This window comes from Peromyscus leucopus, chromosome 11, assembly GCF_004664715.2.
Source record: "Peromyscus leucopus breed LL Stock chromosome 11, UCI_PerLeu_2.1, whole genome shotgun sequence".
NCBI lineage: Eukaryota > Metazoa > Chordata > Mammalia > Rodentia > Cricetidae > Peromyscus > Peromyscus leucopus.
Genome location: NC_051072.1, coordinates 55,093,743 through 55,231,900, shown reverse-complemented (window position 1 = coordinate 55,231,900; position 138,158 = coordinate 55,093,743). Strand labels below are relative to the sequence as shown.

Sequence of the window (138,158 nt, the reverse complement as noted above, 5' to 3'; positions counted from 1 at the left end):
CCTGACACCATTTCTTCCTGGAATGATCACTTCATTCATTCATGTTAACAATTCAGGAAGGGTATTCCAGATCCTTCCACCTGAAGTAGCTCCACTCTAGAACCCTATAGGTTTGTAGAAGTGGAAACATATAATTCAAGAAAAAGAATACAAAATTAGAAATCTAAAATGTGGTATAAAAGCAAATACCAGTTAGAAAAAGAAATCACAACAAGTTAAAAAAAAAAAAGATGATAAATAATCTGGGTGGTGTTGGTGCACATCTTTTATCCCAGCACTCAGGAGTCAGAGGCAGGTGATCTCTGTGAGTTGAGGCCAGCCTGGTCTACAGAGCAAGTTCCAGGACATCTAGGGCTGTTGCACAGAGAAACCCTGTTTCAAAAAGACATAAAACAAACAAACAAACAAGCAAAATAACCCAACCTAATAAGTAGCCCGGCCAAAACAAGACACGTATTATTGATTACTGACACATACAGTCTTGTTTACCGTACAATTCTGACTATATTCTCATTGCTATCCTCCTCATACACAAGGACAGTGTGACATTGTCTATCTAACAAATGAGAAACATCTTTTGTACTTCATTATTCATTGAAAATTTTAGGATTGTTAATATTTATTATCTATTAAATCTATATTATTTTTTATATGAGCTTTCAATTTTTAGGGTGTTTCAAGTGTTTGGGCTTTGTGATGTGTGATGGGGTAGCTCTGTGGGAGTATGTGTATGTGTCAGGGCAGGGCATATCTAGGGGATGTGTGCACATGTGTATGTTATATGTGGTAGGGTATATCTGTCATGTTTCTATGTGTGTGTGGTGTGTGGTGGGCTATTTCTATGCTACGTATATGTATATGATGTGCCGTATCTCTGTGTTGTATCTTCATGATGATTGTGTGTGTTGGTGGTGGTGTGTATCCATGGTGTGTGTGTGTGTTAGGGTGTATTTGTACTCACTGTGTATGTATGTGATGTGGTATAATTTTATAGTGATAGTACTGAGTGCCTTGTGTGGTGTACTGTATGATATATGTGTGTGTTATGTGGTAGTGTGTTATCTATGGTTGGTGTGTGTGTGTGTGTTGGAGCATATCTGTATATGGGGGTAAGGTACACCTGCATAGTGTGTGTATGTCTATGTGTGTGTGTGTGTGTGTGTGTGTGTGTGTGTGCGCACACACACACGCGCGCGCACGCATGTACAGTGGGGCACATCTGTGGGATGTATGTGGAGGTGAAGGATACTTGCATGGTGTGTGGGGGTGTGTACATGTGTCTTCAGCCCAGGGTTCTAGTACTCTCCCCAGGGCTCAGGAGGGTTCTGTAGCTCGAGGAGGCGCTGTGAAGCTTAGATTCACACTCCCCCAGTTACTTGTTGCCCCTTCACACTGTTTTTGCTTCTCTGGGTCTTGTTTTGGTTGTGTGCAAACCTGTTTCTATACCACCTTCTCCCGGCTGCAGGGAGAGCTCATGAGAACAGGGAACTGGTCTTCATGGTTCAGGCTGAGGGCTCAGCCCAGGACAGGGGAGCAACACATTGCTGAATGAGTCAATGGATGTTAAATAGTATTTAAAGTCAATCTCTGAGTTTGTTAGGATTAGAATTTATGAATGTTGTTTTTCTAATAAAAATCAACATAATTTAACACGGTTGCATATCCTATAATGTTACAATCATTAATTGTGCTTAATAGGATACTTTTCTGAAACAGGAGCTCATACCTGACAGTACAGGATGTTAACTAAGAGGTTTGAAACAACAAAACCACATCTTCTTCAGTTTCCCTGAGCCTTGGGTCTTTGATACAGCACCCATCAAATGTCCTTTCTCACTGAGCCTCCCAAATAATAGAAAAGCCATTGGTGCATTTACATATTTCCCAATTATCTTTTTTTTTTCCACTTTTGGCTTCAGATATTTTTACTTCATCTCCACAAACACATAATCTAAAAGGAGCACCATCATCCACGCTGCCCCAGTGGTTCATAGCTCATCATGAGCTAGCTACAGAGCATGGCCTCACAGGTCTTCTTGCTTACTGCCATGTTTGTGTTTAGCATTGTCAGTCTCTCAGGAAAAGAGTCCAGGAAGTTCACCCTTGTATCTGTCCACGGTGTTGCCACACGTGAACCTGAGGACGCAGGCGACTTCTTAATTCAGACACTCCGTGGGGCCAGTTCATGATTTCAGCCCACAGAACAGGAGTACTTCCTGTGGTGGGTGGGAAGACATCTCTAATCCCCACGCTCTTTCCGGGGGTCACGAGTGTCCAATAGCAGCCGTGTGAGGTGGGCCTCTGGGTGGGTATAAGGTACTTCCGCAACTGCTGTTGCCCGGATACCAAGACATCACCTGAGTGAGATGGAGCTGATCATCAGTTCTCAGTCTATTTATCACGTGAGAGCGGTGAGTTTTGAGGACCCTTCCTCACTAACAAGCAGATGGGAATGGAAGCTTCCATTAGAGCAACACCACTCAATTCTCCTTCCAAGTTTTACTTCAAAAAGCATGCAGTGATCCATCACTGAGACTTAGCAACGTTCTGCCTGCTGAACGCCCCGATCTAGAGATACTGACAACAAACCATGGGGGCCTCCTGACCTGGAAGATCACTCAATCGGCATTAAAGTGGCTCAGTTTAATTAAAGTTGCTCAATTAAAGTTACTTCACAGCGCCCAGTGTCAGTAGTCTTCTGTGTTCGGGGTCCAGAGGGTTTTGCATCTCAGGACAAGCTGGGTTTCACATCCAAGCGCCATAGCAAGGCTTGGAAGGGGGGCAGAGTGCCTGCCTGGTTCTGTTGTGTTTTAATGGCAAAGGGCCATCGTTATAGGGAAGGTGGGCAGGAGGACCCACTGGGTGAATTTCCCAGAAGAGTAACGGTGGAGGGGATCCTTTGAAATGGAAACTGAGCAACCACTTCTGTGTCCCCAAGGTATGCCCCATCCTGGTTGGAAAAGCATGCATTTTGATTCAGGCACAGTGCTCTTCAGTGCTCTCCAGTGGTCACACCAGGAGTCATGGCAGACGTGGATGGGACCCAAGTGCCCAGGCTGCACTTCTCTAACTGTCACACTTATATATGTTAATATTAAATATATATATATACATATATATGTATATATATATGAAATACTCAAGTGCAATTAGCTTATAAAGCCCCAGCAAGTCCAGTCAAGACCGAACTATGAATAATCCATGGAGGAAAAGGAGTACTGAGCTCTGGAATGATCCAGCACATACTTTTTGCTTACACAGCTTGCTGTGGGGACCTATTTATCCTGGAAGTTCAGGTGTAGTGGTTGGACAGCCAAGACAATGTTTATAGGCTCCTCGCAATCACATTCAGCAAACAAGTACCACGCTTTCATGAAAGGAAACTGAAATGAAAATATTTGGTGGTGTGATGATTCATTTTCCATTTGGCAAATATTTTCAATGTCTTCAATGATTTAACTTAATATTTTCAATTTATACCATTCATTTTAATTATTAAAGCTAGCAAATATTTTCAGTTGTCAATTTAGCTAAATGTTTTATTTAGCAAATATTTATTGAGTCTAATATGTGCCAAGAAATATTGGCAGCTGGAGAACTTGAAATTAATTCTAACCTAATTAGCTTATTGCAGGAAGGTGTGTATAAAATCAGTCAAGATCAGCAAACACTTGACCACTCTTGGGTAGATGAGGATTGTATCCTTTCAGCACGTAAGACCTCAGGCAAGCCTCAGTTTCTCCTTCTGGAAAATAAAAATACTCCTGTTGCTCATCTTCTTGCTTCAGGACTCTAGGAGACAGTCATGCAGCAAGCAGCCAGGAAGTTATGTGATTGTTATCACAATTGTTTTTCTCTTTCCACCCAGGCACCTGCAACAAATGCCAGTCTATAGAAACAGACGCTCGGTGGATGCTCTTGAATCAACAAATGAATCGGCAAACAACAGAAAGCAGCGCCCGTCTTAATGATGCGCCCCATTTGTGGATAAAAGGCAGGACACGGTTGGCAGGTTATTCTCATACAGTTCCCTTTACACTGTGGAAGGCACTCTGCCTCCACGTATCTTTAACACGGTTCTTTCCCTCTTGCTGTCCAAAGGAGTCATAAATCTCCCTGTCAGAGAGCTTTCTGTCTATTCAAACATTTTCCCATCTCTTTTATTAGCAGAGCCTTTGGTGTGTGAATTTGTAGGCTCTTTATAAATTATACAAAAGAGTTCCAGGAAATCAGCAGGTTTCCTAGAAACTGAATGATCTAGTAGGAAAAAAAAAAAATCATTTTTACATCTTTGAAGATTCCCGAGGGGAAGGGGGAGACCAGGGCTTCAGAATCTCATTGAGATCAGAGTCAAGAGGTCCGTAGAAGACACATCATTGCCAGATCATTTTTCTTACATTCTTTGGGGCTTGGTGGGATGGGCCGAAAGGTCACTTCCTCACCTTTCCAAGGTGAGTGGCTCAAGTCCCAGGCCTCCGTGTCTTCCCTGGCATCTCTTTCTGTTCACTCTCCTCTCCCTGGCTGTCTCTGGACATCCCCTGCAGAAAGGTACTGGGGACGTGGAAGGGAGGTAATGACATCTGAGACCGTGGGCCTTGGGACATAGTCTTTTCTCTTTACTTTTGTTTTCTGAGACAGGATCTGGAGTCGCTCCGGCTGGGCTCACATTCGCAATCCTCCTGCCTCGGCCTCCCCTGTGCTGGGATCACAGGTGTGGACCACCACACTTGGTTTAATGAGCTCTTCATACTGACTCATCCTGTTCTTTGATCTTAAACACTGGATCAGGAATGTGGGTTATTACAACGTGAGGACTCAATGAGGCTTACACAGGCTCATCAATGAACCGCTCTGCCTGCTTTCAGGAAAGCAGCCTTGAGTTGCTTGAGGAAATACGTACTTGAGTTTACCTTCAAAGTAAGTACCACCGTTCATTCTTAGACTCGCTTTCTGGTGTGAAAAATGCATCAGCCATTCTCTGGGTTCCACGGGCCCTTTCACTGATGTTGCTATTGGCCATCTCTTATCCTGTTTGAAAACTCGAGCCCGGCTACTAAATTGCACACACAGCGGAGGAGAAGAATTGGGAATCTGTTTTGCTCTTTCCTGGTTGTTTTTCATTCTCTGCTCGCCCACTCTTGCCCACATAGTCAAGGCTCCTGTCTCTCGCTAACACATATTTCTGCCTACAATGTACTCGCTGGTTAATTTACACAGCTCTGATTCATCCCGACAGTCACCTGCTTCCGACAGGTGGCTACCCTTGGGCAGTCACCTGGAGATGCTTTTCTGTAATAGCACCTACGTGTCACAGTGGTGCTATGTATCACCCTTGTTTCCCAGGCAGAAGATGTGACAGGTAGAATTCCAGGTTCTTGTCATACCTTAAAGGTATTTGTAACCAGCCTTTCTCCCACTTTAGTGGGGTTTTTTGGGGGGGTGGGTGGGGAAGGAGGGTGGTAGCCATATTTCATTTTTCTAACCTTCTCCTCATTCTTTTAGGTATTGCATTGGCCCTAAGTTGTTGTTCTTTTCTCCTCTACCTTGTAAATAGCAATTCGTTGCTCTGGTAACGGACTAGTCCAAGATGATTCCTGTGGAATCCTGCAAGTTGCAGACTTAAGCGTGGTAGCTGCTGCACCTGGTAGAGGAAGTGGACAGTCTTGGCCTGGCACACAGTAGGGTGTTTCGTTCTGCCATGCTCTGTCTCACTCTTCTGCTTCTTCCTCCCCACTTCAGCGTGCCTTGGCCCCTCACAGACTTTTAAACGCCCCCATCTCCCATGAGGAAGAGCAGTAAACAACCCTTAACCTCGCTGCATCAGAGTTTTCAGCCTGATTTCTTTCTCTCATTAGCTACCAGTCAGCCATTCTTCCAAGACGTGCCCACCTGGCTCCAGCCACAGCTGATCGGACTAGGAGTGGATAGCTGATCCTCTGATGCCAGTCAGATTCCTTCTTCTGACTCATTTGAAAACTCCAAGTGCCTATTGGATTCACAGCCCTTGCCCTTCCTTCAGCACTTAGTAGGGCTGGTTGCTATGACTTCCTGGTAATTTTTTTTTTTTTTTCCGAGATAGAGTTTCCCTGTGTAGTTTTGGTGCCTGTCCTGGAACTCACTCTGTAGCTCAGGCTGGCCTCGAACTCACAGAGATCCGCCTGGCTCTGCCTCCCAAGTGCTGGGATTAAAGGCGTGCGCTACCACCGCCTGGCTGACTTCCTGGTAATCTTTAAATTCCATCAGACAGCCCCTTAGGTAAGACCCGCCTTCTGCCGAAAGCTGGCATGTTTTAGCCGAGCCCTGGGCCTCTCGTGTGGGCGTCCAAGTGTAACGGGCTGGGATGGCTCCAAGATCGAGGCTTTGGGTGGATACACAGGAGGGAAGAGAGAGGAAGCGAAGGGGAAGCCCGGGACGTCGGGAAAGCGTTCAGTGGTGAGCCCTGGGGGCCCCTGGGCGTGGGTGCAGGGCACTGAGGGGCTGTCCACTTGGCTCTTGGAAATCACCTGAGGAGCCTCCAGGCCGGCCAGGGCGTTGAGGCGCTCCAGATCATATGCTGTAACTGAGGCAGGGCCAGCCATCCTGGGGCGGGAAGCTCCCCCACGCAACCGACACGTAGCTCAGGTGCCAAACCAAAGCCGTAGCCGAGGAAAAGAAGTGCAATGAGACCGGACTGAAGGACTGAGAAAGACCGAGAGGTGGGGCACGGGACCCTAGATACCACCGAGGACGCGGACTAAAGACGACCTCCTAGCTGGGCTGTCAGAGTGGAGGAAAGCCATCCTGTTTCCAGAGTGGCTTGGCAGCCAGGGACCGTTGAAGTACACCCGCAGGGAGGGAGGGAGGGAGGCTGTGGGCTGGGTCACCTTCATGGGTGGTTCTAATTTTCCAGGATGATGACCAGTCTTAGCAGGACTGGGGGCAGCGGCCTGGGAAAGAACTGAAGAGAACAAGGACCAAGGGGGCTGTGGGTAGTTGTTGCAGGCACAAAGCCTCAAGGGAGAGGGCTGGGGAGAGGGAGGGCTGGACATTGCAGCTGGAACCCCCCCACCCCCGCCCCCGAGGAGCTGTAACCAACCTTCTCTGCGGGGAGCTGGGGAGAAGATGGAAGAAGGAGCCATCTGTCACGAAATGGAACTGAGAGAAGAATGGGCCTGGGCAGGAGGACCGGGCTTCAGCGTCGTTGGGGGTTTGGTCTCTGAGCCGTTGGAAATTCCTTCATAAATCTTCTACCGAGTGGAGTGGGTAGGTGGTGTGGGACATAGGACTTGGCCTGTGCTGTGCGGGGATCACATGCTGGCTGACGTCCCCCTCATTTGGTGGAGTTCCCACCCGAGGTGAGGGAAATGATTGGGCATGATTACCTGTGTCTAGAGTGGACCATCTCCAGCGACATTAAACTTTCAACCGATGTGTTTCATTTATTTAGATTTCTTACTGGGCCCTAAGACTTGTTTGTTTTTGTTTGTTTGCTTGCTTATTTTTAATTATGAAACATTTCCAATTACAAAAGTTGAGATTATGATCCCCTGTATCACCTACAACTGAGGACTTCGGAAGTTGGGACCTTCGGGGAGACAATGAGAGTGGCCTAACTCCCCTACACACACACACACACACACACACACACACACACACACACACACACACACCTTTTCTTTTAAATGAAAGTTATCCCCTGGTGTAGAATGCTGGCTCCCACCCCCACACTGACAGGCCTCCACTTTCTGTGTCTCTATAGAAGCATCATTATTTTCCAAATAACCACCCAACTGGTGTTGCTGAGTCCTCCTATGTGCCCAGCCTTCTGGAAGGTGCTGGAGCTGCAGCGGGTGGTGGTTTGGACGTGGAGCGTCTCCAGCAGGCGTGGGCATTTGAACACGAGCTTCCCAGCCATGTTTGGGAAGGGTGTGGAAGCTTGGAGACACTCGGCCTACACAGCAGCAGCGGCTCTCTGGGAGTGGGCCTATGAGTGTGGGATCTACTTCCGGTGCTTGTCTCCCATCCTGCCTCCTGATGCACCGAGATATGAGAGCCTCCGCCACCTTCTCTGCCTTGTACGCGGCGTCTGTGTCTTCCCTCCCAACACTGGAGCTGTGAACCCGAATACATGTTCCCTCCCTCAAGACATCTGTCTCAGGCCTTTGGTCCCAGGGCTTAAGGTGCAGGCCGGAGGAGACACCGTGGGTGACAGCAAACCAGCAGATCTCGGGACACCCTGAGGGATGACAGCGAGGCTGTTTGGCTGTGACCGAGGTGGGGACTGGGATGTAGGTGGACCACTGTACGCATTGAGAGGCACCTCCGGCAAGGATTTGATCCGAGGCATCAGTGACTCGTGGAAATCTGCAGAGCCACGCAGGCCTCACTGAGGAGCACCCAGGACAAAAGCCTTGAGATAGAAACAAGCTGGGGGTGGGGGGCTTTGAAGAACAAAGAGGGATCCCCTGTGAGGTCCAACGACCTGACTGAAGAGTTAGAACAATAGGTTGAGCCGGGGGTCCGTTTTACGAGTTTGCTGGCCAAGCAGTGTCCATGAGGGTCATCATGGCAGGCAGACCCACCTGCTCCTAGTGAGGAAGAAGAGCAGAGAGGTCTTTGTCTTTGTCGGCAAACATTCTATGTTTATCTCCCACAGCACGAAAAAGGTAGTACTACCCACGCATGACACATGCGTGTGTGTGTGTGTGTGTGTGTGTGTGTGTGTGTGTGTGTGTGTGACCTACAGAAGCTAGAAGGTGGTGTTGGATCCCCTGGAGCTAGAGTTACAGATAATTGTGAGCTGTCATGTGGGTGTTGGGAACTGACCTCAGATCCTCTGGAAGAACAAGTGCTCTTAACCACTAAAGTCATCCCTCCAGCCCCTGTCATTTGGAATTTTATACCCTACGTGTGAGAGGACACATCTTTGAACTTGTCTAATTCTTTAGGTATCGGCAGCACAATGAGACCTCCTTGGCTTTTGCCTACACTCCTGGCTGCCACATACCTCCATTAGGAGAGAGTGAGTCTGGATGAGACTAGAAGAGAGGTCTCATTCACTCAAGGAATGTCCCTTCTTTATCTCACATGACTTCACATCAGCCGAGAGACCACAATGGCATTACCTCCATGACGACAGGGACATTGATTGTAATAGCCTGTTGACATTGTGACCTCAGAGGAGGTTACAAACATTCCTAGGAAATGGGCTGACATGAGGAAGGGATCCTGTGGAGAGGTGAGTTGACCTCCCTAAGCAACATTTTGGGTGGAGCAGAGATAAGTCTCCATCAAGGCAAGGACTAGCAGAAGAACTTCTGTGGCCCAGAACCTTGACCTTGTCTTGTGTCTGACATGAAAACATCCCAAATTAGAGTCCCGTACTAGACATCGAATTCCCATCAGACCTGGTGACAGGAACATCTGCAGCTAATGAAAACCATCCAGTCCTTCGGGGTCCCTTCCTAGAACCCAAGTCTGTGATTTTCAGGGCTTCTCAGCGCACCCAGAGTAGGATGTGAAGACAAAATGTAGAAGGGCACTGAGCACCAGAAGAGGACAAACCAGGACTGAGTCCTGTGCCATCTGGTTCAGGTTTGGGGGTGCTTCTCTCAGGGGGCACAGCTGGCACTGGCCACTCCTAGCCTGGAGGAGGACAGAGTTTTGAGGAAGTCACCCCTGGTAAGCAGAAGTCATATAGGACCTGGTCCAGGTTTGGGCACACTGTCTGGGTAACCCTGAGAAGGGGTGTGGGGCACAGGCAGGGATGCTGGCTTAGGTCTACAGGCTGAACTGATGTGTGCCCACGTTCTTGGGAACAGTCCAGGCTGGAGACATCACTCTGGGACTCATCACACTGCTGAGAATAGCTCCAGGAGAGGATAATTCTGCCATTTCTCATTCCCAAACTTTTATCTTCCCAAAATGTGAGAAGCCAGTTCGGTCCCTTCCTCGGAAGACACAGAACTCTAAAACGGGGATTATCCACATGACAGTTTCTGGAACTTCTATGGCTTATGTAAACTTACAAAGAACTCCCAGCCCTGGAAATAGACAGCTATACTCTGAAAAGCCACAGACCCAAACCCCATAAGGAAACAGGGCTGCGTTTGTGTGTGTGATGGTTTCAGTTTTCAGTACCAGGCAGAGGTTACTCAGAAGGCAGCCCCACCCCCTCCCCCAACAGTGTTATTTTAGTCTGATGTCTGTTTAGCCAGGGAATAATATTAACAATTAAATCTGCTGGAAACCCACCAACCGAGTGGCACTCAGCAAATATCGGCAGCGACTGAGGCTGCTATGTACCGGTGTCAGCAAATTAGGAAGAAATCTGTGTCTGAGGTTTGTCTTCTCACAGAAGAAGTGAAGTTGAGAAAGCCAGAAAGGAGTAATGACTTGTTGGACCTCTCACAATAAGGAAGAGCAGAGCCTGAACGGGTGCCCCAAACTCCTGACTCTAAAGGCATCCGCTACTTTTTTTTTTTTTTCTGTTGCATTGCCCTGGTGTTTTTGAGAAATGGCTGAGTCCCACCAAGCTGGTTCAGATGTTCGTGACATGAACCTCTGCAAAGAACAGTAAAATCTCATTAAGTCCAAATAATTGGAAGAATGGCCCGGCTGAGCTGGAGAAAGGTTTGAGCTATTTTAAAAAGATTTTCAGCTTCTTCCTTTCAAGGCCATGTGGTAAATTAAAACAAATAAGCAGAGAACGGGGGCACGTAGGTCTAACTGAACCCCCTGAAAAAAAAACAACACACATTTATGCACCCTATAAATAGCACTTAATAATTTGCATGTAACTGGTGATTGCCAAAGATATTTTAGGAATTTGGAGAAATATATTTTTTGTTAAAAGTAAGCTATTTCCTTTGAAACTTATTTTCTCTGGGCATGGTCGTGCACAACTTTAATCCCAGCACTCAGGAGGCAGAGGCAGGTGGCTCTCTGTGAGTTCCAGGCCAGCCTGGTCTACAAATCCAGTCCCAGGACAGGCACCAAAACTACACAGAGAAACCAGGCATGAAACACAAAAGAAAACAAAACAAAACAAAACAAAAACCCCACAAAAACAACCAACCAACTAACTAACTAACTAACTAACTAAATAAATAAATAAATATTATTCTCATGTGAAAATGTACATGGGAAACTCACAGATTTAAAAATAAACATAAGTCAAATACCTCATTAAAATTATCACGAGTTTAATGGCACATAAATTAATCAAATTTAAGGACAAACTAAAAAGCTAAAATGAGAATCAAATACAACTTAGCACTTCCCATTCCACCATCCCTCCCCCTCCTCCCCCCTCCCCCGCTTTTTCCTTTGTATTTTGAGATCTGGTCTCCCTATGGAGCCAAGGCTGGCCTCCAACTCAGGATGCTTCCAGCTCAGGCTCCCTCAGGACTGCGATTACAGGGCTTCAACAGCACACTCAATGTGTTCAATTTTAATAGTTAAAAAAAAAATCAGAACCACCCAACTAGTCCATTTATTTACAAAACAACACGAACTCTTACATTAAGGATGGCCACCTTTGTCCTAAGACTCCTGTGTGATCAGCTTTGAATTCTCATGAAAGTAAAACGCAGTTCTCAGTCTGGCTAGTCTGTCTCTCCCTGTCTGTGGGTCTCTGTCTCTTGTCTCTCATGTTATGGCTCTGCTGTGCTTGACCAGGTTGGCGCTATTCCAGCAGCTCACAGCAGTGCAGCGAAGACACCTGTCCCCTCACTCTCCACCTTTACGTTGTCCCTTCTCCAAGGTCGGAGCTGCTTTCCAAGGGGAAGCATTTGTGGCTGTTGCTTTCCCTAGCTGTGAGTCGGTCACTTTCCACAAGGTGCCCTGCACTGCCTATGGCCGTTTGTCACAAAGTCTTGCATTCGGATGTCTGCCGTGTTTTGTTGTGGTTGGGATGCTGAGCATTCGTTATGAAGATGCTGGGTCCTTAGTTCTTTCACACAGGACCATGCATGCTTACTCCCCATGCCGCTCCCGGGTGCTTTTCCTCCTTCAAGCTGACTTTCTCCTTGTTTCAGACTCAGAGTCGTTGACCTAGTAAGCAGCTTGTGAGAAGTTCCAGACCGGCTGAGGGCATGTTGTTGGGTAACGGGTAGCTGTTTGGGAAAAACAGTCTGTAAAGTTGACAAGCACATGACTATGCTCACAGCAGGGGAGAATTCTAGGGTATCTGGTTGAAGACATATAAGGCTTTTCTTGCTGGGTTAGTTGTCCTGGATGTTAGTCAAAGATTCACATGTCTTAGGGCTGGAAAGAAAGTGACCAAAACAAAAAGGGATACGGACATTTCTGCCAAGTAACATGAATCTGTGTTGGTGAAACAGCTCTTCAAAGCAAAGCCAGGGCTTCTCAGGTAGTCCCTGCTGGCGAGCTGCTGCCCCCATCTGGAGACATTGGGAACTGAAGTTCTGATCTGTTCCAGTCCAGTTCCCAGATCCCCTATGCCTCTGCATTTGCTTGGCTGCCCAATGCAGACGTGTTTTGCAGACATGTGAAGAAATGCCAGACCATAATTTGAAAAGTTGATTCAGTTTATGCCAAATCCGAGTAACTCCAGGGATTTTTATTTCCCGGGGCCAGAGATGTCTCCTTAGCCTCGTGAACCATCTGTTCTGATTCCACTCTCCTGTGGGGCTGAGTTAACTACACCATCCTTCTTGGCCGCCTTGGACTAGCAAGGAGAGCTTCCTGACTTGGCATCCCGCCTTGGAAATCCTGCCCTTAAAAGGGAGCGTTTGGACTTTGATGTCTAAGCTACCTTGGGCTCTGGTTCCACTAAAATAAAAATATATATATAAAAAAAAACCCTTTACTGAAAAGAAACATCTATTTAACTCAAATAAACTCTGAGGCATTAAATGAGCCTTCTCTTGTAATGAACAAGAGTTTGGAAGCAATATGTGCTTGGAGGAGGAGGGGCTGAATTTAAAAAAAAAAAGTCCAATGGTGAAGCCTGCCACTAGGAGACAGTGTTGATATACAGTTCAAGAATAGCTTCATCATTGTTCCTTCTGATGAGATTTTTTTTTTTTAAATCAAAGGATATAAGAATGATGAAAGACTGTAATATTTTGTGCAGTAATAAAGTTCTGGAAAGAATATTAAAGGGGGATACATTTTTCAGAGTAAGACAACTGTAAGTCTGGTAGCGTTTCTATCCTCTAAGATGGAAAAACACTGAACTTGGCTTGAGAATACGAGAAACAAAGGAGACACCAGCTGGCAAAGGAAAACGGGGGTGGGGGTGGGGGAGCCCACTCTTGATTGGCTCTCTCTGAAAGGTGTGCTACTTTAGATCCATGTTCCGGGAACAGGGGATTAACTCCTAGAAAATTCCAGAAATTTCTTTTCCCTTCATACACAGTATCTTTTTTTAATGTTCTACCATCCCTGAGAAATAAACATTGCTACTTTTTTTTTTATAGATGGGGAAATTGAGGTGTAGAGATTTTATACAAGACTAAAATTACAGAACTGCCATGAATCAAGTTTAATCAAGACAGTCTCACTTGCCTTTTTATTGTTTAACAATTTCATGCACACATGCAGTGTGTGTTGATGAAATCCACCCCTCCTCCCTCCTCCCTGGCTTCCTCCATGTCCCTGTTTTCCCCTCTCGACTCCATGTGTTCTTTTTTAAACCCGCAGAGTGCCTAAGTGCAGCCAGGATGGACTTGGGTGCACACAAATGATGACCGCAGGGGAAGGGGCCGGTGTCGCCGCTCTTCTTTAATAGCTGAGAAAGGTTACAGTTAAACGTACAATAACAAGTGGCCTGGCAAGATCGCCCCCAGGTGCGAAAGTGTTGCAAATGCTGTGAAAGTAACCAATCGCTTTCTGATCGGACTGTGGAGTGTTCAGCCCCAATGGAGCACATTTTTCTCACTCCCTTCCCCCTCAGGCTCAGGTATGACCAGAAAAGAGGGTGTGGAAAGATTTTAACAACCAGAAGGAGTAAATGCTTGCCAGGATACAGCATGTCTAGGATTTGCATTGCTGTGGTAAAAGACCGTGATTTAAAAAAAGAAAAAATCTGGAAAGGAAAAGGTTTATTTCATCCGGAAGTCTGGGCAGGAACTCCAAGCAGGAACCTAGAGGCAGGAACTGATGTGGAAGCCATGGAAGAGCACTGCTTACTGGCTTGCTCACTTTTCCTTCTTAGATACGCCAGAACCACCTGTCCAGGGTGAGCACCAAACACAATGGGCGGGGCGGGCCCCCCCACATCATTAATCGATTAAGAAAATCCCTCAGGTTTGTCCATAGGCCAATCTGGGCGGGGGGCATTTTCTCAATTGAGGTTCCCTCTTCCTAAATGACTATCAGGCTGACACAAAACTCATTAGCACGGCAGAATTTTCTGGTTGTAACAAGTGACGGCACACAGGGGCTGTGATTGCATGCACAGGACCTACACATGATCAATCCAACCAAAGACCACAGCAGTTCCGGAGGGACTCATGAAGCCCCACCCCTGGCTGGGGAGCCACTCACTGGCAATTGACGGCTTGAGGAAGAATCGGTTCTCCTTAGGGATATGGCCCCTGATTGGCTACTTATGCTCCAGTAGATGGTCTTACAGCCCCCCCCCACACACACACTCAGCATGTGCTCTTAACCACTGGGCCATCTCTCCAGCCCTTTTTTTTTTTAAATATTTACTTATTTTTTGAGACAGGTTCTCACTATGCAGCTCTAGCTGGCTTGGAACTTGGTAAGGAGACCAGGCTAGTCTTGAACTCCCAGAGAATCCTCTTGCTTCTTCCTCAGCATCTTGAGTGCTGGGACTAAAAGGCATGAGCCACCTCCATGACTAATCTTGCGGACTTGACCACATCTGGCATCCACTAAAACCAACGCAGCTGGGCACACCCGTGAAGGGAATCATTTGGAGTGGGAAAAGCCACCCTGAATCTGGATCATTTGAGGTCGGAAGGGCCACTCTAAATGTGGACCGTACCTTCTTGTAGAAGCCCACATAAAAGGACGTGAGAGAAGGAAGCCTTTGCTTCTTGCCTGCCCTCACTCTCACTGGCAGGCTCATCTGAGGCATGCCTTTGCTGGTGGAACCCACTTCTTTGGGATTCCAGTGTATACTGAAGACCAGCGGAGATATCCAGCCTTGTGAACTGGGGAGACAGCCATTGTTGGACTGGCCAGACCACAGCCTGTAAACTGCTGTAATAAATCATAAACCACTTTAATAAATCCCCTCTTAATATGGATTCACCCTATGACTTCTATTCCTCTAGAGACCCCTGATGATGCAGCCAGCACACTTGGCCACATCTCATTTTTTTTTCAATTATTTGTTAAGCTACCAAAGGATAGACTCACTGCTCTGCATCTAACTGGTTCATGGAAGTGCCTCAGTGTGTCCAGTTTTGAGCCACGTAAAGAGAACAACTCATTCTTGTCTTCTCCCTCCCCCGCATGCATCTGTTTTTTTAGTGGTTGAAGTGAGTCTGGGAACAGAGAGAATGCTGGCATTCTCAGAACAGGACTCTGTGATCTGCATGTTTAATAACTAGTCCCATACGATTGGTTTTCTCTGATATATTTACCTTGGGTGGGCCCCGTATCTGAAGTGTTCCATAGCATTAATCAAAACCATCAAGGGTGCTGGGCGGCGGCGCACGCCTTTAATCCCAGCACTCGGGAGGCAGAGCCAGGCGGATCTCTGTGAGTTCGAGGCCAGCCTGGGCTACCAAGTGAGCTCCAGGAAAGGCACAAAGCTACGCAGAGAAACCCTGTCTCGAAAAACCAAAAAAATAAAAATAAAAAATAAATAAAAAATAAAAAAAAAGAAAGAAAGAAACAAAACAAACAAACAAAAAAAACCAAACAAAAACAAAACCATCAATGGGCCACAAAAATTGCCTTGAAGCTTTTCAACCATTGTGTCTTTATTAATGAAATGGGATGGAAGGGGGAAGAACAGAAAATCCCAGAATGGATTATTCATTTCTTCCTTGTGGTTCTATGTTCTGTTTTACAGAGCTATTACATAAAATGTTTCTCAGCAAGGGTCATGCTCCAAAGACCCCACGATTCACTGCCAGCAGCATCTTAGATAAAGTTGGTTGCTGTGCAGTTTATGATGTGGTCCCTGAGTGGTTACTATGTCCCATCCTCCTACCTGAAGTGGGGCTAACATCTGAGTGACTTTTCTTTTTGCTGCAGTGATCTCTGGGATGTCTGTTAACATGGCAGACACTCCGGAAATCTGTTTAGGATTTACTGTGGACGTTTCCTCTCTTGGTTTCTAGTACACTTCTAGAGCATCCTTTTATAACTGTAAAATGCTATGCGTGATTCTATTTTGTCTAGCTAATGCCAAGCATAGGTACAGGCTGGTATGAGCACAAACATTGCCTTTCAGCCACCTCTTCCTTCTCTGTGCACGCTGCGGCCCAGACAGAGAAGAATTCACCCCAAATGGTGGCCCTGCGGCTACTGTGCAGATTTGAACTTCTGTGTCTCAAAGAGCTCCTTCAGCTGCTGCTCACTGGTGGCTTCCTTCTGCTGCATCAACTCCGAGGTCCCTTTGGTCACTCCCCAGGCATCTGGCTTGGACATTGAAGGGTTGTATGGTCTGCCAGAAGCTATCCGAAGATTCTGCCAGTACTCCTTTCTGGCCCTGTGGAATCAAAACACACATCAGGATCCACAATACATCCAAAGCACACACCAGGATCCCCAGGACACCCCCAGAGCCCTTATTAGTCTCTGAAAGTATGGCTGTGAACACATGTTTATTAATCCAGATTAAGGCATTTTTGCCCCTTAAATCTTTAGATCTTCTTTGAACCCAAGCATAGAGATCAAAAGTCTACAGTTTAGAATCAGGATAGTTTCTATCCAATAGATACGACCTTTCTATCTTTGTGTCCTGGCCACATCTGAGAATCTTTTATTAGCTGGGTAGTGGTGATGGCACATGCCTTTAATCTCAGCACTCAAGAGGCAGAAGCAAGTGGATCTCTGTGAGTTTGAGGCCAGCCTGATCTACAGAGCCAGTTCCAGGACAACCAGGACCACACAGAGAACTTTTGTTAGAATATAGTAATTGTGTAAAATAATATGCTTCATGACAGAACTCTCATGTGCGGATAACATACTTTGGTCACCTCCACCCTAGTTCCTTCTGTCACTCTTGCCCTGCCCCCACATTTACACTCATCTGGAGACGAGCTGGTCCTTGTGACTGGATTCTGCCTCTACCCTTCTTCGTTTTATTTCATCCCCTTCAGCTTCTGACCTCATCGTGTCTGGTAGACCTATCCAGAAGTCTAAAAGGCCATTGCATTTGCTAAACTCTTGAAAATCTAACTTTGCCCTGGGTTCCCCACCCCCTTGGGGATGAAGTCATACACTAGCAAGCACACTGATGGTAACGGACCTACCGCTCCTCGCCCTGGAGCCTGCTTTCTGTGAAACTCCATCTCCACCCTCAGACTTGCTCAACATCCCATCCTCTTTCCAGTGCTTAGTGCCTCCCCTCAGGCTGCTCTTTTGTCTGGCCATGTAATCCATCCTTCAAAATTCAGCCCTGGCTGCAGCTTCCATAGGCTCCTTCATTAGCGCCCCTCTGCCCTTTGCTGCTGTGGACCATTAGCTCAGAGCTCACCCTGCTGTGCACCTCTGTGTACTTGAACTCACCATGCCATTTGAACTTTCTTGTTTATGTCTGTCTTTTAGGTTAGTTCTTTGGGGATCGGGCTGTGCCTTGCTACTTCTGCATCCACAGCCGTGCCTGACAGATATCTGTGTTGAATCAACATCTGTTGAAAGCGGTAGAGCAGACCCCAGATCTTTTGGCCTGGAGCTCCATCCTCTGTTTCTACCGGGTGGGATCCTATACAGCCTTCAAAATCCAGCTCTCAAGAGCCCTGCTGTAGAATATTGTTTAATTCTGTGAAGCTGTGTTACTGTACCTGTTTAAAACACCTGATGGTCTAATAGAGAGCTGAACAGCCAACAGCGAGACAGGAGAAAGGAGAGGCAGGGCTGGCAGGCAGAGAGAATAAACAGAAGGAGAAATCTGGGAGAAGAAAGAAGAGAAACAAGAAAACAAGGAGAGGAGGATGGTAGGAGCTAGCCACCCAGCCACCCAGCCAGTCACAGATTGGAGTGAAAGTAAGATTTGCAGAATTAAGAAAAGGAAAAAGCCCAGAGGCAAAAGGTAGATGGGACAATTTAAGTTAAGAAAAGCTGGCAAGAAATAAGCCAAGCTAAGACCGGGCATTTATAAGTAAAACTAAGCCTCTGTGTGTGACTTATTTGGGAAGTGGGTGGTGGGCCCCCCAAGAGAGTAAAAACAACTAACTGCAGAGCCCTTTCCTGTGATCCCACCCTCGTTGGCAGAGACCCTCATTCCCTCCTGTAATCCAGGCCGTCTCAGGGTAGTACAACGACTTTATCTTTTCTCCCGCTGATTTTTCTTTTTCCTTCCAAGTCTGTGTGTGACGCATGTAGACCATGTTGGACCCAAACTTACGATGGAGCTGAGGCTGGCCTTGAACTCTTTATGTCCTCCTCTCCACCTCCTAAGTGCTGGGATTGCAAGCGTTGATTTTCTTAGCCGTTCCTCCCTGTGAGGCTCTCGGAGCGGAATTCAGACGTTCCTGTTTCTACCACGTTGTTGGTGCCCAGCCTGGTGCCAGTTTTGGGTTTCTTTTCTAGGTTGTCTTACCCAATGGGATGTGAGCTCTGAGGAAAGGCCTTGCCCGTTTTACCACCCCATTCCCAGCTCTGAAAGTCGTGACACAAAACACTTGGCATTAATATAAAGTAGGAATACAAGGCTACACTCAGTTCTGCTTGGAGCTTCAACTCAGATCCTAAGAAATCACCCTCTCATTGAACTGCCCAGACCTAAGATATACTCAACTCTTTCTTTTTGCTTGTTTGTTTTGTTTTGAGACAGGGTTTCTCTGTGTAGCCGGGGCTGTCTTGGAATTTGTTCTGTCGTCTAGACTGGCCTCGGATTCAGAGATCTGACTGCTTCTGCTTCCCTGGCGTTGGGATTAAAGGCACACACCACTACACCCAGCCAGCTTCACCTCTTTACAAATCAAGCGAATCAGCGTTAGTGGACAGCACATGGGTGGTGCCCTACCGGAGTACAGACCCACATTGGCATGCTGTGTGGGTGCCCTACCGGAGTACAGACCCACATTGGCATGCCGTGGGGGCGCCCTACCGGAGTACAGACCCACACTGGCATGCTGTGTGGGTGCCCTACCGGAGTACAGACCCACATTGGCATGCCGTGGGGGCTCCCTACCGGAGTACAGACCCACATTGGCATGCCGTGGGGGCGCCCTACCGGAGTACAGACCCACATTGGCATGCTGGCATGCTGTTTAAATTACAATCTGTCTTGAAGCCGGCTCTCTAAATCACCTGGGAAGCCGCTCAGGGAGCGGCTCTGTGAGGGACTCTGAGGAGGGGGAGTTAGCCCACCCTTGTGGTGCTGGGAATGGGAAGGGTCCTTTCCTGGCTCCGTTTGGACACAGGGGAAGCCGCTGGAGTTGAGAGGGACTGACCTCGCTCTGATCCAGGGTTTGGTGTGCATGTCCAAACCACTGCCCCAGCTGCCATGTTTCTCTGAAGCCGGAGGCAGGAACCCCCTTTCCGGGGCCAGCTCCTCAGCAATCGCCCTGATGTGGTAGGGCTCGAATCCGCAGCAGCCGCCAATGTACCTGACCCCCAGGTTGTAGGCCTCTCTGGCGTATTTTTGAATATCCCATCGGGTTGCAACTCTGGGCTCCAGGCCTGGAACAAATGATATCATGTCTGAATTGTTTTTATTAAAAAAAATAATAATAATGAAAAAGGCTGGAGAGACAGCTCAGTGAATAAGAACACTTCCTGCTCGAGCGTGAGGACCTGGGATGGGACCATATTGGCCGGTCACAAACAGTTGCCTCAAAATAGCCGCCTATGGCCCCAGCTCTGGATCTGGACTCTGCGGCACCTGTACTCATGAGTGTACACACCCACACACAGGCACACATCTGTATACACATAATTAGAAATACTTCTTTAAAAAGGGTGGAAAATGAGAGGGTAGGATACCCTGATGTCCTTCTCTGGCCTCCACATGTATGTACATGTCTACATGTAAATGTTCTCTCTCCCTCTGTCTCTCTGTCTCTGTCTCTCTCTCCCTCTGTCTCTCTGTCTCATACACACACACACATACGCAATTAACATATTCTTTAAAGAGGGAATAGGGCTTTGGAAGTAAGCCATTTAATCTTATTCTTGTGATTAAAAAAATAAAGCATAGGCATGAAAGGATATTTCCTGAGGTCACATACCGCAGCGACAGAGCTAGAATCAGGACCTGCTCCCTACAGACCCCCACCCCCACCCCAGAGCACGGCCTTTTCATCAACTCCGAGGCTGCGGCCGCAGGTTCACACTGAAATTCGTGGTGTTTGTTGCCATGGTAGGCCTACCTGCCCGGCCGATGCCCAGTGTGAAGTGTTGGCTGCAGGGACAGAGTCCAGGGGCAAGAAATGAACACGACAGCTATCTCTCTCCCACGACAAAAGCTCTCTCTCCGGCTGGGCAAAGCCATCTGGGATTTCTCAGGCAAAGATACTGAGACAATTTATAAGAACGTCTGTCTTACCGAAGGGGAACTCGGGGAGATCGATAAACCCCTGTTTGCCGCAGTCGGGGGTGTGGTAGGCCAGGGGCTGGCTCATCAGGAAGGCCTTCAGCCGAGCGCCCTCCAAGCCCTCCTTCATGAGCTTCACGGTCTGCAAGCTCGTGGTGGGGTCGAAGTGGCAGTTCACCCCCACGATGGAGGCGCCTGGAGGCGGGAGGGGCGGGTTAGCTGGAGGGAGCCGCTGGGTTCTGGCAGGTTCCCCGGGGCTCCTGTCTCCAGCAGGAGGCAGGTACCCGGCGATGAACTGAAGGACCGCATTTGGTCTTCACTCACCCTAACCTCTGTCACCCGTGAGCAAGAGTGATCGCGAGCAGCCAGGGAGTGTTTTCTGGGAAAAGTGCTCGGAAGAGTCTGGTATAATTGAAGTGTCACTTAAGAACACGGGGCCGTCCATCTTTTTTTTTTTTTTTTCTTTAATCATTATTAGAGGCTTTTTTTAAAATTTTTTACTTTCAATTGCAGCAGTCAGTTTTTCAGGGTTTGACATTATGTGGCGAGCACAGAAATTTTTCAACACGCCCAGCTGCTGCGTGGCACCTGTGTTTACCATCACGCTGCTCATCTGAAGCCAGAATAAATGTCCTCTCTCACCAGGCATGTTTAATAAGTTCACAAAGACTTCTTGGGCACAGCAGCAGCAGAAAGTCATTTAGGGAAAAAGTCTTTCTTTGGGGGGGGGGGCAACTCTGTTTCTGAGAAAGAATTTTGTGTGTCTAGGATTAAGTAGTTTGGAAAAAAAAATCTCAAAAACTTCTTTTGACTCGAGGTGACTAATCTGGTTAACACCTATCAGTCATGTGGACAAAGTTCTCATTTGCATTATCAGCCTCTCAGACAGGAAGCTACACGGAGCTGTCACCCTTAAACGTGTGTGTTCTTCTGAAATCTGTTGTTGTGATGCTTGATTGAATGAGACAAATATGTTTTAGATGTCTTAAAAAAAAAAAAACCCACCCCAAAACCTTTTATAGTCATTATGTCCTGCATCTGGACCCAGGATGACCCGTGGTGGCCATCGTTAGATATGATTTTGGGAATTTCCTCAGTCAAAAGGAGTAAGGGGCAGCATGCTGTTGTTCTATCCTCTCAACACGAGAGGAATTCCCATTAAAGCCTCTCTTTTTTTTTTTTTTCTTTGAATTTAAAAACATTTTGTAAAGGGTTGGGGGAGATGGCACCCGCTGTGAACGCAAGAGGAACCGAGTTCAAATCCAGTGCCCACCAAACCACTGGCACAGTCCTGGAAGACAGTAAGCACCATGCCGGGGTGTGGGATGGGGGGGGGGAGGTGGGGACAGGCCAATCCCAGGCAGGAGCTTGCTGGCCACCCAGCCTACCTAAGTGACAAGCTTCAGGCTTGGGAGAGCAATCCTACCTACCTCTGTTTATTTTACATCTTCACTTGGAGGTTTTGTGAGACTAGGTCTCACTCTGTAGCCCAGGCTGGTCTCAAACTCCAAGCCATCCTCCTGCTTCAGCTTCCCTGGCACTGGGTTACAGGTGTGCGCACACCACACCCATTCTCACCTGGATCTTGACCTTTTTACCTTGATTTTGAACGTGGAGTGCCCATAGCTTCTCTTTCTTTGTTTAGTTTTTTATAACGATTAATTAATTATATATTGGCTATTTATTAGATACTTGCTAGACGTAAGGTTCCTTGTAAGAGAAAATATAGATATAATGTGGTCTCTGACATCACAGACTTTATATTTTACCTTGCTCAGTACTTTCCAAGATTTGGCCCATGAACATAAGGTTTTATGATGAATTAAACTAGGTAATGGCTATACATCACTTTTCCTTCTTGGATACTGACGTGACATAAGGATGTGTCAAGGATTCTGCTATAAGTCTGCAGTGGAGAGCCATGCACAGCTAGGTTTATCATGGCATATTCTAAATACATCCGACCTATCAACATTTTCATAGGTGGAAAAGTGCCAACTGCAGATATTCCAAATGAGTGGTATAACTAGAAAGTGATGTGCTCTCAGGGCTGGGCTGACCATGTCAGGCACACGGAGATAAAATCTGAGCTAAACGTCGGAAGATGGACTGGGTTTATTATGGGTTATTAAAAGTCCGTTATGTGACAGGCATTGTCCTAGCCACAGAGGGCTCAGACCTAGTCTCCACCTTCATGGATGTTAATCTGGGGCAGGGGGGGAAAGAGACTTGAAACAGTACATGAAATAAGTGAGGTTACCTTTGAGGCTATCGCTGGCGCACAGGACGTGAAGGGCCAGCAGAATGATGGGGAAGGGCCTGCTGCAGGCCCTGCAATTATCAACGCAGATGATGGCGTTCCCTTTTGTCCTCTTGTAGACAGCTAACTTACCCCTCTCCTCATTTTATATTTCCCATAAAAACTAGTATTATACCATTTCCTTCCTAAATACAAATATTGGTTACTGTTAATGGTAAGTATGAAAAAGATTTTTACGAACAATCAGGAGGTGGGTAAGAACCATAAATTAAACAAGTCACTGAAGCGTCTCTAGTTCACAGAGTGGGTCGTTCTTCCCCTGACACTGAGTTATAACTTGGATTTAAAATGCGACAGTTTAGAAAACAGCCTGTGAGTTTCTCCTAATTGAAATGAAACCCAATGTTAGGAACAGAAATTGGATAAAAAGATATATTAGGTGGTCAGTATTTCATATCAACATTTCTTTTGATTTATTATACCAATTACACGAAGCAAAGCAAGCTAGCCACTATGAGAAAGGAAAAACTTTGGCAAAGAGACAACTAACTTTGAAGTTATTAATGTTTAAAGATTCTCAGTTTGAGACACGTTTAAATAAAACAATTTCTCCTAACGTTTCTTTGGACTTACCCGAACATTCTTCTTGTTTCTAAGCATTAAACCTCCAGCCATATGTCTGGCTGCCCCTTTCAAAAGGCTGCCGTGCATTTGTTGTGGCTTGGGAATTAGAGAATGAAATTGGACCGTTCCTTAAAAAGGTAAGTTCATGAGTTGAGGAGATGGCTCAGTGGACCCTAACTTTAGATCCCCGGCAGCCACATAAAAAGCTGGTCATAGTAGCACACACCTGTAGCCTTAGTGCTATTGTGGTCAAGACGGCTTCCAGGAGCTCAGTGGCCAAGCCAGTCTAGCTAATCAGTGAGCTCCGGCTTCCGTGAGAGACCCTGGCTTAAGAAATAAGGTGAAAAAGCAACAGAGGAGGACAACCAACGTTTACCTTGGGCCTCCACATGTGCACACACATGCCAGGCACACACACACACACACACACACACACACACACACACACACACACACACACGAACGTATATTCTTCCACGTGTATACGAAGTAAAATTGTGGCTTTTCCGTGTCTGTTCCTTGGTACATACCACGGTATGTATTGATTCCTGCAACAGTGCATTTTCTTTATGTGATTTTTAAAGGTCACTAGTGGCAAACTGATGAAAATATATGGTTACCTGCTTTGACCAGACGCACAGCACACTCTCCGGGCGGCACCCCATGCAGGTCTCCTTCAGGCCCAATGCACATGGTAGCCGCTATGGGTTTACCAGATGTCTTTAATGCTTCTACCGCCCACACAGCTTCTTCCACATGTTCAAAATACTGAAACCAGTGAAGGGAAGAACATTTTAATCATGTTTCCCACAAAACAGCAAGAATGCCACTCCGCTATTACCTGAGGAACTGTCTAATGGGAACCCATTTGCTAAGCAGTTTTGATGCAGAAGAGAATGGAGTTGACAGTTCCTTAGTGTGAATCAAAGAAAAAGGTTTGATGATAATCTACTGCATTCAATGAACTGAGTCAACATTAGCAGAAGTCTTAGGTGGAAAAATACCTCAAAAGCTAAATATTTTTGCTCTGTGTTGAGATCTGAACACCACCCCACGTTGACATGGAGAGAGCAGGTTAGAGAAAGGGTTTCATCTGGTCATGGATTACCCTCGCTTACCTCAGCAATGAGGAAGTCCACATTCTTCTTCATGAAGACCTCCAGCTGCTGCTGGAATATTTTTTTAACTTCTGTTTCACTCTTGCAGCTGAGGTATGAAGGCGTCTGGCTCACCCCTCCCGCAACCAAGGCATCTCCTTCGTCAGCCACCTGACGGGCAATGTCACAGGCAGCTTCGTTGACCTTATGCCCCTAGAGTGGGTGAGGAGAGGACACATCTAAATTTACACGTGAAACTGAAGAAAAAATTATTAGTTACATGCCTGCCTCTTAATTTTATTTTTAAAATCATTTATTTTTGTCCCAGAAAACAAGGGTTGTGTAGATCAATCGTTTGTAGATCAATCAATCACCTTCAAGTGACCCTCTCAGCTCAGTCTCTTGAGTGCCTAGGAGTGCATGTGGGGCCACCTGATCTGGGGTGTAGCTTGTGGGCAGGGCTCTTGACTAGCATGTTTGAGGTACTGGGTTCCACCCTTCACTACAGACAACAGCCACAAAATCCCACTTCATCCTTAAGAAATAAAACAAAACAGGGGGCTGGAGAGATGACTCAGAGGTTAGGAGCACTGACTGTTCTTCCAGAGGTCCTGAGTTCAATTCCCAGCAACCACATGGTGGCTAATAACCACCTGTAGTGAGGTCTGGCGCCCTCTGCTGGCCCGCAGGCATACATATGGGCAGAATACTGTATATGTAATAAATAAATTAATCTTTAAAAAAATAAAGCAAAACAAACCAACCACCTTCCCAAACAACAACAAAAATAAACAAAACCCCAGGACACCCAGCACCACAGGTCATTCAGACTGTCGGAATTTCAGAGCCCCCAATTCGTTTTAGATATGACAAAATCTCAGCCCCGATGAGCAAGGGCTTCGGCAATGACCGAAGGGACTGCCGCTGAACTGGGCAGTGCTCAGACTTGCTGTCCCCTGTATTCTGCCGGCCTTTGATCCCAGCACTTGGGAGACAGAGGCAGGCGAGTCTCTGTGAGTTCGAGGCCAGCCTGGCCGCATAGTAAGATTCTGTCTCAAAAAGGAATGTGAGGGGATGTATGGACCTGCAAAGATGCCACTTTGTTTAGCAATGTAGGAGCAGGACACATTGTTGAGTAGACTTTAATCTGCTTCCGAAATGCCTTCCCATTAATCTTTAGAGAGTGTGACTCAGCCCTGAGAATGCGAGTCACGTGTCTCTCGGTTCGGTGATAGAACAAAACTCCAGCTTTTCTCTGTGGGAACCTGTGGAGTGGAGTGCCTGCGATGTCCTTCACAGGGAGTGGCCGTGGCGGGTGGTACTCACAGATATCTTCGCTGCCACGTAGTTCCCTCTGTTCTCCAGCTTGTCTTCACTGGCGTAGAAAGTGAAGGTCTGCATGACGTTTGATCCGGCTCTGAGGAACTCCCTGTGAAGCTGGCGAACTGGAAGAGAGCACAGCAGATCCGTGGTTCCACCCACGCGCCCACGCGCGATGCTGTCTAGGGGCTCCCGGGTGAACAAACATCAACATGGCTGTTTCGGCGGCCTGGCATTCACCCATCTGGGCATAGGGAGGGGGCAACCTGGGTCTCCTGGAGCCTCTCTCCAAGCTGCCGTGGCTAGAGGGCTGGGTGGATGGCGAGGGCAGGGCTCATGGCTCTGAATTTGCCCCTCCCCACCACCATGGTCTTGGTTTAATTTGCTCCTTGTCAACTTGTCCATGACTCGTTGCAGAAGGCACTAATGGACACGAGGGGACCAATCTGCTTTCTCGTCCTTGGGAGCATCTCACGATCCATTCGAGGGCACCTGACTGAAGCAGGGTGTGGCGGGGCTCTGCTCACTACCACGGGAGAAGGAGTCACCGGGGCTGCATGTTGGAGAGTTCCAGGCTCTTACAGGGTGGAAGTGGGAAGGCCAGTCCCTGTAGGAGGGGCAGCCTGAGCAAACACAAGGTGGGATCATCAGCTTTGGCATTTGGGGGATGAAGGAAGTCTAGACGAACACTGACGAGATGTGTGGGAAGTGGCAGGACACCAGATGAGTACAAATGGCCTACGAGCCTGACCGCCCCCCCCCACCAAAGATTATGCTCTGGACCTCAGGGATATATGTGATTAGCCCAGTGTTTTCTGAAAGATCATGTTGAGTTTCTGTTTGACTGTGTTTTGAGAAAGGGTCTTGGGATGGTTTGAATGAGAATGGCCCCCATAGGCTCATGTGTTTGAATTCTTGGTTCCCAGTTGGTAGGAACTACTTAGGAAGGATTGGGAGGTGTGGCCTTGTTGGAGGGGGTGTGTCACTGGGGCCTGGTTTTGAGATTTAAAAAGACTCTCCCCATTTTGGGGGTTCACTTTGCCTCCTTCTTATGAGAATGTGAAGCTCTCAGCAGGGTTGTGGTGATGCACGCCTTTAAGCCCAGCACTCTGGAGGCAGACTTTGAGGTCAACCTGATCTACAGAGCTAATTCCAGGACAGCCAGGGCTACACAGAGAAACCCTGTCTCAGAGAGAGGGGGGGGAGAGAGAGAGAGAGAGAGAGAGAGAGAGAGAGAGAGAGAGAGAGAGAGAGAGAGATCTCTCAGCTGCTGCTCTGACAACCCGCTACCATGCCTTTTCTCTGCCATCATGAACTGAAACTGTAAGCGTAATTAAATGCTTTCTTTTCTAAGTTGCTCTGATCATGGTGTTTTGTCACAGTAATAGAAGAGTAACTAAGACAGGTCTCATGTAGCCTAAGCTAGCCTCACACCTGCTCTGGAGCTAAGGATGGCCTCCAGCTGATCCTTCTGCCGCTGTTTCTCAAGTGCTGGGATTACGGTGGTGAATCGGTATACTCCAGCACTAAAAGATGATTCTGTGGGTCAGGGATTAAGAGCACTCGCTGCCCTTGCAGAGGCCCTGCGTTTGGTTCCCAGCACCCATGCCAGGAGACTTACAAACCACCTGTCACTCTGGGTCCAGGGAATCGGATGACCTCTTCTGGCCTCCCAGGGTACCTCCTCACCTCATGCGTATAATTAATAAATAATAAATCTTAAGGGGAGAGAGAGAATATGAATGTTCAATAAAATGGGCATTGGAGCACTGCCTTTAACTATAAGCCCATAGATGAATGGCAAGTAGAAACACTTTCATGGCTGAAGACGTATGTGGAAACTGTCTCCCACATAGCTACCTATATTCAATTTACAGAGCTGTACTTGGCTCTAAAATACTGCCTCTAAACCTATGGTGTTCATCAGGTCCCCTGCAGGCTTTTCAAACATGATAGGTTTGAGGGAGGGTCAAACCCACAGATATTCCAGCTCATTTTGGGTGGGATTCCGACATTATTTTTTTGTCCTTTATTTTCATTTTTTTTTGAAGGTTCCCTGGTTGATTCTCGGTTTAAGCCTTGCTGGGAACTGTCATGCTAAGACAGATGAGAAGCACTCCTCTTATAGAATGAGAATCTTAGTGTTTGCTTTTGTCAGGGGAATTAGCCAGGCAAAGGATGGAACCAGCAGCCTTGCAGATCCCTGGAATGTGTTCGGAACTGTCAGAGGCCTATAAAACCCAGATGAGGGCAGCTGTGTCAGAGACCGGGAAGTGAGCTGGGGCACTGGAGGGCAAGGCTAAGGCCGGAGTTGTGCCTCTGCTTCAGTAGAGTGCCTAGACTGCAGAAACCCACGGGTTTTTGTCTTTGAATGGATGAACAAGTGAGAAAAAAGCTTCCGTAGTTTAGAAAACAGCTTCCCAAGCTTGAAGCCAACCCTTTCATGATTTTCCTCTCTTTTAATCATGGAAACTTTAGCTCTCCGTGGGAAAGGAACTTAAACACACACCTAAGCTTTAAAGCTCGTTTTAATTAGCCCTGGAATCAGATAAAAAGAAAAAAAAAAAACAGCACATAGGGAGCCCCTGTCTATCAAACTAACACTGAGCTGCTGGAGTTGGAGAGGAATGTTATAGGGGACTTAGGAGTACAGACTGAGACCCCAGGTACTAGGATGGCATGATTTATAATCAGAAAGTCCACCAAGGTGGTCCAGGAGTGGATTTCTTGAAAGCCCATGAAAACATCCTGGAAGGAGATGTTTGTGTACCTATTTGTGTACACGTACATTCTATAACACAGAAGTCTTTTTATAAATTTTCCTAGGGAGCCCAAATAACTGAGACATCTCTTTACTTTCAACCAATTTGTTCCTTCTCTCTCTCTCTCTCTCTCTCTCTCTCTCTCTCTCTCTCTCTCTCTCTCCAGCATCTCACTATGTAGTCCTGGCGGCCTAGAACTCACAGAGATCCACCTGCCCCAGCCTCCTGAGTGCTGGGATTAAAGGCGTGTGCCTCCATGCCCAGCTGAGAAATCCAAGTTTTTGAAATTTCAAAGCCTATTCTACAACAGTGGTTCTCAACCTTCCTAATGCTGCCACCTTTTAATACAGTTCCTCATGCTGTGGTGAGCCCCAATCATAAAATTATTTTTATTCCTACTTCGTAACTGTAATTTTGCTGGTTATGAATCATAATGTAAATCTCTGTGTTTTCTGGTGGTCTTCGGCACCCCTGTGAAAGGGTCCTTGGACCCACAAGGGGGTCGCAACCCACAGGTTGAGAATCGCTGCTTTATCAAGTCACAACTGTAGTCCAGTGGAATATTAAGTTGGCAGAAACATCACTTGGGAGCAAAAGGTGACCTGAACTAACACGGAAGTGTTGGTGTCGGTAGTCATGTACATCGATGTTTAAAGGAATGAGGGTTGGGTGTGGTGGGTCCGGTAAACCCAGCACTGGAGGCTGAGCAGGGGGATCATGAGTTTCATTCAGGCCAGCCTAGGGAACTTAGGGACGCTCTGTCTCAAAAAATACAAATGAATAAGACATAATCCAGGGCTGAAGAGTTAACTCAGCACAATAGCATGTCGAGACCCTGAGTTCAATCCCCAGGATGGGGGTTTGGGGGTCAACACATTTAATTGAGGGGGGTGCTGTAGGACCCAATGGGAGTACCGTACAACACGCAGCACATGCACTACAGAAGCAGCTTTCTGAAATCCTCACATTTCTAGAACTCAGGGCCCACATCCGATCCCCACGTGGTTTGCATGGGTTGTCACGGGACCTTAACACCGCCTTTCCTTACTGGTTCTGCCTCCAGCACTGAACATTCAGGTTTTGCTGCATTTATATAAAGTGTTTCTGATCAAGTTCAGCTTACAGGAAACCTCCTCAGAGGTTCCTCCTCTGTCAATTCTAGCTACTGCTCAGTCAAACTTAACCAAAAAAAAAAAAAAAAAAAAAAAAAATCACTGGTAGACACGTAGTTTTATTTGCATAAAATATACACGAAACTGATCACCCCACCCATTCAGAGCGTGAGTATTTTTTCTAATACTTAGCTGCATCCCCAGCCCTCAGCATCAATATTTCAAATATATATATATAAAACCTAGCCGGGCGGTGGTGGCGCACGCCTTTAATCCCAGCACTCGGGAGGCAGAGCCAGGCGGATCTCTGTGAGTTCAAGGCCAGCCTGGGCTACCAAGTGAGTTCCAGGAAAGGCGCAAAGCTACACAGAGAAACCCTGTCTCGAAAAACCAAAAAAAAAAAAAAAAAAAAAAAAAAAACCTATATATATATATAAAACCTTCCCCCAAAAGGCAAACATAGCCACCATCCTGTAAGAATGGTCCCAGGAAGGATGTGTTACAGATCTGTCTTTTCTGACCCTGCTACAGACAGAAAATGAACAGTTTCTTTTGGCTTTCTTTCTGTTTTTTCTTTGCAATTTTGGGGGTGATGGCCTGAAGGAGCTCCAACTTCAACATGTTTTTCAGTAGTTTCCTCAAGCCAATAATAAGCATTCCCACCCACCAGGAGTACCCACTCTCCATCACTGATAGCTCCTGGCAGGTTCTCAGGGAGACACAATTAAAACGTTCACCTATGGTGAGCTGTGGTGGCTGCCCCAGAATAGGGACAGTTTCCCAGATGGATGAGTTAGTCTGGGGCCGTGTTCTGCTGTTGAGTGCCATCAACAGACTAGAGGAAGATAACGAAAGATTCATGGTAAATCATCCCAACTGAAGGCAGAGTGTGGAGGTCAGGACCTCCTGGAAGGCTTGGGTAGAGGCTCATCTCCTGCATCTAGAGAGCAGAAAGAGCTAACCATCTAGCCCCGGACAAAGTTCCACAGAAGCGGAGCCCCTGAAGGCCTGAGTATCAACCAGACAGGCCTGCTATGCTAAAGTCAGGGCACTGATTAGAGAGAAATGGGACCTCAAGACAGGGGTGATAATGTATGAGTAGATTCATGCAAGAACTCTGAGAACACAGGTCCCTTCCAGAATGCTCTGGGCCAGAGAAGTAATCCATCCATTCCTCGTGTGTGTGTGTGTGTGGGGGGGGGGGGGGGTGGTGTTCCAGAGGTTGATCATCAGTGTCTTTCTCAATTGCTTTCTACATAACTTTTTGACATGGGGTCTCTCACTGAACCCAAAGCTCACTGGTTTACTAGCAAACCTCGGAGATCCTCCATCAATGCCTCCCCAGGGTTTGGATTACAGGCATCCACCTTTTTATGTGGGTTGTGTTATGGGGGGGGGGGTCATGGAATTCAGGTCCTTGTGCTTGAGGAGTAAGCACTTTACCAACAGGGTTGTGGGGTATTTGTACACTGTGTGAAGAGGTATGGCTGTGGTTGGTGTAATGAAGAGCAGAGTGGCCAAAAGCTAGGCAGAAGAGAATAGGCAGGATTTCCAGGGAGAGAGAGAACTCTGGGAGGCAGGGAGGCGGACAGACGCCAGTAAGATGCAAAACCCATTGGACATACTGTACAGAGGAGGGGTAACCAAATGATGTTGCAGAATGTAGATTAATAGAGTTCATTGAGTTATAAGAGCTAGTTGGGGGAAGTCTAAGCAAAGGCCGAGCTTTCATAATGAAGAAGTCTCTGTGTTGTTATTTGTGAGCTGGCCGTCCCGATGAGAAAGTATAACTATGATTGAGACATTTGTCCAGTCTCAGTTCCTCCCATTAAAAGATGAATGCTTCCCTCTCGCTTAAGAATCTGCAGAGACCTCTGCCTTGAAAGACAGCAATTGTTCCTTCCTGGTCACTATTGAGTGGAGGTTTAAAAAGTCAAGTGGGAATAAGGCGCATGGAATGGGTATAGACAGGCAGGTAGTTGACTGCAAAGAGGCCTGGGCTGCAGTAGTGTGAACTGAGCTAGTTGTTAAATATACGATGGAGGGACATGATGTGGTACCACGGACCCTAACATGTATGAGAGAAGGACAGGCACATGAGGGAGAATGCTCAGAGTTTGGTTGGAGCAAAAGATGAAGGGTCTTCTTGAGATGGAGGACCAGGAGGACTACAGAGAGAGACAGGAAGACAAGAGGTGGTCGTCAAGAGGTGGCTTGTTGTCAGCGCATCCTGTGTGGACATCTCCTGGTAATGGTAAATTTTAGGGTGGGTGGCAGAGGTATGACAAGGGGAGAGTTCACTGAAGAGGAGATTCAGGCTTTACCAAACTGCTGGGTGGATTGTCTGTATGAACAGTGAACACACAGAGATTGGTGAGGGGGGAGAGGGGCAGAAAACAAGGTGATGATCCAAGTTCTAGACTCATCTGAAGTCAAGGGCCGGGACCAGGGAGTGGGTTCTCTGTAGAAGCAGGGACAGTCTTTGTGCTTTGCAGCATGTGAATCTGCACCGATGGTTGCCAGTGCTCAGGGTCAATAGCAAGCATGGGAAACATTGCAAGCATGCACCTGTCTCGTGGTTGGCTCTTGAGGTTCATTCAACATAGCACACATTATCATAAGTTAGAATGGACACATGCACCAACCTGCCTCCGGGTGCTCCACAGCAGCTTCCGGAGTCCAGGGTCCAGCCTTGACGTAGCCCCTCTTTTCCAGCGCAAAGACAAATCCTCCATCTCCGATCACAACTTCTCCGGCGTTTAAACGTTCTAAGATTCCCTGAATTTACAGATGAGGGAGAGGCGGGAGTTGAGTTTCAAAGATACTTTCTATCTTCAGTGATTTTGCAGATGTATTCCTGAGAAGTATAGTGTCTTTAGCACTCTTAGTGTGAATGAGTCTCCACCTTTGTGAGGATGACTGGCTAGCTAGAAGGTCAGTGATGGGGCTGGAAAGATGGCTCAATGGTTAGGAGCACTGGCTGTTCTTCCAGAGGTCCCGAGTTCAATTCCCAGCAACCACATGGTGGCTCACAATCTTCTATAGTAGGGGGTAGGGGTGGGGTCTGATGCCCTCATCTGGCATAAAGGTGTACATGCAGATAGAGCAATAAACATACATTAAAAAAAGAAAAGAGAAAACTTCAGTGACGAGGAGAGTTTGAAATGTTGCAAGTCCAGAGCCAAATCATCCTCTTAATGGCCATTAATTGTCTTCCTCTGTACATGACCTAACATCTTTGTGACATCTAGGTAAATCCTCTGGAATGTTCCAACAGACCCCCAGTTACCAACCAACCCAAGCACTATGAATGCTGTCAGATAGTATCTGAGGCTGATGACAGAGTGTCTCTGCTTTGCTGTAACTGGCCTCCCTAACATTTCCACCAACGTATTTAAAGAGTGCCTTCGTTTATGAATGTCTTTGTTGTATGACTATAAAACTTTGTCAAGCTGGTACAATATTAGAACGTGGAATTTAGCCAGGCTGTGGTGGCACACGCCTTTAATCCCAGCACTCAGGAGGCAGAGGCAGGTGGATCTCTGTGAGTTCGAGGCCAGCCTGGTCTACAGAGCGAGATCCAGGAAAGGCGCAAAGCTACACAGAGAAACCCTGTCTCAAAAAACCAAAAAAAAAAAAAAAAGAACGTGGAATTTAGAGTGACCTGCACCATAATCACTCAGAGTGACTCCAGAATAAACGATCTCACTCCTGTTAGGTAAGAGCTGTGTTTTTGCATCAATATCAGAAAAATATATTTGTATTATATACATTAATTTATTATGTGTTTTATGCATTACTTTAGTTAGAATGCTCAGCTATTGAAAAATTGGTATATTCATGTATATGTACTGGGTTTGTGGGTATGTGTATAGCCTGGGCGTCTTTCAGTACACATGATAAATTACTTGGATCTATAGCATAGTGGTAGAGCACTTGCCTAACATGCCCGAGGCTCAGGATTCTATCCCCAGCAGGATTAAAAAAAAAAAAAGAGCATAAATTTTTCCCATTTATATATATATTTTTAAATTTTACATACTTATGGGCATAATGTAATAATTCAGTTCATAAGCAGTGAATAATGAGCAAATTAGGGCAATTAGGATTTCAATTTCATTAATCATTTATTATTGGGGGGCTTGGGATCCTTAAATTCTTTTCCTCTAATTCCTTATAAAATATGTAATAGATTGTAGACTATGGCCACTCTGAGAAAGCCCATCTTTTTTCTTTTTTAGAAGTGCTGGAAACTTAGCTCAGGAGCTGTGCATGCTAGGCAAGACTCTGCTACTGAGATACATCACCAGGGGTGCATGTTCTTAAAGGATGACGGCCCGTCTTCTTCCTCTATCAGTAACGAGAGAGAGGATTAACACTGCCAAAGACATGGGGGTAGCATAGAGTGCTGCGGTAGAAGACTGAAAAGTCACACGACACCTGGGACAGCTAGAACAGAGGTGGCCAAATCTCTTGGCGTCCTCTGCAGCAGCAGATCTGTTATGCACCCATGGGTCTGTAACTACGTCGTCCTGTACTCCGTGCCAAGAACAGGGAAGCGACAGGCAAGCGTTCAGGAGTCGATTTCCAGTCCGCTCTCCATAGCCACTCCATTTCAGTGCTGTGGAAAGGCTGCCACTGTGCTCAGGTGCAAGAGATGGATTTTGAACTGTGAATTGGAAAGGGCTTTTATGGATGTGAAAGTAATTTACTGGTATAACTGTTTTTGCGGTGTCTAAGAATCATGAACTTTAAATTAAACATACCTTATCTAAGTTCTCTTTCTCTGATTTTAGAAATGGGGAATGAAAGTCTCTGAATAATTTATTCAAGATCCTTATCACTTGCATCCTTAAACGGTTTCTAGATTTGATTTCAGGAGGTGAGGGAGCGTGGGGCAGCTCTGAATAATTCTGAGGGATACATTGGTGTGTGCACACTTACTACATTCTGTTTACTAACCACATCTGCAGATTTTTAGAAAGGAGAAGAGAGCATGGGCTACATAGACAGCATGAGGAATCACAGGCTTCTGCACCAAAATTCCTCTCCATTTTCTTAGCGCCTCCTTCATTTCAACCCTCCACAGCCCCAGCCCATGCCATCTGACAGCAAGTGCTCAGAAACTGTTGACATTTTCACCGTGGAACTGGAAATTACATGGGGTGTATGCTACCTACTGCCTTAGTCTGGAAGTCTGGGAGTTAGCAAACAGCTATAAAGATACAGAATTGCTCATGTGTCATTTTGAAATCCAAATATTCATCATGACTACAGTGTGTCTAAACACTACATCTTAAATGAACAAGTATATATGTGTGTATATATATACAAACTAACAAGTATATGTATGCATATACACACATATATACATACACTATGTATACATATATAGTATACATATGTTTTATATATATGTGTGTATGTGTGTGTATGTGCATGCATGTATCACTCACATGAACAATGGTCCCATAAATAAGCTCTGACTCACTTTGGATGGAAATAACTAGCGACATTGTGGCAGTTAACAACTCTCCCTGAACATGTTTTCAAATTTAGTACCACAGCACTTTAATACACAGCATAGCCAGAAATCTGATCTTTGGAAATAGGGGGAGTGGTGATTTAATTATCATGCCGATCATATGGTTGAGTGGTTATCAGCATACACTTAGACTCTACTAAGTTTCTAGTTACGTAGACATCAGAATTTCTTTGTTCCTAAGCTAAACAGTGGCATGTGCTATGAAAAGCTTAGTTGGTGTGTGTGTGTGTGTGTGTGTGTGTGTGTGTGTGTGTGTGTGAAGAATTATTACAAAGGAGTATATGTAATATTTTATTTTTTAAAGTATGTATCTGCCTAGGTAACTAGCAGAATACATATATCAAAATATTGCAGGCTCTGTTTTTTGTGTTTTATCCAGTTTTTTGCAATGAATATGTGTCCTTGTAACATTTTTTAAATGCAAATATGTAGGCATATTATTGCCCTTGTTTCTTGTTTTAACATTTAAACAGAAACAAGGTTAGTGGGGAGGCACCCTTATGCCACTTGTTTCTTGATAATTCTCTAAAGACCACCACCCAACACACACACACACACACACACACACACACACACACACACACACAGTTACTATTTTTTTCAGACATGTGTCACTGTATAGGCTAGGCTGGATTTGAACAATGATCTTCTTGCCTTTCTCCTGGGATTTCATCCACATGCCATTAGAAGATTCTAAGCTTTAGTTTGGGAAGTGGATTAGAATCCATGGTTCTACAAATGGGGCCAAACTCCGTGTGTGTGTGTGTGTGTGTGTGTGTGTGTGTGTGTGTGTGTGTGTGTGTGTGTGTGTGATGAGTCACTCTTTGTAATCTTCAAGGGACATCAATGGACTGTCAGTAATTCAAAAACATGAGCCGTACATCCTTCTCAAATTTTAACAAGATTAGCTTTCTTCCATGGGGGGGGGGGTGTCTTTCTGAATGGCGGCTCTCCTTTTACAAACTGGGCCTCCCAGGTGTTTCTCAGCAGGACATTCCTTGCTTGGGGTACTGAGGGGTATAATCAGCCTGGCTCCATCTGTCTCCCAGACATCTCCTGGGGTCTTCTGTGGCTGGGTTTGATATCAGAGTCAAATTTATTCCCTCCTCCCCGTCCATCCCTCCTCTCCCTAACCCAAAAGAAGGTCTGATTTGCCCTGAACTCCTGTGTCCAGCGGTCCCCTGGGAAGCAGCAATGTGCTTCTTGTTAGGAGTGGGACCCGCAGGCATTTCGGTTTTTAGAATTCTGTGAACAGCCCTTCCTCAATGTCTTACAATCACTCTACTTACTCTTTTCCGAAACTATCTTTGGTGTAAGGCATTTTTCTGTGGTCGTTGAGACAAACTGCGGGCGAAACCTACCATCACGACCCCGCGGTCCTGTCCTCCTGGCCGCAGCTGGCGGGATGTCGGGTGGGAGGTGGCACGAGCCAGGAACCGTCCGGCAGTCAGGCGGGCTCCGACTGCCCCTCCTGCACCGACACCCCGCAAGCCACCAGCCAGGGCCACCTCCACTGGGTAGGAAATTGCACCCTGGGTCTGTGAGCAGCTTCTCTGGAAGGGTTCCCTGGTCTTTAGGGTGCTGCACTCAGGAAGTGTTGAGTCTGAGGGGGCTGAAGGGGGCGCCCTGACTTCCGAGGTGGCTGCGGGGGGTGCCTTGGGTCCAGAAGGCAATCATCCCACACATCGGGGTGCACCATGGTCCGAAGTGGAGCCGTGGGGTGCAGGGAGACAGAGGCTGCCTATAGTGCGCTCTGTAGGAGAAGCCCCGGGTCACACAAAAGTTCTGGGTGTCCCCTCTGACCTAAGGCCGCCAAGGAGGAGGATGCTGGGCCACAGCCGGGCTCCAAGTGCCCCTCGGCACCGTTGGGGGGTACCTAGCTGGTGGTGGTACTGAGAATGCTCTCAGGCTCCCTGCAGACTCACCCTCTTGGCCTTCTTGCCCGCAACCGGTGCCATCTTTCCGGGGTGGTGAGCGGCTCTGGACACAGCAGCGAGCGGACTGGAGGCGAGCGGTCCGTAGCAAAGCCTCTGCTGCCTGCTGCCCGGTGGCTGCTGTCTCTTTATACAGTGGTTTGGTTTCCCCAGCCTTGACCAGGTCCAACACACCGCCTCGGGCGTGGAACACGCCCACCAGCCTTTGACTCAGGCCAGGGGCTAGCTGGGAAGCTGCCTGGCCGAGGAGATGTCGAGATTGGTCTCCGAGATGGGTGGAAACACGGAGAAGTAAGATAAGAAAAAAAAGTACTGAGGTCGCTGCTTGCTCATCTGCACACTGCCCTTTTGGCCAGTCACAGGTCTCTGACCTTGATCTGGGGGTCAGGTACCCATGACCCACTTAAGCTGTCAGACCAAGCTCCTAAGAACTCCATTCAGTGCCCAAATATTTGACAAAGGCGAAGATTCGAGATCGTTGCATGAGGATGGGGTGTCCTGCAAGAACTTCGTGCAAAGTGTAATCTGCATGACCTACACCTGGCATAAGGAACACAGACTTGGCATTTGCAGAATCATTCCATGCCAGTCCTCAAATAGTGGGTACGCTCTCGGTGACCTCCCCGTCAAACAGGCTCTGCCGTTTCTAGTAACAGTGGCTTCTAATAGGAATACCTTCACTATCTCACAAGCACAGGGTCTTGCACGTCAACGGCAAAATGGAAATGACTTTGAAAACTTTAAAATTCCACATGAAAAAACAAAAGCAAGCAGACCTGAGAGGAACCGGAAGCAGCCTTAAGCGCAGCGCAGGGTAGCTGTCTGTGGATCATAGAATGGGGACCGTTTTTAACCTGTTTTCTGTTTTATGATATTTCCCTAAATACTTTAAAAATTATAACAATGATTTAAAGACACTGGAAATATCACTTTCAAAAATCGTACAACATACTAGCAAATACAAGACAACAAAGTGTGAGGGTTCGGAACCTTTTTTAATCTAAATATAAAAGCACAGCAGGAAACTCTCCATGTGGAACAATGGCCTCATTTCACATGTGGAAGAAATTATAGTAGCAGATAACAAATTGATAAAAGTTTAAGGTGGTATATGAATGATATACAACTGAGAAAGCTTTTTAAAGCCTGTTTTCTTTTTGATGAATATGCAAAACTTAAAATGGAAAGAAAAGAAAGAATATATTGAGAGCAATTCAAGTGACATTTTTTTTAACTGCCCCATCTACCCTACAACCCTATAGACTATCAGGAGCTAGCAAGAACGAGGCATACAATAATGTCATCTTTTGCAGTCCCCAGATCTTCCACCGATAATGTCCTGGAGAATCTAAGTAGTAATAACAGTTAGTTAATGCCCTCACTGGCTTTAGCAGTAACAGCCAGTGCTGGTGAAGAGTTCTGGGGCCTCAGGGACGCTGCTGGGCTTTTTTTTGCACCAGGCACTAGAGGACTCTATCAGGATTCTACCTGTCAATAAAGTGGGTTTTAAACTTGTAGCTTTGAGCTGGAGAGATGGCCCAATGCTGCTCTTTCATAGGACTCGGATTCAATTCCCAGAACCCACACGGCAGCTCACAATTGTAACTCCAGGTCCAGGGGATCTGATACCTTCATACAGACATACACGCAGGCAAAAACACGGATGCATAAAAAAATAAAAACTAGTAGCTTTAAACTGAAAACAAACCATGACGTTTTAACAAATAATATAGATACATGGCATTTTTTTTAAGACTGTCCTAGCTGCTGCCGCAAATTCAAGTCCTTGCTCTAGAGACAACCATCTTAAAAAAAAAAAGATTTATTTTTATTATCTTAAATTATGCATATGTGCTTATGTCTGTGTGTGCATACAAGTGCAGGTGGCCATGAAGACTCGAGGCATCAGATCTCCTGGAGCTAAAGCTCCAGGTAGGTAGTTGTGAGCATCTGGATGTGGGATGCTGAGAACCCAACTCAGGTCCCCTGGAAGAGTAGGAACTGCTCTGATCTGCTGAGCCACCTCTCCCAGCCTAGGAAGTCCACTCACATCAGTCCACTGTCCTCCTAGGGGAATGCTATGCCCATTTCAGTATAAGCATATATATTAAAAATCGTATCTGAATATGGAGACTTTTAGCTTTTTGAATGCTAACTCCTACTTCCCCCACGTGATTTATAGGCAGCTTCTGCAATATTTTTATCTTTCCCTGGCCTGTCAGTTTGCTGTCCTAACTTTTCTTCTCCTCCTAAACTGGGTGAATTAAAGTATCACCCACTTGTCATGTCCATGGTAGATACTAAAACCCACACTGAGTGCTACTGCACCCAAGCATCCGTCATGCTGTCTCCACGTGGTTATTTACGCCTCACAGCTCAGTGCAGTGGCGGAGCTACTACACGGTGCTCAGGCATCCTGAGACAGGCAGGCGGGAAGAAGAACCCTTAAAACTCAGCAGATCTCCAGTTCCTGTGCCCTGATACCACAGGGCTAACTAAGTCTGCTGGAAGACCTACAGCCGAAGTCCTCGCCTAGTGCAAAGTGTTCAAGGTTAAAAATAAATCCCAAAGGGCAAGAGGAGGGTTAGAGCAGGAAATCCACCCCCCCCCCGAGTTTCATAACCTCAAAAGAGAGGTTACCGTTCTGCCTTCAGCGTATGCTTTGTCCCACGCAGAACCTGAGAAGCGTTTGTTAAGCGCCACTTGACAAACATGAAGTACAAAGGCGCGGTATTCCAAACACCACGCACTCCTCCTCCTCCTCCGTGTTCCTCCAATGAGGAACCAGACAGTAGCTCTCATAAGGGATAATGTCCTTTTTATTGCTATGTAGATGGGGAACGTCAGGGCTTTTGTCTTTTATTCAGTTGGGATTTCCTTTGAAATGGAGTCGGGGCTGAGGTGTATCAGCGCTACAGTGCTTGCCTTCCTTTGACCCCTGGCACCTCTTGGACAAATAAACGAATGACTGAATAAATAAAACAATTAAACACAAAACTGACTTTCCTCTGATTTTTTATTATTATTATTATTATTATTATTATTATTATTATTATTAAAGAAAACGAACCACTGAGTTTTAAAGGACTGAAGAGTCATTGCATTTTAACCCCAGGTTTAGCAATGTTTTGACACCTGTGTAGATCTTCGCAAACTGGTGACATGGACATGTAGCCAATATCCATGTTTCCTTTGGCAAGTGTTTGTTAAAAAGGGAAATGTGAATTCCTTTGTGCAGGCATCCGCCCCTTCCTGTGTGTCCTCCACACCATGCCCAGTGTGCATACTTCTCAGCCTCTGCTGAAGGGGTGTGTGTGTGTGTGTGTGTGTGTGTGTGTGTGTGTGTGTAGATGAGAGAGACAGAGACAGAGAGAGACAGAGACAGAAACAGAGAGAGACTCGCTGTGTAGCCTACCCTGGCTTAGAACTCCTCATATAGCCCAGGCTAGCCTTTAACTCATGATTTTTCTCCCTCGGCCCCCACCCCCGGGCTGGTATCACCGCTGTGAGCCACCACACCTAATTAGAAGACGTATTTCGATCAGTAAATGCGTGTGTCCCCAAGCAGTCCCCACACTGGCCGTCGCACTTGTCTTCTGTGTTCGCCAGCGTTTGTCACCCCCCCAGGTTCGTCAAGAAAGGAGGGAGGAGGCTGTTTCTTTGGAACCTCTCTCTCTGCTAGCCTTGTACACTTTCCTCAGCCCGTCTCTCTGGTAGCACTTCGCTCCCTCTATCCACTGCCATAGCCACACTCCACACTACTGATGCCAACACACCACACACCGGGCATCTCAAACCCCGTCACCCAAGGACGCCTTGTGCAAAGACCTTCATTTCTTTGGCGAGGAAGATAGGAAGCTGGAAGAGCTCTCAGATTGGCTTGCGATCAGCTTGGCACAGACGTAGAGCCCAGAACAGCAGGCTGACCAAGCCAGTAATCAGTGCCCCTCCGTGGCCTCTGCATCAGCTCCTTGCCTCCAGGTTTTTGCCTGTCTGGCTTCCTTCAACGATGAATAGTGATGTGGAAATGTGAGCTAAATAAACCCTTTCCTCCCCCCACCCAAAATAGTTCCCACCTCAGATGTGGTATTACTGTTATGCCCAGATCTCAGGGACCCCCAAAAGACCACCAGGGAGACTGAATCCTGTATGTAAAAGCCAAGTGCCTTTATTTTCAAGCTCCGGGACTTGGTCTCTCTGTCTTTCCCATGCAGCAGTGAGAGCAGAGAGCCCTGAGCCCAGGTGGGGTAGAGTTTTTATCATAGCAGCTGTTGGGGTGAGGAGATTTCCAGGGTTCAGGACCCTGATTGGCTGACATTTGTCTAGGGGTGTCTGTAAAGCAAAAATAGGTGTGTGCTAGACTCAGGGACATCTGGCCACCTTATCTAATGGTTGAAATGTTTGGGATGTCAGGTACTTCCCCTTAGATATAGGCCCTCCCTGGGTGGGGTCAGCTTATGGCTTTTCTTGCGTTTGGGAGTTGCCTGCCAGTAAACCTGTCACAGAAGCTGTGTCTGGGCCTCTAAGCCTGTCATGGCAGCTGTGTGGTCAAGCTGTTTTCAGGCCCCTCCACAATTACACGCCTGTAATCCCAGCACTTGGGAAACAGAGGCAGGAGAATTGACACAAGTTGGTCTAGCATGCTCTACATATCGAGAGCTATTGAAACAAAAACAAATGAACAAAAACACCAAGGGGCTGGTGATATGGCTCCGGTCAGGAAAGAACATGTCCCATAAGTATGAGGATCTGAGTTTGGATCTTAGCACACATGTGAAAGCCTGGTACAATGGCATGTGTCTGTAACTCCAGTGCTGGAGGGGTGGGCATGTGACAGTGTGTGTGTGTGTGAGGTGTGAAGACAGATCTATCCCAGGGGCCTCCTTGGCCAGCCATTTTTATTGAATTAACAAGGCCCTGTCTTCTAGTAGAGGAAGGCATCAGATACTAATCTCTGCCTTGTACACATGCATTTCCACAACCCACAAGAACACATGCATAGACCACATGTGGGTGCATGCACACACATGCACAAAACCAGCCAACCAAACACACAAACAAACAAAATAGCCCCTACATTTTAGGCTGTATTTTAAATAGTAACGTTGCAGCTTTAAGGGGCCTGTTTTCCATTGCCCATCTTAAGTCCCAGCTCTTTCCTCTATCACTGTCCCATCTGCTCTGGTCTGGGCCGTCTTTCCCCCTGACCCACTCCGCTTGTCCAGCCTGCCGTTCCTGATACCCTCCACCCTGTCAGCTGTCGCTGGAGGAACCTGCCTGGCTCCGCTTGAAGACAGGAGCCATTATGCTGTACTGTTAAAAATAAGTTTGCGTTCACTGTAAGATCGGAGTTGCTGTTTTTAAATTTGTTTCCTGGAGCCTGACCTGTCCCAACGCATGGCCTTGATTTGTTTTTGAGAATGCCCTGACCCTCCCTAGCCACTGCCCACCCCACCCCCCTGCCAATCACCCTCCCTAGTCACATGGCAACCACACAGTATTTTGTGAGATTTTTCTAAACTTCCTTAATTGCTCCATTGTCTCGATTCTGCAAACCTGCTTTGCAACTTATGATTTTACTCCTTAAAGAGATCCAAGAAATGCATTCTGGGCGGCTCTCTTTAACCCCACTTAGGAGGCAGTTGCTGGCCAGGTCTTGGGTGTCCCCCAAGGAAAATAAAGCTTGCTTCAACTTTGCTCAGAATTGTGGTAGTGGTCTTATCCTTGAACTGTGGGATTAACACTGTGTTCTCAATGCCAGTGTCCTTCAAGCCACACAGCATGGTGCTGGCCCGTCGTATGTCACAAGCTTTTCTACCCATCTCTCGGCGGTACCCAAATGACAGAGCCAGGAGGCCTAAACCGTGATGGCCAGAATTCTGCAGTAAGCCATCCCTGACCTCTCTAAGCTGCTAGTAAAAAGCCCAAGGTCAGGCGGACGTGTGCCCTTCTAAAATAAAACTCTCCCCAGAATTTTCATTATTGATTAGACAAAGTATGTGCCTGTCTTCAAGGTCGCTGACTGTACAGCCAGAACTGGGTTGCCTAACCTTTCCTGTGATTTTGCATAAGGTGTCAGACCATGGCTGTGGCCATTGAAAAGCAGGAACTGTTTTTCCAGCTGACCTTCACCTCTAGCTCCCCGGCTTCCACCCCTCCCTGGCTTCCACCCCTAGCTTCCCCTCATCTCTTCGATCCTTTTCGAGTGGTTTCTACACCAGCTATTTGCTGGCTTGCATTTGTGATTCTCCCCACAGCAGGGTTTATCAGAGGGCCATCTGCTCTTCTTGATAACTCCAGGACAGCAAATATCTACCGTGGAACTGGAAAGAGCTGGTTCAAACCAGATTTTCTTAGTTCACTGATCATCAGTCTTGTGGGGGTTTTCAGTTAACAATTACCTCCCTGTTGATTTCATCCTACCAAACCAGAGTCTGTGGAAATCTTGCCTTAAAAAAAAAAAATCCCCTCACTTTTTATGCTAAAATATTTAAGGTAAATTATAAAGAATAATTTAACATTTAGTGTGCATTTTTAATTTTTTCCTCCAAAAAGTTAAGAACATGTTTCTGCATTACTAGAACGAATTCTGAGTCCTTATTATCTGGGTCATGTGCTAGTTCCTCCAGCTGTTCCCACAGGACCGTTTCATAGACATCATTTCCCAAGCAGAACCCAGTCTGCAACCACACCGCGCATCAGTTAGTTACGAGTTGTCTCTTGGGGATGCTCAACTCCCTCTTATGAGATATCGTAGGACCATCACATGACCTACAGATTTCCTCCCATGACGGTCAAATTCCTCTAATAACAAACACAACACACAGTGTGTGCCCGTAACTACTACACCGCACTGTTAACAATGGAATTGCTGCACGTGTTAAGTACAGGAATGATTCCTGCCTCAGCTTGTGAATCTGCGCTGCTTGCATCTACGGGTATGAAAACTCACAAGTACGTAGGACTGACTCTCTAGACGAACACTGCCATGACACTAGCATGTAAAAGAAACCAGCTTCCTAGCAAACACGATTTACCTGATTGCTTCCTCTGGTGGTATTTATCTTGTTCCTATGACTCCATACCACCCTTTGAATGTCTCCTTTAAAACTCACGTTGAGACAGTCTCCAAAGTCACATGTAACGCATTCAGAGAGAAGTCCTTCGTGATCAGAATGTAGGAGGTCGTGAAGGTGGGCCCCTCAAATAGCATTAGTGGATTTCATAGAAGACAACTCCCAACTAACACACTAGCCTACCTCACTCTAATGCCCGCCACTATGCTCAGATATAACAAGACAGCCCTCACCATGTGTGGCCACCATGCCCTGGGACTTCCCAACCCCTGGAACCTTTATTCTTTAGAAACACGCAGTCATAGTATTCACAGTACCCAGTTACAGCAATGGAAAGTGGACAGAAACTTCCTATGTCCTCTTAGCTGGCTTGATCAGACTTTACTCTGGCATTCTTGGTTGCTATACATCATTGGCGGGGTGGACTTCCTGTTCTGTGCTATTACAGGAACTCATGATACCTTGTCACCCCCCTCACATCCAGAAATTTTTACATAACTTGTCAAACTAATTTAGTTCCTGGAGAAGGTAATGCCTATCCATATAAACACATTCAGACTAAATAGGGTGTGGGTGAAAAGGAAGTCCTTGTCTGTCATGGGACTTTCAGTCGCCAATCTTTCTTCGAAGGAAGGGAAGTACTTCTTCCAGACCTGTTCTGTACTCACAGAGGGGTGCAGGCTTTCACATAACACATCTAGGAATGTCCTTCTATTTCACAGCATGCTGATCTAACATGCTCCCATCTGTGTTGGTGCGTGCGTGCGTGTGTGCGTGCATGTGTTTACATGCATGCATATGTGCACATGTGTGTGATTAGAGGACTACTTGCTATAGTAGGCTCTTTTTCTCCTTCCATCATGAGGGCTCTAGGGATATCGAACTCAGGTCATCAGGCGTGGTGGCAAGTACCTTTTCCTGCGGCTGAGCCGTCTCTCCAGCCTTAATGTGTCCTTTCCAATGACTCTGTGCTTTAATATGCGTAAATGTCTGAGAGGTCACTAACTTATTGTTGGATATTTAGGTGGTTTCCAGACATGCACCTTTGGACACATATGAAAATAGTTACACCCTAGTAAGGCAATCACTCATACAAGGATGTGTAACTTGAAATTTTGGTAGATACAGGCAAACTGTTTTCCAAATAGTTTACGATATTTTTACATTTCCACATAATGTGTATGTACAGGGGTGCCAGTCACCTGCAGCCTCATCAGTATAAGGCATCATTAACTTCTTGGTCTTGTCAACACAGGTGGAAAAAAAGTCACCTCACTGCTTTGCTGTACATTTCCCTCATCTCGAATGCGTTGCTTATCTTTTCCTGTGTTTAGCGGATGAAGGTAATCTATCTCTAATTTGTAAATCCAGGAAAGTCTCCAGTAGTCTAGGAAACACATGCAAATGTTTGCAGCAGGGGGTTAGCACTCGGATTCTTCTGTCTATACACACTATTTGTCTGTCGCCTGCTGTCTCTCTGGCACCAGAAAGACATCAAGTAAGCCCTTGTTCACACCTCCAATGAGGGCATGTCTGAGGGAAAGATGATTTCAACATTGCTTTTGATGGAATATCCATAGAAATACCGCATCAAGAGGTATTGGTTTTGTTTAGTTTGAAAACCTTTAACGGTTCTGACCGTTGAGTGTCAGGTCATGTGGGACACAAGTGGAGAGAGCTGATCCCCAGAAGCTGATGGAAGGGAGGGAGCCTGCTACCTGGGAAGGGAAGTCACGCTGGGCTTCCCAGGCTCCGTTAGGGACTGTGTGTGACTCCTCAGAAACGGCCCGTGTGCTGGGCCAACGATGGCGGATGGAGCTCCCAGCCTGGAGCACCAACTCTTTCTTCCCTGTGTGTTGTGCTCCCTAAGCATCGGGGGACAGTGTCCTCTGCTGTACCCGGGGCAGTGGCCATCAACAGGCACAGTGACACCGTGGGCGCTGACCTGAGGGCTTTGTCTGGGTCCCAGCTGCATAGAGCTCCCTATGATATCTCCTTATTCCGCCAAATAAAACAGAATGGGGTGGATGTCCTGAATATTGCTGCACCTCCCTCGTAATGTGTGCATGAGCCGGGGAAAGGTTGGGCTAAAGTACCTCAGGATACCCTTCCTGAGGAGTGATTACTGATGCCCACTGCACCCTCTCCCCACTTACCTTTACCACCCCCTAACCAGGGTATTTGTGTGTACACACCGTTAAAAGTCTTATGTAACAGTCTGTTTTCTTTCTTTTGTCGAATTTTGGTCAAAACTTTGATCAGCTTTAAATTGAGAGAGAGAAGCCGGGTGGTGGTGGCGGCGGCGGCGGCGGCGGCGGCGGCGGCGGCGGCGGCGGCGGCGGCGCACGCCTTTAATCCCAGCACTCGGGAGGCAGAGGACAGGCAGATCTTTGTGAGTTCGAGGCCATCCTGGTCTCCAAAGTGAGTTCCAGGAAAGGCGCAAAGCTACACAGAGAAACCCTGTCTCAAAAAACCAAAAAATAAAAATAAAAATAATAAATTGAGAGAGAGAGAGAGAGAATGTGTGAACTGGATGGTTGGTCAGTGATCCCCATTTTTAACTAATGCTGACTTGAAATGCCCCATTGTCCTCTACCGCTGCTTTTTGATGCAGAAAGCCTGTGTATTTTTAAATTGATTTTATTCTTTTTATTTTACATGTATGCAGGTTTTATGTGCACACAGGTCTATGCCTGGTGCTCAAAGAGGCCAGAAGAGGGCCAGATCCTCTGGAAATGGACTTACAGATGGTTGTGAACCTCCATGCGGGTGCCAGGAATTGAACCCAAGGTCTTCTGGAAGAGCGACGGGTGCTCTTAACTACTGGGCCATCGCTTCAGGCCCACTCCCCCACCCCACCCCCCACTTTAATTTTTCTGTTATTATTATTGGTGTTATTATTGGACAGTGGTTGTCTGGCAATGCCACCGTGCCTGACGACCTTTCTTTTCCTAATTTTACCTCGAGCTCTACAGCTTTGCCCCACACACCCACGACAGTTTGCACGCCTCCTCAGTTCTGCTGGTATTTTTCCGAGGTCCTGTGCCAGGGCCTCATCAGTTCAGAGCGACTGAACACCTTCCTTTGAGCAGGTGCATGCATTCACTGAAGCCTCACTCTTACGCATCCCACAGCAGCATGTCCCTTCCATAGTTCTTGCACAGTTCATGTCAAATGTGTTCCTAGATAGTTGATTGTTTCGCTAAAACATGAAATAAACTTTCCACTATACTTTCAAAAACGTTCTCAAGTATATATAGAAAAGCAATGACTTTTGTGATTAGAAATTTAATTGTCATTACTGGATTCTTTTATGGCCTATAATAGCCTTCTAGATAGTCACAAAGACTATCCAAAAGTATCAGAAAGTGCAGCCTGAACAACGTTTTCATCTTTGCTCTTCTGATATTTTGAATGATCTACTGTGTTGTCTAGCACTGACAGAACACAGCGAATAAGACAGGAAGTGTCTATGGTAAGTCCCTGGCTGTGTTTAGGGGGACAGTTTTTGGTTTTGTTTTTCATGGAGTTGAAATTCTTTTTCTTAATATGTTCTATCGTCATTTAACTGCGATCCAATCACTATATAGGTTTTTCAGCCTCTCCACATAGGAAATCAATCCTTTAGAAATGTTCGCAGTCAGGTGTGCTCCCACACATCTGGAATCTCAATATTTACGAAGTTGAAGCAGAAGAATCAGTAATTCAGGGTTGGCCTGGACCACACGATGTGGCTCTGTCTCAAAACATTTTTTTTATCACTTTGATTTGTGGCTTGGAGGTGTAGCTCAGTGGTAGGGTACCTGGTGAGCATGTGCAAAGGTGTGTGTTCAATTCAGAGCACACGGACCCTACCTTTAATGGTGTACCTGTTTGTCTGCTGGGAGCTTTATGAACTTTAGTGACACCAACATCTTAGGCAAAGCCAAAGTGAGACCTTTAATGACACGAGATGACTTTTGTCCTATCAATAATGTTCCAACTACACATCACCAAAGCAAAACAACACACACAGCCCGGTTATCCAACAGTCTTCTTGACCCAGTTTCCACTGTGCACCGTTTCATTAAGGGAGCACACGGCACGGGTTGCTCAGATCAGTCTCTGAGCCTCCCCTCTTCATGTCTTCTTACTTCCGAACATCTTCAACTCCTGGTCCTCAGGATTGTCCCTGTTCACATCCTTCAAGCCGTGGCATTCCTGTGCCCGCATTCTGAACAAAACCCTTTACTTCCATTTTTGCGACTGTCAATCTGAAAAGCTGATGAACAGCCCTAACGCTTTCCTCAGGTCTAAATGAGCTAGTCTTTGTTAATTTGAGTCTCTGCTGATTTTCCTGTTTTACAGGTTGATGGATCTAGATTTAAAAACACGTCTTTACCATCTACCCTAGGTCACCTCTGTTTTGAACTTGTTAGGTCGTTTCTGTACTGAATGCCACAGAACTAGATGAAAGGGCTGTGGAGACACCAGAAGGGACAGCCTGTCCCTGTCCGTCCCCCCCCCCAGCGTGGCCTCTCCATTCTCGCTCTCCTCACAGTGCTACACACTTCCCTCTTCACATGACTTCAACATGTCCAGTGAGTGGCTACAGGGTGGGAAGTCCTGCTGGAGTGCAGGTTCAATCCCAGTCGCTAAGATAGGAAGGACAAGCTTTGGTCCAGGGTGAGCCAGCAGGACGAGGAGCCTGCAAACCTGCTCACACAGGCACTGGGTAACGGGCAGAGCGTGCCTAGCACATGGCAGTCACTGTTTTAAGCACTGTATTATCTCATGTAGTCCCCATAGCACCTCAGTGAAGATGCTTCCATTGTCCCCTTCATGTCACAGAAGAGGATATTGACAGAGAAGTTAAGTGACTGTGTGACAGACGGGACAGGACAAACGATGTCTTGAAAGCTTTTGGTTTAAAGGCTATGAGGAAAAGGAGGCCCAGGGAAACCTAACAGCTATCTTAAAAAAGTATTGAGAAAGAGGATCTATCTATCTATCTATCTATCTATCTATCTATCTATCTATCTATCTATCATCTATCTATCTATCTATCATCTATCTATCAATCTATCTATCTATCTATCATCTATCTATCCATCATCTATTTAGTGCATATGTGTGAGCCTGAGTGAGTTTTTGTATACCATGTGTGTGCAAGAGCCTGCAGAGGCAAGAAGAAAGCATAAGATTCCCTGAAACTGGATCAACAGGCAATTGTGAGCCTCCACGTGGACAATGGGAATGGAACTAAGGTCTTCTGCCAAAGCAGTGCCTTCTTTCAACCCCTGAGCCATCTTCTCAGGCCTCCTGACAGCTATCTTTGAGTTGGAAGAATTAGCGAGTGGAAAAGACAATTGTTCTAGGGAAACTCAAAGCCTAATGTTTGGACCAAATGAAGGCTGTAGTGAGCAGACTTCTGGTTATGATGGAGGCACTTCCTAAGAATGAGACATATCCTGAGAAGTAGGTGACCTTGAGAAGTGGCGAGGCTCCAGTGAATGGGTACTGGCTGGAGAGGTTTGCAAAGAGAGTTGGTTGGGCACTTGATCATTTGATCACTTAGATTGGTCACCCTCAAGGACTCCAAAGGCCTGGATGTGATGAGAGACAAATCACTCTCTAACTTTATCAGATGGCATTCTGCTAAGTGGTAACGGTGAATGAATCCCAGGTTGTTAGCATCACAGAAACAGCCACATCTGGGCTGAAGGGCTGATTTAGTCGTAAGAAAGTGGATAAAAAAATGACCTTAAACTCCAGGCTTTACCTTTTGTGAGGCACTGAAAGAGAGGGATTTGAAGGCTTCAAACACAAAGACATATTACACATATAAGGAAGTGGAAATACTAATGCCTTGATTCAATCATTACAGAAAATAAAAGCAATGGCCGTGTGCATGCAGAGGCAGTGCAGAGCAGTGGTCTAGAGTTCCAGATCTACAGCACGTGGGCTCAAATGTCATGTCACTCCCATATGTGTGACCTTGGCAAGTACAGTGGCCTCATCAGGCCTGTTTCCTCACCTGTAAACTGCTGTGCTAACAATGAAACCATCCCAGTTTTAACCCTGTGACTATGTAGCCACGAGAGTAGAGGACAAAGCTAGAACATGACAGTAATGGATACTTGTTATCATTATTCCAAAGAACATCTATGAAGTTTAGGACACTCAAATTCTATACAAGGAAAATAATTTGTGATTTTATTAATTGTCATACATTGCTACATTGTTGCAAAAAAGAGAAAAGTGGGCACACTGTCAGTGTACAACACAACCGTGGGTGAATCAAGAAAGTATTACAGCAAGATGGACTTGAACTCTGACTTCTGAGAAGGTCTTGCATAGTTCGGCTGCTTGACTTAATCAACAAGCATTTCATTGAGCATTGGTGATTATGTTATGCATGATGCTAAATAAAGAGGAATGTAAGCAGCATGTGATATGGTCCTGAGCTTCAGTAGCTTATAATCTGGCTATGTGTGGTTATAAAGATGCACTTACAAACTCTAAGACCTTGAAGCAAAAATCCTCATTGAAAGCAAAACGCTGAGATTTTAATAATCCTGCCGTCACTCACAACACCTTTGACATGTCTTCTACTGAGACGTGTTTGTAGCTACAATAGAAATCACTTGAGAAAAGCATGCCGATTGCTAGTCCAGAGTCCTGCTCCCTCTTCCTCAAGCATCTAGATTAGACATCTGAATTATTCACTAAAATAGCTTCTTGCTGGCTTCTGATTATTTAAGAATGTCAGATCCACCCTGAGAGCCAACTCTGGTCATGCCTGATGACCTTCGCATGGGTGCACTGTGGCTTTACTAGTCAGAGAGTACTTGGGGAGGGAGGGCAGGTCCCGGTGCCTCCACATCCCCACCTCATCTGGTGAGCATGCTCAGAAGGGACGTGTTGCTTGAACTGAAGGGACAGTAGCTCACCGATGCTCAGCAGCTGGAAGAACAGGGCAGGCTGAGGACAGCAGCAGGAAGTCAGGGCTTGAGGCCATTTCTTTCTGTTCCGTCATTTCAGAGTTTTCTTTCCTTGCTTCTTACGCATCTGGCTTTGACAGCGAAGGACAGAAAGGTCTGCCTGAAGCTGGCAGCAGGTTCTCCCAGTATTCCCGTCTAGCCCTGGGTTTGGAAGATATGCACCGTTAAGGAAAAGAACCATACTCACTTTATAAATTCTGTATGTCTTGTGTGTGTGTGTGTGTGTGTGTGTGTGTGTGTGTGTGAGAGAGAGAGAGAGAGAGAGAGAGAGAGAGAGAGAGAGAGAGAGAGAGTGTGAGAGGAAGAGGGGGAAGAAGAGAGAGAAAAAGAGAGAGGGAGAGAGAGAGGAGGGGGGAGAGAGAGATCAGACTAAAGCAGAACTTTTGTTTCAACACACAGTCAGAAGAATTCTGTATATTCACACCAGGGGCTTTCTCACAATTTTTAAGTGTAGTATATATGTGTACATGTGTGTGGTGATGTTTTATTTGTGCTGAAATGTGGTGATATTTTATTTGTGGGTTAATAAGTAAAGCTTGCCTGGAGATCAGGGGGGAAAGGCCAACCATTTTAAGTAAACAAAGAAATCAGGCATCGGTAGCACAAGCCCTTAATCCCTTAGCAGGCAGGGTCTCTGTGTGTTCAAGGCCACACTAGGGAACAGAGCCAAGCTGGTAACACATGCCTTTAATCCCAGTACCAACCATAGAGACCTGAAGGTCTATACAGACAGACAGACAGACAGTGACAGAGCTGTGTAGGAAGAGGAAGTGAGGTAGCTGGGCTAAGAGCCAATGAGAGGGCAGAAAAGCCTGGGTAGACAGGAAGTTGCTCTCCTTGGAAGCTGTGAGTTGGTGAGGTGAGGTTAGCTGGTAGCTTTCCATATTACCCTGATCTCTAAGACTTTAGGCCAAATTTCTGGCTCTGTGTTTTTTATTTAATAAAACCATTTAGAAATTCATCTACACATGTGTGTATTCATGCTCATGTGCATGTGTGTGTGTGTATACACAGAGGTCAGCTGTCTCCCTCAGTTGCCCTGTGCCTTATCTTTGGAGACGAGTCTCTGGTTAAATGAGAAGCTCAGGAGTTGGACTAATTTAGCTGGCCATGAGCTTCAGGGATCCACCTTTCTCCCCAGGACCCAGACTGCAGATGTGAGCTGCTGTGCTGGACTTTACATTTGGGTTCTGGGGATGCGAACTCAGGCCCTCACTACTTTCGTGGCTCAGTTACCGACTGAACCATCTCCCCAGGCCGGTTTCCACACTAATCCTCTTACTCATCACTAGGCTTCAAGGCCCCCTTCCAGAACAACGTATTTCAGTTGTAGGACTTTTTGCTACTACTAATTCCATTTCATCCTGAAACATCCCGCAGAGCGGTCCTAACTCCACTCAGTATTTTAGTGAACTGAGAAGTTTATGGAAATAGTTTTAAATGTAACAAGGTAAAGAAGAATTCTTCAACAAAGTAACCAAGAACAGAGTACAAATGACCTTGTCAGGCTTCGTCCCATGTTTTTGTGACAAAAGAAAAAGAGTATAGGATTCCTGGTCACAGACTTCGGTGTTAAATACCTTCTTACAGCTTCCCTCACTTGACGTAGGAAACATGAAAGCAGTTAATAATTTTATATGATACAATGTCAGAACACTTGGTTTATAATGACCGTGTGAATCACAACTTTCTGTGTACATTAGCAGGTTTGGAAGTTCAGGGTGCAAAGGTACTTTAGTCTTTAGATTGATGTTTTAATCTTGTTGGCTCACTACTTTTAAGGATGCACAGGTGATGGCAGCTGAAATAGACTATTTTCACTTCTTTAAACTCGTAATCATCACCAAACTGTCCTTCCTTTGTCTTTGATTACATTTAGTCCATTTTTATGAATTACACCCGTGGAAACCATCTTCTCTCACAGACACCCATAGAAAGGTCTGGCAATGATTCCCTGCCTTCAGATCTCACCAAGATGGACAAAGAAGATGTATTCACTACATAACATCAGCGAGTAAACGGGACACCAAGAGAAGGTGACTCAAGTCATGACCAGCTTCTAGGAAATGTAAAGGAGATGGCATTGATATGGCAAGATAGAATATACAGACACGTAGGAAAACAGAGCAAGGTTCATGGGGCTCTGAGTGAAACGTCTTTAACAATAAAGCGATGGTAACATATAGTATAATTTAGAATCAGGAAGAACTCGGAGAAGATGGAGGCCTGTGATTTTTCTTCCCACAATGAAAGAGGAAGTTAATTAGAAATTAACTAGAAAGCCAGATGATACACAAAGAATGCCAGTCCAGTCATGAAGCCAATTTACATCTGGTGAGAATTTGGACAATTGATGAAATGTAAGAGGGGAGAATCCACCGGACCCTGATGCTTGGAGCATTCCCCTTCAAGTGGTTCAAGGTTTGCCAAGTGGTTCCAGCAGAGTGCTGTGTTCTGAGGAGACTGTTGCACAGTGGGACATTAAAATGGAAGTGTGAAGGCACCAAGAGATGAGCCACTTGACAGGTGTCAAAGGGGACCCATCCCATGGTCACTCCCCGGAAGTCTCAAAGGATGGCCCAGAGCCTGTCACACCCACAAGACACCACACTGGAAACTCAGAGTCACCAAAGATCAAAGGGTCAACATCTGCTCAGGAGAAGAGGGTCAGGCCACACTCCGAGTCTGTGCATGAGAGCGAGAGCATGGGCCTGGCCCCGAGAACCACCCGAAGGACAATGGGACCCCAAACATGGCATCTTGGGGTGACCTGCTGGGGAAGCAGGAAGTTGAGGGGAAGCAGCGGTCCAAGAGAATGCCAGAGGTGTGAGAGCAGACCAGAGTTTGCAGGGAAGACTGAAGAACCTGTCCCATGCTTGTGGAGATCTGCCAGGCTCGAGAGGGCTGCCTCCAATAGGGTGACAATCCAGTCATGAGAAGATTTCCTTTCCATCCTCGGTCTGTCTGTTCTCTTTTTACTCCATGTATGATATGAATATGAGTGCTCTGTTTTTATGTACACCAAAAGAGGGCATCGGATCCCATTGTAGATGGTTGTAAACTACCATGTGGGTGCTGGGAATTGAACTCAGGACCTCTGAAAGAGCAGCCAGTGCCCTTAACCTCTGAGCCATCTCTCTGCCTGCTCATTCCTTTAGGAGGCTTTGCCAGACAAAAGAAATTTTAAGTTTGAAACGTGTTCTGAGTCTTGATTCTGTGGAGAGCCGAACTCTTAATTGTTAAGTTGAGACCGTGTCTCAATTTAAAGTGATTATGAGACTTCCTATTCCCTAAGAACGCAATCTGGGGGCATGTCAGTGTGTTCACTTTGTACCTACAAAGACAGGAATTTACTCATCAAGCAGGTTTAAGGGATAGGACAGAAAACATCTCATGATATGTCATGAGTCCTGCTGCTTGAACGACAACTGTAACAATATTGTAAATGCCATTCTCCGGCTTTATATTCTAAAAGCAACCTGTAGATAAAGCCCGGAAGACTTAATTATGATCACAGAATAGGACATAGTGGTTAAAAATGTTAATAGTAGAACATGAGGCAGCCGAAGGACGGGGCCAGGAAAATCGCTCAGTCAGAAAAGTGTGTGCCAGGCAAGCATGAGGACCCGAGTTCAAGTCTTAGCACCCCCCAACAAAAAGCCAGGTCTAGTGGTGTGCATTTGCAATCTTGGTGCTGGGAGGCAGAGACCGGTGTGGCCCACGAGCCACAAGCCAGCCAGCCTAATCTAATTGGCAAACTCCAGGCGCTAGTGAGAAACACTATGTCAGAAAACCAAGGTGGATAGCACCTGAGGTTGTTCAGAATACTTCTTACACACACACACACACACACACACACACACACACACACACACACACACACGGTGCCAGGAGATAGACCAAAAAGTAGAGAGAAGAAGAGTAGAGAGAAACAGGAGAGAATCTATTCTTACTTTATAGAATGTACTTCATACTGATGGATTAAGACATAGGCAGCTACGTAGTAGGTGACTACAGAGAACACTACTGTACTATATATATCTCCAAGGAGCTAGAAGAAAGGGGTTTGAATATTTTTACCACAAAGAAATGGTAACTACTGGAGGAGATAGGCATGTTTTTTGTTTTTACCCTCCCTTGGACATTATCCATTGTGTACATGTGAGGAATCATCATGTGGCACCCATAAATATGTGTAATTTTTATATCCATTAAAAATGTATTTTGAAACCTAATCCATATAACCACAAGAGTTGGGTCTTTGGGAGGGGGTATAATTGAGTCACAAGGGTGGAGCCCTAGTTAATTCGATTAGTGGCCTTATCAAAGACGCTCCAGAGAGCTTGCCTTGACCCTTGTATTATGAGAGTCCTGTTGTGGGATATTTGTATGAAAATGTATTGCTGTGATTGGTTTAATAAAGAGTTGAGCCGGGCGGTGGTGGCGAACGCCTTTAATCCCAGCACTCGGGAGGCAGAGCCAGGCGGATCGCTGTGAGTTCGAGGCCAGCCTGGGCTACCAAGTGAGCTCCAGGAAAGGCGCAAAACTACACAGAGAAACCCTGTTTTGAAAAACCAAAAAAAAAAAAAAAAAAGAGTTGAATGGCCTATAGCTAGGTGAGACTTCCAGGCAGAGAGAGGAAGTAGAAGATGAATCTAGGCAGGCAGGGAGATGCCAACAAGAGAGACATGGGAGGAGTCAGACATACAGAATGAAAGGTAAAAAGCCACAAGGCAAAACCTAGATTAATATAAATGGGTTTATTTAAGTCATAAGAGCTAGTGGGACAAGCCTAAGCTAAGGCTGAGCTTTCACAGTTTATAGTAAGTCTCTGTGTCATTATTTGGGAGCTGGCTGGCGGGACAGAGCAAGACTCATTACAGAGCCCCCAGCAAAATGCCACTACCTTTGAGAAAGTGGACCTTCGCCACACACTGCATCACTGGCAGCTTGATTCTGGACTTCAGAACTCGATGAGAAACACATTTCTGGTTTGTTTGTTTGTTTGTTTGTTTTGAGATAGGGTCTCATCCCGTAGCTGTGGCTGGCCTGGAGCTTGTAAAGGCCAGGCTGGCCTGCACTCACAGGAAATCTGCATGCCTTTGTGTTGTGAGTGCTTTGGTTGAGGTACAGGATACCATTCCCACATTTCTGCTGTTTATAAGCTAGGCAGTTGACGGTGTTTTGTTAAGCAGCCTGAGTAGACCAGGAGTCCCTGGGAAGCGGGCAGGGGCGGCTTGCACTGTGTGGGTCCTTTGCCTTGTACCCTCATCGTGTGTACAGCAACACACAGAAGAGGATGGGGAGGAATTAGGAGTGCAATTAAAGGCAACCTCACCTTGCTCTGATCCAGGGTTTGGTGTGCATGTCCAAACCACTGCCCCAGCTGCCATGTTTTTCTGAAGCCGGAGGCAAGAACCCCCTTTCCTGGGCCAGCTCCTCAGCAATCGCCCTGATGTGGTAGGGCTCGAATCCGCAGCAGCCGCCAATGTACCTGACGCCCAGGTTGTAGGCCTCTCTGGCGTATTTTTGAATATCCCATCGGGTCGCAACTCTGGGTTCCAAGCCTGTAATACAATGGTTTCTGTTATCACTCTGCTGTGGTGTGAAAGCGAAATGTGCCCCACAGGCTCATATGTTTTCTGAATACTTGGTCCCCAGCTGTGGACTACTTGGAAATGTTGCGCAACTTTCACTGGAGGCAGACCTTGAGGTTTGATTGGCACCTTGGCGTCCTGTCTTCATTCGGTTTCCTGACTGTGGAGGTCATGTGACCATCTACCGCATGCTCCTGCGGCCATGCCTCCCCACTGCGATGGACTGCCTGCCCTTGACTCTGAGCTTCCCCAAAGTTCCTTCTCATCAGGTATTTGGTGAACACAACCGGAAAAGTGACCAATGCAGCTCATTTTCAAATGACAGATTCTCAGCTGATTGGCCAGCTCCTCCACTCCACCCACACCCCAGTTTAACAAAATCAATATAGTGCTGGAAAGATTATGCATCCTTTAGGTGGCTTCTGTTTGGTTAGCACTGAAGGATTTTTTTTTTTCTTATATGGCCTTGTATTATAAAACTGTATCAATTTAGTCACAGTAAGAAACCTAAGGGCCAGGTGGTGGTGATACATGACTTTAATCCCAGCGTTCATTCGAGAGGCAGAGGCAGGCAGTTCTCTACGAGTTCAAGGCCAGCCTGGGCTACAGAGCGAGTTCCAGGACAGCTAAGGCTACACAGAGAAACCCTGTCTTTTTGAAAACCAAATCAAACCATAAGGAATTTTACATGCACCCGAGCTTACCAAAGGGATATTCTGGGAGGTCCACAAACCCTCCCTTGCCACAGTCAGGTGTGTGGAAGCCCAGGCATTGCACCATCAGATGAGCTTGCAGCCCGGAATCCCCGAGGCCCTTCTTCATGAGCTTCATGGTCTGCAGGCTGGTCCAGGGCCCGAATCGGCAGTTGACCCCAATGATGTTTGCCCCTGTGCAAGGCAATGAAGAACCATTACAACTTACGGTGGATTCATTTGTCTGTTCGTTCTGTTCATGACAGTTAGAAGCTGAGCTGGCTGGGGTGCATGCCTGTCATTACAGTGTCTGAGAGAGCAGGAGGGTCACAAATTCAACACATTGATTAGAAACGGTTCAACCTCATTCCAAATCAACCAACCAACCAACCAACCAACCAACCGTCCAACCAATCAACCTTAGAAGCTAGTTTAGAGATTAGCTACCCTAGGGTCTGTAGACAAGACCATTTCCTTCTTGTTCTTCTATTTCTCTGACAACACTGAGCAAATGCATTTCACAAGCAGCCCATGCATCGCCCGCCCATCTCATTGCGGTCCATTTTACCTGCCTGCACCAGCTTGACTGCACAGTCTCCAGGGGTCACATCATGCATGTCCCCCTCCGGCCCGATGCACATGGTCGCAGCCACAGGTTTGCCCACTTCCCTCAAGACTTCCACAGCCCACACAGCTTCTTCCACGTGCTCAAAATACTAGGAGACAGCACTTTTTAAAATTGGCCTCAAGTGAAAGTAGACTTTTGAATGGTAAAGCCCAAGTGCTGGGAAACTGTTATAAAAATGAAGAAATCTATAATATGTGATACAGCTTGCTGAGGAATGTGTCTGACAGATTATGTAAAGAACAGCTTTCTGAGTAAACATTGGAGTTCCGTCCATGAGAATATCTGGAGTTTTATATGGGGATCAGTATATGGTGACATTGTGGCTGTTAGTAAAACAAAAATCAAACCATTTAAAGGTTGTTTATATATATATATATATATATATATATATATATATATGTTGAAACAGGCAATGGTGGCACATGCCTTTAATCCCAGCATTTGGGAAGCAGAGGCAGGAGGATCTCTGTGAGTTCAAGACCAGCCTGGTCTACAGAGCAAGTACCAGGACAGCCAGCGCTACACAGAGAAACCCTGTCTCTAAAAACAAAACAACAACAAAAACAAAACAAAAAGCCAAAAAAAAAATAGTTATATATTTAAAATAAAAATCTTGAAGGAACACACATTTTTGTCACCGGAAGTCCAATGTGCTATTCTTGTACCACAGAGCCACCTAGGAATAAACATTTTACTTATTGATTTAAGGATCATCTTTTTTGGAACTGGGGTTAGCTCTGAAAAATAATATTTCATCATGCATTATTCTTCACAGTGATTCTGTAGCATTTCTGGCTAAGTATCCCAGGCTCTCCATGAAGCTGGAAAGTAGGAAGGTGTTCCCAGAAGGTTAGACTGAGGCACAGAGCAAGAGATGGAGCTATGGGTGTCCTTGCTGATGGTGGCCAGGGTGTCCTTGCAGGGGTGCTTCCCGGAATTCCCCTTCTGTGCCATAATTAAAATGGTGACCTAAACTAACTGTACAGGAGCCAGCAGCAATCTCCCTGTTTCTTGTTTCCTCGCTCTTTTTTTTTTTTTTTTTAATATTTAAGACAAGGTTATTCTATGTAGCCTTGGCTGTCCTGGAACTCGCTGTGTAGACCAGGCTGGCCTCGAACTCGGAGACCTGCCTGCCTCTGCCTCCTGAGTGCTGGGAATAAAGGTGTGTGCCACCAGGCATGGTTTCTTTCTTCACTATTGAAAGAAATTCTACACAAGCCCATTGAGGAATGAAAAGATAATCAAGGGAAGCTCTGAAAACAGGGCGCATGTTCCTGCCCAGGTGGACAGTATTCCTGGAATCGGCGTTGAGGAGCAGACAGCCCTGGGCCTTGAGCTGGTCTGAACTAGCAGACCTAGTGATGAGGAGAAGACCTGGGTTGAGGGCTTGATCCCAGGCAGGAACAATGGGGGAGAAAAGGGAGAGAGTGTCCCTCATGTCCAGCCCACGACCAATTGTTTGGCTTAGATATGAAATGTCCCTCAATAGGTTCATGTGGCGAAGGCTTAGAACTTAGCTGCTAGGCACTGAGCAGGCTTGGACCACGAGGACTCTGACTTCATCAGTCCACTTAGATGTGGATGGATTCATAGCATCTTTGGGAACTAGAACGAGGCGGGGTCTGGTGAGAGGTGGGTCCTGGAGGTGTCCCTTTGAAGGCCACCTTGTTTCTGGCTCCTTCCTGCTGCCCCCTCCTTTTCCTAGCTGCCATGTCCCACTCTGCCATGCCCTCCCTCCATCCTGACTCCTGACCTAGAACAGAGCCAGCCGGCCGAGGACCTCCAAAACCGTGAGCCCAAGTGGTTTCTTCTTAAGTTGATCGTCTCAGGTATGTGTCCCAGCGACAACAATAACAAAAACCTGACTTAATAGATCAATCCTTTCTTTAAATGCCGCGTTCACGTGATGAGCTGAGGAACGGCAGAGAGGCGGTGGGAAAGGCCAGGATGGAGAAGACAGTTACCCAGTGCCGAGTCTTGCTAGTGAGACCCCGGTGAACCTGGGCAGCCGTCTGCTAGGCTTGGCCCTCCCACTGCCTCCAATCTCCCCCAGCCCCCAGCACTTTCCAGCCTGGCCTCTCCTTTGGGAGGGGATTCGTGTCCTAAGCCACTGTCCTCTTTTTCTCTTCTCACTGTCCCCCAAGTCAGCTACTACAATCACATAAACCCCAGGAAGCAAAACCCATACTGAGGCATGCGGTGGGTCCATCCCTCGCCTCACAGAGAACCCCACCTGAAGATGGCGGAGCCTTGCCTGGGATGCAGTGTATCAACCTCCACCTCTGACCGTCCACGGGGAAGAAATGAGGACACAGAGCATCCCTGTCCGGTTCCTCTCAGACCAGCCTTACCTCTGCGATCAAGAAGTCCACATTTTTCCTGACAAAAACTTCTAGCTGTAGTCGAAAAAGGTTTTTAATCCTGGTTTCATCCTTGTGGTATTTGTACAGTGATGTCTGGCAGAGGCAGCCTGCCACCAAAGCGTCCCCTCCGTCAGCTACTTCCCTGGCGAGGTCGCAGGCGGCTGCATTTACGTCTTCCCACTGAGAGCAAGAGCAGAAACATGGGCCTGGTGTTTTAAACGCCAAATAAAGTGAGTCACAGACGGATGGACGGACGGACGGACGGAGCAAGAAGCACGTCAGCCCTGCAAACGGCTGTTCAAGAAGAGCTGGGCATAATCTCCTCTGCTACCAGTGACTCCTGTGTGAGCCAGGGGAGGAGGGTGCATGTACATGTCATGTTATCTTTTGACACAGGGTCTTTCTTTCACTGAGTCTGATTCTCACGGATTTAGCTAGATTGTCTGGCTCCAGGGAATCTGCCTGCCTCTGCCCTGCCCCCCGTCCACCCCCCACCCCCCGTCCACCCCCAAACCTGGTGATGGGTTACAGATATGCATCAGTGTACCTGGCTTTTACACAGGTTCTGGGAATCCAAACTTAGGTTGTGTGCTTATACAGCAAGTACTTTATTAACGGAGCCGTCTCCCCAGCTCTACCAGTGACTTTATACTTCCATCATCGTTATTATCCACACTGAATTTTTAAAACATAAATTTAGATTAATTGTGAAGTATAGTGGTGCATTCCTTGATGATGATGATGATGATGATGATGATGATGATGTGTATATGTATTTTACCTGCATGTATGTCTGTATACCATGTATGTCCCTGATGCCCTTGGAGGCCAGAAGAGAGCATCAGATCCCCAGGGGTTAGAGCTCCAGACAGTTGTGAGTTGCCATGTGGGTACTGGGAATTGAACCCAGGTCCTCTGGAAGAGCAAGTGCTCTTACCTGCTGAGCCATTTTTCAGTTCTACCGCACTGGATTTTAATAGCTTTATTTGTTCCCCCCTCATAAAGATCATTAGCTTCTTCGGAAGAGGGTCTAAGCCTCTTGCAATAGTTTGAATGTAATTGGCTCCCATAAGCTCATAGGCAGTGGCACTATTGGGAGATGTGGCCTTGTTGGAGGAAGTGTGTCACTGTGGGGGCGGGCTTTGAGGTCTTTTTTTACTTAAGCTTTGCTCAGTGGGACAGTTGGCTTCCTGTTGCCTTCTGATCAAGATGTAGCCAGCATCATGTCTACCTGCACACTGCCATGATCTCCACCATGATGATAACGGACTAAACCTCTGAAACTGTAAGCCACCACCTCAGTTAAATATTTCCTTTATAAGAGTTGCCGGGGTCATGGTGTCTCTTCGCAGCAATGAAAACCCTAACTAAGATATTCCGTTTCATACACGTGTGTGTGGAGTGGCGAGTTCACGACTGGCAGCAAAGTGCAGACACACAGGAGCCCAGTTCCACCCCCTCCCACGGGAAGCCTCCGACCTTGGCAGCTGCTCCCTACCTGCACCCCAGTTACCTTGCTTTCCATGTTGTCCTCAGAGGCAGAAAAGGTGAACGTCTGCAAGACATCGGCTCCTGCTCTCAAGAATTCTGTGTGGAGCTGACGAACTGCCCAGCAATTGAAATTTCAATGACAAAATCAAGCTCCAGATGCTTACATTCTCAATAGCAGCCCCCCCCCCGCCCCCGCTTCCTTCCCTCCCCACCAGCCCCAGTTTCAAACCCAGAACTGATAAAGCTACAGATTAAAGTCAGTCGTGTGGCAGGGCACCGTGCACCATGGATCACCGCACAGGGTCCTGCTGACTGGCCTCAAGAGGGTTGCACGCAGAGAATAAAGTCTGGCTAGCTCTGTGCCCCCCTCATCCCTTGTCTGGAGTTTATTCACACAACAATGTGTGAAGGATGCCACTGGCCTTTATCACCAGCGTGGGAAGGGTAAAGCAGCTCACGCACAGGGCTGCAGGCCTGTGTATGATACCCACAGCAGCCCGATTCAGCAAAGTGTGAAGGAGCCATGTGATAAGCAGCCCCGGCTGCCCCAGCCTCTCAGAAAGTCACCTTCCCCGGGACTGGGAATGTAGCTCAGTCCGCAGAAAGCTTCCTTAGTAAGAATAAAGTCCTGGGTTTGATTTCCAGCATCCTGTAAGGCAGGTGTGATAGCACACGCCTGTAGACTTAGCACTCAGGTGGAGGCAGGGGGATCAGACCTTTGAGGTGATCCTCAGCTACATAGCTAGCTTGAGGCCAGCCTAGGATGTCTGAGACCCCGTCTAAGAAAACAAAAAGGAAAGAAAAGAAACTCCCCTCCCCCTCCACTACTTCTCTTCCCCACCATCACCCCCCCCCAATTTAATACATTCAGTTTAGCTGAAAGATCTTCCAAAAGTAAGAAAAAAAATTGAAAAATTCCCAAGAGGCACCAGAGAAGCAAAGCTATTCTGTCCTCCACAGAAAGCAGGTGTATGGGCAACCTGGGGAAATAACACTAAGGGCCTCAGGGCTCTAAGGATGGCTGGGCAGCTCATGGGGGTAAACTGTCCTCACAGCTGGCCCTCGTCCTGCCCCATGTGACAGACAAAGAAGCAGATTCTCAAAGAGGTCAAGGGACTTGTCTAAGGTCACACAGCTGGTCTGGGGAAGAACCACGCAAGGACCCCAACTTTGTCTCGTGCATTATATACGCCTGAATGAAATCAGGTAGATTCAAGATTCAAGCCACACTTTCAGCTTGTGGCCTGATCTCCCTTCTTATTCTTTGGCCTTAACCGCCTCCCTGCCTCTCTCTCTCTCTCTCTCTCTCTCTCTCTCTCTCTCTCTCTCTCTCTCTCTCTCTAGGAAAGCAAGGGAAATCAATAAAGCCAGATATAGTTAAAGCACCATTGTGACGTCACCAACCAATTGCAATGGTTTCTACTTCCAACTCTTTTATTTATATTCCCCGCCCCCCAAATCAGGAAGATGAAGGGGTGTTATTCCTTTCTCTGCACTCTGGTCCCCACAGTCTGGCTGTCTGCTCCATTAAGCTGGTGATGGCCATCAGCCATTATCACCATGGCCATGAGTGTTATCTACCGTGTACAGCCTTCAGCAGGATGAATCTAAAGCAATTAACGATTTTTGCTAACTTAAGAAAACTCTTGAATAGCTACAAGGAAAATTCCCAAGGAATGAACTGTGAAAAATATATATTAACAATGCTTGTTCAAGAAAATATGAGTGCAGAGAGGGAGAGAGGAAGGGAGGGATGGAGGGAGAAAGAGACAGAGACAGAGACAGAAAGGAGGAGGAAAGAGGGAAACAGAAAGATAATTATCTCTGTGCTTCAGTCCACACACTGCCATGGCCTCCACTTCTTGGTAATTTTGCAAGAGAAACAGTCCTTAGGAAATGCTTGCTGTTATTCCTTGATTTTCTCTCGCTAACTGTCACCTGCATACAGACTTCGGGGTGACGTGGGCACTCACCTGCACTTGGATGCTCCACCACTGCTTCTGGAGTCCACAGCCCTGCCTTCACGAACCCTCTCTTCTCCAGAGAGAAGAGAAAGCCGCCGTCCCCAACCACAAGCTCCCCGCTGTCCAGACGGTCCAAAATGCCCTGGGGAAGAGACCAGAGACACTAGACTCTCTGCACTCCCGCTTTGCCATTTAAAGCCATTTCCAATTTTAGGAATGTTGGTCTTGTGTTCTTCAGGCAGCAATTCTGATAAAATTATGTCTAAGAGTGTTTCAGAAGACATTGCAGCATGATTCCTGGACAATCTAAATAACTATTTTGTGCAGTTAAGGAGCTATGGATAGGTACTTTTTTTTTTTTTCTCAATTGACACTTTCTGGGTCTAACTATACCTGGTGCTGGAACTGAGTTCAGGTCCTCTGGAAGAGCACCTAGGGCCCTTGACTTCTGAACCACCTCCCGAGTCCCTGCCCGACATTTTAAATTCTCTATTTTTCTTCATCGTCATTATAAAATGGCTAGTTTATGGAAATTTGAACCCGGAGCAGCCAATAGCTCATCCCTCCTTGTTGTCTCCATCACCTCGCTTAATTCTAGTGCCAGCTTAGGTGAAAAGGACGGGGAGAGTCAACCGCAGAGGATGTGAATCCACCTAGAGCAGTCCTGTTTCTCATTCACATTCCATTATTGGCAGTGCACCTGCTGATCTGATGGTGAGGCCCTGGGGTTCCTTTACATCCCCTTTTTTGAAGACATCAACCCCGAAACCTCTGGATTTACCCTCGGGGCTCAGGATGAGACTGTTGGCCCTCAGAGGAGGCCATTTGCCCCATGGCTAGTGGGACACAGCTGTTAATGGCTGACTAACAACTTAGCAACTGACTGAACCTGGACTGTGACCCTCGCACAGGTCACCTCTGTTCCCAGTTTCGTAGCCTTTCCTATGTCTGCTGCCCCCAAGACTCTGAATTGCGTCTAGGTGGGCTGTTGGGGGTGGGTGGGTCCTGGGAGGCCCCTCCTCCAAGTTCATGCCTTTCTGGTTGGTTGGGATCCCTGGCTTCCACAAGTCCTCAGTGCTGTGGGAATGAAGCCGGTATGTGGTCGCCATGGGAGAAGGACAGGCTATGGGACTGCCTTCTGAAGGCAACAGAGGGGACTCCCACACCCACCCCTGTGACCTGCAAGCTGTCCTTGCTTCACACAGCACTGGTTGACGCGCTCACAAAACATAAGAGAAACTGATAGGAACACCCGTGTGTGAACCTCAGGAGCTATTGCGTGCGCTCCCTTGAGCAAGAACAATGAGAGTCCCCTGAGTCCAAAAACTTGACCTCAGGTCCCTCCTCTGCCCTGAGCGCGATCACGGACTCTGGGCACAGTCGCCTGACTTTGGGGCCTCAGTCCCTCCCCCCGCGCCGCCGCCCATACTGGGGATACCAGTACTGCAGATACTCTGGGCTGGGTAAGGGCTCCATGAATGCTAATCCACTCGCGATCCGGTAAACTGAGGCTCTGGGCCGCCCAGCCGGGTGCCGTAGGGGTTTAGCTGAAGGCGGGATTCGAACTCCCCAGGAAAGGAAGAAGGCCTGGGCGACACTCACCTTCTTGGCCCGCGGGCCTCGGGCTGGTGCCATGTCTCCGCGACTGTGCCGGCGCGGGTCCGGTGGCACCGGTCCCGGAGGCGCCGCGGTGCCCGAGCCCGCCCCTCGATGGGAGGACCTCTCCCGCCCTCTCCGTCCTCCCCCTCTCCTTCCGCCCTCCCGCCTTAGGCCGCCGTCGGTGCTCGGTGCTCGGTGCTCATCCGTCCGTGCTCGGTGCTCGCCTCCCCTCCACCATGCTCCGCCCGGGCGCGCTGCGGCTGCGGGGTCTCGTGCTGCGGGGCTCCCCCGGGCGCCCAAGCTCCACCGGCCGCCGGGAAGGGTGAGTGCCCGCCCCCTGCAGGTGGGGAAGAGGGGCATCCCAGGAACGGGCTGGGGTCCTCCTGGGATTCCTTACAACTACCTGGGAAAACTGTCAGTCTCTCTGGCCCCAACCCCTGTCCGGTCAGCAGTGGGCAGTTGTGAGGATGTCTGCAAGAGCCTGTCTCCTGTGCGCAAACAGCTGGATGCTGTTGTCTGCGATTCACTCGCACCCGATGGTGGTTGTTATCATCACTGTTTTGTTTTCAAGGATTAATACGTCGTCGAGCTTATTCTATTCCAGGGCGCATTGATTTGCCTTATTCTTTTTAATGGCTGCATAGTTTTTCATGTGATCAATATTCTATAATATAATTAAGCAGCCTACTCATGAACAATTAGACTGCTTCGGGTTGGTTGATAGTGCAGAAAACGTGAACCTGACATTTTTAATGCACGTGTGTTTTGGCAAATATGATAGTCTGTTTTGTTTTTAAATTTTTTTTTTTTTTTAAGGAAAAAAAGTTAGGGAAAGGGTTAGGTCATTTGAAAGATCGAAAAACAGCAGCAAACTTGCCCAAAGACAGAGAGATTCGGATAAGAACTGGATGCTCTTCGGGTGGGTGCTTGTTTGCCATGTCTTCCTTGGCTCCCAGAGTGGGGTTGTGAAACTGCAGAAGTGAGCTGGCATTTTCTTGTAGTATCTGTCTGTATGTACAAGAGCGGGACAGCATCTTTGACTCTCCTGTCCTGACGTCATTGCTGACGTCACCCACGGTGGCAAGGGGAGGTTTCTACTCACAGAGTCACTCAACAAACATTATTAGGAACTGACTCCGCTTGCATTTTACATCCTATGGTGTGCAAGGGCTGCTTTTGAGTCGCATCTAGCCATCCTTTATTGGCAGATTTTTTTACATGGTGCCTGTGGTGTGCAGGCTGGTTCCTGGCTCTGGGAATGCAAGGCCCACAGAACGGGAGTTCTGGAAGACACTGCAGCTGCTGGCTGAGCACAGTTTCCTCATCAGCAAAGACAGGATGCTAATCCTGCTCTGCCTGGCTTACAGGGGCGCTGCAAACCCCAAGTGAAGGACCGCACGAGAGATATTTGTGTGCCGCGAAAGCATCACAATTGGGAAACTTCACAAAACACCGAAGGAGATAGAAAGTTGTTGACCTTGGGTTAAGTTGTTCAAAACTGATTAGACAAATACAATCTAACATTAAAGGCTTTTTAAAAATGTGTGTGGAGTGTTTGTATTCATATGGCATATGCATCTATCCTGAAAGGTTGAGTCATCACAGATGACATTTCTCTTCTAAGAACTGTAAGGCAGGCTGGAAGTGTTGGTAAAAGCCTGAAGTCCCAGTACTCGGGAGGCTGAGGCGGGATGTCAACCTCAAAGCCATCGTAGGCTGTGGAAAGTGAGACCTTGTCTCAAAAACCAACCTGAAGCAACAGCCACAAAAGAGAGTTCTATGAGTTCCTTCTACAAGCTTTCCAGCTTTTCTGTCAGTCTGAAATTGTGTGTCTGAATACAAAGTCACACCCCATGTCGTTAAACCTGTGTGGAAAGTGTGAGTTTTGTTTGACAAACTCTGAAGGCAGATTAGAATTTAGACAACAAGATGCTCAACAATGTAATATTCATCAGATAAACATATCATCTTTTCCCAAATAAGGTGTGATTAGACAAGCACAGCAGTTACTATCATGTCGGTCCGAGGGAAGGGTCCAGACTGCTTTTTTCTCACTTTGAAACTTATCCTTAAGCCGGCAGTGGTGGTGAACGCCTTTATTTCCAGCACTCGGGAGGCAGAGGCAGGCAGATCTCTAAGTTCGAGGCCAGCCTCGTCTACGGAGCAAGTTCCAGGACAGCTGGGGGCTACACAGAGGAACCCTGCTTGAAACAAAACAAAACAACAACAAAACCTTATCCTTAAAATGACAACTTTGGTTTGGTGTCACCACATACACCATGGAGAATCTTCCCAGAATTCTTATTAACTCATATCGTGACTTTCTATGTGAGATGCTAACGGAATAAAAGAGACTGGTGACCAGGAAAGAATTAAGGAATTAATCCATCACATTCTGTGGTCACGCTTCACAGGACTGACTGAGTGTGTCTTGTGTTAGGGGAGCCCCTCCACGTGCAGCCTCGGTGGCCTTTCAGAGCCCAGCCCCTTCCCTGTGCTGACTGCCCACAGCTGCCCCTGCAGCCCGGGAGCCTTCATGCCCCGCCCCTTTATCCTTCCTCATGCAGCCCCATCACGCCTTCCTGTTGATGGATGCTGCTGCCACCGGCACCTCCCCTCAAAGAGTGCTTCGTTGCTGTGAGGTCCACATTTCTAGTTCACTTGCTTCATCTCCTGCCTCTGCTGTGAGCTTCAGAGCTCCGAGGCCCTGTGTGTCCAGCCCCAGGAAGGCAGGAAGCATGCGATAAATAAAAGAGGAAATTCACCGAAGGAAATGAGGCAATGACCAACAAGCCCCTCTGCCCTAAGAGCAATGCCAATGCCAGAACGCCACCCTTTAGGGACCTGTGTAGGGAAGGCATGCCTGGAGAGGGCTGGGAATAAGTCATAAAAATGATCAGATGTGTTCACTGGACATACCTATGGGATGTGGGCACTGGGAGGGGGCTGAGACCAGTGACAAATATGATATTGTCCCCGCCTGCCTTCAAAAAGCTCACAGGGCAGCTAGGAAGACCATTCTGCAAACTGATGACTTAGAGAAGCCAGAAGAGGAGGATACTTCTTCATCCATCTCCCTTCAGCTTGGGGAGCCCTCGGAGAGAAGAGGATGAAGACTGGGGCTTTTCTAAGACTAAAATCAATAGGCGTGGGGGGGGGGGGTGAGGGCATGTGCAGCCTACATGTTGAGTGCCCTCTTCAGCTGCTCTCCAAACTGTTTTTTGAGGCAAAGTCTCTCACTGATTAGGCCAGGAAGGCTGGCCAGCAAGACCCAGGAATCTTCTTGTCTTTGCTTCACCAGAGCTGAGATTTCAGGTGAGGGCCACATTCCTAACGGCATTTGCGTGGATCCTGAGGATTGAACTTGGGCCCTCATACTTGAAGAACATTGTATCAGCTGAGCCCAGCCCCAGAATGTGAGTGGGTTTTTTTTGGGGGGGGGGGACTTGTTTGTTTGTTTGTTGAGACAGAGTTTCTCTGTTCAGTCCTGGCTGCCCTGGAATTCGCTCTGTATAGACCAGACTGGCCTCAAACTCACAAAGATCCACCTGCCTCTGCCTCCCAAATGTCAGGATTAAAGGCACATGCCACCACCACTGACCAGTCAGAATGTGTGTGTGTGTGTGTGTGTGTGCGTGTGCGTGTGCGTGTGCGTGTGCGTGTGCGTGTGTGTGTGTGTGTGTGTGTGTTTTGGTTTTTCAAGACAGGGTTTCTCTGTGTAGCTTTTTGAGCCTTTTCCTGGAACTCGCTTTGGAGACCAGGCTGACCTGGAACTCACAGAGATCCCCCTGCCTCTGCCTCCCAAGTGCTGGGATTAAAGGCATGCACCACCACCGGCTGTCCAGAATGTGTTTTTTAAATGGGAAAAATGATGTCTAGATTGAGAAAGAAGCAGCCACTGCCCCCCCCCCCCCCGTGCTCATTTCCTGAACCACATTCAGTGCGGGTTGCCTAGCCAGGGTTCAGATGCCCCAGGTTTCTAAGTGCAAAATGCAGCCTGTAGGTGTGGAGTTCTAGAGACAGGCAAGCAAGGGAATTGGACGCAAACTGGACCTGCTATCTGCAAGTGAGTCACCACTGTTAAAAAACGCTGTCTTCCAGACAGGAAATCCCGCCCTCCCCGCAAGAATGGAAGGACGCGGCAGAGACGGTGATCATTGGAGGCGGCTGCGTGGGCGTGAGTCTGGCTTATCATCTGGCCAAGGCCGGCATGAAAGATGTGGTCCTGCTGGAGAAATCGGAGCTCACAGCTGGCTCGACCTGGCACGCAGTAAGGAAACACCCCAAAGTGTACACCAGTTCCTCCCAGTCACAGCTCCTACAGAGAGCTCTTCAGAGTGTGGGACCCCCTCACCTCCCCAGAAAGTGTGTTGTCACCTGACTGGTGCCCTTCCAGGAAGTGGGAAATGGTTATTTGGATACCCTTTATGTTGAACATGTGGATTCTGGATTCTGATCCTGGCTTTGACGTTTTCCGCCCTGGTAACTTCCAGAAAGTTCCTTCAGTTTCCATTTTCTGATGCATTCCATTTTCTGAGTTGGTTTTGTTTCGTGTTTTTGTGACAGAGTCTCATCCTGTAGTCAGCATACGTCATTGTTCTAGTGAAGCAGGCTGCCTAGGCTGCACTGGCGAATGGCCTAGGTAAAGGCCCTGGATTGGCATGGGATTGGCCCTCCCTCCTGAGTCAGCGAGGGATAGGAAAGGAAGATTCTATGATATGATTGTCTATGTGCTATCTATCTGTCTGTCTGTCTATCTATCTATCTATCTATCTATCTATCCATCCATCCATCTTTCTTTCTCCTTCCTTCCTTCCTTCCTTCCTTCCTCCCTCCCTCCCTCCCTCTCTCTCTCTCTGTCTCTCTTTCTTTCCATCTTTCTTTCCTTCCTTCTTTCCTTCTTTCTTTCCTTCTTTCTTTCCATCCATATTTGGAGGAAGATCTTGGTCTCATTGGCCATCTTTTTCCGTAATCAGCTCTCCTGTGATGAGGAGAGGAAAGAGGAACCCTCTCCTAAGGCCTCTTCATGCTCAGCACACACCTGAAGCTCGGGCCAGGTGTCTGGATAAGAATGGTTGCCAAAGCTGAATGCTGGTGAATAGTGCTACCCAGATTCAAGCTCAGTTGGCTACAGTCTCTAATCCCACTGGTCAGCCAGTGCTCCCAGAAAAACAGCATCAAGTCTAGCTCCTCTTCCTCCAACCCCTCATCCTCAGTGCGTGTGTAGGGGGATGGGCATCCCATCACTTTCCTATAGCAGTCTTCCCAGCACAGGCGTCTCCTTCCACTGGTTCCCACTGCTGTCCTCACGCCTGCAGATGCTCTGGCACTCCAGGCTTGTCTCACATCCCTAAACTGGATTTTCTGTGTAGAACTCATGTTGTCCTTCTAAATGCAAGTCTACTGCCTCTAGTTTTCCCTCAGGCTGAGCCTTAGGGTCACTACTGCTGTGATGAAACATCATGACCAAAAGCAATTTGGGAAGGGGAGAGTTTATTTCACTCACAGTTTCATTTAACAAATCAAATGCATCATCATCAAATGCAGTTGGGCAGGAACTCAAGCAGAGCAGGAACCTGGAGGCAGGAGCTGATGCAGATGTCATGGAGGGATGCTGCTTACTGACTTGCTCCTCATGGCTTGCTCAGCCTGCTTTCTTATAGAACCCAGGGCCAAGGATGGCACCATCCACAATGGGCTGGGCCCTTTCCTGTCAATCACCAATTAAGAAATTGCTCTACAGGCTTGCCTACAGCCCCGTCTTGTGGAGACATTTTCTCAATCAATGTTCCCTCCTCTATAGCCTGTATCAAGTTGACAGAAAATTAGCGAGCATGGTATACATTTTGTCATCACTCAAGACAGAAGGTGTAGATGTAATGGTCTTATTAAATAAGAAACACAGAGTCAAATGCAGAGTTAAAAGCCCAAGAGGTCAGAGCAGTAGCTAAGAGCTGAGACTAAAAACGCCTTCTTACCACCTGCTGCCGCTGCCATCCTTCCCCTGAGAAAGAGACCTATTTCCTGTGTGTCTGTCTTTTTATTGACTTTCTGTTCTGCCTTCTCATTGGTTGTAAACCCAACCACATGACCTCCTCATCACTGTCTGTCTACACAGACCTCCAGGTCTCTATGGTTTTTATTGAGATTAAAGACGTGTGTCTCCAAACTGGCTATATCCTTGAACACACAGACTCTGCCTGCCATGTGATTGGATTAAGGGCGTGTGCTACCGCGGCAAGACTTCTGCTATGGCTTTCTATTAGCTCTGACCCCCAGGCAACTTTATTTATTAACATACAAATAAAATCACATTTCAGCACAAATGAAATATCACCATAAGAAGGATTATGTTAGGGCACCACAGTCGGTCCCAGAAGTGAGGAAACAAGAGTCCTTTCCTCCTGGGGCTGGTCTCAGGCACAGAGACTACTCGGAGAGGGACCTGAGCCTTAAAGAAAAGAGAAGCTAGGAGTCCAGAATGCAGAAGGAGCAGGCTAGGCAGACAGCTACAGGAAGGGACACCAAACAGAGTAGGAAACAGGGAACAGGGGGGCTTAGACAAGAATCTTTAGACAGAGGCAATTGAGGCAAATGGTACTTGAACCGCCTCACACTTCCTGACTGCTGAGTGGCAGCAGGCAGAGACACACCAAAGTGGAACGGCCATTTGTTCCCTGACAGGGATTTGGTATGGTTGCATTTCAGAGCAGATTACAGGATTCCCTGAGATTTCACTAGCTGTCCCACTAAATACAAGGTCCACACTTTGGCCTGAACTCTTTAAGACAAGCAGGCAAAGATTTGAAGATGATAGTCCCTTATGTGAACTATCACATTAGCTGTGGGAAATATATTTTTTCCCTAAGAGAGAGCAAAATAGTGGGGGAAAGTACCCCCTGTCCCCGCTCCCCGTAGACAAGACAGTGAGCAGAGCCAAACGGGGAACCATTGCGTACTTGGTGTGGAGTCAGACAGCAGCGGCTGGGTGATTTGTGCCCCTTGGAATAAGGGACAGGGCAGGACCTGTCCTAGGAACAAGTCCATGAGCCTTCTCTGTAAGGAATGGCATCAGGAAGTTCCACATGCCAAGGATTTTCAGCCCAGACATATCTGGGAACAGATTGGGAGTGTGCAGAGTTGGAGCACCCGCTAAACGGACAGATTGAGAATGAAGGCAGCATCCCTGGAGTTCCACATGTCTTCTGTGATGTAAGTGTTCGCAAGGAACAGGAAGTGAGGGCTGGAGGTCGGCACAGCCTGAGACCGAATGTTCAAAGTAAAGTGCAGATCCTGAGGTCTTGTTCACTTTCGTCAGTACACAAGAAGTGGTATTGGAGGTGGGTTTGGAGAGTAGGGTCCTCCACTCTCCCAAGAATGATATCACAGCACCATCTTTAAGAGGTCCCAGGATGGAAGACCTAAGATGGAAGACAATCTAGAACTTTCCACTTATTTACATACATAAGAAAGAAATTAAACTTTACTAACACAAGTAGCATCTGATGTGATTGACATAATGCTTTTTTCTTTCTTCTTCTTCTTCTTCTTCTTCTTATTCTTATTCTTATTCTTCTTATTCTTCTTTTGTTTTTGTTTTTGTTTTTTTGTTTTTCGAGACAGGGTTTTTCTGTGTAGTTTTGGTGCCTGTCCTGGATTTCACTCTGTAGACCAAGCTGACCTCGAACTCACAAAGATCAGCCTGACTCTGCCTCCCGAGTGCCGGGACTAAAGACGTGTGCCACCACCACCCAGCGTGACATATTGCTTAAGATCCCAAGATTCTCTGGGGGCAGGTTGGCTCTGCAGGATGGGCTCGTCTGGGCTCTTTCTTTGATTGCTATGTGAGGCCATCACTGTGACTAGCTTTACTGAGACTTGTATAAGCAGTATAGTTTGTGAGGAGAGGCAGAGGAGTTGTTTGAGGTCCAGAGCGTCACACTATGGAAAGATTTGTTACCTGGCAATGACGAATAGGGTAGTGAATTTTAAACACGTATTTCTTTTACAAATAGGCAAATGTTCCAAATGTGTTGATCTTTAGGAATTCAGGGGATATGGGTGGTTTCTACAAAGCAGTTATAGAGGTTTTAAAAGCTATGTCTGGGGTGTGCATTAATGGTAGAGTGCCTGCCTAGGAGGAAGTGCAGAGCTCCAGTCTTGATCCCTAGCACTAGAAAAAAAAAAGAGGTGAGCAAGCATGATGCTTTAAAGAGGGTGGTAGCTAGCTTGCAAAGCAGCCCTGTTGGGAAAAGAGTATGCTAAAAGAGTTAGTTAGAAATGTGAATATTGCCAGGCAGTGGTGGCACACGCCTTTAATCCCAGCACTCGGGAGGCAGAGGCAGGCGGATCTCTGTGAGTTCAAGGCCAGCCTGGTCTACAGAGAAAGATCCAGGACAGGCACCAAAACTACACAGAGAAACCCTGTCTCGAAAAACCAAGGGGAAAAAAAAAGAAATGTGAATATTATGGTTAGATTTTCTAGACTAAATGATATCTCCTGGTGTGTGTGGGGGAGGTGTCTCTCCTTTGTGAGAGATACAATTTTTAACCTGTTAAAATTTTTTTTTTCGGAGCCGGGCGGTGGTGGCGCATGCCTTTAATCCCAGCACTCGGGAGGCAGAGCCAGGCGGATCTCTGTGAGTTCGAGGCCAGCCTGGACTACCAAGTGAGTTCCAGGAAAAGCACAAAGCTACACAGAGAAACCCTGTCTCGAAAAACCAAAAAAGAAAAAATAAAAATTTTTTTTTCAGATAAGGAATTCCAGTAAGATTAGTTCCCATGTGTTTAAAATACAAAGAGCTTGATACTTTCCAGGTTGTAGCAAGAATGGAGAGACAAGAACATGATAGTCAGCAGTCACCAGAAACCTTTGTATAGGTCAGTGCAGTAACAGGTGCTTGAAATGGAGGAGGAGATTTAAAACACAGAAAACACTGCTTCTGCTCGGGTCCATGCAGGACTGAGAGGCATCTGCTGCTGTCTTAGCCTCTGAAATCAGTCTCAGGCACAGGAGGCCTAGGAAGAATGCTAATCCTATGTGTCAAGTCGACAGACTCGAGAATCACCTAGAAGACAAACATCTGGGCACATCTGTGAGGGCGTTGCTGGATTGTGTTAATCGAGGTGGGAACACCCACCTGACTGTGGGGCGCATCATGCCACGGGCCAGGGGTCCCCAGCTGAATGGAAAGGAGAAGGAACGCTCAGACCCAGCCTTCACCCCTCGAGAACTGCTTCCTGAGGGCAGAGGCAGCTGCTGCCTTCACCCGACTTCTGTGCCTTCCACGCCAGGATGGACTGTAATCCTCAAACTGGAAGGCAAAATAAACCTTTTCTTCCTCTAGTGGCTTCCTGTTTGGTATTTGCTCCCAGCAACAAGAAACTAATGCACAGGAAGACTGAAAAGTCTAATGCCAGCCTGGGCTACCCAGGCAGACTGCTTAAAACAAAAAGGAATTAAAACAAGCAAACAAATAAACCGTTCTGGATGTAAAGCAAGCCTAGAATCAGGCTGTGTTTTCAAAGGTTAATCCAGTGTGTACAGAGCTCAATAATGAAGTACGTTAATCACAACACTCTATCAAAAAACGTGATTCATGAGCTTAATATCCAAAACCTTTCTGGCACAATAAGTTAGACGAAATTTATTTAAAATACTCCACTCACCCCAAGCTCATTTAGTGTGCTTTATGATCTCTATTAATACAGTAACCTATATTTACATGTTATGTGTAAATAAAGGCATAAGAATATTTTTAGTGGTTATGTGCAAACGTTCTGAGCATAGTGTATGAATAAAAGATTTGGGCCACTGGGATTATGGTTTAGGCCAATGGCTGAGTTTATGAGGCAGTAGAGGTCATGGAAAGACAGGAAAACACACGAGTTAGTCTCGGACACAGTCCCCACTATCTAGTACCCTTTCATGATTCTCTACTTGGTAATTGTCATTGCACTCTAGGGAAGAGCTTTCCTTTCTTGTTATTTTAAATTTATGTCAACAAGAATTTGCAAATTCTAAACTTACTCAAAGATGATTGTGTGTGTGTGTGTGTGTGTGTGTGTGTGTGTGTGTGTGTATTTGAGACAGGGTCAGTCTCATGTAGCCCAGGCTGGCCTTGAACTCACTATGTAGCCAAGGATGGCCTTGCACTCCTGATCCTCCTGCTTCTACTTCCCTAGCACTGGGATTACAGCCTGTGCCACACCCTGCTTCAAAGGGCTATGCTTCCAAAGGAAGGATTCTGTCTCTGCCTTTCCTTTACCTTCTCTACCAGCTGCTGTTGTTTTTTTTTGTTTTTTGTTTGTTTTTCTTCAAGTCATTGGAGTCCAAGGATCTCTTGCTATGAAGACTTCTCTGGCCTTACCCGTGTCTGGGAGTCCTAACTAATGAGCCATCTCTTCAGTCCCTTTACTTCTTATGTTCCCTGCCCTGTGGCTTGGCATTTAACCATGTGCCTGGAGGCTAAGACCAGTATTTTTCTCCTTTTTCAAACTTTTCATTTACTATATCCATGTTGAAGTCACAGAAGAGAAAAACATTGTGTACTCCACATGTCCAAATGTCACAAAGCAGGTGTTTAATTAACAGTAGACAGTATGCAAGAATATTCAAATAATCTGAACACAGTAGAAGCATGGTAGGGATAGCTCTAGATTTTCAACACAAAGGAAAAAACAAAAGCCAACATAAGAGACTGCTAACTAGTTATTATGGCTAAGAAAAACCCACTCCCTTACTCCTGACTGTCCCAGCAAATAGAGAGATGCATGGACTGCTCCTAGGTGGATATTCTCTTTCAGTATGAAATTTAACTTTTCTTGACTAATCATTTCCAAAAGAATTTGTTTCCTAAACAAAATACACGGGGCTAAATGTCTTTAATGAATCCATGTGGTTCTTTGAAATGAAAATTTATTAGCCCCTGGTTTCTGGGGTAGGGGAACAGAGGATACAATTTAGATGGATGTAGATAATGGAACTTTCTGGTGGTCTGGTGTGGTGGTTTGAATAGGAATTGCCACGTATTCAAGCTCATATATTTGAATGCTTCGTCATTAAGGAGTGGTGCTACTGGACAGGGATTAGAAGGTGTGGCCTTGTTGGAGGAAGTGTGTCACTGGGGTGAGCTTTGGGTTTCAAAAGCTCAAGTCAGGCCCAGTCTCTCTCTCTCTCTCTCTCTCTCTCTCTCTCTCTCTCTCTCTCTCTCTCTCTCTCTCCTGTGGCTTACAGGATCTCCAGGGTCAGAACTTTAACCAGTACTCATGAGCGTTCATTTTCTCAATTGATGGGTAGAAGATGCATTGAAGACAGAATTATGTCAGTGGCAGATACCTGAAGGCTGGAGATGCTCCCTGATTGAATGAGGAAAGTCCATACACACACTGAATTGAAGCATGATATTAATTAGTCTTATCAATAAAAACCAAGAGTCAATAATGGGGTAATAGCCTGAAAGATCAGAGAAGCAGAGCAGCAGCCACTAGAGACTTCCTACCTCTACGAATCCTCAGATGGAAAAGAGGGCCAAGATCCTGTCTCCACCTGCCTTATATTCCTGTTTCCATCTCCGGATTATGTTGGAATTAAAGGCGTGAACCTCCCAAGTGCTGAGATCAAAGGCATGAGCCTTCCAAGTGCTGGGGTTAAAGGCATGTACCCACCCCACCCCCAAACCCGGCCTCTATGGTTAACCACTGGCTAGCTCTACCTCTGCTCTCCAGGCAAGCTTTATTTGTCAGAACACAAACAAAATATCACGCAACACTGAATATCAAACATGTGAAAGGAAAAGAGTGTTTGGCCATGTTTCCAAGACCCTGGCAGCAGTCCTTCTGTAGTGAAACATTTTCCTACTCTTACCAGAGCCACGTTACAAGATGGCTTAGGAACTGGGATGGAATTCTTGTCAGAAGCATCGCCTGTGTGGATGTTAGATGCTTCGACAAGTTTAGATAGAAGCATTGAGCGTCTGGTTTCTAAACGGTGGTTGACCAACTTTAATGGGAATAGTTTTAGTTTCAGAGAACCAAATTCCCATAGGAGAAAGTTATAAATATTCCTAAGTGGATTTGAGTTTGAACAGATGTGTTCTGATGAGCTCCCCAAGATACATTAGCTGAAAAATGAGACCCCAGATACTTAATTAAGAAAACTCTTGCTTCGTGTAATTGCCTAGAATTCTTGGTCTGGATGCTACATTGCATCTCTCAGAGTTGATGGAAGGGGCTACAACATTTCTAATATTAATTAATCTTTTCCAAAGAATAATTAATCAGTACTTATTCAACAAGAGTATGTATAGGGGCTGCCTATTTAGAGTTATTTGGAATACTGTATAATATAATGTATATATAATAAGTGTCTAGGAAACAAATAGATTTTTTTTATATAGACCTGGGCTCTCATAACAAGGCATTATTGTATATATGCAAATATCCAAAATTAAAAAATTCAAAATCTATATTTTTGCTTTTAATTACATTTAATTAATTAATTACTGGTTTTAGTTTTTCCAGATAGGATTTCTCTGTGTAGCCCTGTCTTTCCTAGAACTCTCTCCAGACCAGACTGAACTTGAACTCAGAGATCTACCTGCCTGTGCCTCCCAAGCACTGGGATGAAAGGTGTGTGCCACCGTTGCCCAGGAATTAATTAATTTACTTGTGTGTGTGTGTGTGTGTGTGTGTGTGTGTGTGTGTGTGTGTGTATGCACTTCTTCACTCACATGTGCCATGAATATTCGAGGACCATATGCAGGAGTTGGTCCTCCCTTATTACCCAGTGGTCTCTGGGGATCCTGCAGATGGAGAGCCCCAGGTTTGCTAGCAGGTACCTTTACCCACTAAGCCATCTTGTTGGGCTCCAAACTCAAAGTCAAAACACTTCTGGTCCCATGCATTTCAGATTTAAAAAAAAAACAATCAACAGCAGCATACATTCTAAACCTTCCACCTATCCTTTTCCTGGTGGTTTTTAGGCTCTTTGTGGACACGTCTGTGGGCTGGCTCTCACTCTACTTGAATGGTTGAAGTTGCTTCACATACCCTGTGATGAGCCATCTGCTCTGGGGTCTCCAACCAATGTGTTCCTTCTTGCATCCCTGCTATATGCCTTCATGTCTCAGCAGCATTACATCACTGCTTAGCAGAGAAATTATCAACATTGTGCAAATGCCAACTTATTCCAGCCTTTTCTTCCCTCTTTCTGTTTAAGGCAGGTTTAACCACTTACTTTCACCCCGGGATAAACTTGAAGAAGATACACTATGACAGCATCAAACTTTACGAGAAGCTGGAAGAAGAAACCGGACAGGTAAATGCACTTAGTTTGAAGTGGTCTGTGCGGTCGGCCACTTGGATACAGATGTACAGTGCTTACTGTGGTAGAGAGGAAGGTCCAGGGACGAGCCGGGCACAACGTTCACATCACTTCATTTTCTTCAAGCGTATTACCCATGTAATTAACTAGTCTTCATTTGTTTGAAAAGGAAGAGATAATAAATAAATAGCAACTTTTCAAACTTTGTTTAGCCGGTTCCCATGTCTAGAAAATACAGAGTCAGAGCCCTTTGGCAAGGGGATTGCAGGGTCTGACTGAGCTGGCTGTCACGTGACTTTAGAAACAGCACACTAAGCCCCCTCCCCGTGTTTATTTTCATCCCTTCTCATATTACAAACATATCACAAACTAAAAAGTTTCCATGGATTCAGATCAAAGGCTTCTTAATGTTTTCATGCATTTATTCTTGCTGACGGCCACTAAAAGCTCCCAGCATCTTCAGGATCAAGACCAAAGGCTTCCCAGGGTCTGGGACTCCCAGCCCCTGACTTTCTAACATCCTCTCTTGTCTCTGTTTCCTTTGCTTCTGTGCTTTAATTGCTCTCAACTGCATAAACTTCTGGAATGTTCTAGGTGCTCTCACACCTCTGCTTCCTAAATTTGTGTTGTTTTCCTCCTTCCTGTTCTGACTGGAATCACTTTCCCCTCACCCTACATGGACAACCACCCCCTCACGCTTCTAAGACACAGCGTGTGTGCTCATTGTTCTAACCTACGGAGTGTGTGCACACTCTTCTTACACAGAGTGTGTATACACTGTTCTAACACACAGCTTGTGTGCACACTTCTTACACACAGCATGTGTGCACACTCTTCTTACACACAGCGTGTGTACACACTGTTCTAACACAGTGTGTATACACTGTTCTAACACAGCATGTGTGCACACTGTTCTAACACAGCATGTGTGCACACTGTTCTAACACACAGCTTGTGTGCACACTTCTTACACACAGCATGTGTGCACACTCTTCTTACACACAGTGTGTATACACTGTTCTAACACAGCATGTGTGCACACTTCTTACACACAGCATGTGTACACACTCTTCTTACACACAGTATGTATACACTGTTCTAACAAAGCATGTGTGCACACCCTTCTAACACACGGTCCCACTGCCATTGTTACTTGATTGTTGATCTTCCCTGTAGAGTGTGAGCAACTTGAAGACCAGGACTGCCCTCTTGTTCCGTGACCCAGGGCTTCACGGAGACTTTTCAAAGGGAAAGACTAAGAAATGCCAAAGGAGCGTGAACTTACAATCGCTCTCACTGTAGCAGCATGTCGGTTCTCTAGAGTCCCTCCTTACATCCTCTGGCTTTCCCCTTCTCGTGGACTGCTCCTTCACTCTGCATTTGAACCCTCAGTCCATGCATCTGGACGCTCGAAACTGCCCTGCCTTCACCTGTGGGTGGAGAGTTCCATCGATCAGGGGCTCTGCCTCTCTTGTTCACCCAGCACCTCAGGCTTACAGTACTGCCTGGTGTAAATCACTGCTGAATTAATATCTTTTCATAAGCTACAAATATCCTATGTAATTAATACGTTTGCTGCACAGTGAATTTCTCTTTTACTCACTTGAGTGTTCGTTGTGTTGGAAAACTGTTGGAGTGCCAAGGGATAGTTTATTGACATGCTTTTGTTGGAATTATTGTCACAGGTGGTGGGATTCCATCAACCAGGTAGTATCAGACTTGCTACGACGCCTGTAAGGGTAGATGAATTTAAATATCAAATGACGAGGACCAACTGGCATGCCACAGAACAGTATATTATTGGGCCTGAAAAAATCCAAGAACTGTTCCCTTTGCTCAACATGAACAAGGTATTTTATTTGTTTGTTTGTTTGGTTTTGGTTTTTTTGAGACAGGTTTTCTCTATGTAACAACTCTGGCTGTTCTGGAACTCTCTTTGTGGATCAGGCTAGCCTCGAACTCATAAAGATCTACCTGCCTCTGCCTCCCAAGTACTGGGATTAAAGGTGTGCGCCACCACTGCCCTGCTTGAACAAGATGTTTATTTGAAGGGCAATTTCTAAATTATTTTATTTTATTTAGTTATTTAAAATAAACTAAAATTATTTTTGAAATGTATTTTAATGAGTTCAGTGAATTTATGAGTTTAATAAGTTAAAAGTAAAAATAATCCATGCATACATTTAGAAAGGCAACAGGAGGTGATTGATCCTGGGATGTGGGCAAATCACAAGGTGAGCTGTTACTAAGTAATATATGCAGGGGTGATGAAAACCCTTTTAGTTTCTGCCTGTGATGACTAAAGAAACATTTCAAAGCCTTTCTAGGACCGGATCCCTCAGACTGAAGTCCTTCCACACACCAGCTGTCTGTTGGGGGACTTCAAAGAGAATGACATCCTGCTATGAGGAGTCTAGAAAGGGGTTACTGAATTTTTAAAACCCAGGAAGCCCTGTACCATCCCCATACACTTCCCGGCTCCTGGCTGCTATTCCCCTTCAGACTGCGCCAGGCACAATGATCAACTCTGAATTTCCTTAAGAGAATCCACTTGACAAGAAATGTAATGTGTTTCCCTCCTGGGTGACCATCCTTTTAGCATAATGATAGAGCATTCACATCTACTAGAGTAGTATTTATGGAACAGAGACCATGGTGAGCCCCTCCCATGAAAAATCTGGCTATTATGGCCCAGAAAGCAGGGTCTTAAATAGTTCACACAGTGGGATGAGTTTGTTCAGTTCAGAATTGCTGGAGGAAAAATTTGAACCCGGGCCCTCTGACTTGTGCTGTGCAGACGTCCTGGGTATGGGTAGCCAGCGGGTTGTTTAGGGAAGCAGACAGCTGTTATCCTGATAGTGACTGTGTCGTAGTTCCTGTCTCTGAGTGTTTGTGTAACTGCTGTGGGTGCCAGAGTGCTGTGCTCTTGTGAGTCTTTACAGGCCATGGGAACTCCTTGTTGATGGGGTTGTGTGAGAGCAGAGTCTTCATTGAAATCCACCTCCACTACACTACTAAGAATCCATTCATGTCTCTTTATATGCCAACCCTGCAACACTTCCCTAGAAGCTCTCATCATTACAGGCTTTTCTCAAAGATATTAGGCAATGGAAACACATGGACCAGGGACAGAGTGCCAAACCAAACAGACATGGGATCACTACAAGGACATGGTCGTTACGAAACACCAGTGTGACATTTACAAGTCGTCAGGAGTGTGAATTCCATTAAAACCCCAAGTCTTTTACACTGGACCCATAAGTACAAAGGCTAAATTATAGTAAGAAAAAAACTCGGACAAAGATGAGCCTTGGCTAGGTGGTATTAATACCAATCCTTCACAAAGTCTTCTAAAATTAGAATTGAATACCTATAAAGCTAGTATGTCTCTGACATAAAAACAAGACAAAAAAATCAGAAGAAAAGACAGACTATAGTCCTTTATGAATATAGATGTGAAAGTCTTTAACAAAAATACAGTAAATTGTACCAAGGATGCTATAATATGGTCAAATGGAGTGTGTCCCAGGAATGCAAGACTGGTTTAAAAACTAAATGTCAGTCAATGTGATGTAGTAACATCACATTAACAAAGGGCAAAGAGCACAATATAGTTTAAACAGATGCAGGAAAAAATATTTGTCAAGACTCCGTTTTCATAGCTGTTGGCAAATTCTTGTCCCGTAGATGAGATCTCATTATAACATGTCTCTGCCAATTCATTGCCCCTTGCCCATCTTTCATTAGTTCTCTCTCAAGACCTAAGCTGAAGCCTTAACACAGAGCAGATGTGCAAGAAGTCATTGTTGATTTTTGAACTAATTTGTGTTTTTGTCAAGCATATATGTGTGCACATGGATACGGGGGAGATGGAAATCTAGTGCTTTCATTTGCTAGGCTACTGCTCCAGTGCTGAACTACCCTCCCAGACCATTGTTTGCTTTTTATTTTGAGACAAGATCTCCCCAAACCGCTCCAGCTGGCATTCAACTCACTCTATTCCAGGCCGATATTGAACTTGGAATTCTTGCCTTAGCCTTCCTAGTAGCTAGGATTACAGACCAGCACCACCAGACCCAGTTGATATCAGATATGCATTAACCCGCAAATTTATTTACAGTATTGAATAATTAAATATGTTATAACTGATATGTCAGCTACAGTTAGATGGGGCTTTAAACATGAGAAACTGAAAAAAATAATGCTTAAGCAAGTCTATTTCCTTTTCATTTAAGCATTTGTCCTGGCCACTTTTATGTCAACCTGACGCAAACTAAAGTTATCTGAGAGGAGGGACCCTCAATGAGGAAAGTGACTTCATAAGAGGAGGCTGTAGGCAAGCTTGTAAGACATTTTCTTAATTAGTGATTGATGGGGAGGTGCACAGCCCATGGTGAGTGGTGCCATCCCTGAGCTGGTGGTCCTGGGTTCTATCAGAAAACAGGTTGAGCAACCATGAGGATCAAGCCAGTAAGCAGCACCCACCCCCTCCATGGCCTCTGCATCAGCTCCTGCTTTGCTTGAGTTCCTGTCCTGACTTTCTTTGATGGTGATCTGTTATTTAGAAGCCTAAGCTGAATAAACCCATTCCTCCTCAAGTTGATTTTGGTCATGGTCTTTCATCACAGCAATAGGAACCCTAACTAAGAATGAATTGAGTAGTTACAAAGTCATCAAGATCTCAAGAATCAAGCCACCTTCTGGATCACTGCTTTGTCATTCCTGGGGCGTGAGTCTTGTGTTATTATTCCACAATGGCAGTTAGAGCCCAGCCATCACATCTGAATTCCAGATCCCAGGGCGGAGAAAGGAACAAAGACGGACATACACTAGTTATCTTTTTGGAGTGGCTCACGGAAGCTGCCATGTAACTCTTCCCTTTGCATTTCCATTGACTAGAACTTCATGTTAGCTTCAGCCACTGCTGGAGCGAATAGCTGCCGGGAGATCAGAAACTATATATACTCTTTGTTCTTAGTGGCATGTGTCCCGGGGAGACCAGGCAAGGCGTTATCAAGTGGTTTGTCATTGTGACCAGCCACTGAACTCTCATTGTGAATCTTGCTCGAGTCTGAGTAGGACTTAGAAAACAGGCGTGCCAACTGCTTTCAAGATGTTTTCCCTCCATGCTGGAATCAAAACCCAGGGGCCTGTGCATGTCAGGCCAGCCCTCTGCCACACAACTATGCACACCTCTAGCCACTGATGCACTTTTAAAGTCTAGTCTTACTAAACATCTGTTTAGCAGGATATATTTGCATTGAGGAATAAATATACACTTCTTTGAATACTGACTTTCTTATGCTTGGTTTAGATTTTAGCTGGACTGTATAATCCAGGAGATGGTCACATTGATCCTTATTCAATGACAATGGCCCTGGCTGCTGGGGCTAGGAAATACGGGGCCCTTCTAAAGTATCCCGCACCAGTGACATCTCTGAAGCCCAGGCCAGATGGGACATGGGATGTGGAAACTCCACAAGGGTCTGTGAGAGCAAATAGAATTGTGAATGCTGCCGGTAAGCCACCAGCCCTCTCTCTGCCACTCTGCCTCAGTTTACCCTCCATCTTCACTGATGTAGTCCCTTCTAGTCTAGATTGTGTTTCACCAACTTAGACTTCTTCTCCTTTCAGATTTTACCTTTATCCTTTACTGGTTATGCTCACGATCGAATTCCAGGGACTAAGGATGGAGCTCAATCTGTAGAGTGCTTATCTAGCATGCATGAAGCCCTTGGATCAGAAGTTCAAGGTCTTTCTTGGCTACATAGGGAGTTTGAGTCTAGCCTAGGATACTTGAGACCCTGCCTCAAAACAAATAACCAAGCAAGCAAACAAACCTAAATTCCACTGTTCCAGCTTCTTACCAAATAACTTGTTCTTAGTTTACCTTTTGAGGCAGATTTGATCATTTCTGCTCTCTCATTCTCTCTTTTATCCAAAGATTACTTTGACTAGTCAAAAACTTTTAATCCCTTACCTTTCAAAACATTATAAAACTTGTCTAAAAAGTAGAAGCAATTGAGTCCGGCCTTAAACTTCCCTTGGTTCTCTGTTACTCCTCTGTCCCATGGTCCTTGGGAACCTCTAGTCCAAGTTAGTTTAGAAGGTGGTGGAGTGCGCCTTTAATCCCAGCACTTGGGAGGCAGAGCCAGCCTGGTCGACAAAGCAAGTTCCAGGACAGTTACCAAAACTACACAGAGAAACCCTGTCTCGAAAAAACCAAAAAGAAAGAAAGAAAGAAAAAAACCAAAAAACCAAAAACAACAACAACCAAAAAAGAAGACTAGACTTCAAAGTCATTCATCCTACCAATACCACCAAATAACAAAGGTTCTTTGTAAGTTTGTAACATTTTATGATCTCCTGAATTTACTCCTAAAACACTGGCTACTTTCATAGTGATAACAAATACTGAGACCTCCATATCCAGTTCCTGTGGCAGACATTACTAATCAACACCTGCACTTATTTTAGGCAAGCTTACACAGAGGCCCACTGTGTTTTGCTTCAACACAATGCCTCAGGAACTCATGAAGCCATAATGTATATTTTGAGAAATAGCTCTCAGTTTAACACTTTTACCCATTGCTTTTCTAAAATGGATAAAATTACTTATGTAATAAGGGTACCACGGCAACATTTCTTTTTAACTGTATAATATGTCATCTAAGGCATTTCTGAAGAGCTAAGTGAGAATTGCCCCAAGGAGATCTGACTTGAGCCCAGGAACTGGTCATCAGGTGGCATTTTCTATGCAGCAGTGAAATTCTGAGGGCTTGGGAAAGCAGTGCAGATAGCTCTGGGAAAAGGCTGTCTGAGCTGCCTGCTAAGACATGTTCATGATTCTAATGATGGCCCTGCATGGGGTGGCTGTCCTTCCCTTCATGCTTGGCTCCTCACAGCTGCCCACCTACCTTTACTCTTTCTCTGTGGTACTCTAGGAAGCTCCTTGCTGAAAGCCGTGTGAGCTGTCCTGTCTCAGTTCTTAACTCCATCCCATTCACACCAAATCTTCAACTATCTATAATCTATCCTTCCCATTTTCTCTTCCTTTTCTTACACTGGGCGGAAGTCATTGACTACATATTAGTAGGCCCTGGGAAGTAAGGGGTGTGTGTGTGTGTGTGTGTGTGTGTGTGTGTGTGTGTGTGTTTCTATCTGTGTTTTCAAGAAGCTTTTTCTGAAGGCTGGAGGCATTCTATAAGGTCAGCTTTGGCCTTGGTAATTGGCAGAGATCCAGATATGACCCTCTTGTAGCACGGATGCTGTTTTAATAAGATCAATTTCCTGAATAAAAGCAAGCATCGTGTTAATGGTTTTGGAGTGTGGCAGCTGGAACATTTCCCAGAGTTACTCAGTGAGACTAAGATGCCACACACCTTTGGGGCAAAGTCCCGAGGGTAGCTCTGGAATCCAATTAAAGGAACCAGGATGTAGACGCAGAAGCACAGTCACACTGTGAGAAACGTGAAGGCTGCTGAGTCTTTGGGATGTCCATAAGGAGTGAGTGAGAACAAAGATTCAGGAGTTTGCTGATGTGTTTCCAGTTTTGTCCACAGCACTGAGGCACTCTGGTCCAGAGACACAAGCTTTGCCAAGCCTGGGCTTGAGGCAAGTTAGCAATTTATAAAAGATAATAATATCTTCTCAAAAAGTTATTTTGGATAGTAAAATGTAAAATACCCAGGGCAGGGTATATGTGGAAAACAGTAAAAACATTAGTTATAATGATAATAATTAAGACTGTAATGCCTATGTCCTTGAGAGTTTTTGCTTTTGTCTGGGGAACGTTAGCATCATGTTATCATGGCTTCTTGGTGCTAATCATTAGATTATTCCTTTCTTTTGCCCAAAACCATCTAGCAAACATTCACTAGGAAATGACTTCCCAAGGAACATGCTTGTCAAGTAAGTAGGGTATCTGGGAATCACCTTGGAATGTTTCCCAGGCTTCAGCAAGATTTTAATTTAGGCAGTCTAGCTGGGGGCTTGCAAGGTGTATTTATTGTATGTGTCTTGTTTTGAAATGCTGGGGATTGGGCCCAGGGCCTTGCCCAAGCTGGGCCGGTTATCTTAGTGAGAGTCTCTCTTGCTGTGAAAAAATACCATGACCAAAAGCAAATTGGGGAGCAAAGGGTTTATTTCATTTTTACTCCCCCTCATAGCCCATCACCACAGGAAGTTGGGGCGGGAACCCAGAGGCAGGAACTGAAGCAGAAACCACCGAAGAAGAGCATAGCTTACTTACAAGGCTTGCTCATTTTGTTTTCTTATACACCCCAGGCAGGACCGCTAGCCCAGGGACAGTGCCACCCACATGGATGGGCCCACATCGGCCATTAATTTAAAATGCTCCACAGGCTTGTCTCCAGCCAATCTTAAGGAGACATCTTTCCAGTTGTGGTTCCCTCTTCCAAAGGACTCTGGCTTAGGTCAAGTTGACATCAAACTAGCCAAGATGCTGGTGTCCCAGCTCTGAGCTACATCCCTGGTCTAGACGCTGCGTTTTAAACTGTACTGTCTGTACCAGATGATTCTTTCAAGACCTTTTCTTTGGCTGTGGTAGGGGCGGGGGTTGGGGGCTGTTGCTGAGGACTGAACCCAGGGCCTCATTCACGCTAAGTGTTGTGCCACTGAGCTACAGCTGCACATTCATTCATCCATTTTCAATCCCTCCCCTGCTCTTCCCTTCTCTTCCTTTCCTCCCACTCCCTCCCCCTCTTTTCTTGTTGTCTTTTTCATGTGAGCCTAGTTGTGAGCACGCAGGCCTGCGGAGGGACTCTCAGTGTTCTACATCTGAGCGGGCAGCAGGTTAACTGCCCTTTTCTACCCACAGCTTTATAAATGAGCTGGATTCTACTTTATCCCACACCTTGTTTGGGCACAGGGATACAGGACACAGGACAGGGACACAGGACACAGAGACACAGGACACAGGACAGAGGACATAGGGACACAGGACACAGAGACACAGGACACAGGACACAGGACAGGGACACAGGACACAGGACAGGGACACAGGGACACAGGACACAGAGACACAGGACACAGGACACAGGACAGGGACACAGGGACTCAGGACACAGGACAGGGACACAGGGACTCAGGACACAGGACAGGGACGCAGGGATACAGGACACAGGACACAGGACACAGGACACAGGGACATAGGACACAGGACACAGGACACAGGGACACAGGACACAAGACACAGGACACAGGGACACAGGACACAGGGACACAGGACACAGGACACAGGGACACAGGACACAAGACACAGGACACAGGACACAAGACACAGGACACAGGGACACAGGACACAGGACACAGGACACAGGACACAGGGACACAGGACACAGGACACAGAAAAACAGAGACACAGGACACAGGGACACAGGACACAGGACACAGGGACACAGGGACACAGGACACAGGACACAGGGACACAGGACAGGGACACAGGACACAGGGACACAAGACACATGAACACAGGGACACAGGACACAGGACACAGGACACAGGGACACAGGACACAGGGACACAGGACACAGGACACAGGACACAGAAAAACAGAGACACAGGACACAGGGACACAGGACACAGGACACAGGACACAGGGACACAGGACACAGGACACATGAACACAGGGACATAGGACACAGGGACACAGGACAGGGACACAGGACACAGGGACACGGCATGGAGACATGGCCTAGCACACGCAGAGGCCACTCACTGTGAAGCGAAGCTTTCTTGTCCACAGTAAGGAAAGTGACTCTTGACCTTGTGTCTGGCTGACTCATCAAACCTGAGAAAACTCTGTAAGTTTTATTAAGAATTTCCGTAGAATGACAAATCAGGAATGACCCTCACGTGGAGTCTCAGGTTTATCCAAAAGGAGTTGCTGTGTTCTGCCTGTCACCGTATCAGACGAGACCTTTGTCACCGTGCACGGGGCACCTTGAAGAAGTAAATTCGGTCCCAAATCAGCCTCCCTCCATTCTAATCTCGTTTATTTCCATCACTGTACCTTTGCTAAATTAGTACGCATGCATGTGCATTCATGCACACGCGTGTGCGTGCGTGCATGCGTGTGGCTGTGTGTGTGCATGTGTGTGTGTGTGTGTGTGTGTGTGTGTGTCTAGGCATCACACATAGAGCCTCATACATGCTGGGTAAAGGCTCTACCACCCAGGTACATGACCAGCTCTGCACCCTTTGAAACAGAGGCCGTTTTCTGTGCTCCCCTTTATGGGCCCTTCAGTGACTTCCTTTTAGGATGATTTTTTTTTTTCCGATGCTTGACTCTCTGCTATGACCTTGGTTGCCGGGCGCTCTGGCAGGAGTTGAAGTATAATCCTGGTTGGACTTAGATTAATTCAATACAGAAAAGGAGGTGTCTCACACACCAACACCAAAGGGTAAATGGTGGGGAGCTTGTGGGATTTAAAGCAATACAGTAAGATGAGCTGCGGGCAAAGATGGGTAGTTTATTTTAATGATAAAATGCATTAATAAGCAAGGCATCGAACTCAGAAATTTGTAATTATGTTTGAATAGGACAAAATTTATTTTCTTCAATTTATGTTTTTAATGGGAACAACTAGATTGGGGACATGCATTACTTTGAATTCCTTGGCTAAATGTTTGACTTTAGATTTAAAAACTGTCCTAGTGTATATAACGACAATATATAGCTTTACCATATTTTCCTACAAAGCCCCGACGTTGGTAATTCATACCTTTCTACAGGAAACAGTAAATTAAGTCTGTAAATTATTGAAGACCAGCACATGCCTCTGATGCCCACAGGTTGGATTCCAAGTTTACAAAGGGCAGCCTGTGGTGGGTGATTACTCAAGCGTGAACAACCTGACAGGCCAAAACCGAGCAACAGAGCGTATAGATGGCATTTGCTCAAATGGAGACAAAGGCTGGCTGCTCTGGGGACCTGCTCTGGGTTCCCGGGCTGACTCATGGCTACTTCCATCCCTAGCCTTGAGCTATGAATGATGAAGACCTCAGAACCATTTGCCAGATTCTTTTAAAAAGCGGAAACAGAAACTGTTGGAATTTTAGACTACAACTTAAAAAGCAGCAGTATTTGAGAGGGTTTGCCGGTCCTTTGATAATTACTCAAAACTACTATGAAACAAGCCGGTCAACAGAAGTCCCTCCCTACAAATAATTAATTGATGGGTGAAGCAACACCACTCCTTTGTCCAAAACAAACAAACAAACAAAGAAACAAACCCACATTGGTCATTTTAGATGCTGAAATTTCTTTTTATTGGTAAAGGTGTGGTGTTTATTTAAAATAATGTCTTGCTAACTGGGTGCTGTGCCTCAAGTCTGGAGTCCTGGACTAGGGAGATGGAGGCCAGAAATCCAGAAGTTCAGTACCAGCCTGGACTACATTAAGTGTTTGAGGCCAGCTCTGGCTACATGTCACCCCATGTTTTAAAAAAAGGCACACACACACACACACACACACACACACACACACGCAGAGAGAGAGAGAGACAGAGAGACAGAGACAGAGACAGAGACAGAGACAGACAGACATGAAAGTCTTGCAGCAGCAAAAACATTTAGATTTGATGGTCATAGTCTCTAGGGTCTTTCAGACATACATATCCAGGTCTAGCCTTGGGAAATGATGTGCAGGGGAAAACACCTTCTTTAGGAACTGATGTGCCCACTCTCCATCCTGCTGTTTCCCTTCCTGCTATGCTAGGGATGAACCCAGAGCCTCATACATACCTGAAAAGTCTCACCACTCAGCTTCCCTACCAGTTTCTCTTGCTTTTTGACTACAGTACTTTCCAAGAAGGAACTTCACAAGCTCACTGTTACTCTTGAAGTAGCAGCATGTAATGTGTTTGTTCTCGTTCCCAAAGTACATAGACTAAATTTTAAGTCAACAGAAGATCCTTGACTCAACAATTTGAGGTGAGCAGGTTTGGAGGGTGTAGGAGCTGACTTGGAGAGCTGCCTCAGGTGGTGATGTTCTGAACTATGCTGATCACATCCACACAAGGACTCGCCCTTTGCCTAACTGTTTCTGTCTACAGGCAGGGCTTGAACCACCTTTCTTGTATTATATATATTTGGGTTACTTTTTTTCCTTTCATTTTTTTTTCTGATCACCTTAGCTTGTGAATAATAAGTTTTTCCATGGAAGGAGCACCTTTGATTTGCAGATAATCATCAGAACTCTGGACAATGCCCACTATTGATTTGACTTCCCTCCGTTCAATTTCTCAATGCTCGAAGATACTTGGGAGGTTGGGGATATGGCTCAGTGGTAGAGCTCCACCTGGCAAGCATGTACCAGGCCTTTGGTTTGATCTCCAGCACTGGAACCACATAAACAATGAAGATGTTTCTAAATACAAATTGCTATATCAATGCCATAGGTGTATGTATACACGTGGTGACGTATTTATAAACGATTTTCTCACTTAAGGATTTTGGGCTCGTGAAGTAGGCAAAATGATCGGACTAGAGCATCCTCTCATCCCTGTACAACATCAGTACGTGGTCACGTCAACAATACCGGAAGTGAAAGCTTTGAAACGAGAGCTCCCAGTCCTCCGTGACCTGGAAGGGTCCTACTACCTCCGACAGGAAAGGGACGGCCTTTTGTTTGGCCCGTACGAAAGTCAGGAGAAGATGAAACTCCAGGCCTCCTGGGTCACTCACGGAGTCCCTCCAGGTGGGTCAGGCGAAAGAAAGGGGCAAAGATGGGTCAACTCCCCACGGCTGGGAGCCAGGTAGAGAGCAAGACAGAAGCCCAGTGCTGGCCTTCAGGTGTCTGGGGTGGCGGGAGCGAGGGGCTGGAGGTGACTCTGTCTTCATACCCTTGTGGAGGGTAAGCAGAGCCGAGGAAAGGGGAGAGAGAGGTGCAGCTGGGTGAGGAGAGACGCTGACGCCTGTGCCGGGGCCGCTGGGAAAGGCTCCAGGTACATTTTCCTCTGCCCATGCCAACCTTCTGCCAGCCCCTTCCCCTCGATCTGCTTGCTTGGTCTAGTTTCAAGATCTGAATACAGATGCACGTGATCTGACAGTTGTCCACACTGCAAATACCCAAGCCCGGACATCCAGCCTACCAAGAGTGCAGGCCAGAGTCCTCAGCAGAGCTGGAACTATGGGCAGAGCCCTCCTGCACCTCCCAAGCAGGGAAGGCTCGGAGCTCTAGGCGGCAACAGGAGGCGCCATCTGTTCTGGTGCCATAGCGGAGAAGGGCCAAGGTTTTGTTTTGTTTTGTTTTTCATTTTTTCCCCCCCATGAAACATTTCCACGGAGCCAAATCAAGAACTGGGTTATCTAGGCAGACGCCCCTAGTTTGAATCTTGTGTGTATGTGTGTGTCCATGTATGCGAGTGCACGTATGCAGATGTGTGTACATGTGAAGCCCTGAGAACATCCTGGGGAACATTATTCCCCAGACAGTGTCTACATTTTATTTTACTTTTGGGGATGAGATGCTCACTGGCCAGGAACCCATCATAAGCTAGGATGGATGGCCAGTGAGCCCCAGAATCCATTTTACCTCCACCTCCCTAGTGTTGGGATTAAAAGTGCATGCAGGCACACCCAGCTTTCGTTTGTTTGTTTGTTTGTTTGTTTGTTTAAAACATGGGCTCTGGGGTTGAACTTAGGTCCTTCTGCTTGCAAGGCCAGTTCTTTTCGAGACAGAGCCGTCTCCCAAACCTTCTAGTCTGTAAAAGGAGCTAACGTACGGTTTGGGCACTGAAATATTTCAGGGAACGTGAAGAAACATAAAAGTGTATTTTTCTGGAGTTGTGTTTTGATACATCGTTTGGGGCAGAGAACATATCCCTCCATCCCATGTAACGGGAAAGGATGTCTGACCCACCTCACCTCCTGCAGAGGCTGGTCCTGCAGCCGGAGGACTTTGGTTTTGCTGAGTGGGCCCTGTACATCTGGGTCTGAGCAGAATCGCTCCTGATTTCAGAATGAGGACTGAGCTGCTAGGGGAGGCTGATGTGGAGAGGAGCTCTGTCTCCACCCTGCCCAGGCTGTAGCTTTTCTTCCCAATAAATGCAGAACAAATATTTAATTAATCCTAGCTGGAAGGAGATTCGGACTGTGTGTTGCTCCTGGCATGGGTGTCCATGTGTTCTAGTGTAACAGAGCCAGCTTGGAGGCTCCATGACACTGCCCTGTCCTGCCGTCCTCAAGAAGGCCTAAGAGAACCCGGGTGGGGTGGAAGCTATGTGGAGGAACGTCATGAAGTTTATCTGTGGCCCTGCCTTGAGTCACAGTGACTTCTAGGACAAGAGGAAGATAGTTGTTGCCCAAGACTCGCTCTGTGCACAGAACACTGGCCTGTGGATGCACATGCGAGCAAGCTTCAGGAAGGAGGCTGCCTGGGGAATGAGGAGCTCAAAGGGAAGTACTCCATCCTGGATCCTGGAGCGGTGGTCCTCATTCTCCAGGGTCCTGGAATAACTGTACACACTCCATTTGCTCTCCCTTTTACATTAACTGAAAGATTTAAAAAAAAACAAAACAAACGTACAAAAACTCCCAACAAATGAAATTATTGTTCTTTTAAAAATAATGATTAGGTTAAATTGATTGGGGAAAAACCCCCAAGCATAAATTTCCATTTCTATTTACTAAAAAGGTGACTTTTGTTTTAGAAAAAATAGCATTATTGTTCCCAGCAATGTTATGGGTACTGGTGTGGGGATAGTGAATGTCAGGGTGAGGATTAATATCTTTTACATTAGTTGATTGATATGTGTATGTGGACATTTAAATGCCATGGCGTATGTGCCGGGAGGGGGGGCGGTGTCAAAGGATGACTCCAGGGCTCAGTTCTTGCCTAGGGAGTGAACTCAGGTTGTCAGGCTTGGTGACAGGTGCCTTTACCCTGAACCATGTCACTGGCCCCAACTTTAGCATCTTTACAGAGACAAAGGAGTGTCTTCCTTACAGGCACCCGGTTCAGAGAGTGCATCGCTTTGAGACTTGATTGCACCCGGGGACATTCTGACCACAGAGGTCTGTCTCTCTAGGCTTTGGGAAGGAGCTTTTTGAGTCCGACCTGGACCGGATCACGGACCACCTGGAAGCTGCCATGGAAATGGTTCCTGTTTTGAAAAAGGCGGACATCATCAACATCGTCAATGGCCCTATCACCTACTCTCCCGACATCCTGCCTATGGTGGGGCCCCATCAGGGGGTCAGAAACTACTGGGTGGCCGTAGGCTTCGGGTGAGTAGCACCCCGAGGTCTGACGTCTCTCGTAGAATCACTTACTTTAGTTAAATCCAGGCTCAAAATATCAGGCCCCAGGATGGAAAACGAAGAGGTGATGGAGCATGGGGATGCAGTGGGGTGGGGGTGGGTAAGATGAGGGTGGGGTTGTCTCCTTTTGATGACCAAGGAATGATGGCAGGAACTAGTCATATAATGGGATAAGCACTTAGATGATAAAGGTTAGCACACAGAGGACAATCATCTTCTGAAACCGTCTTCACGTATTTCCTATCACCTCCAATCTTTATGTCTCTTTTTATGCCATTGCCTTCCAGTGGGTCAATTTGTCCCAATTGGACAAGAATGTTTTCATAACAGAAGGTGACATATTCAAACTATCAAATGGATGACATGTCTTATGTATTTTCACCATAATTCCTGTTTGTCTAACGTGATTTCCCTCTGTACCCTGGACTGCTTCCTATTTAAGATTCCACTCGTTGCCCATGTTTCATTTCTAATATTTGTCCCATTAATATGCTGACGATTGATGTCAAACTCACTTTGCTGCCATATCACAGTTTCTAATACTCTAGTTTTCTTCTTTATTCTATTGGCTGTTTGTTCAAATAATCTTTCATGACCGCAGCTCTGTGCCAGGTCTCGTGATGCAAGCACCTAGCGATGCCTTTGCGTTCTCCTTGGGCACTAACTTGGTAACAGGCAAGGGGCATCCATTTGTGGAGAAAGCATTTTGCCTTCTGCCAAATTCCTCTCACGCTTCTTAGAAGTAAAGTGCTAGCTGTTAAGTCACTATGGCTTGGGGGATGCTGGAGTTCTTTTGCTAGGATTTTTAAAATATGTGGTAATGGGGATCAAACCCAGGGATCGACTGGGGTTCTCACAACTTAATACCAATTTCCCTCCATTCTCTCTCCATGAATCTCACCCCATTCAGTTCCTCGAAGACTCCTTTTCATGGCACCACAGATAGATCTATGTTGAAAGGCTTTGATGGATAAGAACGGGCAGGTCGACCCGCATAAAGCCTACCAGAAACTGTGATTCTGACATCACATGCCATCATATGTGTGGTTTCAAGCATCCTTGGAGGCTGGGGAATGTACACAGTTGCTAGAATGCCAACTTGACATGCAAAAAGCCCCAGGTTTGATCCCCAGTGCCCTATAAGCGAGGCATAGTGCTATATTCCTGTGATACCAGAGCTAGGGAGGAGGAGGCACAGGAAGATCAGAAGTTCAAGGCCACCCTCATCTAGGAAGTCAGTCTGAGGCCAGCCTGGTTTACATGAGACCCCAATGCATCTTCTTGTGGAAACAGGGGACAAGCAGACCTTCCCCTCCAAGGGACCTGTTAGTTGCACATTACAGAGGTCATATTCCTTTCTGCCCTCACCCACAAGTCCCCACTGAGTGCCTGCCTCTGTCTGAGTGCTTCTAAGCTAAAGGTTCCTTGCACAGAGGCCACCATCACCCAAGAGAATCATCACTACCCTGAGTCTGGAAAAGATGCAGGGGCACCTCCCAGTTTCTTATCAGTCAGGGAAACCCCAGCTCAAGAAGGCAGGTGAGTGCCCACCACATACATCCTCCCTAAAGCCAGCGTCTTTACTAGGCAGTGGCCACAGGCTATCTGTGGGTCTGGTACCCCGCCTGATGGAACCGTGAAAACAAGCCCTCAGTGAGTTAGGCACCTTTCATTTGCATGCCAGAACGTGCAGCGATCTGGTTTTGATGAAAAAATGTACAGCATGAAGATTATCCTCCTTGTGTGTTTTAACGGGCATGGGTGACTCCAACTTGGATGCTCTGTAAGATATTTGAACACGTCTTACCTTTCGAATACACCACATTTGTAACATGGCACCCATCTCTGTATCCAAAAGCTACGGCATAATCCATGCTGGCGGGGTAGGGAAGTACCTCAGTGACTGGATCCTGCATGGAGAGCCCCCTTTCGACCTGATAGAACTGGACCCCAACCGCTATGGCAAGTGGACCACGGCGCAGTACACGGAGGCCAAAGCCAGAGAATCGTACGGCTTCAACAACATTGGTGAAGTACTAACTTGCTGACATCTTGAAAGACCTCTGTTTAGACGCTCTGCTCTGTCCCCCGGGGGTGGTGAGGAACTGTAAACAGCACTTAAGCCATAGCAAGGGATGTATGCGGCTGTATAGAGTTATTGTATTGGGTACATCGCTGATACATATATATGTATATATGTATGTATATATGTATGTATGTATGTATGTATGTGTGTATGTGTGTATGTATATGTATATATGCTCTTAGATTGTAAGTTCTATTGTTTCCATTTTAAAATCCTCTCAGTAAATTGTGTCATTTCAGTGATAAGCTACTAGAACACTGATGTTCCCTCCTCAGTCGGTTATCCTAAAGAAGAACGGTTTGCCGGGAGGCCAACCCAGAGGGTCAGTGGGCTCTACAAGACCCTGGCGTCCAAGTGTTCCATGGGCTTCCATGCAGGCTGGGAACAGCCACACTGGTTCTACAAACCCGGCCAGGACACTCAGTACAGGTAAGTGAGTGTCTTCGCCTGCCTGTGGTTCTGATCAAGGGCTTCCACCGCAAGGGCAGAGAAAGAGCAGGGTACGGATTCTTCTCCATCATAACTGTGCATCACTTTCAGAGAAGCAGTGAGCCTACTCGGGTATCAGGTATCTGCTTGTGGTGGAGGCGTTCACTAGGCCAGCCCAGGGGACATGGGCCAGTCTCTGTGAAGCCTTTTCTACTGGCAGTTACCAGAACCTCAGAGGACCTTTTCTTGTCCCCATCCAAGTCCTGACATGGCTTTGATTGACTACAGAAGGTTTGTCGTGCCTTAGGTTCAAATACACATGGAAAGGAGCCACAGCTCTGGGTCATGAAACAGCCAAGAACACCTGCATTTTGGGTTGAACTAAAACATCAGGCATGCCACCTAAATGGGCCTCTGAGTTCCTGGGAAGCGCTGTGTGTCTTTGCTGGACCTGGGGTTGATGGTGATTATTTTCTCATGAGAACCTATGAACTAAGGAAAAGTGAATAGCAAGTCTAGTAGATGATTTACAGTTACTGTCAAGTGCACATTTTGCTGTTTTAAACAGACTTTGGGGCTAGAACGATAGTCCAGATGATAAAGCACTTGCTGTACAGAATATGAGGGCTCGAATGAATAAAAGTCGGGTGTAGGGGTGCATGCTTGTAATTCCAGTGCTGAGGAGGTGGAGATGGGTGGATCCCTGAATCTTGCTGGCCAGCCAGCCCAGCCTATTGGCAAACTCCAGGCCAGTGAGAGATCCTGTCTTGGTAATAAAACAAGGTAGATGGCTGTTGGGGTATGGCACCTGAGATTGCCCTGTGGTCTCAGCATGCACATATGTACACATGTACCCACACATGAGCATGCATGCACAGGAAACACAGGTTTTTTGATGTCTACTCTAAATTCAGATCAGTGGTGTAAACTACAGAAGTGGGGCAGCTGTGGATGAACGAGGGTGTCACTCTAGAAGCAGCTGACTCAGCATGTTCAGGGCTCCAATACTTGGCTTGGTTTTCCAGGAATGACTCAGAGAAATACTAGCCTTGTTTTTCATTTTGTGAGGTTTAGATCTGGCTTAATTTTTTTTTTAGATTTTAATAGTTAAGCTACTGGAAAATCCTGCAGACTTAGCTCCCTGCTTTGAAGCTAAAAACAGCACTTTAGAAGCCATTTGCTTAAGTGGAAAGGACCTTTTGAAATGAGTCAGGAGACCTTTGTTCTAGACCCAACTCTGTCATTAGCTGCTTCAAAAGACCCAGAAGCAACTCTGTGCCTTTTCTCTGAAAAGTGAAGGTGCGAGGCTAGACCATTGCTTGTTTCAGACGTAGGCACTCCCTGCAGCCCGCCATGGCACCCAACCCCTTTTTAACAAGTGAAAGTGACTTGTATTCACAGTTCTGGAGAAGGGCTGGCTATATAGTCATGTGTGAGTGTGCACACACATACACACATGGCATATACATACACATGCACACACAGAGACATATATATGTGTGATATATATATACACACACGTGCACATGTGCACAGACACATGCAGAACATCCATACACACATGTGTGTATACACACACACTCCATTCTGATTTAATGAGGTTTAACAACTGGTATTTGAAAAATGCTGTTGATATGTAAAACAAATAGAAAATCTCTTAATAAAATAAATAAATAAAAAATAAAAAAGAGCACAGAAAGAAAGAAGGAAAGAAAGAAAGAAGGAAAGAAAGAAAGAAGGAAAGAAAGAAAGAAGGAAGGAAGGAAAGAAAGAAAGAAAGAAAGAAAGAAAGAAAGAAAGAGAGAGAGAGAGAGAAAGAAAGAAAGAGAAATGCTCCCTAGATGACTCTAATATGCAACCAGGGTTCAAAACCCCTGGACTCTTTGTTGCCTTATGCCCTGCCCTTCTGACCAGCATACCCGAGAGTTCTGTCCTATTTTTCTTGCTAATTAACACTCATTCACTATAAAATGGGTGAAATGGATAGATAAGTAAACTATGAAAGGTCAGATTCCAACACATGTATATGATTTACAGAACAGATTGAGGGTGCCCCTCTTCCAGCCCAGCAGGCTTTTCTAGATGGAGGGGGAGTGATTGAAATATTCTTTGGATGACAATTGTCTTGAATAGTAAATATCATGTTTCAGGCCAAGTTTCCGCCGCACAAACTGGTTTGAGCCAGTGGGTTCTGAGTACAAACAGGTTATGCAAAGAGTTGGTGTAATTGACCTGTCTCCGTTTGGCAAGTTCAACATCAAAGGCCAAGATTCCATCCGACTTCTGGACCATCTCTTTGCAAATGTCATTCCGAAGGTAAATAGACAAGGTCCAGGATTCTGACCTGGTCCTTTCAAAAAGAACACCTCAAACCCATCCTCCTTTGATTCCACGTACTCTGAGTTGGATGCTAGAACATTTCAACTGACCGAGAGTGGGCAAGCTAATTCTCAACTGCAATTTCTGTCGCCTAGGAACTAATGACTTCATTTAATGCACCAATGAGATCCTAAAAGTTGACTGCAGTTAAATGGATGTGGTGTTTTTTAATTATTACATTAACTTATCTATGTGTGTCATGCATGTAGAGGTCAGAGGGCAACTTGCAAGTGTCTTTTCACCCTGTGGGTTCCAGGGGTTGAATTTAGGGTGTCAGCTTTGGCCAAAACTGCCCTTACCCTGGTACCATCTTCCCAGCCCTGAAGTACAATTCTTTTTAGGACAAATAATTTTGTATGATTGTTTAAATGGAAAATTTAAATTAATCTCTAGTTTGGTTTATATACGTGATATAAATGGTAAGAGGTGAGGGTTTTTCATGGTCCACACACTTTACATGTATGTTAAGATGTTTAATTCATCCTAAAATGATTTTAAATTCTTTTGAGCAGGTGGGGTTTACAAACATAAGTCACATGTTGACCCCCAAAGGTCGAGTGTATGCTGAGTTGACTGTTTCGCACCAGTCTCCGGGCGAGTTCCTGTTGATTACCGGCTCTGGATCCGAACTTCACGATCTTAGGTAAATGCGCATCCAGTAAAATGATGATGAACAAGTGACACCCTGCCTCAATCTTACAAGAGTTTCTCTTGTGCCAGCACATTCTGGTTTCATTTCTCTTGCTGCGATAAAATACCTTGACAAAAAGCAATTCAGAGAAGGAAGGCACTGAGCTCAGTTTGCAACTTGGGGCTGTAGTCCATCATTGTGGGGAAGTCAAGGCAGGTGGGACTTCAAGCCGCTTCTCATCTTCCGTGTGCAATCAAGAGAATGCATGTCACTTGTAGGCAGAAGTTTCTGTCCAGCCAGCACCTCCCAAATACCTGGCAGCCACTTCCCAAATGATTGACTTGGAGGTTTAATATTACTTATAAATGCTTGGCCAGTAGCTCAGGCTTATTACTAACTAGCTCTTACACTTAAATTCTTCCTTCCTATATTTATTTTTCTTTATTTTATCCTGGCATGAATGGACACCTGACTGCCTGGGAATTGAACCCAGTTCCTCTGGAGCATCAGTCAGTGCTCTTAACTGCTGAGCTACCTCTCTCTCCTCTTTCTTACACTTAAATTAACCCAAAATTCTTATTTATGTTTAGCCACATGACTTGGTACCTTTTCTCAGTTTGGCATTCTCATCTTGCTTCCTCTGCGTCTGGCTGGTGATTCCTGACTCTGCCCTTCCTCTTCCCAGAATTCTCCTCATCTGGTCGCCCCACCTATACTTCCTGCCTGGCTACTGGCCAATCAGCATTTTATTAAACCAATTGGAGTGACAATTCTTTTCAGTGCACAAGAGCATTATCCCACAGCAATCACTTGCTTGTACGCAGCTCCATTTTCTACTCTCACACAGTTTAGGACCCCCTGCCTGGGGAAGAGTGTTACCACAATGGGATGAGTCTTCCTACATCATTTAACTTAAGACAATGCCCCCACAGAAATGTCCGCAGGCTACCATTCTCCACTGAGACTCTTTTCCCAGATAACTCTAGATTGCATCAAGTTGACAATTAGAGATACAATTCATGGTGACTGGAGGGGTGGTTTAGCATTAGCAGCACTGGTATCTCTTCCAGAGGACCAGGGTTTGATTCCCAGCACCAATGTGGCAGCTCATAACCATTTTAACTACAGTTCCAGGGGATCTGATGCCTTTTTCTGGCCTCTGGGATTTCCAGGCACATACATGATGCACAAACATAAATGTAGGCAAAATACACCCACACATAAATAAAACAAAGATAATCATCACACAGTACTTAAAGAACAACTTGAGTTCTTTTTTAAAATGTGTGTGTGTTTGAGTATGTGTGTGAATGTATGTGTGAGTGTGTGTGTGAGTATGTGTATATGTGTGTTTGTGCATGCAGGTGCCTGAAGAGGCCAGAATAGGGCATCACATCCCCTGGAGCTGGAGTTACAGGTTGGTGTGAATCATACCTGCGTGCTGAGAACCATATTCCACTCTGTATGAGCCTCGACTCTCTTAATCACTGAGTCATTTCTCCAGCCCCTGACTTTAATTCTTAAACCTCATCAATGTGACTAAACCTCGTGTGTTTTATAGGAATAGCTGAAGCAAAAGCCCCTGCCCACTCCACAAGGTCACCCATCCAGCAGGCATACTGGTTCTGATAATATTGACTCTTATTTATTAAACATCATCAGTGAGCCAGAACACCTTTCAGACATGACCTCAGTGAATTCTCTTAGATTTTGCAGGGGCTGGGGAGATGGTTCTGTAGGTAGCTGCATCCTTCACAAACACAAGAGCTGGAGTTTAGACTCCCCAGCAACCATATAATGGCAGACAGGCACCGTGGTTTGCAGGTAATCCCAGCACTTAGGAGGCAGAGACGGCGCATCTCCAGAGCAAGCTGGCTAGCTACACTATCTAAGTAGACAAGCGTTGGGTTCAGGTGAGAGACCCTGCCTCAAACTATAAGGTGGAATGCCATCAAGGAAGATACTCAACGTGAAATTTTGGTTCTCTACACACGCACACACATGCATGTGCACATACATACAACATATATGCATACACATGCATTTGCCAAATAAAAATATTTTGCAACATTTGAATTATCCACATTTTCAGATGAGGAAACAGGTGTGGGTTAAAGTCACCCGCTCAAGTCTGCATGACTGATTAAGGTACCCCACTGGGTTCACTTCAGCCAGCCTACTCCCTTAGTTATTGTCTCCCTCTGTGATACCTGTGCACACTGCTCACGACTAAAAATTGCTGACCTGCCTTTGCCGGGACCTCCAGGCCGCTGTGAAGTTTCCATCCTCAGTTTAGTATTCAGCAAGGCCGCAGGACGTTATTATTAAATCAGGGTCTGACTCAGTCTCACCTTAGTTGTAGAATTATGGAAATCTGATGAGCGAGTGTAAGGGGTGTGGAGGTCACCTTTGCCACTAAAGCCTCTCCTCGTCTAGACGAACACTGTGATAGACTCCCAGGGCTCCAGGGATGGCTCAATAAATTACAGACAGGCCAGAGAGCTGCCTTCCAAAACCTCATCAAGGCCTAGAAATTGAGAGCAGAGTTTTTCTTTTTTCTTCGTGATTGTCAGCGCAATTATGTGTCTGGTGGCAGGCACATTATTAATGGCTAGCAGCACAAGTGTGCATCTTGTATACAGGCATTGAAGCAAATTCAGGTTTAAATTAATTTTTGGAGATGGAACCATTAGTTCAAATGCAACAGAACCATCACTATTTATAACTGTGGCAAAGCTCATTTAAACCGGACAATTCTTGTTACCTGGAAAATTCCCTCCCGAGTCTTAAGTGGGCAATTTAAAGAGAATCTCTTTACCTCTCAGGGACTCAGTTTTGTCAACTTTCAAAGTGATGTGGCTGCATGACATGACCCTCTAGGGACTTTCTGATAATTCCTAACTTGAAGCAAGTCTTCAGAGACATAATACGTTCGAAGCATGCATTATTCAAGCGACGTTTACACAGTGCTTATGACCCCAATGCAGATGGATTGAAGAAGCAGCTGTCAGAGGTGGATATAATGTTGAAATTCGAAACATAACTGATGATCTTGGGGTCCTGGGAGTGGCAGGGCCATATGCAAGGCGCGTCCTTCAGAAGCTGACCTCAGAAGATCTCAGCGATGATGTTTTCAAATTTCTTCAAACCAAGACTTTAAAGATGTCTGACATTCCTGTCACTGCTATAAGGATCTCTTATACTGGTAAGAATTGGAAAACAACCCATACTAAGGAAAGGCTACCAGAAATAGAACACACACAGTCACAGATACACACTCACACAGTCGTACCCTCACTATGCATGCACACACACACACACACACACTCACACATACCCACACACACAGTCATACCCTCACAATGCATGCTCACACACACACACTCACATACTCACACATACCCCTACACACAGTCATACTCTCACAATGCATGCTCACACATACTCACATGCTCACACATTACCCCCACAACAGTCACACCCTTCAGTGCACACACTCACCTTCCCACACACTCATGCTCACCTTTCCACACTCTCACACTCACATGCTCACTCACACACACACTCAATCTTACACAGGACCACTCATGCACACCCCCCTCCCCAACTTTCTCTGATTTTGAAGGAAGATTTCTTCTGCCCAACTCTAAGGAAAGAAGTCTGTCTGGCCGTTCCTACTCCCTGTAGCGTTTCCACCCATTTCTAGTTGCTTCTCTTTGGAAGGGCAGACAAGAAAGGAGCAAAGGATGGCCATTGGGGCAACTGGAAGAGCCCAGTCAGCAGACTGTGTGGGAACTCTCACAGGCTTCCAGCCTGATGTGCCCATGCCAAGCTTTCCACTAGGGCAGTGGTTCTCAACCTTCCTAATGCTGTGACCCATTGGTACAGTTCCTCATCTTGTGGTGACCCTACAATTGTTTTTGTTACTACTTCATAACTAATTTTGATACTGTTATGAATCATAATGCAAATGTCTGTGTTTTTTGATGGTCTTAAGCAACCCCTGTGAAAGGGTTGTTTGACCCCCAAAGGGGTCGAGGCTCATGGGTTGAGAACCATTGCACTAGAGCATGGTCCCTGGCAATCCCGCCCCCCCACACACACACTGTTGTATGTTCACTGGGGGACCTTTATCTTTCTTTGCACAGAGTATGTATCATTCCCCAGTGACACTCAGGCTTACCTCTAGTTCCTGTTACTCCTGTGTCCCCTTGCTGAAGGGGCGCTGTGTGCCCAGGCATTCACCTCGCTCCATGTTGCTCCTGCTCTGGTGAAGTCCATCACTACTGACCCGTGATGATGGGGTACAAGGAGCGTGCTCACTGTTAACATCATACATCCCTGGCTTTCCATACTAACTTTTCCCGACCTTGGTAAAAAGGGAGACTGGGATAAAAAATAAGGAGTCTTTGGATTGTAATTGTCTTTTCTTTGATTTTCTAGCACCTAGCTCTAGTGGTGAATGAAAGGATCATGGGGGGCGGGGATGAGAAGCAAAAGAGTTGAAGACTATATAGCTGACTACCCATGAGAAAGAAATATGAATAATTTCACATTCTTTATATGTTTAGAGGCTTGTGGTTCTTGGGTTGGAAACTGGAGTGCCTAAACCTTGAACTCCATTATCACCTGTTTTTTTGTGTGTGAGCATGTGTGTGTGAGCATGTTTGTGGGGGTCCACATGTGTACATGTGAGGGCCAGAGATCAGCCCTGGATTTTACCTCATTGACTGGCCAGAGAGAGTGCCTACTTCCCCAGGGTACAGGGTGACTGGCAAGAGCCAGTTCTTTCTTTCCAGTGTGTGGGTCTCAGGGACCAAACACAGGTCATCAGGCTTGGCAGCAGCCACCTTTACTCACTGAGCCATTGCGTACCCCCTACGCCACCCTGCGCTTTTTAAAATGTGTGATCGAACTCACGCCTTCCTTCATGCTTAAGTACATGGTAAGTACATTACTGTCTGGACTGGCTCTTTAAGGCTTTTACTTTGTTTTGTTTTTGACAGTGTTTCGGTAGCCCAGGTTAGCCCTGCAGTCACAATCCTTCCCCAGCTTTTTGAGTGTAGGCATCATAGATGTCCTCCCCATACCCGGCTGAACCCCTTGAAAATACATGCTAACTGTTTACCTCCTATCATTGTCCTGAAACAGTCGAGGCCTGGGATGAAGCCAAGGTCCAGGGTGGGAGGTAAGTCCTGACTAGAGTCTGTCTGTCTCTGGAGATGATGAATCATCCAGCATCCACCCTCTGGGTAGGAGCCAGGACTGCACGCAAATGACCTGTGAGATGAGGTGGCCCACTCCTTGTGAGCTGTTCTGCTAAAAACTGGCGAGGACTGCGTTGTGTGAGTGGGGCGCCCCCTGAGTGTGTCAGCTAAGGTACGTGAGTGCTCACCCTGCAGGGGCTGCTGTCACTCTTGTGTGGGCTCTGCCCGTGCCTTTCAGGTGAGCTGGGGTGGGAGCTGTACCACAGACGCGAAGACTCCGCAGCGCTGTATGAACTCATCATGAACGCAGGCCAGGAGGAGGGGATCGACAATTTTGGAACATATGCCCTGAATGCCTTAAGACTGGAGAAAGCTTTCCGGGCCTGGGGATCAGAGGTTTGAACACTCTCGTCCTCGTTAAAACCTTGTGCTGGTTGTATCTAGTTTTCGATGGAGGGCAAGGTTTGACAGTATCACTGTTGATTCTGGCTGTAAGAGAAATCATACGCTCTCAGATGACTTTGATGAGGGAAAGAAGCCGCACCCCTATTTACCACTGAACGTTGACTGGGTTCTGGGATAATGTTTATTCTGCCTCAGTCCCGCCCCCCCCCCCAACTTGGTGGTGAGCCCCAGACATTTTCTGACATCCTCTGAGGATTCGACTATCGCCTCTCAATCCCTGCTTTCTCCTCTGTTACGTTGTGTCTCATCTTCTTCTCATAATACATCCTTGGGGGAAGGAATGTTCTTTTTTCCTGAGGGGCGGGCACAATGGTCCCATATGTGTTGTTCTAGTCCCCACCAGCAATAACCCCACCAAGGGTTTCTCTTTGGGTAATGCTTACCATTTATACAACATTTGTATACCCATTGATTCTACTGAACTTCTGCCTTAGGTTTTTTTTTTTTTTTTCTCCCCCTATGGCTGTGGTAAAATGCCCAGACCAAAGCACCTTCAGGGAGAAGGGGTTGTTGAATTCAGCTCTCAGCTCCAGTTCCAGTCCTTCATAGTAGGGACGTCACAGTCGCAGGAGCTTGAGGGAACTGGTCATATCACGTCCATAATTGGAAATGGTTGCCTGCCTGCGTTCAGCTGCTGGGCTGGCTTTGTGCATTCTAACCCATCCAGGATCCCTGTCCGGGGAATGCAGTGTCCACAGTCGCGATCATCAGTTGTTGTAATCAAGGCACACTACAGGCACACCTAGAAGCCTTTGTTCCACGAATCTGACATTTAACCATCAATCTTCTCAGCTGTCCACGAACGTACTGTTACCACGACTCTTATTTTGCATCCAACCACATGATCCAGATTCCCGATTCAGGTCCTATTCACCTGTTTTTATTTCCTTGTGAGAGAACCAAACCCCTAACTTTTTCAGAGAACTATTTCCTTGGAAGACACTGAGGTTTTAGGGGCCATGGAAAAGATGAGCCTCGGAGTGGGCACTCTCGGGTTTAAATCTATCCTCTACAGCCTGCATGTTCACATGCTCGTTCTGTGGCTTATCTCTTGGAAATTCTACATTTCTGTAAAATAGAGCATTTATCCTACAGAATTAACATAGACATAGAGATGGCTTATTATGAGCCGAACAAACACACCATACAATTAATTTCTAGCTCAGGTAGGATCGTCTTGGGCCTTAGCATAGAAGTGAGCTTGGAGGAAACCAGTTCCTGCCTGCTTCAGAGCACAGTCTACAGCCTGGACTTGGGTGAGGCCAGCGCCCTCAGAAAAACAGGACAGTTTTGTCTCCATGATCTCCCCAAAAGAGTGCAGAGAGGCAGCCCCCTGAGAGTTAAGCATTGCTGTATTCTGGTGGGTTTTTTTCCCCCTGCTTCCTCCCGCTGCACTCCATCTTAGGGCCCTGTTTCACAGCAGTGCCAGAGCGCCCTCTAGTGTTGAAACAGCGACGAAGCCGCTCTGTTTTTCCTGAAAACAACAACAAAAACATTCTCCAAGTTTGAGCAGACTGAAAAATAATTTCAAACTGGTAACTCAAACTGATTTAAGAAATACGAGAAAATTTTACGTGGTATAAAGTAGCCTTATGTTTATCTGGTTTATGTAAGTCCTGTGTTGACTCTGTGGGAGGTTAGAGCAAGCAGATCCCATTGCCATAAAGAGAACAAAACAGGCTGACGTCTAGAAAGTTCTTAACAATGGTAACTGAATAGGCGAGACACTCGTCTGTTCCCGTTTCTGTACGTTTAACGGTTTCCACCGAGCTTATCTCAAGGCCTTTCATCTTTCCTTAGTTCTCATCGTATAAATTCGAATCTTTTAATAAAATTTTGAGGAGGGAAAAAATAACTTAAGAACAATACAGAGACAAAACCTCGTATCTTCATTCAGGTTTAGTACTAAATATTGGCTTTCTCCTGGATCGAGGTATCCTCTCACGATTCAGCCACTCTTGAGATCCAGCCCTGCCTCCCCTTTTCTTATCTGAACTCTGCAGAAGCCAGTGTCCTGCCATCAACATCTCCCTCTTTCCTCCTAGTCATAGCTAATTGCAGGATAAGCAAAGTCACTTAAGAACTTTAAGATGCATAATTATGTAAAATTATTACATAATACACACGAGATTCTTGTTTGTGGAACAGCATGTGCTAGCCTTCAAATATTTATCAAGATAAAAGGGGCCGGAGAGACGGCTGGGTGGTTGAGAGCAGTAACAGCGCATGCTGCTCCTGCAGAGGGCTCAAGGTCAGGTCCCAGCATCCTCCTCGGGCAGCCCACAGCCTCCTGTTCTGGGACTGGGAATCTGACGCCTCGATGATTCTCCAAGGACGCCTGCACCTAGCCACACACAGACGTGGACACATGCATGTGCACATAATAAAAATTAATTAATTAATATCTTTAAAATAAAGGAGCAGTGGCAGCCAATCCCAGCTCTGTTTCTGTGTTTGCTATATTTAAATGACAGCATTTGCCGAAGACTTCATTTGAATTTTGAATTAAAAATACTGTTCTGGGAGACTTAGTCCATAATTAGACTTTTTGAGAATCTTACTCAAAAACCATGAAGTGCCCTTGCTAGAAAGAATAATATAAGAAAGTAATGTTATTGTTTGAATCAATTTTAAACCTCAGTCCAGGGTGAAGCCAGTGTTTGCCAGTATTTGCTGAATGAAGGCAATAGATTTTTTCTCTATTTTACTGTTCTCTTTGTGGTAATGGGGAACTTGTCTACCCCTCACCCCTACCCAAGATGTAGTAAGACTTGCTGGGGGGGAGGGGGTTGCTCGTTTAATCCCTGACTCTGGAGGCAGAGGCAGGCAGATCTTGGTGAAGTGCTTTTAAACCCTTTAAAGGCAGCACAGTTCTGGTGTGAAGCAAATTAACATGCTCACCCGAGATTCAAACTGTGTTTTCCTTTCAGATGAACTGTGATACAAACCCCTTGGAAGCTGGACTGGAATATTTTGTCAAGCTGAATAAGGTATGTTTACGTTCTCAAGTGTGTATGAAACAAACGTTAAGAGGATGGCAGTGTTTTGTGCCAGAGACATGCTTTAAAATTTAACCAAGTGTGGGTATAGAAGAAACCAGTTGAACATAAATACTAAACACTACTTAATTTATCCATATCAACTATCTGTCATAATCTGATCAGCTCAATCTATGGGAGTGTGCTTAGAGCAGTGGTTCTCAGCCTGTGGGTCATGACCCCCTTAGGGGGTCACATATCAGATGTCCTGCCTATCATATATATATACATATATATGTATATATATATATGTATATATATGTATATATATATGTATATATATACATATATATATATAGTTACACTATGATTCATAACAGCAGTGAAATTACAGTTATGAAGTAGCAATAAAATAATTTGATGGTTGGGGGTCACCACAGCATGAGGAGCTGTATTAAAGGGTGGAAGCATTAGGAAGGTTGAGAACCATTGGGCTAGAGATTTAAGATAGCAGAATCCAGCTTCTTTAAGGGTTAAGACTAAAACCCAAGATGAAAGGTAATAAAAATCACTGGGTGGTGGCGGCAAACACTCTTAATCCTAGCACTTGGGAGGCAGAGGCAGACAATCTCCATGAGTTTGAGGCCAGCCTGGTCTATAGAGTGAGCAACAGGAAAGCCAAGACGGCACAGAGAAACTCTTGTCTTGAAAAACCAAAGAAAGGTAACAAAAATCATCAGGTAATTATGAGTTGGATTTCAACAGCCGTCTTTATAGAAATTGTGCTATGCTGTGTATGTATCAGCCACTTGTGGTGGCCGGTGAGGCTGCATATCAGTTAGCCAAACCAAGCAGATCGGACAGTGACTTCCTGCACACTCAAGGGATAAAGCTGTCTCGCCACATCGAATTAAGCAGGTGCTTATGGAGCAGGCTGTATGTAATGACAGCATCTAATATAAACAAAGGAGGTCTTTCCATTGTGCCCAGTACAAAGTGGGTATTTCCCGAGGAACCGACACAGGCCCAAAGAACCATTATTGGCATCAATGTGTCAAAGGGATGCTCTACACCAGTGGTCTTCAGGCTGCCAGCCTCGTCCTCATCTGGGAACTTGTAAGAAATGCCAATTCCCAGGTCCAATCCTAGACTTACTAAAAGCAGAGTATCTGGGAGCCGGGCCAACAAAGCTGTGTTTTAATAAGCCCTACAGGGGTTCCTAGGAATTGAGAAACACGATGCTACATAATTACTGTGGAGACTCATATCATAGGAGGCCAATTTATGATGGTCCCGCTCATCGGTGCCCGTCCTACACATGTAAATGAGGTTATGCCATTGAGGCATGCTTGAGAGTTGTACGAAAGATCTGGAAAGGACCTGCCGTAGTCAACCGTGTTCAAGGTTAGGAACCACAGCTGCTCTGAGGGCATTTGTAGGAGTCCCCAAATACGCTATCATTTTAAATCCCTAGGTCGGCTTTCCCTCCTGTGGGAATATGTAAACATGTGTCTATTAACCAGGCTATGGGAACTTTTTTTTTTTTTAATGTTTTGCATCAGTTCCCAAATTCCCAGCTAAAGTATTAACAGAAAATGTGTGTGTCTGTAGCTCTGGATTTTAGGAACAAGGACCCCAGAACAAGTTCTTGAAGGAATCCGTCTTCTCTGTGCATTTTCCCTGGCTTTTATTTTTATGATGCGCCATCTGTCTCTAGACTAGGGAAAGCAGGTGTGTGGAATTTGGGCAGCTCCTAGCAGCAGATTGCTCCTTGTGGTGACAGAAGTCTGCGTTTGGCTGTTTAAAATAAAGATAAAAATGCCCGACTCCTTAAAGTACCCAGCTCTCTGCTGCTAGCCCTGAGAGGTGGAGGGGGAATCAATTCTGTTTCTGTGTTTTGGATATTATTGTGAGGAGGCCTAGATGAATGATGTCTTCATATTGAAAGTGGATGCTTTAAGTCCTTCTTTATGACGATCAGCAGGTGAATATAGGAATTTATTAGCTCTTTTAAATGATACAATCAGCGGGGCGGTGGTAGCGCACGCCTTTAATCCCAGCACTTGGGAAGTAGAGCCAGGCAGATCTCTGTGAGTTCATAGGCCAGCCTGGACTACAGAGTGAGTTCCAGAAAAGACGCAAAGCTACACAGAGAAACCCTGTCTTGAAAAACCATAAATAAATAAATAAATAAATAAATAAATAAATAAATGATACAATCAAGTAAGCAAAGCTGAGCTCCAAAGCAAATTGTTTTATTGATACTGATTTAGATGGATGATGTGGTTTTGGGTGCTGAATTGCTGGTTCTTGTTCAGATGTCAAAGAGTTAGTTCTTAATGACTGTGTTGGGTGGGCATTTATGAAGCCTGAGAATTCAGCCCTGACTGAGCTGGGTCTTTTCCACCATGGGATGGATTCAGATGGTTGGCTGCCCTCAACTTCATGGTAGAGACACAGGCTGGGTTCTTGGGCAAGTGACTAGGTCTGATCAGCTGCCCCGAGAGCCTCCCTGGGGCATTCACAGCTTTGCAGCCGTCTACAGTGAGAGGTCACTTTCTGGAAATCAACTCTTGTAACTTGATAAGTTATGTCCTGTGCCTAAGAATAAAAAAAAAAGAAATTACTCAGACATTTAACGTACAGAAAGATGTTCTCCTACAAAGCCCTTTAGAAGACATTCTGTAACATTTTAAAGGATAATAATATCCAAATCCATTGCTTTGGAAAACTGAGGCCAGGAAGAGGCTGGAGTGGATACAGGGGAATGTTTGTTTTTGATAATGAAGCAAAGGTAACAAAACAAAAAAAACTTGAGAATTTTATTGAAATCATTTTTCCCTTTCTTTACTCCCAAAGTAAATAATTAGAATCCTCTGCAAAATCTTTAAAGATTCATCACAGGACAGTGGTCACAGTGAGATGACATGGGAAGGTGGCTGTCTGAGCTAGGAGTGGGGCTGGGGACTGCCTGGCAGTTCCTCTGTTTGAGAAGAGCGTCCCTTAGCCCGGGTCTGAAGTCAGCATGGAGCAGCCTTGGCTCTGGCTCTCCACTCCTCGCTCATACGGGCTTAGTGGACCTGAAGATCTGCCCGGGTTTCCCCCTCACAACATATGTTACAGAACTTACATAGACTCTCTTACAAATGAGACCATCCTCAGGCATGTTTTTGTTATAACAACGTTTTCATTTTAGCATAGGGTGAGCATGGCTGCATGTCCGATTTAAGGGGCAAAGTAGGGGAGGGGACCAGTCATCTGGCTTTGTTAAGCCACATACACACACACACACACACACACACACACACACACACACACACACACACTCATCCATATGCACACTCAAAAACACACATTCACACACATGTACACACACACTCAAACACACACATGAATACATTCATACTCCCTCACACCCTAACACATACATTCACACAGTCTCACACAATGCACATTCAAAAACACATGCATAATTCTCAAACACACTCATACACGCACACATACCCATGTACTCAGACACACACACATCACACATATACATATGCGCACAGTCACACACAGACACTCACACATTCACATGTACACACCTGCATACTCACATGCACACTCACACACACACATGCACACACATCCATTTAGTGTACATTTATTAATACTGTTTATGCCTCTTGCTAAGTCCCGGATTAAAGATTCACTTCTGGTGCCTACCAGGAAGTCAGGCTGTAGGTCAAGTTTTTTTTTTTTTTTTTAATTTTTATTATTAAGAGATTTTCTATTCATTTCACATACCAACCACAGATTCCCCCCTCCACCCTCCTCCCACTCCCCAGCCTTCCCCTCCCAACCCACCCTCCATTCCCTTCTCTAACAAGGCAAGGTCTCCCACGGGGAGTCAGCAGAGCCTGGTACATTCAGTTGAGGTAGGTCCAAGCCCCTCTCCCTGCACCAAGGCTGTGCAAAGTGTCCCACCATAGGTAGTGGGCTCCAAAAAGGCAGCTCACGTGCCAGGGATGGACCTCAATCCCACTGCTTGGGTGCTCCCTAAACAGTTCAAGCTAAACAACTGTCTCGCTTATCCAGAGGGCCTAGTCCAGTACCCTGGGGGCTCCTCAGTTATTGGTTCACAGTTCATGAGTTCCCACTAGTTTGGCTAGTTGTCTCTGTACGTTTTCCAATCATGGTCTCGATGTCACTTGCTCATAGAATCCCTCCTCTCTCTCATTGATTGGACTCCTGGAGCTCAGCCTGCCACCTGGCTGTGGATCTCTGCATCTGCTTCCATCAGTGACTGGATGAGGGTTCTATAATGACAGTTTTAGGGTATTCACTAATCTGATCACCGGAGTATGCCAGCTCAGGCACCCTCTCAACTATTGCTAGAAATCTAAGGTGGGGTCATCCTTGTGGGTTCCTGGGAATTTCCCTAGCACTGTTTTTCCCTATTCCCATGGTGTCTTCATTTATCATGGTATCTCTTTCCTTGCTCTCTCACTCTGTCCCTGCTCCAGCTCGAACCTCCCATTCCCTTATGTTCTCATCCCCCATCCCCTGCCCTCCATTATCCCCCCCCCTCACCCCCAGTTTGCTCATGTAGATCTCATCTATTTCTCCTTTGTTGGGTGATCCATGCGTCCCTCTTAGGGTCTTCCTTGTTAGCTAGCTTCTCTGGAGCTGTGGGTTGTAGTCTGATTATCCTTTGCTTTACATCTAGTATCCACTCATGAGTGAGTACATACCATGTTTGTCCTGAGTCTGGGTTACCTCACTCTGGAAACACTGCTTTGCATGGGGGGCCGCGGGGCACAGCACTGCCATCTCGTGGACATGAGCGGTAGTACCTCAAAGGAAGAATTTCAAACCAGCGAAATTGGTCAACCCAATCAAAAATTTGCTTTTTAAAATCTAACCAAACCTCCTCTAGCAAAATAAGTCTTACCATTGTTCTCATGGTATTTTGATTCATTCCAAAAGAAGTTTATGCGGGGAGGAAATCGGCAGCATTTGGTTAGCTTTGGGAATGGAGCGATACATTATTCTAATCACTAAAGCAACTGCTTCTGGACATCATAGGCATTTGTGGGATTTCTCTCCTGCGATTACCAAACCTCCATTCATGTCTAAAGCCAGAGAGTTAAGTACCCAGAGGAATGTGCTTAGGTAGAGTGGGTTTTTTTTCTTATACATTTATCCCCAACCCCAGATCCATTCTCCACCCTACTTGAATTGAAACAAATTTTAGCCAGGCCTGGTGACACATCCCAGTCATTTGTAATCCCAGCTACTTCTAGGTTTAAGACTGGAGGGTCTCAAGTTCAAGCCCCGCCTGAGCTACAGATGACTGCAACGCCACCTTGCCAATGTAGTGAGACCTAGAGTCAAAATAAAAAAAGTGAAAGAGGGCTGAGGCAGGAGGATTGCTGTGAGTTGAAGACCACTCTGGGTTGCATAAGACCAGGCCGAAAGTACCTGCAGTGCAAACATAAGGATCTGCGTTTGGAACCCCAGCATCCAAGTAAAGAGCCAGGCATGGCGGTGTGCACCTGTAACCCAGGCACTGGGCAGAAAGGGAGGGTCCAGGTCCCCTGAGATGTCGAGTAACAAAAAATAAGATGGGAGTGTCTTAGTTGGGGTCACTATGGCTGAGATGAAACACCATGACCAAAGCAACGTGGAGAGGAAAGGCTTTATCCGGCTTACACTTCCATATCTCTGTTCATCACTGAAGGAGGTCAGGGCAGGAACTCACACAGAGCAGGAACCTGGAGGCAGGAGCTGATGCAGAGGCCATGGAGGAGTACTGCTTACTGGCTCGCTCCTCATGGCTTGCTCAGCCTGCTTTCTTATAGAACCCAGGACCACCAGCCCTGGGATGGCCCCAACCACCATGGGCTGGGCCTCCCCCATCAGTCGCTGATTTAGAAAGTACCCAACAGCCAGACCTTATAGAAGCATTTTTCTCAATTGAGTTTCTCTCCTTTCAGATAACTCTAGCTCAGCAGTTCTCATCCTGTGGGTCATGACCATCGGAAGACACATACAGAGGAACCCCCAACCATAAATGTATTTTCATGGCTGCTTCATGACTGTAATGCTGCTGAGACTGAGCAGCGCCTCAGTACCCAAGGCCATTGGAAATAGGTGTTTCCTGATGGTTGTGACCCACAGGTTGAGAACCGCCGCTCTAGCTTGTATCAAGTTGACATGAAACGAAGCCAGCACAGAATGATGGAGGAAGACGCCCGACATCAACCTATGACCTCTATGTGCACACATGTTCACCTGGACCTGAACACATACAAACTCATGCACATGTATACAGTCACACACACACACACACACACACACACACACACAAGAGCAAGGAATGGGAGGGAGAGTTAAGAAAAGAACTGGAGATGCAGGGTATGCAGAATGCTTGCCCTGTGTTTACAAAAGTCTTGCTGTGTAGCCCAGGCTAGCCTCAAATCTGTGGCAATTCCTGCCCCTCCTTCTGCATACTGGTCCTACAAGTATGTGCTGCCACAGTTGACTTTCAATGATTTGTTTGAATGTAGCTGTTCTGATGTAGTTATTTTGAAAACACCCGACCTGTCCCAAGCCAATGTTATTCTTTTTTTTTTAAAGATTTATTTATTTATTATGCACACAATGTTCTGCCTGCATGTGTCCCTGCAGGCCAGAAGAGGGCACCAGATCTCATGACAGATGGTTGTGAGCCACCATGTGGTTGCTGGGAATTGAACTCAGGACCTCTGGAAGAACAGTCAGTGCTCTTAACCTCTGAGCCATCTCTCCAGCCCGCCAATGTTATTCTTTTAAAGTTTTGTTGTGTGTATTTGTTTTGGGGAGGGAGAGGGGACGTGTACTTGCCACATCATGTGTGGAACCCAGAAGACAACTTGTAGGAATCGTTTTTCTCCTTTTGGGTTCTAGAGATCCAACTCAGGTTAGTAGTCTTGGCAGCAAATGTCCTTACTTCTGGGCCACCTTGTCAGCCCCTGCCACACCCAATATTCTAAAAGTAGGATCCAGATGGCTTCACCGCATCCCCTGGCGAGTTGTTTCAAGTTGTTTCATTTTCTTTTTTAATGCATGAAGATGATGATACTGTCTTAGTTCTTTTTACCCCATACCAAGGCTGGTCTTGAGACTAGACAGCGAACAGTAGGAATGAGAAGAGCGTGGTGCAGTGTCGGAAGGAAGTTAGCAGGTGTGTGGCCTGTTCTGGTTGCAGCATGTCACTAATATTGTGCCCCACATCTTCGTTCTTATAAGTGTACAGCTAGTGGCTATTTTCCCTTGAGAAGGTAGGGATTGAGATGAGGGTGTCACATCTCACACCTGCAAGACAAGCATTCTGTCACTGAATCACAGTGCAAGTCCCAGATGGGTGTTTTAAAGTGTGTGTGTGTGTGTGTGTGTGTGTGTGTGTGTGTGTGTGTGTGTGTGTAGGAGGCAGGGTTCACCCATGCTGTGGTACTGGTGTGGAGGTTAGAGGACAATTTCGAGTGTTGGTCCTCCCTCCACCTTGTTTGAAGTGGGGTCTCTTTTGTGCACCACTGTGTACACTGGGTCAGCTGGCCAAAGAGTGTCCTGGGATTCTCCTGCCTCTCCCTCCCGTGTTGTCATAGGAGTGCTGGGATTGCATAGTCTCGTGTCCAGCTTTACGTGAGTAGAGGACATCCGAACTCAGGTCCTCATAGTGCAAGGCAAACCCTGTACCCACTGAGTCACGTCTCCAGCCCCTGGATTTAAGAAATATATATTATTTATATTTATATGTACAAGTAACACTCATGTATATGTGTGCACCATGTGCATACCTACTACCTGTGGAGGTCAGAAGAGAGAGTGTCAGATCTCCGTGAGCTGAGTTGCAGACAGCTGAGCTGTCCAGAGTGGGTGCTGGAAACAGAACCAGGGGTTCTCTGGGAGAGCAGCAGGTGCTTCTAACTGCCGGGACCCTGGATGCTTTTCAGAGTCCTTCTATCCTATCGATGAAGCACGAGAGAACAATTTAATTTCATTTTGTACCTGAGATTCCTAATCTGTAAAACGAAGCCTCCTTCTGCAAGTCTCAAGGTCTACAAAATGCCACTTTGCGTAGTGGGTGGAGCCATTCTGTTTGTTGATGAGCCATATAATTGTGCCATTTTAATTATGCCATCCTTACCCTCTTACCCAGCCTCACTGCTAAGTGATGAGGGGAAAAAAAGGGAAGAAGAGGAGTTAAGCCCGGGCTGAAGTATATTTTACCATCCCCAGAACACCTGTCAGGATATATTAGACTAACGGCTATTGAATTATCATGCTCATATATATCCAATTTCAGTTATGAAACAATATTTCTACCCTAAAAGCTCAAGTGTGCTCTTCACTAACTGCTTTAAAACTTTTAAATCTGTGGAAACCCTGGTCTCTGAATAAATTTTAAGTAATTTTAGACTATTTTTCTTTTATGTATATTATTTTTATTTGAACAGTATATTGAATACAAAGTCATTGGCATTTGAAGTAAACAGTTTGAAAGGTTTGATATGCATACCCACATGAAATTATAGCTGCAATAAAGCTAGGATACACCTTACCCCAGAGGCAAAAGGAATAATCACAGCCCTTGGTATTCCCTACCTCCCAACCCTCCCCACAGCTCCACCCTATCCCAGGCACCCATTTGTCTGTTTTCTGTCACTATAATTTATTTTGGCATCTTTTGGAATAAATGGAACATCTATATAAATGAAATTAAACAGAGCTCTAGTTTCATTTATGTTGCTGTGATAAAATACCCCGACGAGAAGCGATTTAGGGAAGAAAGAGATTATTTTAGCCCCCAATTCCAGGTTACAGTCCATCATGTGGGGTAGTCACGGCAGCAGGAACTGGAGTGAGCCAGTCACGTGCACAGCAGAGGGAGACTAGATGCGTTTGATTTCTCCACATAGTTCAGAAAGCCCTGCCCAGGGAATGGTGCTGCCCGGAGTGGGCTGGATCTTCCCACAGACAAGCCCCACCCCTAGAAATGCCCACAGACCAACTCATTGTAGACAATCCCCCATCAAGACTCTCTCCCGGTGATTCTAGGCTATGTCAAGTTGACAAAGATAACTATTATATATGTCATCTACACTTTTGGATATGGATCAGCATAAGTCAAGAGTCATTCATGTTGTTACAAGTTAGTTGCAAGATGCAGCAGGAGTCTTTGGTGGCAAACTCCTATGTTATTGTAACTTCAAAATGTCCTTTCCTTTATTTCCATCCAGAACTCGAAAACTGAGCATGCTCAGAGGCCCTTTTGTCCACCATTTTAACGTTTATATATATATATATATATATATATATATATATATATATATATATATATATGATCCATATCCTTGAGCTAAGAAATCAAAAAATGTGTCTACTATCTTTCTTAAATTAAGACTTTCAACCAAGCATGCTCAGCCATGGGCCAACCTCTACATAAGTATGCATGGGCTGCCTTTGTTTGAGAAGGGTGTTGTTTTGGAAATAACTCAGTGCTGCTCTTGCCTACTGTAGGTAGCAAAGCTCTCTCTGCTTCTTCATGCTTTGGCTTTGCATGCATCGGGCTGCAAATCCATTGCATTTGCTGACACAGCAACAGCTCACTGCTTTTGACGGCGCCCGTATTCCATCTTCTGGACTGCCGTTTGCTGAAACACGGACTTGTTGCTGAACGTTTGTGTTGCTTCAGCTGTATTACAAACACAGCTGTTATAAACATTTTTTTAAAAATATATTCATTTTGAAATGGTGTTTCATGTTGCCCAGGGTGGCTCTTCACTCACTCCCTGGGGATGACTTTGACTGCTCTCCCGTTCTGCTTCTACTTTCCAAGTGCTGGGATTACAGGCGCGTGTCACAGTGCCTAGCAGCATTTCTGTACAACTGTTTCTATGAACATATGCTTTCTTTTCACTCGGATAAATACCTGGGAGGATAATTGTTGAGTCAAATGGCAAGGATATATTGTATTTATTTTATTTTTTTAAAGATTTATTTTTATATGTGTGTTTGCCTGTGTGTGTGTGTGTGTGTGTGTGTGTGTGTGTGTGTGTGTATGTACTTACGTATGTGCACCATGTACATGCAGTGCCCATGGAGGCCAGAAGAGGGTGTTGGATCCCCTGTAACTGGTTTGTTAGCTGCCATGTGGGTGCTGGGAATTGAACCCATGTCCTCTGGAAGAGCAGCAAGTACTCTTAACCACTGAGCCATTTCACCAGCCCCTATGCTAATGTTTTAAGATGCTGATTTTTACAAAGTGCATCATTTTTGTTTTAGATTTCTACAAACTGCTTGTAGGAATTTCACTCTCTCTACAGCCTTGTCAGATGTTACCTTGGTTGGTCTCTCCTTTTCTTTCTTTCTTTTCTTTCTCTCTTCCTTCCTTCCTTCCTTCCTTCCTTCCTTCCTTCCTTCCTTCCTTCCTTCCTTTCTTTCTTTCTTTCTTTCTTTCTTTCTTTCTTTCTTTCCTTATCTCTTCCTTCCTTCCTTCCTTTCTTTCTTTCTTTATCTCTTCCTTCCTTCCTTCCTTCCTTCCTTCCTTCCTTCTTTCCTTCCTTCCTTCCTTCCTTTTTTTTCTGTCCTGGAACTTGCTCTGTAGACCAGGCTGGCCTCAAACTCACAGAGATTGCTTGCTTCTGCCTCCTGAGTGCTGGGTTCTGGTCAGTCTCTTTAACTGGAGCTATTCTGTGAAGTGTGGAGTGGCTGTAATTTGTTTTCTTTACGGCTAATGATGTTGAGCATCTTTTTATTTCTCTGTCTACTACTTCCGTCTCTTTTTCAGTAAGTGTCTGGTGAGATCTCTTACCCATTTTCAGTGGAGTTTACTTTCTTACTGCTGAGTTGTTCAAGGTCCTCATATTTTACATGTAAATTTTTAGCAGGTACATGCTTTGTAAATACTTGTGCAATTTGCATCTTAGTATTTTGTCTGTTGAACGGTGTCTTTCAGAGTTTTTAATTTATAAAATTTAAAGCCTTTATCAATTGATCTTTAATACGGTTCACATTAATTGATTGATGACTGTGGGGGAGGGCATACATGTGACTTAGAGGCCAGAGGACAACTTGATGATTTTCTTCTTCCACTATGTGGGTCCTGGGGATTAGTTTCAGGTCCTCAGGCTTGGAGCAACTACCTTTACACACTGAGCCATCTCACTGGCCCTCAATTGATCATTTATGGATGACATTTTTAGTTCATGTCTAAGAAATTGTTGCTTAACCCAAAGTTTTTGGCGATAGCCATCTGTGTTTTCTTCTAGAAATTGTAAACATTTAAAAAATTGTTTTTTTAAAAAAATCAGCTGTCTGTGAGGTGTGGACTAAGCTTATTTGCACGTGGCTCTTCGGTCTCCAGCACCATTTGTTGATAAGGCTGCCTTGTCTGCACTCACCGGCTCCCCAGATCTGGAGGGCTCAGCCCTTGTATGTTCGTAGGTCCCATTTCTGGGCTCTGCCAGGTGCCATTGAACTGCTAGTGTTTCCTGATACTAATATCACACTGCCTCAATTACTATAGGTTGTGTGAGATTAATGTTGGCTAGTCTAGGTCCTTTTGGTTTTCCATAAATTATAGAATCAGTGTGTCAATTGATTTTTAAAAGCCCTTGGGATTTTGATTGGAAATACACTGTATCTATAGGTTAATTCAAGTCTTTCAACACTTGAACAATGTATATTTCTGTGCCCATTTAGAGCTTCACTCATTTTTCTTGAAAATATTTTGTAGATTCCAATATATGTCTGTGCATCTTTGTACATTTTCATACCTAAGTATTTCATAATGTAACACTATCATAAATGGTGTTTTAAATTCAATTTTCAGTGGCTTATTGTTAATCTACAGAAATGCAACTGGGAGCTTGGGAGATAGCTCAGTCAGAAAAGTGCTTGCTGCCCATGTTATGAGGACCTGGTTTCAGGCCTCAGCTCCTGAGAAGCCAGGCATGGCTGTGTATACATGTAATCCCAGTACTGGGTAGGCAGAAACAAGGGGATCTTGGGAGCTTGCTGGCCAAAGTTCTAGTCCAGTCAGTGGGCTCCAGATTCTGTGCAAAACCTTGTCTCAGAAAATAAGTCGGAGGGAAATAGAGGAAGACACCCACCATCAATCTCTAGTTTCCATGGGTGCACACACATACACATGCACCCTCTACAGGGGTGCACACACCTTCACACCCACACATGCACACACTACACACACACACACACACACACAAACACGTGCACCCTCTACAAGAATGCACACACCTGCAGACCTATACACACACTCAACACATACATATGCACCCCCTACAAGAATACACACACATACACACCTCTACACACACACACACACACGCATACACACGTACAGATGCACACAAATACAATTGGCTTCTGTACCTTTCAGTCTTGCTCAGTAGTTCTTGTAGATCTGTTTTTCAGGTTCTCTGAGATCTTCTACACAGACAACCATGTTGTATAAAAATACAGCTTTTCTCTGTTTCTTTTAAAGTCTTCTATTTCTTTTTCCTGCCTTACTGCATTGCTTAGAAGCTCCACTGGCTTAACCTTCACCAAAGCTGCACGAAAGTGGTGACGACAAATACCTTTGCCTTGATCCTGACCTCGTGTGGAAAGTGTCCGCCCCCATCACCGGGGGCGGTGGACACCAGGTTCGGTGTTCACACCAGGGACAGTGTTCACACCGGGGACAGTGTTCACACCGGTGATGGTGGACACCATGGACGGTGTTCCCACCGGGGGCGGTGTTCCCACCGGACGGTGTTCACACCAGGGACAGTGTTCACACTGGGGTCGGTATTCACACTGGGGTCGGTGTTCACACCGGGGACAGTGTTCAATAGGTTTTCACAGCCACTTTGTATCACGTTGGAGTGATTCCTTCTCTTCCTAGTGCTACATGTTTTCTTTTAGTTGGGAGTAAATATTAGTTTTATTAAAGGGTTTTTCTACATCTAATCGGTTAATTTCTCTTTTTTACTTGTTATCTGTTGAACTATATTTATTTTCTAATGTTAAGTCTTTCACTTTAGGCGTAAAATTAACTTGGTGTTTACAGTTGATCTTTTTAAGATATTTTCAGGTTTTATTAGATCATTTCTAAAGTATGGAATCCAACTTAAATTTCACAGATACGATCTCCTTGTAGGTCTTGAACATTTGAAATTATTTTACTTGTTCAAAAAGTAAACTTATTCTATTTATTTATTTTGAATAGAATGATACATCCAGTTCAATTCAGGTGCTATTTTATGGTTTGCTATTTTATCTTCTGCACCTAACTCGGGACTGACACATGAAGAATTTTCAGTGCATGTATTCTGCTGAAAGCAGTGTCCAGAAATGCTGTCAGGAATGCAGCGGTACCCATCAGAAAGGGGGGCTAAGGAGTGATTTAAGGCTTTTGAGCAAGAAGTGACATTCTGGTGATGGAAAACTGATTAAAAGAAAGTTGTTGGTGTGACAGGGAGATCGTTTCCCCAATTACTGAAGGAGGCCGGTGGAGAAAGGGCAAAGGCTTCCATTAAGCAGGGGCTGTGGGGTGGAGAAGAAAATAATGTGAGCACTATTAGAAGGCAGTATGGCGCTCACCCGAGGCGCTGTGGGGTGGAGAGAAAGACAGGGGATATTGTCAGCACTGGAAAAAGGACAGATGTGGCTGGCAAACTGGAAGGGTTTGTGGGTGTGGAATAACTGAGTGGGAAGGTCTGGAACACAGCTGTGCCTGTGGGTTTGGAGCTCTGTTCGGGAAGCATGGACTTGGGCTCTTCAGATATGTGTGGAAATTAAAGGCAAGGGGTGTCGGGAACTCCTGTGGGCCTGCCCTGTGGTAGTGTTCATCAGGCTCAGAGCACTGGCTGCCTCTTCAGCTCGACCCTGCACTCTAAGAGGCAGCTAAGTCCGGGCTACCGACAGACTTCAGTGGTTTCTGTTCCACTTGCCCGTCTAAGACGAAGTATTTCATCTACAAGCACTCTTACTTAGATAATGACGAAAACATAAACTTCCCAAGCAGGCTCTGAGCCTGAGATGAGATGTAGGGGAGCAAGGCTTTGCTCTGTTCTTCATGCTTATTTCCTTGAGAGCTGTTTGCTTTGCATATACTCAAAACAGATAATCGTGTATCTCTCTGCCTAGAAAAGGATGAAAACTCAAGCTGTCCCTGTGATGGGTGGGTAGTGGAGACTCGACCCCTCTAGCATACAGAAATCTGCATGGGCTCAAATACGTCTAGAAAACAGTGTAGGAGCCCAGTTCTGAGCCCTCCGCATCCTCTTGTTTGCTTTAAATCACACAACACGTAATACAACCCAAGTGATATGCAAATGGAGCCATAGTGTAATGTTTAGGAAATGATAAGAAAAATGCTCATAGAAGTTCAGCACAAGCGTGTTTTTTTTTTCTTTTTTCTTTTGGTGTGTAGTTGATTGAACTTGCAGAATTTGCAAATGATCAGTTGTACTGTGAGAATATTAAAACTTTAGCTGCTGCTGAAGTTAAATGTCAAAGTGTACCTGATAAAGTCACGTGGCCAGCCTGCAGCTTTCTTTTGAGTCATAAGCTTCAAAGACTAATATTTTCCTTAAAATTGAATGGAATGAAAGTCACAGAATATATGTAATAGGGACTATTTTAGTTTTCAAAAAATTTGAATTTGGTTTAAAAGGTAATTACCCTGGTTATTGGTCTGCCTTAGGCATGTTTTTAATATTTTCCTCAGTTTACAGATAGCAGGGTTTCACCACTTAGTCCAAACTGTCTCTACACCCGTCATCCTCCTGCCTCAACCTCTCAAGTGCTGGGATTCCAGGTGTGTGACACTACACGTGTTCCTCGGGTTTCTCTTCAATCTCCTCCTTCCCTGTACCTGCAGAGTCCCTTTTCTTGCTCCCTCAAAGACTGTTTTTGAGAAGGAATTCTCTTCTGGCTAGTACTTCAGCTAGGAAAATGCTAGTTGAGTTCTTCCTCGGCCACCTGTGCTAAGGGCTGAGAGTGAAAACCTGATGTATGTGGGAGATTTCGTTTCCCAGCCAACAATAGCGGCTAAACTCGTGATTTTACACTTCGCTACAAAGGATCTATTGACGACGTGCTTGGCTGTACGGCAGAAAAAGCACACCAGGGCTGCCCAGGCTTGAGCTTTCTTGCTCATTCTCCATCCAGCCTTCACTGGTCTTGCAGTTCTTGTAGACTGGCTCAAGTCACAAGCTGTTCAAAGACTTCTGCGGCCTAACTTGGAATAGGAAGCGAGTGAGGCTGTGGTTTGTCTTGATGGGGTGCAGACCAAGTCAACCCTTTCCCCAAACGAGTGAGCCCAGGATGCAGCTTTCTCAGCATCTCTGAGTCACACCCAGATGCACAGAGTGCTGAACAGCTGACCAAAGGATGCAACAGTTAACGCAGTCTCAGGCTGGCAATGGCCACGAACTTCACAAGGAGGCCTCCTCCGGGCTGCCTTCAGTGATTTCTCGGGGCCCATTTTAGACAAGAAGCTTTCCAGTGTGCGTGAGGGACAGTGACAGTTGTTGTCACCTGGATTCTCATCCTCATTCCGCCCTTTGGAGGAGCTGGTAACCAGCGGCTGAAAAACACAGAACAGGACTGGGTGCCCACGCCTGGTTCCTGGGGATTCGGCGATGCAAGATGTGAAACTTAGTCATTTCTGTCTTTGGAACTTTTAATATTTGAGTTTAAAGGATATGAGCCAAAAACTTAAGATAAACTGATGACATTCTTGGATTTTTTGATGGCGGTTTTACCCTATATAAATGGGAAAGAAAGACCCAACCTTCAACCTTATTCTCTGCTCTTGGTCTATGGCCCCTCTCCCAACTCTGTGTCCAGATCTTCCCCCACTGCAGTGGTCATATTTGACTGTGTCTTCAAACACTTCATTTCCCTAAGAATCACTCCCCAAAATACACTGGTTTAATTTATTTTAATTTACATCAGCATTCGGGTAACATGCATGCCATCAGCAGGGCTAATAGAAGATGAGTAACTACCTTTCACTTAAAGCCTACTTTGTGTGTGTGTGTGTGTGTGTATGGATGTTATATTTAGTGTGTATTACAGCTGGCTGCCTTAATGACTTTTACTGATATTTAAAAGTACTACACTAAAAAAACAGTCTAGACTATTTGTAAGCTGAAGCCTTAGTGCCTCAGAAATCTGTACATTTCTCAAAGACATTAACTGCTGTTTATATAGGTAATTCATCAATGACTCATTAAACAGATGTATTTCTGTTCTTGGGTCATTCCGAAAGCACCACTTCTAACTACAGCACTGCCTTCAGACTCATTTCTTCTCATTTATAATGAATTAGTAGGTAGTAGAGTCAAGTCTACAGTCTTGAGAGGTAAACGAAATACAACAGGGATGAAACGTCATGACTACACTTTAAGATTGGGAAGGGGCGGGGACTGACTCCGCTCTGTGACTGTCCTCATTGCTATGACAAAATGCCCATCAGAAACCACCCAAAAGAGGAAGAATTCATTCAGCTCACCGTTTCAGAGGGCTCAGTTCACATATTGGAGTATAAGATCATGCTAGTGAGAGCCCATGGGGAGGGACTTCTCCACCTCATGGCCACCAGGGAGCAGAGCAGAACTGGAGTTACAGAAGGGAACCAAGGCAAGACATGAGCCCTCAGGCCATTCCCTGGTGACTTACCACCTACAGCCAGGCCCACCAACTCCCACAGGTCTAAGCGAATTCTGAATTCACCCTCGATTAAGCCATTACATCAGAGCTCTCATGATCTAATCTCTGAGAGTGCCCCGGCAGACTCACCGAGGTGTGCTTTACAAATATCCTCAGCATCTCTCAGTCCGATCACGTTGAACCATCACAGGATGTGCGAACAGTGAGGATTTGGTTGTCAGGGCATTGTTTTCAAACAAACCTGTTTAGGGAAGTAAAAACATATGGCTTGCTATTTCTCAAGAAAGACGACTCCCAGCACTCCAGGAAGCTACCTTGTCCTTGGGCTTACAGGTTAATTTTGGCTCTTACAATTTATTGATTTAATTTTGAGATAAGGTCTCACTATGTAACTTAGGCTGGCCTTTAAAATCAAAATCCTCTTGCCTTTACATCCCAAGTGCTAGGACGACATACATGAACTACCATCTATAACTCAGCATTTTGAGTATTTCTATCTATCAGCCATGCATTCTAGGATCCTGATACAGATTTTTTTGTTTTGTTTTGTTTTTCGAGACAGGGTTTCTCTGTGTAGTTTTGTGCCTTTCCTGGATCTCGCTCTGTAGACCAGGCTGGCCTTGAACTCACAGAGATCTGCCTGCCTCTGCCTCCCGAGTGCTGGGATTAAAGGTGTGTGCCACCATCGCCCGGCCAAGATTTTTTTTTTTTAATATGGACAAAATCTACAGATGCTGGTTTCTGTTGCCATGTGATTGAGCCTCAGGTCATTGTCCTGTGACCTGGTGTACCTGCCCAATACTACTGCAGAGTCACTATGAGGATTACCACATCAAACAATTTAAGAGCCATTGGCATTCTGCAAATCACACCACGTGAGGTGCTAGCCATTCCTGTGTGAGTGTTTTCTACCCAGTCATAGCCCTTTTTATTTTATTTCCACAAATGCTGTCTCCTAGGAAGACAGATTATAACCAAGCCCTGCCATCATTTGTCAGTTGTAGCAAATGTTCTTTAAAAACAGAGCAGAGGTCTTTGCCATAATACAGTTTCTTTCTTTCTTTTTTTTTGGGGGGGGGGTTTGAGACACAGGGTTTCTCTGTGTAGCTTTGCGCCTTTCCTGGGACTCACTTGGTAGCCCAGGCTGGCCTCGAACTCACAGAGATCCGCCTGCCTCTGCCTCCCGAGTGCTGGGATTAAAGGTGTGCGCCACCACTGCCCGGCTCAGTTTCTCTGCTGTATCTGGAGATACAGAGTTTAGCTGTAGTAACATTAGTTTCCTATGATTTCAATTTCATAACCTAAGCAGATGGGCCGTAAAGTAACAAAAGAGAAAGAACGTTTGAAAAAGTTTGAAATAAATGTTTTTTTTTTTTTTTTTTTTTTTTTTTTTTTTTTTTTTTTTTTTTTTTTTTTTGTATCGTTTATATAACCACTGTTCTTGTTAGAGGCAAATATATAAGAATGTTTACAGTACTCTTATCTGAAAAGTACAGACTATAAATATATAGAACATATTAGTTACTTTTCCTTTTGCAATAATAAAGTCTCCTGGCAAAAGTGTCTTAAGGAAGGAAGGGTGTATTTAGGGTCATGGACTGAGGGAACAGACCGCCATGGCAGGAGCCCGAGGCAGCTGCTCATATTGCATTCAGAGTATGGAAGCAGAGGAAGGGCTGGCAAGATGGCTCGCTGGATAAAGGTGCTTGGTGCCAACCCTGAGGACCTGAGTTCAATCCCTGAGAACCCACATAGTAGAAGGAAAAAACTGACTCCCTCAACTTGCTTTCTGACTTCCACAGTACACTGTGGCACACACAGCTACCCACTCACCTCTCCCCAACACACAAATACATTAATAAATGTTTAGAAAAACCTTTATCCACACACACACACACACACACACACACACACACACACACACATATGCCAAAGCAGAGAGGGCCGCCAGGGTCAGCCCCCTTTCTCCTTTTGATTCAGCCTGGGCCCAGAGCCTATGGAATGGTGTCGCCCACAGTTGAAGTGGGCCCTCCCACCTCAGGGAACCTAATCCTGCACAGGTATGTTCTGGGACTTGTCTAGAGGATTCTAAGCCCTGTCAAATTGACAAGACTAACCATTGCACAGAGGAAATTAAATAAATGTAACAAAATGCTCGTCACAATGGGTGGTGTGTAGATGTGACCCCTGGGGACACAGCAGTTGCTTTGTGTCATCTGTATTTTCCAGGTTCTACAATAAGCATTGACCGTATAGTATGCATTTTTTTTTTACATTTATTCTTTTATTGTGTGTGTGGGCTCACATACAGAAGCTTTGCTATATTTATGGGTTCTGGGGAATCAAACACAGGTCATCAGGATTGGTGGCACATGCCTGTGAGCCTTTTTACCAGCCCACACTGTATACTTAATTTGCTTATAAAACTTGTTTTTTAATTTTTAATATTTATCTGTGGATCCAAATAAGTCAAATTCTTCCTGTGATTTCCCTTTTCAACTCTTCATGTAGTAACTATCTCATGTGTTGATCTCTATGTTTTCATGCTCTGAGCTGTAATAAAGCTGGTTTCACCATCTGGGTCACACTGGGAAAGGAGAGAGAGAATTAGAGGTTGGATTTGTATAGTATTTAAACTGTGGGTAATGGAAGCCTTCTTCAGCATCCCGTGCAGGTCAGCGACTTATAGTTGCAACCCCTGCAGGACCGATGCAGTGCTGTGGCTGCACCCTGGAAGTCTAGCATCAGGGAAGGCATGGTGAGGCGCATCGGGTGGAAGGGGTGTGAGGACCTCCTGATGATTCTCAGAGGTCATGGGGTTGACTTTGACTACACACAGTCCTAAATGTTTCCATCTTAAATGCTGGCCACGGAGGACATCTTTGGCACAAACTGTTGTTGCCTTCTGGGCCAGGAGAGAAATAGAAGTTTGAGGTGGCTTCTTTGGATCGTGGAGTTCTTGGTTTACTTTTGAGTGTATGTGACAGTTGATTTTGAGAATTTTTATTGCATCTCTCATGTCTTTTTAGCAAGGTGAGCTTTGTGTGTTGAATTCCCTCTCCGGCCCTAAAGACATGCTTCTGTAGGCTTATTATCATCTCACCTGAAGGGCACGCCTCTCTCCTGGGCACTGTCCTTGCTCTTAGCCTCTGGTGAATTTGTCTTACTTTATCCAAGGTCCCCCGGCATTCTGGCTGGGTAGAATCGCATCTTCCTTTCTCTGTTGCCCAGGGTCCCCACTGATCAGTGACTGCTCACCTGTGTGTCCTGCTCAGTTGTGAGATGACTAACAATGGGAAAGTCTTCAAGTTGGAGCATGAGTGTCATCTGTCACATGTTCCTTGGAAGGAGGAAGAAAGGCTAAAGAGCGGGTTCAAGAACAAGGTCTTTGTTACAGACGCCCACATCTGACTCATTTTGTAACCCCACAGCCTACAAGAGGCCTCACTTGGAGTCCGGCAAAACAAATACCTCCTGAACGAACTAATGAAGATAGCCTGGTAGTTAATACATCCCAAGGAGTGTTACTCTGGAGAGGAAAACGTAGCATTTTGGGGTTTTTCTGGCATCACATACCAAAAATGTTTGTTTCTTATAAAAAGCTTCCAATGGGTAGAAATTGAGACATACTCTGTTCAGACAGCTGATGCCACTGTCCAGACCCATTAGATACGGGGTCACTTTTGTAACCTACTAGCACAGCGCAGCACCTTATGCTTTTCTGCTGAGGTGGTTCTGGTAAAATTATCTGCCTAAGTTATTACATTAAGTCTAACCCATTCCACAGGAATGGGTGGCTGGTACTGTCATTTGGGCACTAAGACATATTTGTCTAGACGTTTGATCCAATCTGTATTTTTATTTAGTGTGTAATTGGTGAGAAAATAGCAAAGACCAATTTAAATGCTTGCATCGCTAACCTTGTCACGGTGTCGGAGCCCTCATTCATCATCATTATCTTGGGTTCCTGCAGCCGGCCGACTTCGTTGGAAAGCAAGCGCTGAGGCAGATCAAAGCGGAGGGGCTGAAACGGAGACTCGTCTGCCTCACCTTGGCAACGGAGGATGTGGATCCGGAGGGAAATGAAAGCATTTGGTACAAAGGCAAGGTGGGTGCCACAGCCACCACATCACCCACGACCGAATGTCTCTGTGTACTACTAGAGTGTATTTTCCCCTCATTTATTCACTTATTGAGAGGATGGCACACTTTTAATTTCTGAGCTGACTTTAAAGAAACAGAAATCAATTCACTGACAAGAAACTGACATGCTGCTCATTTTCTTTTTTTTTTCAAAAGGAAGAATCTATGTGTGTTTAAAAATATTGGGTCACAGCATATTGATATCTGTGAATGCAAAAGATGGATTTTGTAAGAATTTGCTATTCTGATTTAATTTCTCCAGCATCTCTTTAACAGATACAATTAGCATAACAAGCACAAATCCAAATGGACACATCAGGACAATGAGGGTTGAACTGACTTGGAAAGCAGCCACCACTCTGTTCTTCAGGAAGAACTGATTGCTGTCTTCCAACTTTGCGTTGTTCATGTCCTTCTTGAAGTTCAGTATAACCAGGGGTAGTGGACTAGCCCATCAGCAGGACCCCACTCCCTTCACTTTCTCTATTTGTAAAGTCCAGTGTGGCTCAGCATTAGGATGTGCTTTGACTGGGGTGGGATGCCCAGCGAGATGATGGAGAGAGAGAACACTGGCCCTTCCAAGCTCTTCTAAGAGCTGTTTGTTCTATGTGGAGCAGGGTCAGCTCCGTTAATGCTCAAAGCTCAGAGATCCTGGACTTGTGAATTTTCTCATCTACTGCAGCATCTCTGACTTTTTATTTCATTTTCTCCGTCCTTTAGTGGTAGATGGCTGGAGTCGGGGAACCTCACTGACACACACACACACTAAGGCCTTTTGACACACAAGCCTTTTGACAGAACTGATGTGGCCGAATGACCCCTAGAGACCAGACATTTTTCATGTTTGCTCACTTAGTGTTACAGCATCCCTGTTAGATCTGTGTGACCATTTCTGTTGTAAAGATGAGGCTCAGAGAGACTGGGTAAATCATTTTCGTTTCTGTAGTTAATGGTTGGTTGATGGAGCTGAGTTCAATCCACCTACATTCGGGCTTTGATTCCTGCCCCTTCCTCTAAAGACTGCTGACTACTCCAGTCTGCCCTCTTGCTGTCCTTGCTGGTGTACCCCTGAAGTCACTCTACAACCTAATCATATGCCACAGTTCCGCATCTGATCATGTTATCACACACAGTGGAGCTAACAGGCTTTCCTGGGATCTCCAGTTCCTGTCTGCCACCTTCTCCAAGCTGATCTTCACTTCCCCTCTCAGATAGGGCTGAGCTTGCTCTTCTGTTTGAATTGTTCCTTGTGACTTTTCCTTCCTCTTTCCTTTCTCTATTTTTGGATCCCATGGAAATGGAGTTACAGATAGCTGTGAACCACCATACGGACACTGAGAATTAAATCCAGCAGCAAGTGCTCTCAGCCACTGGGCCATCTCTCCAGCTCTAGACGTCATTCCTTAATACATGTTGGTAGCCAAGGATTCTGGTAATCCCAGCATCCCATAAACTGAAGCAGAAGGATCATCAGTTTCAGGCCAGCCTGAGCTATGCAGTGAATTTGGGGCCAGCCTGGGTTACATAGCAACCCCTGTTCTTCCCCTGCTTTCTGATTTGCCCACAGTTGATATGACTTCTACCAAGCACCAACTCTGCTATTAACCAGATTCTTGACCTGATTTCTCACCTTAGTTTCCTCATGTACAGAATGAAGCCCCTGGACAGGATAATGACGGCTGTTTTAGTCAGAGTTTCTATTGCTGTGAGGAAACACCATGACCAAAAAGCAAGTTGGGGAGGAAAGTTTTTTGTTGTTATTGTTTTGTTTTTTGGGTTTTTGTTTGTTTGCTTGTTTGTTTTTTTTGGGGGGGGCTTTATATTTCCACATCACTGTTCATCATCAAAGGAAATCAGGACATGAACTCAAACAGGGCAGGATCCTGGAGGCAGGAGCTGATGCAGAGGCCATGAAGGGGAGTTGTTTACTGGCCTGTTCCCCCCCCCCCAACCATAGCCTGCTCAACCTGCTTTCTTATAAAACCCAGGACCACTGGCCCAAGGATAGAACCACCCACCATGGGCTGGGCCCTCCCCGTCAACCATTAATTGAAAAAAATGGATCTTATGGAGGCCTGAGAGTCCCTCTGTTTAGATAACTCCAGTTTGTGTGTCAAGTTGCGGTCAGACTAGCCAGCACAGTGGCTCTTAGTGGCTCTAAATTTTTTCTGGTCATTAATCCCCCAACTTTATCTTTCCTTTGTTTTATGGGTTTTTTTTTTCCCCTTTACCCCCATCCACCTTCAGCATTCCCTAAAGTGTCTGTGTTAGTTTGTGTATCTGTGGCCAAACTACCCCAGCTTTTGCTACTTTATTATGTGCTATCTTATTATGTGCTATCTTATTATGGATCCATCAAGGCACCACTCCGCCGATGAGAGAAGAAACCCCAGGACGCAGCTGTAACTGGAAACATCCTCCTAGACTTATGCAGAGCCAGGCTTTGCTAATCTCACGGGTGTGTCGTAATTCAAGCAAGCTGCCAATCAAAATTAATCATTGCAGTGGTCCTCAGTTACCCTCCCACCAACATGCTGGAGATGCCATGCTCACACAGCCTCTAGGCAGCTCCAGGCCAGTCACAACCACCGACAGACTTCTGGCCATAGTCAACACGATCATACTCAAACTAAAGTTAGCAAACCTGAAAATCCAAGTTCTACTGTAACATTGTATTTTTCTTCTTCTTCTTCTTTTTTTTTTTTTTTTTACAAACTTATACACTGAGTTTGTATTATATATCTTTTCTTTTCTTGTGACTTAGAGACAGGGTCTCATATTACGCAGGTTGGCCTTGAACTCTCTGTAGCTAAGGATGACTGTGGACTTCTGATTCTCCTTCCTTCCAAGTGCTGGCTGGTGTTTCAGGAGCCTGCCACTAAACTCAGCTTTATGCTGACCTTGGGATGGAGCCCTGGGCTCTGTGTATGCTGGGCAGGTGCCCTCCTGACCAAACCACAACCCCTGCTCAACTTATCTTTCATCTTTCTTACCACACGTCAGCTGCTAATAGAGTTCTAGCCCAAGTGTAGGACCCTTCCTCTCAAATTTACTACCAGAAGCCGGTCTGCTGATGCTCAGTGGGGTCACCATGTCTACCATGCTAAAAGCCTTTAAAAAAAAAATCCTTGTACCACGCTACTTCTTTTGGTCCACCAACCAGCTCCCAAATCACGACACAGAGACTTACTATTAGATTTCAATACTCGGTCTAGCTTAGGCGTGTTTCTGGCTAGCTCTTTTAACTTCAATTAACCTGCTTCTCTTTATCTACCTTTTGCCTCAGGGCTTTTTACCTTTTCTTACTTTCTTGTTGTCTCTATATCTGGCTGGCTTCTGGCTCTGGGCGTCTCCCTCATTCTCTCCTTCTTCTTTCTTTTTGAGCCTAGATTTCTCCTATTTATTCTCTCTGCCTGCTAACCCCACATATCCTTTCTCTGCCTAGCTGTTCGCTGTTCAGCTCTTTATTAGATCAATCAGGTGCCTTAGGTGGGCAAGGTGAAACAGATGCAGCATATCTTTACATAACTAAACACACATCCTTACATTAATAAACAAATCCAACATAAACAAAAGGAACACACCTTTACACAGTTAAATTAATACTCCACAGCAAAAACAATGTACCTAGTTAATATATAATATAAAATAATATTCCTAAAAAAAATAAAAAATAATATTCCTAGTTAGAATAATATTTCACAACAAATCCTCATTTCCAAAGACCACTCTTTAAAAATGTTTTGTAAGTATTTGAATTGACACACTAATTATGCACATTTATGAGGGGCCATGTGATACTCTCAAGCATGACAGGATGTGTGGTGATCATCTCACGGTGATTGACATCTCCATTATCATAGACATTATCTTTTTTTGTGTTGAGAGTGCTTATTTTTGTTTGCTTGGTTGGTTTTGTGTGTGTATATGTGTGTGTGTTTGTGTGTGTGTGTGTGTGTGTGTGTGTGTGTGTGTGTGTGTGTGTGTGAGAGAGAGAGAGAGAGAGAGAGAGAGACTCTCTAGGTAGCCCTGGCTCTCCTGGAATTTGCTATGTAGGCCAGGCTGGCCTCACCTGCCTCTACTCCCCAGTGCTGGGATTAAAGGCATGTTTCACCATGTGAGGCAATTGGAAGCATTTCGAACCCTCTCTACTAACACCCACAGTTATCCAACCAAACATGAGAGGCTATCCCTTGGGTCAGATACTCTGTAGGTTCAGAACTGACAAATATTTTTGCTTTTTGTTTCCTGACCTGGCTTATTTCCCATGCTTTTGATATTTTATATTTTATTCCTACAAACACTCCCAGTGCTGGAGACAGAGAATAGGCTTATGCGATTCTTCAACACTTTTTTATTTTTGTCGTTTACTCTGTTCCAGCAATGTTGTAGGCACATCAACAAATTAAGCAGAAGAGAACCGTTGTCTTTGTGGCGTTTCCACACGAGAGAAGACGGGGTGGACAAAGAGGGAAGTCCATAGGTATATGCACTTCAAATGGAGGAGTAGCCTTCGGAGAAGCAGAGTGCAAGTGGGGGCGGGGCGATGTCTGTACTTAAACCTGGTTAAAGTTTAGAAAGTCAAGACAGAAGGACATTAGTTCTGAAAGACCCTTAGCGGCAAAGGCCGTTTTCAGGAAGAGGCCTTTGGGAAAGTCTAGAGAGCTCAGGAGGTGGCGGCCATGGTGGGTATCTTTGCCTTCTTCTTCTCCTTCTGTTTAAAGACTGCAGCACAGGGGACAGCATCAGCAGAAGCACAAGTTACCATGCAGCTGCAAAGGGGGTCACCCAGTGAAAGGTCATTTCCCGTGCTGTCCCTCATCAGTTAGAGACTGAATTCAAGAGACAAATGAGAAAGGCTAAAAATAAAGGAGAATGATATACATTGGCTAAAACCAAAAACAAACAAAAACCCAAGGTCAATGTTGCAATAAACAGAGTGAAGGTCTCCTGGGCGAGGGTGGGACAAGTGTCCTCCTTAATGGTGTCCTCAGCAAGAACGGATGGATCTAATTGAACCCAAAAGAGCAGGAGTAGAACTTTTTAGAGTTAGTGCTAGGAAAAAACAACTGTGTGGATTTTATAAGTAAGATAAAAGGAAAGGATAGACTTTGAAACTATCCTGGCTAGAGTAGAAATGAAAGTCAATGCTAGCACAAAACAAGCACATTTAAAAATTAGCACTCGAGTTTTCCTTAGGTGACCAAGGAAGAAATGACTGAAGGCATTTCCTGTGGGAATGTTGGGAGAGGCAGGATGGCTGAGGAATCTCTGAAGCGACTGAGGGCTTGTGACCAGTGACCCGGAGCTGCACCCAGAGTCACCCAGAGCTCTTCCTGTTTTTTAAGTCACCGGGGCAAACCAGCTCAACTCTCCCACCTTCCAACACCAATCCCTGGTTTACAGACTTAGAAATGCAGCCAGTCACCAAGACAGCCTTCAACGCCCCATCCTCTTGGACACCGACCCTTATTTTCTGCTACTAAAGTCTGACCCAGAGGAGGAGAAACAACTTCAAAGCACGTGCTGAATTTTAGCTGTCAAGCACATGACTGACAGGTGAAAACATCTGAATCAGCTCCGCTGTTTGTGTCTTTAGTAACCGGTTCTCATCATAAGCTGAGAATCTCACGAGAGCTGCTGATTTGGGGTTTCAAAGGCATAGTTAGAAGCCCAGACCTCAGAGATAAGGGTCTACAGTTGAGTTCATGAGTGTGTTAACATCTAAAAAGACTGGAAGTGGTGTGTGCTAAATGAGCTCTTGTCTGAGGGACCGGGTGGACTCATGCTGTGAGTGTTGACAGCAGCCACATGCAGTCCACAGTGCTGGACGGTGGGGCCAGAAGGACCAGCAGAATGTTAGGAGACCCCAAGTGTGTATGTATGTGTATGTGTGTATGTATGTATGTGTGTATATGTGTATGTGTGTATGTATGTATGTGTGTGTATGTGTATGTGTGTATAGGTGTGTATGTGTGTGTGTGTATGTGTGTATGTACGTATGTGTGTATGTGTGTATAGGTGTGTATGTGTATGTGTGTATAGGTGTGTATGTGTGTATATGTGTGTATGTATGTGTGTGTATATGTATGTGTGTGTATGTGTATGTGTGTGTATATATATATGTATGTATGTGTGTATGTGTGTATAGGTGTGTATGTGTATGTATGTGTGTGTATGTGTATGTATGTGTGTGTGTGTACATTTCTTTACAAATCATATTTTGTTTTTGTTGTCTTCTTTTTTCCAAGCAGTGTTTCGACCTAACAATTTGTTTTGAATTCTCATTTCTATAAACAAAGGTCTTTATTTTATGTGCATGCCTGTATGTCTGCACGTCTGCATGTGCACCATGTGTGTGCAGGGCCTAAGGACCTGAAGAGGGTGGTAGTTATAGGAGCTGGAGTTACAGGTAGTTGGGAGTCACAGGATATGGGTGCTGACACCGCTGAGCCATATCTCCAGCCTGGAGTTCTGCTTGCATTTCTCTGTCATCTTCCCTTTAGATCTGCCTTGCACTAACCCTCTGATCCTCTCATGGGACTCAGTGCATGGGTGTTTTGTTTGTTTGTTTGTTTTTTTGGATAAAGCCCATTTACATCTCCTAGGTTTTGATTGCTTGATTGGTATTGTCACACCCCAGTTTCCCTGAAGCCCCCTGGCTTTGATGGCTCATTTCTTTGCCCATTGCTAGGTGAGATAGGGTCCAAATTCACCCAACCCATTTTTATTGATTCATCTACCATTCGCTGGTTGTAGCCTTCTCTCCTTCTGGAAGCTTCCATCCTCTATTTCTGTCAACCTAATCCCACCGTTTTCAAAGAAAGTCTTTCATGTTTTAAGCCATGGCTGTTTGGTTCTATTTTCTTGTAGCTCTGTTAATTTCCCCAACTAAGCTGGAAGCTCTTGAAGGTAGGCACCAGGACTCCTACTCATTTCTCCGGAGTCTAGAACACGTGATAAAACTAACTATTAACATCACACCTTATAATTGGCAAGGTTGAAAATGCACTCGCCCAGACAGTCCTTCTCCAGACAATAATAGCGCTGGTGAGAACGTGAGCAGCAAAGACACCCTCATACACTGTTGGTGGGAAGTTTAAGTAGTCCAGCCACTATGGACATCCGTGTGGAGGTTCCTCAAAGACTGAAATCAGCATTATAGCCATACACAAAGGAATCTGAGTCAGCACACCACAGGGATCCCACACCCACGATCAGCAGTATTCACAATAGCAAATGTGGGGTCAGCTCAGGTGTCCATCAAAAGAGGTAGTAAAGAAAACAGCACAAATATCCGATGACGTTTTCCTTAGCCACAAAGCAGAGGTGTGGAACGGGAGATCGGGGTATTAAGTGACAGAAACTAGACTCAGAAAGACAATGGTACATGTCTGCATTCATCTGTGGAATACAGATCGAAAAACATCTGTAGATAAGACATAAAAGTAGAAAGGAGACAATTGGAGAAGAAAGGGACCAGCAGGAAGGAGGAGAAAGGATGGAGTGAAGTTACACATGTGTAACTATTCCGGGATGAATTAATATAATGGACAATGAATAGATGCTAACAGACCCCTCCCCATTGTGAACTGACTCTGTACCTGGGGGAACATCTGGAGACGAGGAGCACAACGCTCTGACCACTGTGCTAATATGCTGAGGACAGCTGTTCTTCTTTTTCAGGTGGTTGGCAACACAACGTCCGGAAGCTACAGTTACAGCATCCAGAAGAGCCTGGCTTTTGCTTACATCCCTGTAGAGCTCAGTGACGTGGGGCAACAGGTGGAGGTTGAACTGCTGGGGAAGAATTACACAGCAACCATCATCCAAGAACCCCTGGTGCTCACAGAACCTGCCAGAACCAGGCTTCAGAAGGACGGCAGGAAGTGAAGACTTGAGCAGGACCCATGCCCGCCAGCTGGGCGGTAGCTGACGGGACTGCTCGCGAGTCCCGCTCCGACCAGAATAAAGGTCGCCCAGACTTCATCTCAAAATCATCAAAATCTAGGTCAACGTCTTAGTAAAACCTTTTTCTTAGTGGTTTTCTAAACGCAGTGGTTTGATGAATCAGCAATTTGTGTTGCCCATTCAAATGAGGAATTTAAGATGAACATGTTTTACTGCCCCACACTGATGTATATGAAACTAATCAGAGAAGAATTAGGTGTTTGCGAATATGAAATCATGATTCTAAGGGAGTTAAAGGACTTTGTGATTTTAGAAACGCAGTATGTGGCTGATAGCTGAAAACAAGTGAATAAATTATCTCTTACATGAAAAGATGCATTGACATGGATGGACTTGCTTTATTGAGACATTTTTCCTTAGGTGGATAAGTGATAGTTTTCAGTTTTCATAAGATGTCTGTGGCGGAAGCAGCTGCACTTCTTACCAGTTGGTCACACACATTCTTAGGCGGCTGTCTCAGATATTTTCCAGTTTCCTAACGGTTCCCGTGGAAAGCGGCTTTGGGGACTTTGTGATTGCCCTTCCTAAGGCTTGCGTTTGCACCAGGCTTCCAGAGAGAAGAGGCTTCCCAAGGAAGCGTGCTTGTAAATTGTCAGAAACGAAGCTGAAGACTAAATAGATTATGCCAGCACAAACACGGTTTGAATACTGAGTGCCTCTCCCGGAGAAGGAATTAATGCGAGCTGACATCACACGGTGCCCTTCTGAGCAGCTTTTCACAAAGCATTTGACAACACAGGTCACACACAGGCTTAAGAGACGACAGGATTACCCTCGGTACTGTGGATGGTGAGGGAAAAAAACCGAGCAACAATCCTTTGATGTACTTCCTCAAATCATTAGGGTTTTGAACTTTTCCAAGGTACTAAAG

At 45.8% G+C, this 138,158-nt stretch overlaps 3 protein-coding genes and 1 long non-coding RNA gene across 5 annotated transcripts; 2 read left to right on the top strand and 2 right to left on the bottom strand.

Annotated features, from left to right (window-relative positions):
• The first annotated feature begins 9,168 nt into the window (after nt 1–9,168).
• On the top strand, nt 9,169–24,125 carry LOC119088735. 2 transcript variants are annotated; one of them, XR_005092437.1, is made up of 3 exons: nt 9,178–9,217; nt 21,844–21,933; nt 23,550–24,125. It is a non-coding gene; the product is annotated as an uncharacterized LOC119088735 (long non-coding RNA). The 2 variants fall into 2 exon arrangements; XR_005092438.1 differs by lacking the exon at nt 21,844–21,933 and having other exon boundaries at nt 9,169–9,217; nt 23,550–23,624.
• Bhmt (betaine--homocysteine S-methyltransferase) lies at nt 15,876–37,575 on the bottom strand. Its single transcript, XM_037209500.1, has 8 exons — nt 37,278–37,575; nt 32,453–32,585; nt 25,940–26,058; nt 24,635–24,826; nt 24,137–24,284; nt 20,645–20,827; nt 19,551–19,779; nt 15,876–16,639 (listed from the first exon to the last, which is right to left on the bottom strand). The coding sequence occupies exons 1-8, from the start codon at nt 37,308–37,310 to the stop codon at nt 16,453–16,455; spliced, it is 1,224 nt and encodes a 407-aa protein (XP_037065395.1). The 5' UTR covers nt 37,311–37,575; the 3' UTR covers nt 15,876–16,452.
• A 12,954-nt stretch (nt 37,576–50,529) lies between these two features.
• Nucleotides 50,530–65,764, bottom strand: Bhmt2 (betaine--homocysteine S-methyltransferase 2). Its single transcript, XM_028871643.2, has 8 exons — nt 65,683–65,764; nt 64,090–64,222; nt 62,139–62,230; nt 60,614–60,805; nt 58,203–58,350; nt 57,647–57,829; nt 56,684–56,912; nt 50,530–51,486 (listed from the first exon to the last, which is right to left on the bottom strand). Exons 1-8 carry the CDS (start codon nt 65,713–65,715, stop codon nt 51,405–51,407), a joined length of 1,092 nt encoding a protein of 363 aa, XP_028727476.1. The 5' UTR covers nt 65,716–65,764; the 3' UTR covers nt 50,530–51,404.
• On the top strand, nt 65,765–137,603 carry Dmgdh (dimethylglycine dehydrogenase). Its single transcript, XM_028871644.2, has 16 exons — nt 65,765–66,001; nt 69,781–69,949; nt 78,899–78,997; nt 80,689–80,853; nt 84,318–84,522; nt 91,476–91,724; nt 94,057–94,255; nt 96,147–96,316; nt 96,650–96,803; nt 98,954–99,119; nt 99,695–99,825; nt 102,801–103,018; nt 105,259–105,416; nt 108,416–108,475; nt 129,147–129,281; nt 137,003–137,603. Exons 1-16 carry the CDS (start codon nt 65,916–65,918, stop codon nt 137,207–137,209), a joined length of 2,571 nt encoding a protein of 856 aa, XP_028727477.1. The 5' UTR covers nt 65,765–65,915; the 3' UTR covers nt 137,210–137,603.
• The last annotated feature ends 555 nt before the right edge of the window (nt 137,604–138,158 follow it).

Coding starts and splice junctions, on each gene's coding strand:
- Bhmt (XM_037209500.1), bottom strand. CDS start 37,310: ATGGCACCGGTTGCGGGCAAGAAGGCCAAGAGG. Junction 32,586..37,277: donor CGGGCAAGAAGGCCAAGAGG/GTGAGTCTGCAG, acceptor CTGTAAATTCAG/GGAATCTTAGAACGTTTAAA. Junction 19,780..20,644: donor TCTCCCCGAGTTCCCCTTCG/GTAAGACAGACG, acceptor CATTTGTTCCAG/GCCTGGAGCCCAGAGTTGCA.
- Bhmt2 (XM_028871643.2), bottom strand. CDS start 65,715: ATGGCACCAGCCCGAGGCCCGCGGGCCAAGAAG. Junction 57,830..58,202: donor AGTCAAGCTGGTGCAGGCAG/GTAAAATGGACC, acceptor TGCCTTGCACAG/GGGCAAACATCATTGGGGTC. Junction 51,487..56,683: donor AAACCCTGGATCAGAGCAAG/GTGAGGTTGCCT, acceptor TTCCAAACCCAG/GGCTAGACGGGAATACTGGG.
- Dmgdh (XM_028871644.2), top strand. CDS start 65,916: ATGCTCCGCCCGGGCGCGCTGCGGCTGCGGGGTCTCGTGCTGCGGGGC. Junction 99,826..102,800: donor TCCGAACTTCACGATCTTAG/GTAAATGCGCAT, acceptor ACCCCAATGCAG/ATGGATTGAAGAAGCAGCTG. Junction 129,282..137,002: donor GCATTTGGTACAAAGGCAAG/GTGGGTGCCACA, acceptor CTTCTTTTTCAG/GTGGTTGGCAACACAACGTC.